Source organism: Natator depressus, chromosome 8, assembly GCF_965152275.1.
Source record: "Natator depressus isolate rNatDep1 chromosome 8, rNatDep2.hap1, whole genome shotgun sequence".
Classification (NCBI taxonomy): domain Eukaryota; kingdom Metazoa; phylum Chordata; order Testudines; family Cheloniidae; genus Natator; species Natator depressus.
The window spans coordinates 87,335,789-87,454,293 of record NC_134241.1 but is presented as its reverse complement, the minus strand read 5'-3'; the positions used below and the strand labels follow the sequence as shown (position 1 = coordinate 87,454,293).

Sequence of the window (118,505 nt, the reverse complement as noted above, 5' to 3'; positions counted from 1 at the left end):
CAGGGACCTGTAACCGCCTTTTCTCATTACAACACCAAAATTCTTGAGAGAGAGAGAGATGTTAAACACTGCCTTCAAATTAACGGGGACGTGGGGCAAGTCTGTGTTCTTCTCTCCCTTTGTAAGGAAAGCAACATTGCATCCATGTGGTTAAACAGTCCAGGAGAGTAACAGAACTTCTTAAAGTATTTAAAATGTGAGTATTGAAAAACTGGTGGCATTGGAGTTTGAGTGTAATAATCATAGGCTATAAATATTGTATAACAAATTTTTTTCTCTAAAAAAGTAAACAAAACCTAAACCACAGACTAAAAAAGTCTCAGCTAGGGACAGGGTGGATGCAGGTTTCCCCCCAAAATTTTGGTGCAATCTCAATGTGCCTTTGACACACACACACACACACACAGTGTGTGTATGTGAGCCATGGCGAGATTGGAAATTTACAAAATTTAAAAGCTTACACTGTTTAGCTATTTTTGGTATTAATTTAGATTGTTACAGGTAGTGGAGAGACTTTTCGATAACGGGATACAATGTATAGTCAAGTTTCAGAGTAACAGCCGTGTTAGTCTGTATTCGCAAAAAGAAAAGGAGTACTTGTGGCACCTTAGAGACTAACCAATTTATTTGAGCATAAGCTTTCGTGAGCTACAGCTCACTTCATCGGATGCATACTGTGGAAAATACAAAAGATGTTCTTATACATACAAACCATGAAAAAATGGGTGTTTACCACTACAAAAGGTTTTCTCTCCCCGCACCGCACTCTCCTGCTGGTAATAGCTTATCTAAAGTGATCACTCTCCTTACAATGTGTATGATAATCAAGTTGGGCCATTTCCAGCACAAATCCAGGTTTTCTCCCCCCCTTTTTTTTTACACACACAAACCCACTCTCCTGTTGGTAATAGCTTATCTACAGTGATCACTCTCCTTACAGTGTGTATGATAATCAAGGTGGGCCATTTCCAGCACAAATCCAGGGTTTAACAAGAATGTCTGAGGAATGGGGGAAAAAACAAGGGGAAACAGGTTACCTCGCATAATGACTTAGCCACTCCCACTCTCTATTCAAGCCTAAGTTAATTGTATCCAATTTGCAAATGAATTCCAATTCAACAGTCTCTCGCTGGAGTCTGGTTTTGAAGTTTTTCTGTTGTAATATCGCAACTTTCATGTCTGTAATTGCGTGACCAGGGAGATTGAAGTGTTCTCCGACTGGTTTATGAATGTTATAATTCTTGACATCTGATTTGTGTCCATTTATTCTTTTACGTAGAGACTGTCCAGTTTGACCAATGTACATGGCAGAGGGGCATTGCTGGCACATGATGGCATCTGTCACATTGGTAGATGTGCAGGTGAACGAGCCTCTGATAGTGTGGCTGATGTTATTAGGCCCTGTGATGGTGTCCCCTGAATAGATATGTGGGCACAGTTGGCAACGGGCTTTGTTGCAAGGATAGGTTCCTGGGTTAGTGGTTCTGTTGTGTGGTATGTGGTTGCTGGTGAGTATTCGCTTCAGGTTGGGGGGCTGTCTGTAGGCAAGGACTGGCCTGTCTCCCAAGATTTGTGAGAGTGTTGTGTCATCCTTCAGGATAGGTTGTAGATCCTTAATAATGCATTGGAGGGGTTTTAGTTGGGGGCTGAAGGTGACGGCTAGTGGCGTTCTGTTATTTTCTTTGTTAGGCCTGTCCTGTAGTAGGTGACTTCTGGGAACTCTTCTGGCTCTATCAATCTGTTTCTTCACTTCCGCAGGTGGGTATTGTAGTTGTAAGAATGCTTGATAGAGATCTTGTAGGTGTTTGTCTCTGTCTGAGGGGTTGGAGCAAATGCGGTTGTATCGCAGAGCTTGGCTGTAGACAATGGATCATGTGGTGTGGTCAGGGTGAAAGCTGGAGGCATGTAGGTAGGAATAGCGGGTCAGTAGGTTTCTGGTATAGGGTGGTGTTTATGTGACCATCGTTTATTAGCACTGTAGTGTCCAGGAAGAGGATCTCTTGTGTGGACTGGACCATTCTTGTATAGTCAAGAATGCTCTTGTGGTTAAAGCACTAGATCTGTGTTTAATTCCTGGCTGTCACAAATTTCCCATGTCACTTAAGCTCTATGCACCATCTGTAAATAGGGCTAATAACATTTCCTTTCTCCAACACTTTGCCAGTCTTTAGGCTGGTAAGCTCCTTGGGACGAGGGACTGTCACTTGCTCTCTCTTACAGTGCCTACCACAATGGGGCCCTGGTCTTGGTCAGAGCCTCTAGGTACTATTGATAATCAAAATGCCTTGGTTTGGCTTTGTGGTTAATACAAATTTATTTGCTTTTGTAGAAAACATGGTGTCCTTTGACCATAGATAAATTCAGGGGAAAACAGGCTGTATGATCTACCTATTACGTGTGTATAAGGGCTGTAGACAGCAACAGCAAATTAGAATGACAGACTTTTCCAAAGTACTGTACATAATACAGTGTCCCCCTTTCTAAGATTATTCCTAATGCCAGCCTTTTGGACACGTGGCACATATGCTCTAACTTGCCTTTCTAGAAAGTTTGTGTGACAGCCAACCATTACTTCTGGTGGTGACATTATACCCACTATTGAACAGTGCTGGAGCCTGCCTAGGTGGACCTGAATGGAAGATATGACTATTACTTAGACCTCAGGTACACTTAACAATTAGATCAACCTAGCTATGTCAGTCAGGGCTGTGACAAATTCCGTACTCTGAGCATTGTAATTAGGTTGACCTAGCCCTTGGTGTAGACTCTGCTAGGTCAATGGAAGAATTTTTCTGTCAACCAAGCTACTGCTTCTCAGGTCTTGTCTATACATAAATCCCTATAGTGCACTGCTGCAGCTGCGCTGTGTTAGAGCTTCAGGGAAGATACTACCCACACTAACGGGAGGGGTTCTTCCATTGGGGTGGGTACTTCACCTCCCCGAAAGGTGGTAGCTAGATTGACAGGAGAATTCTCCCGTCAACCTAGCGCTGTCATGTAAAGTTAACCTGTGAGTAGGGGCATGTTTACATTACAAACTTTTGTAAACAAGTTACGTCAGCCTAAAGCTGTAGCAGTTAGTATATTGCTTACGCTCACGCGTACTTGCCTCTTTGTGGCAGTGGTGCACATACTCACCAGGCGTGCGATGTAAAGTGTAGTGGTATCTCAGTGTGCAACTTGCCACCGCCAGAACACTGCTTTGGCAACACATGGCAGGGCAGAAATGAGTAGTGCAGTGGTGACTGGGAATGCAGGGTCCAGTTCCCATCATGCAATTTTCTCCAGCCCATAATGCCATCTCCATCCCATAATTTTTGCACCTGTTTTGAAAATCCCACAAACCAGCACAGGAAGTTTCACTGTCCACCATCTCTAACCAAAGCATGGAGCCTGCACAGCTCTGCTGCACTGGTGTCATGAGCACTGCAAGCACAGGATGCACGATCCTTGCAGAACCACAACAAGAACTGTGGGGAACATGATGATTTCCTGGAGGGCAGATTGCTGTGGGACATAGAGAGAACCAATTCAAGATTGTTGGTGGTGCTCACAGAGCAGCTGCAAAAGGTGGAGCACCACTTCTGGGCCCAAGAAACAAATGCAGGCTCGGGATGATGAGCAGTGGCTGCAGAACTTTCGGATGTTCCAAGCTCACCCCAGCCTTGCAGCGCAGGGACACCAAAAATAAGAGCTGCACTGATAGTGGAGAAGCAAGTGGCGATCGTACTGTGGAAACTTCCCATGTTGGATTGCTACTAGTCAGTGGGAAATCAGTTTGGAATTGGAAAATCCACTGTGGGGGCTGTTGTCATGCAAGTCTGCAGGGCCATTAATTGTCTCCTGCTACACAGCACTGAGACTCTCGGCAATGTGCAGGACATAATGGAGGGTTCCCAAAATGAGATGGAGCGAAAGACGGTGCACATATCTCTATTTTGGCACCAGATCACCCACAGAGTATATCAACAGAGAGAGCTATTTTTCTATGGTTATGCATGGGGGACGCTTCACCAACAATGCTGGCTGGTCAGGGAACATGTATGACACAAGAACGCAGGACTGTTCAGAAAGCTACAAGCAGATTTCCCAACTGGCAGATTATCACTGGCGAGGTTGAAATGCCAACAGTCATCCTGGGGGACTTGGCCTACGCCTTACTTCCCTGGTTCATGAAGACATACACCGGCCACCTCGACAACACCAAAGAAAGTTCACCTACTGGCTCAGCAGGTGCAGAATGACAGTTGCTTTTGGTAGACTGAAGGGGCGCTGGTGTTGTTTATTCACAAGAATGGATCGCAGTGAAAAAAACTATCTCAGTGGTTATAGCTGCTTGTTGTGTCCTGCATATTATCTGTGAAGCACAGGGGGAAAAGTTGTTGCTGAGTTGGAGAGAGAATGGCTGTCTGCTCAGTCTGAACAGCCAGACACAGGGGCTCTCTGACGAGCTCAACATGCAGCTATACAGCTCAGGGAGGCTTTGAGAGAGCACTTTAGCAGCGAGGCACAGTAATACGTTGTGGTTTGCTGTGCTCTACCTGACCCTGCAGTTTGGGGGCCTGTTTGGAACTGTATGTTCTCACTGTACATCTATGAAAGTAACACTGACAATGCACCTATTAATGTTGTGGTGCTTGCTGTAAATTTAAGATTATTATACTGTGTTTGTCACTGGTCCTATGGGTTGTGTCACAATGTACGATACCACTGCTTTCACTGCCACCAGGCATTATGCAGACCTGTTGGAAAGTAATAAAGATTAATTATTTTCCAAACAAAAGAGTTAGAAGTAAGTACATTAAAACCTTAATACATTTAGGAGAGAGCATAAAAAAGAGGAAGGAACATTCGTGTCCATTTTAGCTACACATACACCAACTGTGGCTCCCACAGGTCAGTTTGTGTGAAGCTGTGATTGTCCTTACTGTCTCACAGGATGGAATGGCAGGGTTAGGGATGCGGTCCCTGATGCCACATGGAATGCTGAGGGGGGGCATATAAGGAGCTTCTATGCTACAATTCTTCATGGACTGCAAAGGGAGGCGAGCCTGGCATTGTTGAACCTATAGGTCTACAAAGGTTGCAGCATCTGTGTTTGCTAACAGAGAAGCCCGATTATGTCCTGGTGCATCTCCCTCTCCTTTTCCTGATAGGCCTCCTGGACCTTTCTGCTGTCAGCTCTTTCCCGCTCTCTACAGTCTGCAGTATTCATCTTCCAAGCCCTCTGTTCATGGTCTGATGCAGCAGTGGCTTGCAGGATTTCGCAGAACATGTCATAGAGTCCTCTTTTTTCTCCTCCTTATCTAGCTCAAGCATTACATGGGTTCAGAGGGGGAACTCCTCAAGGCTAAAATGGCCATACCTACAAATAAAACATAGCATTACCATTGTCAGTATTGTCATAACAGAAATCAAAAATTAAAATTCATAACTGTCTTCCCTTGTTCCTCATAAGTTTTAAACAAGACTTGCTCATGACACTTCTGCTTCGCAGTGACTGTGCATAGTGCCACTCACAGCACCATCCATAGCGAGTAAAGCCTGTCAGGGGTGAGGGAAATGAGGAGGGAATTGTTCGGTTGCATGAAACTATATGGGAATGTGAGGCAATGGCACTGAATACTGGCACTATTTTCCACAGTTGGTGGTGATTTTAGCTGATATCTCCTGACTCGGGGAATAAAGGCACAGAGAGAACAGTTGCTGTTGGTGACCAGAAGCTACCAGGGGCCCCTATGTTGCTAGCCTGTTTGCTGCAATGGTACCTGATGACGTTATCTCTGACTGGCATGGGTAAGTATCCTACCACGGAGAAAGAAATAAGGCTACTATCCCTAGAAACCTTCGGGAGAGGATTGCAGAGTACCTCCATGGAAGTTTCATCAAAATCTCTCAGAAGGATTGAAGGGACATTCTTGTGCACATAAACAAACTGCTCCGCAAGGGCCCCTGACTAACTCCTGAGGGGAATGAAAAGCAGTTAACAACTTTAACTCTCTTTATTGTACCTTTTCTAGTACAAGTAAATTAATGAAAAGTTGATAGCTGTATCCTGCTAAGTTGGGGGTACCAGCACTGTAATGGGAATGAATTTACACACATATCCAAGGTTCCTTCCCCTGCATCAGGCTCACCCATGCTCAAATGATCGGACTGCGATGGAGTCTCAAACATGTCCTGGCTTGCGGCACAGCTGGACACCGCCCCCCCACCCCGCCCCGGTCACATGTCTCCCATCCTCCTTCTCTTCCTCCACCTCCACCTTGTTGTTCACTTGGAAGTATTCATAGTGGTGTGCTGGGGTGTGGGATCTTCCTCAAGTATGGCATGCAGCTCTTTGTGAAAGCAGCAGATGTGCAGCTTGGCACCAGACCAATTATGATTTTCCCTAGCCTTATGATATGCTTAATGTAGTTTCTTTGCTTTCACACAGCACTGGGCTGATCCCTGTCATACCCATTCTCCTCCATTCTCCATACAATCTCTCATAGATGTCCATGTTTCTATGGCTGGTCCATAGCTGTGCTTACATAGTCTCTTCTCTCCTCAGGCAGAGGAGATCTAATATCTCTTGCCTGTTTCAGCCCAGAGTGTGTCTGATGCATGTAGCCGACATGGTCAGCTGGGCAGTTGCGCATAATAGTGGAGAGCTGCGCTCACCAAGATGCACAATCAGGAAAAGGCATTTCAAAAATTCACAGGGTTTTAAGGCAGGGCGGGGCTTGCAGTTTCCATGATCCCTGAGCATGGGAGTTAACAATTGTGACCAGGAGTATTTGTGGCACCTTAGAGACTAACCAATTTATTTGAGCATGAGCTTTCGTGAGCTCACGAAAGCTCATGCTCAAATAAATTGGTTAGTCTCTAAGGTGCCACAAATACTCCTTTTCTTTTTGCGAATACAGACTAACACGGCTGTTACTCTGAAACCTGTAATTGTGACCAGGGAAGTCAGTGTCAGGCATTGTGAGACAGTTGCTGGAGGACTGTTAGAGTCGACATAGGTAACACAGTGTCTACACTTGTGCTGCATTGATCTGACTATATCGACCAGTGCTGCTCTGGGAGGTGGTGTTACTGTGTTGGCATAATGAAACACTCATGTTTGTACATAGAATATCAGGGTTGGAAGGGACCTCAGGAGGTCATCTAGTGCAACCCCCTGCTCAAAGCAGGATCAATCCCCAATTTTTGCCCCAGATCCCTAAATGGCCCCCTCAAAGATTGAGCTTACAACCCTGGGTTTAGCAGGCTAATGCTCAAACCACTGAGCTATCCCTCCCACCAAGTAGGTCAATGCAAGGCAGTTTATGTTGATCTAAATTTGTAGTGCAGCTTAGGTCTAAATGTTTGTGGGATTAAGGCCTAAATTTGCACCACTGCTTAATCTATTTGAAAAAAAAAATGCCAATGACCAGATACAAGTGATATAGGGAATCTAGAATAAACAGAACTAATATTCATAGAAAATGTGAGTGTACTTTTTAGTGTGGTTATATTTAATTTATATTTGTTTCTGTTTTAAGCCAATTAGTTATGTTGTACCTCACATAAGGTCTTATCTTCCATTTGTACTGGTTAATATAATCTTTTGCCAGTCTACAGAAAACATCACTGACTTCTGCTGAGGTATTATCAGGGCAATCAGGCTTGGCAGCCCTAATTGGCGTTTATAGTACATGCATGAACCAGCTCACAAAGCAAACATTCCTTACAGTGCTAATGAGCTCCCCAACAGATTGTCACAGATCCTATACTGAGAATATCGGTAAAATTTGAATTGTGATTTTGAGTCTGACATCTATGTAGACATTTTAAAAAAAATTGATTGTCCTAAATTAAAGCAAGTTATTATGCTTCTATTGTCCTTTGTCTTAATTAATTACAAAAGTAAACAAAGCTTAGTTGTTGCAATTTAAGACAGATGCACATCCTTTTGACTTGTGCCCGGTGAGACCCTATTTACTGGAGCTTTACACCGGGGAGAGGAGACCACTCTCACCCTTCATCTGTTTTAGCTGTTTAGATGGTAAATTCTTTGGATAATGGACTGTCTCTTACTACGTTTGTACAGTGCCTAGCACAGTGACGCCTCAGTCAAGATTGGTGTCTATAGGCACTACGCAGTGCTGCCAGTTGTTATGATTGTATCACAGGTATTATGATACTTTACTTATAGCCCCAGCTCCTGGAGTCATGTTATTACATGAGACTCTCAGCTTTGGTTTTTCCTTTTTGTAAAGCAAGTTTCTGGTTCTCATGGTTGTAGAAAAGACTTAAAAACATGAAATGAGCGCATCTTAAAGACAGAGAAACGGAAGGCAAAAAAAAGTCCCTAAATCCTAAATATATATTTTTTTAATCTAATTTTTAAGCTGATTGCATGATTGTTTGGGACCTGTCTCATGATTTTTGAATACTTGATGTTGGCAGTACTGATACTGTAAATAATAATTTGCTGGTGATTTAGACGAGCGTGAACCCTGTTTGTTGGTTGGTGATTTGCATTGGGGGTGTACCTGTGCTGGTGATTTGCGTGTGAGGTGAATGTGTGCTATTGATTTCACTGGGAAGGGAGAGGGGGAAGAGGACGTATGTGTGCAGGTGATTTACATTGCTTTGGGGAACGTGAGTACTGTATGTCCTGGTGTCTTGATTGGCACGGGGTGGGATGGGATGTATACGGGCTGGTGATTTGTACCAGGGAAGGGAGAGTACATATGCTGGTTATTCAAGTGATCCCTGTTTGTAGGCGACTGGTACCACCATTTGCGAGCGCAGCAGAGGGACCTGCTCTTTTGCTAGACTCGTGAGTGACACTAGAGGGGGAGGAGTGGTGCTATCTAGTGACATGGGGGTCCGGCACCATATGCCAGCCGGGGCTGCCCTCGCACGCTGGAGCCTAGACCTAAGACGAGCGCCAAGCCCTGAAGGCCGAGGGGCTCTGACGGCCAGGGGCCTGCACCGCTGGGGGCGGGAAGAAGGATTTCCCTGTTTGCTGGTGAGTAGAACCTGATAAGGCGGGGCTTTCTGTTCTCTACGTTCCATCCGTCCGCTGTGTACTGTACGTCTTGGGAGCGCGCGTTCCGGTGTCGGGGCGCGCACGGGCCCGGCCTGAAGCGTGCACTGGGTGCTGTCGGGGGCGCGCCCGCCGCCTGTACGCAGTGACGTTAGTGTCTTTGCCCCCCGGCGGCTCCCCCCCCGGCCGCCGCACAGACCGTGACCCGCCGCCGCCGGTGCCGCTTCCTTCGCCGCGGCGGCGATGTGACCCTCCCCGCTCCCTGTCCCGCCCGCTGAGTGAACATGGCGGAGGTAAGAGCCCGGCTCTGGGGCGGGGGTTGGCCGGGAACTTGTTGCGCGGCGCTGCGGCCGGGAGGAGCTTCCCACAAGTTAGTTACCTGGGAGGGGAGGCCGCCCTGTAGCTCTTTCACGGGCCCCTGCCCCGGGACAGGGGCCCCGCCCCTGGCGGCGGGGGGTCCTACGCCGGGACAGGGGGGTTGTGCTGCGTGAGTTTAGGGGCGCGCCCCTTGCTGCCCCGGAGCCATACCCTGAGGCGAGGACGGGGGCGCCTCCCCTATGGGGACGGGCGCCTCCCCTATGGGGGGGAGCGCCACGGGGGGGCCGCGGCCGCCATGGGTGGTCTTGGGAGAAGGGGTGCGTGGCCCGCCTCGCGGGGGGCGCGCTACCATTAGGGGAGGTGGGGAGGCAGCCAGCAAGTCCTGGGGTGGGGAGGCTGGGTGAGGGGTGCCACTCCTATGGCAGGAGTGGAGGCAGCCAGCCTGGGTTTAGGTGGCCTAGTCCTATGGCGTGGGTGGGTAGCTCCTGCAGTGTGTGCCTGCTTTTCCTGGTGGGGAAGGAAGGAAGAGCTCCTCCTTACTCTGGGGTCTCCAAGTGGGGAGAATGGGGAAGAACTATCTATAGTAAGTCCTCACTTAACGTTGTAGTTCTGTTCCTGAAAAATGCTACTTTAAGCAAAACTATGTTAAACTAATCCAATTTCCCCATAAGAATTAATGTAAATGGCGGGGGTGGGGGGGGCGAGGGTTAGATTCAAGGGAATTTTTTTTCACCAGGCAAAAGACATTATATACATATACAATATAAGTTTTAAATAATTTTAAACAAACAGTTTAATACTGTACTCCCCAATGATGATTGTGGAGCTTGGCTGAGACAGGGGCATAGCGGGGTTGGGGCACAGGGGCTTTCCCTGCTCCAGCTGGGGAGTGGGGTTGGGATTTGGGGTCTTGCCCCATTCCACCCGCCTGGCCCTCCAGCCGGGGAGCAGGGTCCAGGGCTTACCCGCTCCCCAGCTGGAATGCCGGGTGGGCGGAGTGGGGCGAGTCAAACAACCTTATAATGGAACATTGCACGACTTTAAACGAGCATGTTCTCGAATAGATCAGCAGCCTAATAATGAAACAGTGTTAACTGGGACAACTTTAAGTGAGGAGTTACTGTATAGTTCTTCTGTTTTGTGGGTCGTGTATGATGTAGTGTAAAAAAGGCTTACTTGAGGTTTGTGTGGCAGGGAATTGTTTCTTCTGATGAGATACAGAAGGACAATGTTTTACCCTTCTTGGGGAATTGCTGATTTCATGTTCTGGATAGAGGGAGTAGAAATGTTGCTGAGGTTTTCTTTGACTTGGAATTGGAAGTTTCAACTAGTATGGTGGTAGAACCATTTCAGTGAATGATATTGGAAATGTTCATTTGCAATTCATACAGTAAAGCCCTTCTGTAGAGGGAGAGTGTCTTTAGAAACAAATAGTCTTTACTCTAAAGATGGAGTGGGCTCCCTGAGTTGAAAAGACAATTATCAGCTCTGTTGTTATTTTTTAAACTGTGGGTTATGAAACCTCCTCTTTTTCATCCCTCCTCTTGTTTTGACTTGGGGAGAGTTTTCTTTTTTCAGTGTGTATTCCTTCCCTCCACCCCTCCTCTGCCCTGTGAAGATTCTGATTTGGCATTCAGGCCCCTTCCTGCAGCAGAAGTCTGTGCTATAAGGTGCTCAATATGTTTATGATATCCTCAGTTGTCACCACAGTTGGGAAATAAACACCTTTATTTTTTCTCTCAATACCTTGAGGGTCGATGAGAGTCACAGATCGTCTCCTTCAGTATTTTCATAACCTGCAAGAAATTCAAGTATGTAACTCCCCTCTCCTCTCATATCTTCAAGGCCACAGAGATGTAGGGACACTTGATGTTTTGGACATGTTTGGGATCTATGTGTGTTAAAGTCTCACTAATTGCTTGCATATTTTGTCAATTAAATACTGGTGTTAGTTCTGAATTCTTTTGCATACTACACTGGTGTGAACTGAAGTATTCACCATGTTGTTGTGGGAGCCAGTAACTGGTACTTTCTGCATTACTTTCCAAAGTTATTTTCTATACCAGAGGTGGGCAACTATGGCACACAAGCTGATTTTCAGTGGTGCGCTCACTGCCCGGGTCCTGGCCACCGGTCCAGGGGGCTCTGTATTTTAGTTTAATTTTAAATGAAGTTTCTTAAACATTTTAAAAACCTTATTTGCTTTTACATACAACAATAGTTTAGTTATATATTACAGACTTATAGTAAGAGACCTTCTAAAAATATTAAAATGTGTTACTGGCACACGAAACCTTAAATTAGTGTGAACAAATGAAGACACGGCACACTACTTCTGAAAGGTTGCCAACCCCTGTTCTGTACTATATTTTCCACATGTATTCGCATTGTAACAGATGATACAATTCTCAGTGCTGCAGAGTGCATATAGATAGAGCTGTAGAAAGCCATCTTGGTGTAGCTGGTGAAACATGAATTTTTTTTTTAAATTTCATATTCATGTGCCTTGTTCTGGAGGTATACTTATATTCTGTTGAACTTGATATTTTGCTAATGGATACAAGAAAAATTGTTCAGAGGCCACAGGAGAACTTCAGAGAGCTTTATTTTAAAACTTTGATGTTTCTAGGAATGTGGACTTAGATGGAGATCCTCATCCCCACTCTGACCCTTTGATGCCATGTGAAAGTTCTAGAGCAGCATAAAGGGGCTCCAGAAGCCCTGAATCAGGCTGTAGAAGGATTTCTGTGGTACAGGAGCTGAGGAAGATGCTGCTATAATGCTGTCTTTGTAGGTGATGGTAACAGGTGTATTGGGTGCAAGACTGGAAGGTTATAGGGTTGGAAAGCACTGGAGCTGAAATGGCAATTTTTACACTTCTGGGAGAATGTCATTTCAGATTCTGAACTGTGTAGGAACGGTATTGAGAGATTTTCTTTGCCTTCAGATTGGAAGTTTAGACTAAATTTGACTAAATGGGGTCATCTCAAGCAGCACTGTGGAGAAAGGTTGCCGATAACTTAGGCCCTGAGGGCTGCCTAAATTACACCAGGGGCCAGGAAAAAGCTGAGGATCAGAAGGGCTCAAAGGTGTCTTAAAACTACATTATCCCTCTCTTCCCCAGGCTGTGAATTCAGCGCTGACCCTCCTAGGGGCAGTACAGTCTCACCCTAAAGATATGTCTGCACTGCAGTGGGGAATGCGCTTTCCAGAGGGGATAGACAGATGTACTAGCTCTGCTTGAGCTAGTATGCCAAAAATAGCTGTGTAGCCAGCACAGCACAGGTAGTAACTCATATGTGTACCTGGGGTGTCCGGGTGGGTTTGTATCAGGGGGCTAGCCCACACTGCTGCCTGGGCTACCCGAGGCTATGCTGCTGTGTTTTGCACCCTAGCTCATGCTGACCTAGTGTATTTCTGTCTATGCGCTCTGAGAAGCAAGCTTCCAGCTGCAGTATAGATATACTTTAAGTGAGGAAGTATCATAAACTGTTGTGCTTGAGACAAACAGCTAGCTTTTTAAGACCAAAATTATAGACTTAAAATGTTGAACAAATATAATATGAATATGAAAAGACTTTGTGGATTATTTTTAATTTATGGAACGTTGGGCTTGAAACAGTTTCTGTTGACGGGAACGCAAACCCCATTATGCTAGTAAATGGGACTAGAAAATGAAACCGATTTTTATCTGCAAAAGTGAAACTATTTTTTTAGAAGTTAATACTGGTTTGAATGTTCCTTTTTTTAGTTTCCATTTTTTTTCTTGTATCCATTTACAGCTAGGCTTTAGTTACTAATGACTACATTTATTTATTTATTTATTTTATTTAATTTATAGGCATTTCTGTGGTATCGAAGCACCTGACAAATTTCAGTGAATTTAGCCTTCCAGCTTTCTTTGAGATAGAGAAGTAATATTAACTCTAAGAGCAGTAGGTTTAAAGAAACATTTGGCTTATACAGTAGAACCTCAGAGTTACAAATACCTCGGGCATGGAGGTTGTTTATAACTCTCTGAAATGTTCGTAACTCTGAACAAAACATTGTTCTTTCAAGAGTTTATAGCTGAACATTCATTTAACTCAGCTTTAAAACTTATTTCTTTAGTATAGTTTTTTTTTTTTTTTTGGTCTCTGCTGCCTGATTGTGTACTTCCGGTTCCAATTGAGGTGTGTGTTTGATTGGTCAGTTCATAACTCAGGTGTTCGTTACTCTGAAGTTGTACTGTACATTCATTCAGTAATGGTATACATGCAATTTAATTCACTCTTTCCCTGATTATAAGCTTTTGAAGAGAAATTAATACCACTTTGTGGTTCTGCATTTTTAATATGGGGAAAGGGGTTGACACTCGCTGGAAGGGGACAGTCTCACTGTTAACATTATATATAGAGTTTTACAAAAGCTTTTATTTTGATTGGGTATCCACATTTTAAGTATTTAAGGTTCAAAAATAGGTATGCAGTCGTTAATCAGAATTGTAGTTTAGTACAAAGGCTGTGGAGAAAGTGATGCAATTGTGTCCAAGTGTAATTACGTATGTGCAGTTTCTTTAGTTAAAAAAGAACATAAGTCAGCCCATATTAAATACCACAGCTTTTAAGACAGTAAGCTTTCTCACTGACACCCCCACTCCCCCCCCCCCAATCTTTGTCATTAATGGTGCTATGAGAACCTTCACCTTTGCAGCACTTGGCATCTGGAACTGCCTTCCTATATGTGTTTCCCATCTGTTTTAAGTCTCAGTTGAATACATGCATTTCCCCCTGATTATGCCACCTAATTCTGTATAATGTAATTCTGTGAAGCACTTTGTCTTCCATGGGGGGGGGGAGAGGGAGAGGGTTCTAATTAACAGTAACGCAATATGCTATATGAAAGATAGTAGTATTGTCACTTGTTTTTTTACAATCATATCACCTCTGGTTATGAGCTCTTTGGATTTCACAAGTTGAGGAGGGATGGGCCTGAACAGTAGGAAGGTGGGAGACTTCCAAGGAATCACAGGTTGCTACAGGAAACTTCAGCCAAGTCAGTCAACTAAAAACAAAATTAATTACTCAGCATGGTTTTCTGGGATATTGTGCTGTTGAAGGCTTGTGCTTCAGATGAAACATAAAGCAGAGGTTCGGACAAACTGTGATCATCAAATTCTTCATCACGCTTTTGCAAAAGTGAGGTGTCTTGACCAAGTGTTGATAATTAGTTTCTGCCTATCTAAATTCCTAAGTAGTTGCAACCCCAGATTGGCTTGTTCAGTATGAATTTGTGCCCATTAACTTATCTTGGGAAAACTTACAATAAATATAACACAGCATTTTAAAATTTGATAACTGATAAACTGAACAAAATCTTACCTAACCCTTTCCTCAGAAAAAGTCTAAGTAAATGGATAGTCTTTGAAAGTCGTAAAAGTTGGGCTGTAACTGATGAAAGGAAATTATGTAATCAAGGGTCCTCTTCTGAGAATGCACTGCATCCAGCCCCTGACATACAAGCTCAAGTATCCCAACTGACCTCAGCTTTCTGGGAGAATCACAGAGGGAGAAGTGGTCTCTTAAATATCTGGTAACCAAATAACAAGCCTTCGTAAACTGAGACAGACACCTTAAATTTCATCTGGAGGTGACAAAGAAGCCAAATCAGTCTCAAGCGTCAGAGTAGTGTGTGTAAAATTCTTCAGTGGGCATCCATTTTTTGACTTAGTTGAAATTTCCAAGTGGAGTTCAGATGTAGACCCAAGTAGTAATCTTACACTAGCCTGGAAGTACAAATCCAGCAAATGTTCCCCCTTCTTGCTAAACACAAGTGGGGATAAATGTTCTTGAACACTGCCATTACCTGAATATACAGAAATGCACAAGGGTTCTAACAAGACTCCAGTTTGTATATCTAAGTAACAAAAGGAAGTCACACCATGTTGAGCAAAGGGTATTGTCTACCCTTTCAGCTGGTTGTTTCCTCCAAGTCACCAATTAAGTTGTAAAAAGAAAAGGAGTACTTGTGGCACCTTAGAGACTAACCAGTTTATTTGAGCATGAGCTTTCGTGAGCTACAGCTCACTTCATCGGATGCATAAAAGTGGAAAATGCAGTGAGGATGTTTTTATACACACATAATGAAAAATTGGGTGTTTATCACTTCAAAAGGTTTTCTCTCCCCCCACCCCACTCTCCTGCTGGTAATAGCTTATCTAAAGTGATCACTCTCCTTACAATGTGTATGATAATCAAGGTGGGCCATTTCCAGCACAAATCCAGGTTTTCTCTCCCCCCCACCCTACTCTCCTGCTGGTAATAGCTTATCTATCCTCACTGCATTTTCCACTTTTATGCATCCGATGAAGTGAGCTGTAGCTCATGAAAGCTTATGCTCAGATAAATTGGTTAGTCTCTAAGGTGCCACAAGTACTCCTTTTCTTTTTGCGAATACAGACTAACACGGCTGCTACTCTGAAACCTGTCAATTAAGTTGTGTTTAACTTCCTGCACTAAGTAGTTATGTAGTACTGCTGTAGTCTGTTAAATGGCTCCTGCATTCCATCTCTGAGGTGTCTGCAATTTAGTCATGGGTGAAGTAACTAAATAAATGGATGAAAAGCTGCATGAGCATAAATGCTGTTTGTTTTACAAATGGAATTTGTCCAAGGTGGTGAGCCATGTGCTTTATATGAGTTAAATTGTAATAGAAACAATTATAGTATATGATCTAGCTATACATTCAAAACTTTGATGTGCAAACTCTTTGATGTTCATATGGTTGGGTATTTACACACCTGGAATAAATCCATAAAACAGTGATTTTTATTCCATGACGAAGAATGAAATGGTAAAGGAAAGTGTACTGTTTTATTTTTTTCTTGCAAAATGTCAGTAACTTCATTATCGTATGCAGTGTTGTTGTAGCTGTGTTGATCCCAGGATATGAGAGAGACAAGGTGGGTGAGGCAATACCTTTTATTGGACCAACGTCTGTTGGTGAGAGAGACAAGTTTTTGAGCTTACCATAGAGCTCTTCTTCAGATCTGGAAAACTTAGGGCTTGTCTACACTTACATTTTATAGCGCTCTAACTTGCTGTCTCGGGGGTGTTAAAAATCACTTCCCTGAGCGCAGCAAGGTTGAGCACTTTAAAGTGCTAATGTGGACAGGCTCCAAGCGCTGGGAGCCACGCTCCGAGCTATTTCTCTCGTGGAGGTGGATTACCAGGAGTGCTGGGAGACTGTCTCCCAGCGCTCACGCGTGACCACACTCACACTTCAAAGCGCTGTCATGGGAGCGCTCCCGCGGCAACACTTTGAAGTTTCTAATGTAGACATAACCTTAGGGCTAGTCTACACTGGCATCACTAAAGCACTGCTACGGCGGCGCTTTAACATACCTCTTGTGTGGTCGTGGCACAGCACAAGAAAAAAAACCCACCTCAACGAGGGGTGCAGCTCCGAGCGCTGGGGGGGCACAGTTTACGCTGACGCACTACAGCTCTGCAGCTTGCTGTGCTCAGGGGTATTTTTTCACACCCCTGAGCGAGAAGGTTGCAGCACTGTTAATTGCCAGTGTAGACAAGTCGTTAGTGATCCAGCTAAATACTATATAGAACAGATTGTTTAGCATAGGTAGTTAAGAGGCCACTTCACCTTGAATGGTCCCTTGAAATGTGTTAACACCCCTCCAGTCATTAGGAGGAAAGGTGTGACTTGTTCTGTGGGGAGCTTGCTTCTGATGAGGTTGGGGGATTGTTTGAAGGCCAGAATAGGGGGTTCAGTAAAGATTTTTCAGTATGAGGTCCTATATCAGCCTGGGGATGGGGTGCAGGGACACATGGGGAGGAGGGGTGGCTGATTGGGGGTGCAAGGACACAAGAGGACAGGCAATGTGCCTGACTGAATGAGAGAAACTAGGGGTCAGCCAGCATCTGTATGGTGAAGACTCCCTAACAATCTCTCCCTGCCCAAAAAACACCTGTTCCATACTTCTCCCACCCAACAGCCCTTTCGATTTGACACTCAGGCTCCTTCCCAGCAATCACTTCCCCCTCCCTCAGCTCTTCTGATGCCCCAAGTTTGGCTTCTCCTGCTCTCTTCAGTGAAGCTGAAACAAATAACTTGTTAGGGAAGTATTTTGTAATTTCAGCAACATTTTTCCTGCATTCCTGGAGTTGTATTTTAGTCTTTGGCTAAAAGATGCCTCAAATGAGCACTGCACCTGTTTGTCAAATTTCAGGTTCCCATCATTAAAGCCTACATTTCTGCTCATCTTTACTATATTTGCAGCATTGACTGTGACAGAGCTGCACACTTGACACTTGAATTTTTGTTCACAGTTTTATAGCTTTTACTGCTGCTACTTTAAGTATTCTGCTGTATGGTCATTTGCCGATGCATTGTTTGTTTCTGTGAGACAGACAACCCCTTCATCTGTTGTCACACAAGCACATGTTACTGCATTATTGTGTATATTGCTCCATCCATCAAGACTAGCATAGTAAGACACGAACAGCAGCCCATAAAAATGGGGCAAATAGAAATTTACTAATCAGTTGGTCCAGATTGTTCAGACATTTGCACGTCATCTTCAGTCATTGCCTTCTGATGAGTATTTTTCATAATGTTGTTTCATTCTGACAACAAGGCCTTCCATCGGTTTGTTGCACTGTTTATGCTTGGTGCATGTTCCTTACTTTACACAGAGGTACAGGAATTTCTTGAAAATATTCCTAGGTAGGGTTGTTTTTACACTCAGGTGTTGAAATCAACACTGTAGAAGCTTCACTCTCAAGAATGTTGTCCCTTCTTCCCACAGGGTCCTATTTTGACATTATGTTGCTCCTTTCTAGTTCCACACTTTGCTGCTTCTCCCTTATTATGTAACTCCCCCGCCCCATTCCCAGCCCCAGAAAAACAAAATAACAATCCAAGACTTCTCCTCATGTAACCTGCATGCCTTTTGCACTGCAGTATCTTTTGCTTAGAGACAGAGAGGGAGGCAGTTGAGAAATTAATTTCTGTTTGTATCTCTGTCCATGTGCACATGCAGGGAGACAGAGCAAGGCCATTTGTGTGAAGTACCCGGAATCATCCAGAAGCAAGGGCTGGTAGTTACTGGGCAGATCGCTGCTCTTTTTCCCATGAGCTGGAGAGTAAGTTTCAATGGTTAGTGGAATCACAAATATTCATAATTGGAGAACTGAGCCAATCAGAGCTCAGGTAAAGTGAAGCTATAAAATAGGAGTATGAGACCACCCAGGTGTGCTCAGTGGATGAATCTGATGAGATGATATATGGTGTTTTCTGGAGTCAGAAACCAGGTTCCAACGCCTGCGATGACTTTGCCAGTCTCTTGTTCCCAGTAGCATGGTCCTAGGTCTCCCACAAGATCAAGCGCTTAATACAACGCACTACCTATTGTGCCATATTTATAAAGCTTGATCTCAAAAGTTAGATGTTTTTCCCCTGATTCGTTCTTTATATAGAAAAGCAGCCTTAAACTCGGTTCTTTATAGAGACTCTCATGGATTCAGCGTATTTTTTTTATTGTTAAAGAGATTATACATTTAGGCCTTAATATATTTTGTATTAAATTCAGATTTCATTTTAAACAGGTTCATTTTTTAAAAGAGAAACTTGTAATTTAAATAAAAAATCCTATTTAAAATCCATTTTTGGAGTGTGGGTTTTTTAACATTGATTTTTATCCACCCTGTGAGTGAGCATTCCACAAACAGGGCACTTTTAAGGGCTTAGTCTACCCATTTGGCACAATGCAAAGTCATGAATCTAGTCAAGGCAAGGGCAAAATAACGTTTTTGGGTTTCTTACAGCAAGATCTTAATTTGGACCTAAAAGTTCAGACTCTAAAAATCCAAGCAACAGCTGTTTTCTGCTTGCTATCTCTACCATGCTGCTGTAGAGTTTCATCTCACTCAGGCATAATATTTCTCAAAGCTGCCTTGCTTCTCAACCCTTTGCCAATAAAGAGAAATCCTTTTTGGGACCTAAACCTTGTATTAAATGCGCAGACTAAGCATCCCTTGTCAGAAATGCCCTTATTTTTTGTCTTTAGCACACACAGATATTTTGCTGAAATGGAAAGGAGCTAAAGATGAGTAGATATTGTGTAACTTCATAGTTTGGAGTGTTTGATCTGTAGTCAGTGCATGTTCTCTCATGGCTTATTGCTTTGGTTCCATGGCTTGTGAGGCATGGCATGGTATAGTGTAGATCTGCAGAGACGATTTTTGAAGTTGATTATTGGTTGCTGGACTTTTCTTTATTTATCCCCTCTTTTACCTTCAAGCAGTGAAACATTCTTCTGTTGCCGTTCACAATGCTTTTAAGCAACACCACAGAATTTAAGAAACTGGCTAGTTTCTTTGCTTCTGAGAACACCCTAGGTAACCTCAATTAAGCTGAGCTGTTTATTATAAATTACACTTTGCTGCTACCTGCATTAGCCAGAGTTCCCACTACATATGCCCATTTCAGATTTATACCACAGGCTCTCTTTGGTAGTTCTTCTATGAAATTTATCCTTGAAAATGAGGCTTTTATTTGGAATTTTCTTAGTAGTTTTTCCCCTCCTCTCATGTTCCTCTCATTTGCATGGACTAAAATGTAATTCTGTTTACTCATTTCTTCAAGCATCGTTGACCAAGCTAAAATTAGCAGTTTGAATTTCTTACTATGTCGGAATACTGCAGCAGGTACACAAGGGACTCATTAATTAACAATAATTGATGGACCAATTGTGTATTGCTCAGTTTTGCAAATTTAAAGTAGGTAAACATAAAAAGCAATATTGTGCATTGAATTTTGTAAAAGTAATGTTGTCAACAGGAAACCTCTTTCAGTACTGTGTTAAATTCTTGCTGAAAAGTGATGGGAGAACACTGTTCCAGCCAGTTAAATTATCTAACTGAAAATTAGTGAGATTCTGCTCTGTTCTATGTGACACAGGCATCTTTTAAAACTGCCTTCCCCAACAGTGCACTATGGATAATCAGTGGCAATCTATTGCTTAATTTGGATATTAGTAGATTACTAATTTAATTGTCATCTATATGTGAAACATTTCAAGTATAAAGATATAATTAGGCAGGCCCAAAAAAAGTGAAGAGTAAACTAACAGCAAAAAATTAAGTACAGCAGAAGCAGGAAGCCTGCCAAACAGTCAGTGGGATTACTGGACAATTGAGGTGCTAAAAAGCACTCAGAGACACGGCTGTTGCAGAGAAGCTAAATGAATTCTGTGCAGTGGTCTTCACTGCATTGGCTCAGATGTGGGAATCACCCTCAGATCCTTTCTCTTTTAGGTGACTGATCTGAGGAACTGTCTCAGATTGAGGTGTTAGTAAAGGAGGTTTTCGCAAAGATTGATAAATTAAACAGTAATAAGTCATCTGGACCAGATGGTGTTCTGAAGGAACTCAGATATGAAATTGCAGAACTACTAACTGTGATAGGTAACCTGTCACTTAAATTAGACTCTGTACCAGGTGACTGTAGAGTACCTAATGTAATACCAACTTTTAAAAAAGGCCCCAGAGGCAATCCTGGCTATTACAAGCGAGTAAGCCTAACTTAAGCACCAGGCAAAATGGTTGAAACTGTAATAAAGAACAACACTGTCACCAACATAGATGAACACAACATGTTGGGGAAGAGTCAAAAGGGCTTTTTAAAAGGGAAATCATGCCTCACCAATCTAGTAGAATTCTTTGAGGGGAGTCAACAAGCATGTGGATAAGGGTGATCCAGTTGTTATAGTGTACTTGAACTTTCAGAAAGTCTTTCACAAGGTCCCTCATCAAATGCTCTTAAGCAAAGTAAGCATACATGAAATAAGAGGATAGGGTCCTCTCATGGATCAATAACTAGTTAAAAGGTAGGAATAAAGGGTAGGAATAAATGGGGGGAGGGATAGCTCAGTGGTTTGAGCATTGGCCTGCTAAACCCAGGGTTGTGAGTTCAATCCTTGAGGGGGCCATTTAGGGACATGGGGCAAAAATTGGGGGTTGGATTAGATGACCTCCTGAGGTCCCTTCCAACCCTGATATTCTGTGATTCTAGGTTCAATTTTCAGAATAGAAAATGACAAATAGTGGGGGTCTCCCAAGTATCCGTAGTGGGACCAGTACTATTCAACATATTTATAAATGATCTAGAAAAGGGGGTAATCATTGCAAAGTTTGCAGCCAATACAGTACAGTAAATCTGCACTTATTGTTGTCCCGGTTAAAGTTGTTTTGTTATGTCGCTGATCTATTAGAAGACATGCTCATTTAAAGTTGTGCAATGCTCTCTTATAACGTTGTTTGGCAGCCACCTGTTTTGTCCACTGCTTGCAGGAAGAGCAGCCCGTTGGAGCTAGTTGGTGGGGGCTTGGAACCAGGGTGGGCTGGCAGCCCCCTATCAGCTACCCTAAATTCCCTGTGTGGCAGCCACCCAGCAGGCTATCAAGTGCCGGGCAGTTCAGGTGTCTTCCCCGCCCCCCCGGATGCTGCTCCTGCCCTCTGCCTTGAAGAGGCTCCTGGGAGCCTCGTGCTTACTGTGCAGCGGGTGGGGGGGGAAAGAGGGGTGCTGTTGTCAGGGTGTTCCCCCTCCCCCTGCTCCTGTACCCCATCTCCACAGAGTGTGGGGGGGGGATGGACACAACACAACAGGGCTCAGGATGGAGGGAGCTTGCTGGCAGCAGCTGCTGTCTCAACTTGCTGATATACTTTAAAAGGCAGCGTACTTAGAGTGGGGTCAGCATACTTGAAGGGGCAATGCGCCTGTCTGTGCCTCTCTCTCACACTCAAGCACCACCCGGCACTTTGGAAAGTGGAGGGAGCGGTGTGTTCCAGTGGGGTAGCGTGGGTTCATCATCATGTTCAGTTTCCGCAGGGAATGTTTGCAGCCACTGCCATGCGTCTATTATGTCTTCTCCCTGCATTCGTGTTGCCTTGTAGGGTGTGAGGCTACATTAACAACAACATGTTAACCCTTGAGGGCTCAGTTGAGTGTTAGTTCACCATTTAGTGGCAAGGCATTCCCTGGGAAATATCCCACCCTCTGACTCCACCACCTCAACCAATCACAATCATCATTTCTGTGTACAATATTAAATTGTTTAAAACTTCTACTCTGTGTATGTGTGTGTGTCTATACATGTCTTTTTTCTGGGGGAAAAAATTTCCCTGGAACCTAGCCCCCCCATTTACATTAATTCTTATAGGGAAATGGGATTTGCTTAACTTCATTTTGCTTAAAGTAGCATTTTTCAGGAACATAACTAAAATGTTAAGCGAGGAGTTACTGTATTACTCAAGCTAAATCCAAAGCAGACTGCAAAAAGTTACAAAGGGGATCTCACAAACTGGTGACTGGGCAACAAAATATCAGATGAAATTGAGTGTTGATGAGTGCAAAGTAATGCACATTGGAAAACAATCCCAATTATACATACAAAATGATGGGGTCTAAATTAGCTGTTACCATTCAAGAAAGACATCTTTGAGTCATCGTGGCTAGTTCTCTGAAAACATCTGCTCGATGTGCAGCAGCAATCAAGAAATCTAGCAGTGTTAGGAATCATTAGGAAAGGGATAGATAATAAGACAGAAACTCTTGTAGTGCCACGATATAAATCCATGGTATGTCCATACCGTGAATACTGTATACAGTTCTGATCATCTCATCTGAAAAAAACATATTAGAACTGGAAAAAATACAAAGAGAGAGCAAAAATAATTAGCACGTGGAACTGCTTCCATATGAGAAGAGATTAAAATGAGTGGGACTGGTCAACATAGAAAAGCGACAACTAAGGGTGGGGATATGGCAGAAGTTTATAAAATCATGAATATTGTGAAGAAAGTGAATAGGGAAGTGTTATTTGCCCCTTCATACACCAGAAGAACGAGGGGGGTTACCCAATGAAATTAATGGGCAGCAGGTTTAAAACAAACAAAGTATTCACACAATGCACAACCTGTGTAACTTGTTGATAGGGGATGTTATGAAGGCCACAAGTATAACTGGGTTCAAAAAAGAACTAGATAAGTTAATGGAGGATAGGTCGATCAATGGCTACTAAACAAAAGGATCAGGGATGCAACCCCATGCTCTGGATGTCCTTAAACCTCTGACTGCGAGAAGCTGGAACTGGACAATGGGGTTGGATCACTCTATAATTGCCATGTTTTATTCATTCTCTCTCAAACATCTGGCACAGGCCTCTGTCAGAAGACCGGATACTGGGCTAGATGGACCATTAGTTTGACCCAGGATGACTGTTCTTAGGTGACTAAAATAGACTGTAATAGCTCCACTGAAATAAATATTTCTACGTTCACTATCTTTTTTGGTATATATGTTAATATAGTGAATCCTGTTTTTCTGACAAACTAGCATTACACTAGTGCTTGCGCAGGACAGATGGCTTTCAAGAAAACTTTCAAAGTTCTCCCAGTTTTGGGTCACAGATTGATATCTAATAGTTTGTTTCCTTCCTAAGCTTTACGGGGACTTCCTATTGCAGTTTCTGATTTTTTTTTTTTTTTCAAAAAAGAAAAAAAGTTTTTAGTATTTTATCTAAATATAAATTGGGCTTTTTTGTGATGTATTACTTATGATTGGGCAGATGAGGGCTATTTACCTTGGTTTCAGAATGGCTGTATTTTATACTCTAAGGAACTCAATGGTTGCTTCACAAAATGGGGAATTCTTCCCATTATCATTTGGTTAAATATAACAAGGCTGAAAGTATAAAGAAGGAAATGAATCTTGTTTGTCATTTTAAACCTACTTAGAATGGCCAAGATATTTCTGATATATTGGTGAGAAAGTGACTGTCAATGCACTGCTTATTTATAATCTTTTGTATCAGATCAGCTATTGAATTCACCTTCTATGTTTGTTTGTACAGACTTAATATGGAAAAACTAATTTTTTTTTTCTTTTTAGCCTTCTCTTCAGTCTTCAAGCCCAGGTAAAAAATTTAATATATTATGTTTGAGAGGGAGGGGAACACTTCAGTAAAATGCCAGTCATTACCTTCTATTTTTTTAATATTATTGCTATTGGAATTAACAGTTCAAAGTTGAAATTAAAGGCATTGCATATTCCCAGTTACTACAGGTTTATCACTGTTGTATGGTTCTAATTAGGTTTGTTAATTGAATAGTTAAATCATTTTTAAATCTTAAAAATAACATACACCTTTGAAAGTGTCTTTCCTATGCATCTTATGTTGTTTTACCTAAACCATTAGACTGTGAAGATGACAGCTTCCAGTTTGATTTTTAATCATTGTTACATTTTGGCATACTTTAATTATTTGTAGTGATTGTAATTAGTTCTAGTTATTTGAATATCTTTTATATTTTTCCTTTAAAAGAGACACACACAGGAATATGTATACTAACTGTATTTTTCATTTGCATACAGCACAAAACCACTACACAATTTGACATAATTGGCAGCCTTTGCTTGGTAGATGACCAGTACTGAAAGTGCAGAAATTTATGTGGGTCAAGATTAAGGTCAATTTACAGAGCATTGTAGTTTGCATAGCAGCTACTTGTACTATGTCTAGTACTTGACTAGTGACAGTTATATTTGTCCCATGTTTTCCCATGCATGAAATTCACTCACATTAACAGGAAAAACAATAGTTTTTTTCACTGATCCTGCACTCTATGGACTGTAATCAATAGGAACATATTTGCTTATATGGGTTACTGAAAAACAGGAATTTCCATTACGTCTCTTTTTAAAAACTGGTTGGTGTCTGATGTTCTGATATGATTAACTCATTTATGCTGAGCTTTTTAGTGTGCAGTACAGTAATAAATACTGAGTTTTTGGTTTTTCACACCTTGCTACTACAGTAACCAGTGTTAATTATATAACGCTTTGTCGAAGATGATTGACCTTGTCAAGATTAACATCCTAGTGATTGAAATGCAAGCCTTCCAACATGAGCAGCTTCACTTTTTGTTGGACTACCTTGTCTTGAACAGTTATACCACTTAACTATGCTTTAGCAATAAAAGCAGTACAAATCCTTAATGTAGATACAATTATATCAGTATAAGGCCTTTTATACTTCTATAACTATATCCATGCTAGGGGCTGTACTGGTATAGCTGTTTCAGCAAAAAATCACACCTGCATATACTGGAGTTCTGTGAGAAACTGGAGTTTCTTTTAGAATTAGTGTCAGTGGATATTTTTGCTACTTCAGGTAATTAATATGTTGCTTTGGGTTATAAAATCATCTGTTCAGCAAATAGATGTTTTCTTCACATTATGGTGAGATCATTTCAGATGAAAGCGAGACTTGACTCTGGTGCAAGTCCTACAAAAGATCAGGTTTTGGCATTGGAAGCTACTGCATCAACAAAAGCAATCAAATCCTTAATTTTTAAGATTTTACAGAGCATCATTTTCAGTAGTGTTCTTTTGTGTAGTGAAAATACCAAACAAAATAATTCAGTAGATTATGTAATTTTACAGCAGCATGCATGACTACCTGGAAGCATCAGGTATTATTTTAATAAACATTTCCAACTTTTTATAAGTGATATTTTCATTCCTTTAACATGTAAATTCATGTTTTGAACAGTTTTTTTTTCTTGGAGAGCTCATCTTTTTGTGATGGAAATTGTCACCTGCAGTAATTTCATAACCTGAAGACATTTACTAAGCTTCCCATGTTGTACCAATAAATTAAAAACCAGCAGGATCTTATTAAAGGGAAAAAGGCAAAATACCACATTTATTGTGAATACAGAAAGAATCATAGTAAGCAGTTAGTTACAGCTGTAACATTCCATTCAGTCTCATCTTTATTCACACATTCATTCACTCGCGCGCGCACACACACACACACACACACACACACACACACACACACACACACACACAGAGGTTCTGCAAGGTTGTTATCATAGTAAGCAGTTAGTTATAGCTATAACATTCCATTCAATCTCATATTTATTCACACACACACACACACACACAGAGGTTCTGCAAGGTTGTTATCATAGTTACCAGCCTTAGAGTTGCTCATGCCAAGCCACTGGCCAGGTGGCCTGGACATGAGGAGGGAGCGGGGCCTTGTCAGATGCTCATCTGATGCTCCTGGAAGTTGCTTTGCAGAATCAGACCCCAAAGTTCTCACTTTTTAGAGTCTATTTTTATAGGAATTTCTTCCTATGCCAGTCTATGGGAATTGCTTCATCATGCTGCTGCTGAATCAATCAGCAGATAGCACATTCCTGACAGCTGCAAGATGTTATCTTGTTCTTTGGTTCTCCCATTCTTGAGGCTGTTGGGTGGATTCCAGTCTGCCCTCCGGGGGTCCTCTGGTTATTTCCACTTGACGCCTTCTTCAGCCGATGGACACTGGATTCTTAGGCTGGCACCTCCCTGATCATTCAGTTATTATCCACACCAAGCATCCATCCACATACATCCTCTATCTCTATTTTAATCACAATTGTTAATACAACAAAAGGGCGGGGAGTCTCTGGGTGCTGTTTCTGTTGTTAGAGTATTGCTTTGGGTCTCTCTCTCTCTGTGAATTGCTTTGAGAACAGACTCTGTCTTAGAATGTACTAACACAATTAGCAGCTTGCAAGTTTCACACATAGAGGGAGAGAAACAGTCCCAAAAACCAAGAGACGTCTTAATTAGTAATACCCTGGAATTTAAACTATGGGGAATCAAACTCATTTGTGATTTTAATACAGAACTTCTTTAATATGATCCAACATCCATTGCAAACTAGATGCTAAATTTCACTGTTAATATCCCTGGACTACAGCATATTTGAAAATTTAAATCTTGTTAAAACTCATTTAATGATGATACTTGATGCACTTTATATTTTAAAATGGATTTATAAACAGTAATCCTGATAACACCATTGTGAGCTACGTATTATCACTTTTTACAGATTTGGAAACTGAAACACAGATGAAGTTACTTGCCCAAGGCAAGTAGTTAAAAGTGCTGGGATTATAAATCAATAGTTTGTTGGTTTCAGCATTGTGCTCAGTCTGTTAGCAGTCAGCCTTTCATTTATTTTTTTACTTGTTACTGCTAGTTGTTACTATATCTAGACTTTTTTTTTTTAACAAAGAATCATGCAAAAGGGGGAAAAAACAAAAAATAGGTAGAAAATTGCCTGAATGTTAAGGTCTTGACCTAATATGCAAAGTCTTAAAACTTCCTTCTAATCTGTAATTATGAATAACAGTATTCCATTCATGTCCTTTCAGTTTTAAGAATGGTACCTTCCAAGAAGCCAAAAAAATTCCCTTCATATACATCCTGGTCAATATTTCTAGTAATTTACCCAATGTAGAACTCTGGTGCAGGCTGTTGAATAAGGCTGTTGCGGGGGGGGAGGGATAGCTCAGTGGTTTGAGCTTTGGCCTGCTAAACCCAGGGTTGTCAGTTCAATCCTTGAGGGGGCCATTTAGGGATCTGGGGTAAAAATTGGGGATTAGTCCTGCTTTGAGCAGGGGGTTGGACTAGATGACCTCTTGAGGTCCCTTCCAACCCAGATGTTCTATGATTCAGCCTTTGAATACTCCAATCCCTAAATGATCAGTTGTATAGAGATTAAGCTGAGGGCTGCATGGAGCAACAGCTGATGTCATGCAACTGTGAAAACTGAATAGTCAAACCCTCACCTCTGATTCTTTCTATAGCTTTTGACCATCTAAACAGAATATGAACCTCTGCTTTGAATAAATAGGATAGTTGAATTCTTCAGAACTTTAGACTTTGCAAACATCTTTCGTGTCTAGATTTTATTTTAGTTTTTGGTTTGGGTATTGGTGACATTTTTATTAATACCAAGTAGGGCTGTTGATTAATCGCAGCTAACTCACTTGATTAACTCAAAAAATTAATTGCGATTAATTGCAGTTTTGATTGCACTGTTAAATAATAGAATACCAATTTAAATTTAATAAATATTTTTGGATTTTTTTCTACATTTCCAAATATATTGAGTTCAGTTACACCACAGAGTTCAAAGTGTACAGTGCTCACTTTATATTATTTTTTATTACAAATATTTGCACTGTAAAAATGATAAAATAAATAGTATTTTTCAGTTCACCTCATACAAGTACTGTAATGTAATCTCTTTATTGTGAAAGTGCAATTTACAAATGTAGATTTTTTTGTTCGTTACATAACTGAACTCAAAAACAAAACATGGTAAAACTTTAGAGCCTACAAGTCCACTTGGTCCTACTTCTTGTTCAGCCAATTGCTAAGACAAACAAGTTTGTTTACATTTACGGGAGATACTGCTGCCTACTTCTCAATTACAGTGTCACCATAAAGTGAGAACAGACGTTCACATGGGATTTTTGTAGCTAGCATTGCAAGGTATTTATGTGCCAGATATGCTAAACATTCATATGTCCCTTCATACTTCAACCACCATTCCAGAGGACATGCTTGTATGCTGATGATGCTTGTTTAAAAAAATAATGTGTTAATTAAATTTGTGCTGAACTCCTTGGAGGGGAGAATTGTATGGCTCAGGCTCTGATTTAACCCACATTCTGCCGTATATTTCATGCTATAGTAGTCTCGGATGATGACTCGGCATATGTTCTTCCTTTTAAGAACACTTTCGCAACAGATTTGATAAAAAGCAAAGAAGGTACCAATGTGAGATTTCTAAACATAGCTACAGCACTCGACCCATGGTTTAAGAATCTGAAGTACCTTCCAAAATCTGAGAGGGACAAGGTGTGTAGCATGCTTTCAGAAGTCTTAAAAGAGCAACACTCCAATGCGGAAACTACAGAACCCGAACCACCAAAAAAGAAAATCAACCTTCTGCTGGTGGCATTTGACTCAGATGATGAAAATGAACATGCATCGGTCCGCACTGCTTTGGACTGTAATTGAGTAGAATCCGTCATCAGTATGGACGCATGTCCTCTGGAATGGTGGTTGAAGCATGAAGGGACATATGAATCTTTAGCACATCTGGCATGTAAATATATTGCAAAGCCGGCTACAACTGCGCCATGCAAATGCCTGTTCTCACTTTCAGGTGACATTCTGAACAAGAAGCAGGCAGCATTATCTCCTGCAAATGTAAACAAACTTGTTTGAGCGCTTGGCTGAACAAGAAATAGGATTGAGTAGACTTGTAGGCTCTAAAATTTTACATGGTTTTATTTTTTTGTACATAATTCTATATTTGTAAGTTCAACTTTCATGATAGAGATTGTACTATAGTACTTGTATTAGCTGAATTGAAAAATACTATTTTATTTTTTGCAGTGCAAATATTTATAATCAAAAATAAATATAAAGTGAGCACTGTACACTTTGTATTCTGTGTTGTAATTGAAATCAATATATTTGAAAATGTAGAAAAATCCAAAAATATTTAAATAAATGGTATTCTATTACTGTTTAACAGTGCGATTAATCGCGATTAATTTTTTTTAATCGCTTGACAGCCCTAATACCAAGCTAACTCCTTTAAACCCATGATGTGATTGATCAACTTCTTTTCAAATTTTTTATACTAGGAGGTTCAGCAACATCTGATGACCATGAATTTGACCCGTCTGCTGATATGCTGGTTCATGATTTTGATGATGAACGGACATTAGAAGAGGAGGAAATGATGGAAGGAGAAACAAACTTCAATTCTGAAATAGAGGATCTTACAAGGGTAAATGGCACTTATGGGTTATAAAACAAAAATACCATTTTATGCAAGATGGTTACATTTTGTTGGATTTTGATCACAAATACATTGGCGAACAAATAAATCCTAGGAATGGTGACCTGTTGTGGTACTTTTTCAGTTCTCAAAATCTGTAGCAAAGAAGCTATGTACATAATAGACTGTAATGCTTGTTGAGGTATAGTTTTTTTGTTTATACCTATTGGTGTAGATGTCAAATTTTAGACTTATCGTAAACAAAGTGTGCTCTAGCTAAATGTTTGTTTTACATAAATTGATTATTCCCTGTTTGTTTGATTAGTACATGTTAGTGTCAAATTTCTATAAATAAACTCCTTCATCCCATAAATTTTTTTAATTTGACATTTTAAATTCTTTGTACAAACATTCATCCTCATACCACTCCTGTGATGAAGTAAGTAGTATTTGCCCCATTCTGTAGGTGGGGAAACTGAGACAGGGATTAAGTAATTTGCCCAAGGCCACGTAATGAGTTCTCAGCAGAGCTGAGATTAGAACACCAATTAATGATGACTATGCATACATCTTAAAATGTGTACTGAAAATAATTGCATTCTAAGAATTATTTTTTTTTATCTTGGGCTCTTGCTGGCATTTAAATACTGCTTTAAGTGATCTCTTAGGGGATATGAGCTTGGGCAGAATTTTTACTTGCATTGCAACTGGTTAGTCAGTCAGGAACAATACTTTGTGGTTTAAGCATGTTCATAATGAATTCTAAACTAGTTTAAATGCAGTCTGTGATTTCATGGGTTGAAAGGCTTTCAGCACATGTAATTATCTTCAAATTTATATCTAAAGTACAATTTTCTTCAACTACAGTAAATCACTACCAGTTCAACTTTAAAAAGCTATTTAGCCTGTTTAATCTTCAGTAACAATAATGAATTGTCACTTACATTTGTAATTGCAGGTTTGATATTAAAGATGAAAATGAAGTTAAGTAAATCAGTTTATTACAAATTTGGAGACACTTTGTCTAGAAAGGGTGAATTCTGGGAAATAGGATTCCTCAAGTGTGTAGAGAGAGCTTTCAATACAATTGCTTTCCTTCCTTATATTTTTATATAACATTTTTAAAGGGTCAGCTTGGTGGTATAGTTGTGTACTGCCTGGTGATGCCATGGCAGCGATCAAAGGTCAGGACCAGAGTTTGTTCCTTGGCAGGAGTTGGAAACTCTGGTGGGTCTCCATGTTTTGACTTTCTGCTGAGCAAGAAAATGAGCAGTGGTGCTGTTTAGATCTAGAGGGAGCCATGTGCTACCCCTCTGTAGAGGAAGGATGTTATAAAGTGGCCCTGTTCTCCATTGTACAGTTATCAGCCTGTTGTGAATGGATCCTTCTTGGATCCAAGCCAACTAGGTCAGGGCAGAATTTAGTCACTGGTTCTAGCTCTGGAACACTCTTTCTAGGCTCAGATCTCATCTGATACTCTTCCTTGAGATGTGGAATGCCACCATCCAGCTCCTGTATATCCTGAAACCAGTGTCAGACCTCCCAAGTCACATGCTCCATGAGTTCCACCTAGGTAGCGGGCACTCCAGGCTTACTAGTTTAATCCCTTCAGAGACAGTGTAGTAGGAAAGAAAGGAACACAAGTTTAGCAAAGGAATTGCTTAACCAAAGTGACTTTACTTTTAAAGCATTCAAGCGTTATAGATCTTTGAAAATAACAAAGTCCAGAGACATGCCATCCCCTAGTCTGAGCTCACCCCTATTTATGAGTCCATGGTTTGTCAGCATCTGAGGCTGGGCAGTCCCTCTTGAAGTTCACATGTGGTGGTGATTGGCCCCCTATGGAGCTGATACCATCCGTGGTCTTAAATAGGGCCTCAGACTCTGTGCCATGTGCTCAAAATAAGAAGATCCAGATCTAACAGTCATGTTTCTGTTCTCCCTCCCACCCTACCTTTGTAGGCCCCATGTAGAAAAAAACATTGTTTCATGGGGGTGGGCCAGTAGCTGAGAAATGAAGTGATGACCCTAGATTGCAGTCTTGATGTATCTCAGTTATAGTCTCTTGGAGGTGTCATACACCTTTCCTGGGCAGGGTAACGCTCTGGGATACAATAACTGCCCTGGGGAAAGTTCAGACTTGTGCAGTTACAGTGCTTATATTTCTACAAATAGGACAACATAGAGATCATAATCTGATACCAGCTGACCCCCACCTTGTCACAAATGGTTGCTAGAACCCAAAGCTTTTTGGAGTGTAATGGGGTAAGGCAGGCTCAGAGAATCCACCAAAATAAAGAGAGACAAGGTGGGTGAGTAATATCTTTCACTGGACTACTGTTGGTGGGAGAGGCAAGCTTTCGAGCTATACAGAGTTCTTCAAAAGAAGAAGAACGAATATGTAAAAATTTTGCCACCTTACTCAACTGATCTGCTGCTTGTGTCCTGTCTACTGGCTTCATGATAAAATATGTTTTTACTTTTTTTTGCTTTTGGGAGTACTGCAGTGCGAAGGGATTGTCAGCTGGGTTTTTTGCTTCTTTGTTTATCAACAGAAGGGTTACTAACTTCAAATAACAGGGCCAACCAGATGCACTTGTGCATCACCATTTGAGGCAGTGAGGTTACATAGGTGTTAGAGGGTATAATTTGGCCAGCAGAACTGCTTACTAATGGTTCAGCAGAATGAAAGATCCAGTGCTGAATTTGCAGGGCTGACAGTTAATGTTTTGTATTAAACTGAACATAACTGATGATTTAAAAAAAAATTGGGAGCCATATGTAGTCATCTTTCAGAGTAGAACCTCTTTTAAATATAAAGACCTAAAAATGGACAAATATTTTAAGGGTTACTTTTAACTGCACATTTGTAGATGATTTTTAGTAGTTTGATTTTTAAAAAGTAGTGCAACAATGTGCTCAATAGTATTTACCTCTTGCACGTGATGAAGAGCTGAGGGGTATCTGTGTGAACAGTGACCTGCTAGTCAGTATTGTGCATAATTTGAGAATCTGTATGCAAAATCAGGTTTAAATTCCTACACTGCTAGAAGTTGCGAGTCCTGCCATATGTTATTCAAGAAGTAATTTTCCACAGATTTGTAAGGTTTCCAATTTTTTCCCAATGACCAAATGTTCATGTTAGCTGAGATAGTCTTAACACATGCATTCCTCACATATTTACCCATGCTAGGTTATGTGTAAAATACATATCTTAAAAATGTGGAGAAGGTCTGTGTAATGTGAAATGTCTTTGTGGAAGTCAAAACTTTGCTTGGTGGATGTTATTCAGGAAGGTGAAATGCCAATTAATGAACTACTTAGCCTTTATGGCTATGATGGTACAGTCCCACTTCCAGAAGAGGAAGATGATGAAGATGACGAGGAAGAGGAGGAAGAGGAAGGAGAAGATGATGAAGATGTTGATAATGACGACAACAGTGGGTGTAGTGGAGAAAACAAAGTAAGTGACTGTATTAATTGGAAATATTTTCCCATTCAGTTGTCTAGTACCCTGTCCTGAAATTCAGAACTAGTTTGCATGCTCCTTCTAGTTTAGTCACTAATAGTACATAAAAGCCCTTCATGGATATGCAAGATGCCAAACCAAAGCAGAACATAAAAACCAGCCATACTGGGTCAGACCAATGGTCCATCTACCCCAGTATCCTGTCTTCTGACAGTGGGCAATGTCACGTGTTTCAGAAGGAATGAACAGAATGGGCAATCATTGAGTGATCCATCCCCTGTCATTCACTCCCTGCTTCTGACAGTCAGAGGCTAGGGACACCCAGAGCATAGAGTTGCCTCCCTGAACCTCTTGGCTAATAGCCATTGTTGGATCTATCCTCCATGAACTTATTTAGTTCTTTTCTGAACTCCATTATAGTTTTGGCCTTCACAACGTCCCTTGGCAATGAGTTTCACAGGTTGACTGTGCATTGTGTGAAGAAGTACTTCCTTTTGTTTGTTTCAAGCCTACTGCCTATTAATTTCATTGGATGATCCCCAGTTCTTGTGTTATGTGAATGAGTAAATAACACTTCCTCTACACTAGTCACAATTTTATAGACCTTTATTATATCCCCTCTAGTCATCTCTTTTCCAAGTTGAAAAGTCCCAGTCTTTATCTTTTCTCCTACTGAAGCTGTTCCATGCCCTTAATCATTTTTGTTGCCCTTCTCTGTACCTGTTTCAATTCTAATGTCATCTTTTTGAGGTGGGATGACCAGAACTGCATATAGTATTCAGAGTATGGGCATAGCATGGATTTATATTTTCTGTCTTATCTGTTCCTTTCCTAATGGTTTCTAATGTTCTGTTAGCTTATTGACAGCCGCTGCACATTGGGCGGATGTTTCAGAGAGCTATCCACAGTGAGTCCAAGATCGTTGAGTGGTGACAGCTAATTTTTAGACCCCATGATTTTGTATGTGTAGTTCAGATTGTTTTCCAGTTTGCATTATTTTGCATTTAGCAACATTTTGAATTTATCTGATATTTTGTTGCCCAGTCACCTAGTTTTGTGAGATCCCTTTGTAACTCTTCACAGTCTGTTTTCAACTTAACTATCTAGAGTAATTTTGTATTGTCTGCAAATTTTGCCACCTCACTGTTTACCCCTTTTTCTGGTTCATATATGAATATCTTGAAAATCATTGGTCCCAGGACAGATCCCTGGGGGATCCCACTATTTACCTCTCTCCATTCCGAAAATTGATCATTTATTCCTACCCTTTGTTTTCTGTCTTCTAACCAGTTACTGATCCATGAGAGGACCTTCCCGCTTATTCCAAGCACTTACTTTGCTTCAGAGCATTCAGTGAGGGACCGTGTCAAAGGCTTTCTGAAAGTCCAAGTACATTATATCACCCGTATCCTCATGTCTGTTTGCCCCCCTCAAAGAATTCTAGTAGATTGGTGAGGCATGATTTCCCTTGACGAAAGCCATGTTGACTCTTCCCCAGCAAATCATGTTCATCTACGTATCTGATCATTCTGTTCTTTACTATAGTTTCAACCAATTTGCCTGGTATTGAAGTTAGGCTTACCAGCCTGAAATTGCCAGGATTGCCTCAAGAGCCTTTTTTTAAAAAAACAGGTGTCGCATTAGCTATCCTCCAGTCGTCTAGTATAGAAGCTGAAACAAATAGTTTGCACTATGTTGGGAGGCAAATCTATTATGAATACTTGCAAGAATACTGTACTCTTAAACACTGCAGAATTGATTTCAAAAGGTCTCCAAATAGAAGTGTGGAAGAAGTAACAAATGGTACAGCCAATGGATCTTTGCATAAGAGGTCCACGTGGCACAAACCTGAGTTGGTTTTATCAGAGGGCTGAATTAGGTGTTACTCCCCTCATCCCTCTTGCTTTATATCCAGTTGTAGTTTAAGGATCAACTACTAATGAGCTTTGGCCCTTTTACACATGTTGAACCATAACTGTTGTCTGCCAAGTTTCTTGCAGCTTCATCTAATACCTAGTCACTGTCAGATCCAGAATAAACTCGTCTAGATGGATCAGCAGTCTGACCCAGTCCAGCAATTTCTATTCTCCTATGAAAAGCACTTTTACTTGAACTTTGCTCACTTGTTCAGGAGTGAGCGCTAAACATCTACTCCATCCCATAAACCCTTGCTGTATTTCATCTTTATAGCATCCAGAATTGATGCTGAGATCAATTATAAATTGCATAGTGCAGCTTTATATACAACAGGATCATAGTCTGCTTTAAAACATAGTGTCTGACTCGTCTGAAAACAATCTATTTTATATATTTGAGCATATCACTATCGATTTGATGATTTTATTGTTCAGGTGTGGTACTGAAACAAAAAGTCATCCCATGATGGTGGCAGATGGCCTGAATTTCTGAAGTTAACCATTTTAAATCACTCTTGACTGACATATTAAAGACTGACAGTGATTGTTTCTCTATAATTAATAGTTGAAAATAAATATGATCAAATATTTTGTGAGACTATATCATTATAATCATGGCCTCTTTAAAATGCAGTCCTATGAACTCTTAAGATAAACGAGCATCTTTTATTTTAGAAGGCATTTTTCTGCTTGCAGTTCTCCAGACCCTGCCTTTAACTATAGTTGTAATTATTCTGTTTCTGATTTCTTCTATACTGTCATGACATAATTATAACTTGGTCATTGTTGGTGGCCTTTTGAAGCATATAATCTTACAGTATTACAGTTGTAATGTAAAATCCTTTGTATGGTTAATACCAACAGGATCGAGGGAGGTTAGGAAGCTTAGTATGGATTAAAAAAGGAAATATTGTCCATAATATAAATAATGTACTGTTTATTATAGCACTCACAACTGAGGATCTATCTTACCCATTTTATAGATATGGAAACTAAAGCATAGACAGGTTAAGTGACTTGCACAAAGTTGCATGATAGGTGTAAGGGTAATGAGATATAAATATATGGCCAGGATCACCTGTGCCTTTGAGGTTATTTAGCCTTGTTGCTGTTTTGAGAAAGAAACCAGTTTGGTATGATTCATGGATTCTATTAAGATAATGTGAAAGCAAATATAATTTTAAATCAACATATTACTGGCTAAATTAATATAATTTTCCTAAACAAACAGGATGGAACAATATGATGATTAAATCTAAGGCTACACAGTCTTACAGAGGTTGAATTGATTGATCAAGATATTAATATCATGAAATGGGATCAACAGTTGACCAAATGATCAGATCAACAGTCAGTCATATCAGGAGATCAATGAAATACATGATGAATCTTTGGTCTACTTTTGATTGCTTTGGTCTAATTTCCGCTCTTGGGTTTAGTATGTGGATGAGGTGTTGGTATCCTGTGATACACAACAGGTCAAACTAGTCGATCTGGTGGTCCCTTCTAGCCATAAACTCTGACCTTACACGTACTAACCCCATACAGTCAAGGAGGTGCAGTTTTTCTCAGCTTTTGAACTCTAATTACACTCCTTCAGAGCACTGTTAATTGAATGATGTACTCTATTTGCTCCCCTTCTGGCTAACTTATGTACTTTAATACAATGGTGATCAGCAACTCACGATTCCCCTAGTGGGTAGAGTAATTTAATGCTGATACCTTTAAGAATGAAGGGTTACACTCTGATCTGTCACCTGCTTAGAATTTGAGTTGGTATCTGATTGTGTTCTTTTTAATATAAATTTACATAGTGCTACTACTTAAACATCTACATGCTCTCATACATTCACACGTTAGAAAGGTTAGCCCTCTTACCACAGCAAGAAGTTAGTTATGACACAAACTGTCAGTTCTCTAAATAAAAGGTTGCCTGTACTTTTGTCCAGACCTAAGGACATAAGCTAAGCATACAGCTGTTTTTGAGGTCCTGTAATGTAAATCCAATTTAAGATAAAGCAAATTAAAGTTTATACATGCTAGGCCACACTACAGTAGGTCCTCTTGCCTTACTTGGGTGTTTGGCTGAAAAGAATAGAGCTAAAGAATAGAGCTCTTTGACATGAACTCTTACATGTTCGGTCTCTGTTCAAAGTATGAATGAAATCCTAGCAGCAGTTTTAATTAAAAGATTAAAATATGTTGTAAAATTCTAACTATACTTCTAAAAATAGGGCTATAGCTAAAATGTCCAAAACCTGGCATTTGCTTACTTCTTAAGGAGCATTAGTGCCTTAAGTCAACCTCAGTTTTTTGTTAAAACCTATCAAAGTTCTGACCATTTGAAAAGTGCATACTGAATAGAGCCCCAACTCCGCAAGCTCATGTGTGTGGCTGGACCTTCTGTACCCTTGTCAATATTCCATTGACACTTGCATGCCTTTTATCAATGAGGCTCTTGCCCACATGTATCCGTTTACAGGTTTGGAGCCTTTGGATGGAATGCACTGAGTACATGAGCAGCTCTTTAAAGCATGAAAGTTTGTTCTTGTGATTTAAAAGCTCCCCTGTAAAAATTGCCAAATCCGTGCAAGTTGAATAACTCTGAGAGAAGAAATTTTTAAGGTTCGGATATTGTACTTAAGGAAACAAACAAAGCCGTAGAAAACCGATTGAGGGTGGGGTGGGCTCTATTTAATGCAACATAGAGGGTGGAAATTTAAAAGGAATGACCAGTACATTAAAAAATGAAAAGTTCCCATTGAACCATTGAGTTGGCTGTGTTGCATTTGGACTATTTTTGATTTCCCGTTTACTTATTAAACTTGCAGTTTATATTCTGCTTTGTCGTTAAAAGCATACAGGATGTGCATAATGTGTCTGAGATGTTTCAACAAATAAGTTTGAGCAAGTTGCATTAGTTATCTTCACCAAATGCATAAATCAATCCACTAACTCATTTTTTTCAACCCTTCTCATGTAACTTTCTTTAATTCTAATATCTCCCACTATGGTGGTTTCATTTCTGTCAAGCATCTGTTCTTTTAATATTTGATCTTTTTACCATTTTTACTTAACTCAGTGATGTTAGAATTGGAGTATGCTGATATGTTCTTCTTGTGGGGTGACATCTGATTATTGAAGGTTTTTATGATAACCTCACACCTTGAAGAGTAACTTTTTTTGGCTACGTCTAGACTACAAGCTAGGGGTGTGATTCCCAGCTCACATACACATACTTAGTGCACGTATAAATAGTAGCATTTCTGCAGTAGCATGGGCAACAGCACATCTTAGCTGTGCCAAGTACATGCCTGCCTGGGGTTCAAGCAGGTTTATACTTGGCACGGCTGAGCCATGCTGCCGCTGTCTGTGCTGCTGTGGCTACGCTACTATTTTTTACTCATGCCCGCTCTCTGTATGTGTATGCGAGCTGGGAATCTCACCCCTAGCTTGCAATGTAGATGTAGCCTTCCACGTGACTAGAAATGGTTATCCAGTGTTTCCTAATCCTGATATTAAAAAAAAATCCAAAATTCTGGGGGAATGGTTTTAAAGATAGAGATATACTTTAAGAGCAAGAGAGCTGTAAAGAACTTTATGCCTTTATAATTTCCGATCTTTTTTAGCTTATTGTGCATAACTTACTCCATCAAACAAAAAAAACTCACTACTTAAAAGTGAAGGGAATTTGTACCATTCAGTGTTTGTCTGTAGATTCACTGACACATTTTGAGTGCCCAGTATGAGAATTTTGTGAAAAGCTAGTGGTTCACATGAATAAGCTTGTGAAATTGACCTATCCCTTGGTTCTAAGATCCACAAGCTGCATATCCTTACAAACAGCTTAACAAAAAATTAGGTGTGTACACCCGGAATTGCTCCTAGCGAAACATAGAATTACTCAGTAATGGAAATCCAACATATCCCCATCCTATACCAAAGCGTGATTAGGTATAGGATCACACAAGTGTGACAATACTTATTGTTGCTCATGGTATTAAACTTTAACCCTAAATTTCCATGTTGGAAAAACTAGATACAGTGCTTAATTCTGGTTAGCTCATCTAAGACTTAATGTTAAACCTGACCTGCTTAAAATATGTTCTCAAAATCTATATCAATACTGTGTAATGCATCTAATCAATCTCTGTGGCTGTCCACAGCCAGTACCTGTCATTCGTAACACTACAACCTGTAGTTTATTATGTGTACAACATCCTCTTTTGTTTGAAATTTCTGGAAATATAAATAAAATGTTATCAAAAAAGAGAGATGATTATCTCTAATGCAGAAGGTTTAAACGGTCTCCTGTTTGCTTTATTATATTTAAGGAGGAGACCATAAAGGATTCATCAGGTCAGGAGGATGAGACACAGTCCTCCAATGATGACCCAGCACCATCTGTTGCTTCTCAAGATCCACAGGAGATAATTCACCCACGTCGATGTAAATATTTTGATACAAGTATGTGCTGTTCAGTACTATGCACCATCATCTAAATTGTCATAACTTTATTAAGATCTAGAATTAATGAAATATTGAGTTACTAAAAAATATCTAAGTCTTACTACTTGTGAGTGTTTGTCAGATCTCTTTTCTTCTCCCACTGCTGTTCTTTATTATCAAGTCACTTCAACATAGCTGCTACTCTGAAACCTGAAATTAAACATAGTTCTTTTTGTTGTCCACGGTCTTTAACGTATGATAAAGCCTGTCTTTTTTTTTACAAGTCATGGACTTTGTATTAGTTTTATTAAAGGAAAAGTGTAGGATTAAATCTGGTGCACACTTAAAAGGAAAAGCAAAACCTAAGGCCAGTGGAAATGCTTTCAATAACTTCTTAACATTTCAGTGGAAACGTAGTCCCCAGTCCTGCAAACAGGTCCATGTGGGCATGCCTCTACATTTCTGCAAAGCTCCCTTGCCATCCACTTGGAGCCCCAGTGACTACAGTGGTCTTCCCATGTGGACCAACTTGAAGGATCAGTGCAAATATTCCCTGCAGTGTTTGTAACCTTGCATTGTGGTATTGCTCAGCTGTAGCATTTCCCCAGCTGTGGTCTGTGGAGCACTGCTGATGGTCCAAGAAGAGTTGGCTGGCTGCAGGGTGCTGGCTCACCTCCATATTTTCAGTTGCTAATTCACCCTAAAGACAATAAAAATGTTGTTTTCTTTATATAAATATTCCAAGTAAGCAGTTGCTGTAGTTGCTACATGGAAACTAAATTATAAATGGGAGAGGTGCAGGTCCACAAGATAATATCCCTTAAGTTGTGGTCTGCTCCATGAAAAACTTTTTGAGAACCTTTGTGCTAGTGAGTGAGAACTAGAAAATGAAATTGACAAGAAACAAAAGTAAAACTTTTTTTATTGTCTAATCTCAGTAATGGAAAAATGAATAAAAATAAACTAAAATAGATTTAAAATATTTCAGGTTTTAATAAACAGAGGTGGGGATAGCAACACAGAGAAGGAAATTTTCTTTTAAAATATTTATCTTGATGTCATTTTCAATGCTACCATTTCCCTGCTCCATACTTCCCCTCTTTGATCATGTCTCTATTTCTTAGATGTGCTTAAAATTCACTCTTGCAGCCACTTGGAACTGCTGATCTAGTGTTATGTAACCCTCACTGCTGTTGCAGTAACACTTAGCTGGGTCTCAAACCTGCATTCTCCTAATGAGTAGCATCTGATATTACCAGCCAAGTCATTTGGACAACCAAATATTTCACTGTGTGGGGTAGCCATTTATACCAGAGGAAGGTAAAATGTATCATTCCTGGTATTTGGAGTCTTAGACCTATATGTTTACAACAAACATTATCACCTTATAGTTAAAGGTTGCTTATAGCTCCCTATACCCAGTGGTTTAAAATAAAGGAAATTACATTTAAAATTCTTCACATCTACATCGCTAGTTAAGTCATTGGAAATGTCACTTTTCAAGTTTATTGTTTGGATTGTGGTAGCACCTAGGAGTCTGTCATGAATCAGGACTTGTGCTAGGCACACAATAAACACGGCAGAAAAAGACAGCCCTTGCTCCAAAGAGCTTACAGTTGAAGTAAAATTCTCCTTTTCATGTTTATCTAACACAGATGTCCTAGGTTAGCTTTTGGTTCCTCTGCCAATGTTTAACAGAATGCTGATTTGCATTTAATAAAAGGGTCTGTCTTTCTACTACCTGATCCTCACCTGCTGACATTAATGTGGCTACTTTCAATACCATGCAAATGATAGTCCCTATTACAGACGGTTATCCGACATTCCTTAGAGACACACATCCTGACTTAAGGACTCCTAAATGTTAAATTCACTATAGCAAATGCAAGTACCAAATGTCACAGGTATTAAGCAATCTGCTTTCTCAGTGCACTACTCGTGGATAGCTGAGCTGAGTGCGCTGTGAAGTCCAGTATTTTTAAATGTCATTGTGCCTGAGCATGTAACAGCTGGATTGGGAGTGACCCACATATTGTGTTCTAGTGTACAAACAGTTCAACAGAGGCTGGCAGTGGTGCCAGTGTTGCTCTAAGAATGAGGAAAGACGGTGATGGATGCAGGATCTGAAATGAAATGAGGGTGACTAGCCCAACAGCCTGCCAGTTCTGTTGAAAGTAAGGAGAACCTGTGTTTCAGTGTAATCATTGAAGACACTGGCATGCTTGCAGAAAACAACTGTACCTGACCAATTGGAATGTTGTTAGCCTATACAAGTAGAGTTGGATGAAGGGGAATAAAGTCTTATGGTGAGGCCCAAAAATGGATAGACTGTTTACTTATTTGCATCTTAAAAACTTACAACCTTCTTCCTGTTTGCTGTCTTTCCAATTAACAGGATATTTAACCACTCTGGGTAAGCACATTAGCTGATTTTTTTTTTTTTCCTTCTAAGGCACAATGGGATGCCTTTCAACTGGAAGACAGACCAAGTTGTGGTGGTCTCCCGTTTTGCTCCTCAGTGAGATCCCAGCCATATGTTCATTTACAGAAAGGTGGTTGTGACGTCACAACTAAAGATCCAAATAGCCAGCCAGCAATGGCTTTGAGCAATCTGTCTCCAAGACATACTTTACTGGAATATAATGTTGGCCTGAACAGGGTTTATGGTAGTACTTCCCATGTAAATAATGTCTGAAAAATTTCTTGTAGATAGTGAAATAGAAGAAGAATCTGAGGAAGATGAAGATTATATTCCTTCAGAAGACTGGAAAAAGGTAGGTTTCAGAGTAACAGCCGTGTTAGTCTGTATTCGCAAAAAGAAAAGGAGTACTTGTGGCACCTTAGAGACTAACCAATTTATTTGAGCATGAGCTTTCGTGAGCTACAGCTCACTGCTCACTTCATCGATCCGATGAAGTGAGCAGTAGCTCACGAAAGCTCATGCTCAAATAAATTGGTTAGTCTCTAAGGTGCCACAAGTACTCCTTTTCTTTTTGGAAAAAGGTAAACATTTAAGGACTTGCTATTAAGGATATATCTTTATTAAGTGTGTTATTAAATGCAGTGTACTGTTGGCTATTCCAGGCATAAGTGGGTATTGTATTCTATCAGTAGAAGGAGACAAGAAATAAGAGTTCAGTGGAATTAGTTCCTATAAACAGGCTCCTTTTTGCTAATTTTCAGTTTATCCAGAAGGTGGAAAAGATTGTCTGACTTCACTAAAACCACCAGGTTGTCATCTTTAGCTTGTTTTCAAAAAATCATTTCATAATTTGCGGGTAAAATACAAATACTGCCAAGTTAAGAGTTTTTTTAATTTTGCTTTCTCTTCACTGTCTGTTTTCTGAAGTTCATGGTGATTTCCACTCCCTTCAGGTACAAGGACTGCTTTGCACAGGAGTAGCCTCCGTTTTTGAGATTTCCCCCATTCTGACTTCCTTGCCTCTGCTTGGGGGTTTCCCTCAAAAACCTCTGTCAGTTACAGGACAAGCTGCATCTCTGTCCCCTCTCAGGTCTCTGAATGCACCCCTTCAGGCCTTTTGCCTTTACTTTTCCAGGGGTGAAATCACACGATTAGCCAACTCCTAGGCCAGGCCCTGGGCTATAGTACCTTGTGTATCAACTGTGCTTAGCCCAGTAGGTCTGATTGGGTTTGACACCTGCAGTTCTTTTGCGGAGTTTGGTCCCTTTTTACCAGTGATCAGTCTTCTCAAACCAAAGTGTTGTTTAATCTTAGCAGTAGGAATAAAGCATAATATGAGAGGAAGGATTTTAAAACAGTCTACATGCTTGTTTCTTATTTAAAGATCTACCATCTGGTGATGGTGACCCAGGGAGGCCTACCTCTTCAGATGTCCTGTGGGGGGTGGAGAGGGGTGTCAGTAACAAACAGCTTCTTGGCAACAACTTCCCTGATCTCTGGACACAGTAGTCTTTTTGATCTGCTGGCCCCCAACTTTGTCCCTGTAACTTTGGCTGTAATCTGGAGGTAGGATATTCACAGTTATAGCTCAGGCCTTGTGTTTTAACCATGCTGAAGTGTTTACTGAGAAATAATATATCTTGAGCTATTGTTTCACTTCCTGCTCGTATTTTTTAGCAGCCTGCTATTAAACTAAACCGACATATTCTTACTGTGAAATCCCGATAACCATGTCACATACAGTATTCATACATTATCGCAGAGCAGCTCCATATCCATCAGTCTCCATCTGACCGATCAGGAGAATGTAACTTCATTTAGTGAAATAAATTCTGTGATTTAAGTGAGAAATCACACTGAAGTAATTGCCATCTTTGTTCTAATTCTCATTACACCTGGGGTGCTTTAATATAACTCAAGCATTATATGAAGTACATGTAATTGTTTTTAATATCAATAAGTAGATGTAAAACAATGTGTATTTACTTTTCTTTTTCCTCTGCCAATTATGGCACGTAAAGTAAAAACCATAATACATTTCTGCACGATGTGAAGGGTTTTTAATTCCCAAAATAGAGGAAAAGGGTTGAAGTTTAAGTTTTAACTCATGACTTTGAGCTTTATCTGCTTCCTCTCCTGCTCTTTCCAACAATTAAAAATGAACAGCTTTAATGTTAATGTATGTTTCTTTTAATACCCTCCCAAAGCCTCATAGACAAAAAGTACATTTCCATATTGGTTTTGTTTTTTTTTTTAATTCCGATTAGTTTTTGTCCCATGTTTTGTAGGTTATTGGTGGCAGGATTTTTAGTGCTTAAAAGGATATTGTCACTCTGTCATTCTATAGAAAACAAATAAGATTGTCAAGTGCATTATCTACATTTTTTTTTTAACAGGAAATCATGGTGGGTTCTATGTTTCAAGCTGAAATTCCAGCTGGCATATGCAAATACAAGGAGAATGAGAAAGGTGAGCTTTGACGCTATCAACATTTCTGAAATGATTTGTTCGAGTTTCTGTACTAAAAGCTTGAGGGCAGATTTCAGGGAAGACATCTTAGGAAAAATTAAGAACTATTAATTGATGTGATTTGCACAATAAGACAATTTATTCAGTCATGCAGATGTGCCTGTATTTGAAACTGTTTACACTGTATTAGGGTTGGGCATTTGACTGGTCCAAAATAATTGGGCGTTTGACCAGTCAAAAATTGTCAGATGTGGTCAAATAATTCAAAGTGCTAATTTATTAGAACAGTAACAATTGTTCGTGGTCTTCAATAGGCTGAGCCTTAGATACCTGTGCCTAATTACAAACCAGTTACTTAAATGAGTTATTATAACTCAGAAAAATGCTAAACCCAATTAAATGAAGATCTAAAAAGTGAAAGAATGGTACCATGATGCAACCAACAAGATGGTAGGTCACTGCCTACATCAGGGCTTTCTTGGTGGAGTATTTGGCAGTATTAGACCATATAGCCTCATAACAGGCCATCAATTGACTGGCTTGCCAAGCCTTCACATTTCACTGGGGGAGTTCTGAGGAGTTGGATAGAAAGGAAGGAAAGAATTTACTTCTGCGGTTCAAAGTTTGCTTGTTGAGCCCTCTTTTATTCTGCTAACAAATACAGTATGCTGACTATTACTAGTCCTTTTTAAGTATTGTTTGGCATACTTTGTTGGAAACAATTGTATATAATATTTGAGAAATTGTATACGTTGGTGTAATTTAGTTATAGTATATATGTTAGAGGCGACAGCATTAAGATGGCACATGTAACTTTGACTTTGGCATTTCCTGACTTGAATGCTTAATTATTCAACCTTAAAATTCTCTTAATCTACTTTTATGGCTTTTTTTTAAAAAAGCCTGAGAAATATCCTAATCTAGGACGCTTTGTCTATACCACCAAATCCTCTGTCCTAGGCAGACCTTGTAAGATGAATGTTCTGTGAAACTTAGGAGCTTTGTATCTCTCCTTGTTGTAAAGCAACTGCTTTTGTAACCCCCATGCTCACCAGAACAGAGCCCTTACTCCAACAGAATGAGTTCTGCAGAGCAGGTATCTGCCCCTGCTATAGACCTACTGAGAAGCACAAGAAGCAAGCTTCCATCCTGTGTTCCTTAATAGGTCCATAGCTAAGGTGATTCCTGCCCAACTTGAGCACCCTGGTGATGTGGTAGTCAGAAGAGTTTGAGGAGAGGGAACTTGAGTCTCCCAGGATATGGAACAGTCATAGAAATTGAAACCAGATCAAACTTAGATGTGCATACAAATGCAGCTCGTTTTTCTTTAACTTCATGAGCTTAGCAAGAAAAGTCCATGGAAAAAGATTTGTGTACCCTTATGTGATTTATATTCAGAGACTTTTTGAGATGGCGGATCTTTCTTTGCTTGAATTTAAAAAAATCAAAAATCAGGCAGAGATCAAGTCCAAAACATTCCAGCTCGATAAGTTGAAAGTTCCAAATGAATGAATCTGGGTTTAAAATGGAAGCCACAATGCATCCCTAGCTATAATGGTGTGGTGGTTGCTTTTGCTATTAAAAAAAGTCACTGGGAGGAATAAATCTATTTTAAATATGAATGCACTAAATGATAAAGTATGTGCCACTAGCTGTGGAGAAACTACTTTTGGTGCTCCTTTCTTTATCTGATAGGTATCTTAACATAGAGTTTGAACTCTGTATTTCTCTGAAATTTAACAAGGTATGCTTGTAATTTGCTGCTGATTCATCCATTCTTATTAGTTTACTGTACTGTAAATGACTTGTGGCCTCCTACAATAAAAATATACAGCTGGTTTTTGCACAGCAGAAGCCTACAAAAACCAGCTTTTCATGGCCTTGCATCCAGTCACTGGTTTGAGAACAGAAAATATGCGTCATGGACACAGACTTGGGGAGGGGGGTGAAGTTTCACTAAATTGTTATTACACTAGTGCTGGTATAATTTTTGTTCTGTACTTTTTCCTTCCCCACCCACTGTATTTTTGGATGAAACCTTTATCCACAGGCCTCAAATTGGACTAGTGTTGACGTTTACAATGGAAAGATAAATTAGGCTGACAATGTGCAGCCATACCCTTTGGCTCTCAATTGATGAGATCTTGTTCTTAAAGTATAACTTATAATGTACTGCTAATATAAACATTTGTATTTTTGGGTAGAATTACATTATTGTGAACATCTAGGAAATTTAGCACTTGGCTGAACATAGTAGCTTAATGACTTACTCTGTTTCCATGAAGATTTTCATAACAAATGCAGTTTTGGTATAATTTATTCTTTGAACTCTGCCTTTATGGATTTCCAGTCTGAGTGATGCATATACCTTGGTACATAAGCACTGCAGCTTACATTTTGGCAATTTTTTATACCTTTAGTTCCCCTTTTTGTTTGGAAATACAGGCCAAGTCTGCTACCTTTAAGACAGGTCCCTTCTGTGACTGCACAATGTCTGTGGAGGATGAACACACTAGTCACCTATTTTCTCTCAGGAAGATGGATATTTATAAATTATCTTTTTGTAGGGCCTTTATTAACTGTACCCACTGAAACTGAGTCTACAAGTTCCACCTCCTTGAAGTGATTAAGCAGGCCTCATCTCCTCTCTTTCCCCCTCCCCCCACACGTCACATTCTCTGTGGATATCCCAATCCAATTTTATTGACTCCTGTGTTGTTAATTGAAAGTTTATACCTAGTTACTCTGCATCTGTCTCTCATAAGGCAAGCACTTGTGCACTGAGCTGAGCAGAGCCCAGGAAAAATAAGTACTGAAGACATGAGGTTGGTGCATTTACCTGACACTATGATCAGTGTAGCTCCAGTCGTATTTTGGTGTCTGATGTTTCTCTCATGTTTCACCCTTGGGTGCCTGGACAATGGAAGAGCAGCGTATGTCAGTGTCAGATCCCTTGGCACCAGGAAAATTGATTCAGTGAAAGATCTGACCCAGGTCTCTGAGGGAACTTGAGTAGATTAAAAAATTTTATTAAAGCTAATGTTAAAAAATTATATAGTATACAGGTTAAGAAAAATGTCTCTACATCTGGGTATAGTGCTTAGATTATCCACAAATACGACGTTTGTTTTTAAAGTCATAAGATACATATAGTGCATAATCAGCAATAATCCAAATTTAGGTGAATAAATTAAAGAATACAGTTTAGATATACAGAGAGTTGGTTGTGGAAAGCAAATATAGCAATGAGTGAAGATTGTCCCTCAGTAATTGAGAATTTAGGGTAGGTTGTCCATTTAGAAAATACAATCCATCAGGAAAGTATTTCCGTTACTTTCCCGACTACGCTTCTCATCTACACACTGAACTTCTTTACTCCTCTTGAAGACTAGTCATCATTGGTCCGCTGCCAAGGACAAAGGTGCAAAAGCTCCTAAACTCTTGAGGAAGAAAATGCTACTCTTCAGATGTGCATAGAAAATTACTGAGCTGGCTAAGATAATATGGCTGCTTGATTTGAGATCGGTAACTTCTTTGTTACACTGGACGCCCTTTTTGCCTTTTCTGTCAGTTAGTCTATCATTGCTGAGGACCTTCAAGTTGTGAAGGATATGCTTAGAGCTGTTTGTTTCTGACATGACAGAAAAGTGTATTTTAACTATGATGGAGATTGTTTTTTTGTTTTTTTTTCCTTGCTAAAATCTTCAGATTGTCACCTTGAAGGGCAAACAGAGGTGGAAGATGATCTCCAGAGCTGTTTGATTTGGAAATGGAGGAGTCACTCCAGGAACTGAAAGATTTCCATATTTTACCCCAAGCCACATCGACTACCAAGAGAGGCTAAATGGCATTGCGTTCCTGTTAAGAGGACACGTTGTTAATATGTGGGCAGAACTAAGTTGTTCTGCAGAACATGTAGGCTATTTTTAGAATACAGGGATAATTCTAGGGCCTGGTGTACACTAGGAAATTAGGTTGGTATAACTACATCGCACAGGGGTGTAAAAAATCCACACCCCTGAATGACACAGTTAAACTGATCTACCCCCACCAGTGTAGACAGTGCTGAGTTGACCAGAGCATTCTTGAGTTGACTTAAATACCACCACTCTTGGGACGTGGATTACCTATGCTGATGGGAGAAGCCCTCCTGTCAGTGTTGGTAGCATCTTCATTGAAACACTACACTGTTTAAATGTAGACAAGCCCTATGAAACAGTCGGTTCTCCTCAGAGATGTCAAGTGGATTAGATCATCTACACCCCATTTATTACAAAGTTCTGTCTGTACCAGTGGTTCTCAGCCCACTGGCCACTTGCAGCCCAGTCAGCACACAGGTGCAACCCATATGACATCCTAAGGGCCATACAGATAGTGTGTAGATATATATATTGTGTGGATGCGGCCCACGTAACACACAGAGAGCTGCATATGTGACCCACCGTGGTAAATAGGTTGAGAACTACTGGTCTGTGCCCTTATACAGCCCTACTTTCTTGAGTTCTTTCCATGTTAACATATGGGTGTACAAGCTGGGAATCTACCAAACGTATAGACAGACACTTAAATGCCTTTGAAAGCAAATGTCTTAGAAAAATAGTAGGTATTAAATGGAACAAATCTGTAACAAATGCCCACATTTGTTTGAGTTCTACAACCCCTTATTGCTTAAGTTACCCAGAAGAGAAGATGGAAATAAAAATTTGAGATTTGTTAAGAATTGAGCAAGAGCATCTTCCATGGCAAGCATGCCATTTGGCAGTTAGAGGAACATGGAAGAAGGGCTGACTAAAACAATCCCTTGAGATGCTACTCACAGGGAAAACTTACGGGATTTAACATAGAGGGGGTTCAGATTTTGGTATTACCCACTGATGTGATAGTCATTCTTTGTGTGTCTAGTAACTTCTAATACACTCATAATGGTGTCTGTTACAAAATTAAGAAATGTACTAAATCCATAACAAATTTTGTTCACCACGATTCCTTGATTTAACCGCTGTTACTTTTTTCTTAATCATACCTATCCATGATGCGTAAAGGCAGTTGTTTTTCAGCCTCTATTATTGAGCAAAGATCTGAGACTTCATTGAGGCCAGTGTCTCAGCTATCTTCTCAAAATATTTCTTTTTCTCAGTATCTTCGTCTTGCTTGAGTTAAGCTTGAGCTAGTCCGTTTTCACTCACGTGTCTCTGTTCCTGTCATCTGGGCAATAGTGTGTTGGCTGTCTGCTGAGCTGGCAAGGTTTCTGACATCAGGTGCTGCTTTCAAGAGGCATTTTGACTTAGAGTGGTAGGCGTTGTCTAGTAAATTGCCCTCTCTGAAGGAGGCAAAGCAAAGGTGTTCTCAGTCAGTAGTGGGCCTGGATGCTCTTTGCTGGCTTTCATGAACCATGGTGGCTAAGACTTCACATGTAGTAGTCCACACATCCCTCAGTGCTTTCAAGACCTCAGTGTGTGTGATTGAACCAAATGTTCCAAGGAAACTGGAGTGATCAGTTTTCTAATCTCATCTCTAGTAGGTAGATCTTTTCAGCAAAGTAAGATGAGAATTACTCACAAGGTCTTGTTTTGGAGGTTAGGTGAACGCAGTCTGGAGGGATAGCTGACACACTGTTTGAAACAGTTCTGCCATCTTCTAATTTTTTTAGTTTCAAGGGCAGAAGATGAGGAGGGATCGTTTTTTCCACAGATGTTGTGTATGCGTGGGAATCTGATTAGATGCACGATGCATTTTGCAGCACTGCACTGTAGTCCGTGTGTGTGTGTGTACATGATCTAACATAGTTAACAGTGAGCCATAGAAACCATTTGGAAGAGCATTGATAGTACCATACATTTCAAATGAATATAATGCTCAGTCCTCTGGCCAATCAGATTGTCCCATTAATCATGTTCGTAATTTTGAATGTCCTTGTGTTCTAAACTTGCAATTGTTTGAGGTTGAGTAGAAGTTGGAGTCTTACAGAATATGCTTCACTTATGTTTCTGTTCTTCTTAATTTAGTGTATGAAAATGATGACCAGCTGCTGTGGAATCCTGATTATTTAACAGAAGATAAAGTGATTGAATTCCTCAATGAAGCCTCCAGGCGAACAGGAGATGAGAAAGGACTAGAGGCAATTCCTGAAGGATCACATATTAAAGACAATGAACAGGTGCATATTGGAATTTGTAGTGACCATAGTGTGTGTTATTTTATTGTAACTATCATGTTTGCTGCTCCCATACCTCAAAATCTGATTTGAGATTGCTTCTTTTTTCTCTTATCCCCATCAGAGGAACTGAATTGCTTCCACCCGCTGTTCCCAACAAAAGCAAAAGTTTAAGATCCCAAATCAATAACACAGTGCATATTCAGTTTTAAAATTAAGTGCATTAAGAAACATTTTTTATCTGCAAAGACCTACGTTCTGGTCTCTGTCTTCCTGTTGTAGATTTTATAGCACTTTACTAACTAAAACCAAGTTCTGCTCCTGCCCTGAACAAAAGAACATGGACTTGACAAATGTGTGCATTGATGAGCCCTTTGATGTGCGCACGTGTCCAATTCTCATGTGAGAACAATGTAAATCTTGTTAATATGCATCTTTGGTGGGGAGAAGGGGCTGGACCTGTGAAGAAATGTGCATAAATTCCTTAAAGCACTAGATCACCAGTCCTGCAGATTTCCTAAGCTTTAGGATGTATGGTAAAACAAAATTGGCAACCCAAGTTGGTTACTCTTTGTGTAACTAACCATATGTGCACATTTATTGGGATATCAGAATTTCATTTCTGAGTCTCTCCACAGAATAGGCATAGGCGATACCTGTTGTCACACTTCTGTATCTTAGGGATCAGTTGTAAAAATTTGTCCTATAAATTAAGGTAGAGCAAGGACGCTATTTACAGTACATAAAGCTGCAATATAATATTTTAGAACAAGAAATGAAGGGAAAAGTGTGTATTATACATACTCTATCTAGGAGGTGTATAACCTAAAAGTTATCTCCATTAGTCTTCTGTATACTTATATTGCTGTTTTAAAAATAGTTTGTTCTACTGGATTTTTAGAGAAATTAGATTTTTCAGAATAAGTAAGTAATTGATCATTGAACCATTGTAGCAATACGCAAATTCAGTAGTATATGGAGTCATGCATATTAAATCTGTAGTTTTTCACCTTTCCAGGCATTGTATGAATTGGTTAAGTGCAATTTTGATACAGAAGAATCATTGAGAAGATTAAGATTTAATGTAAAAGCAGCCAGAGGTAAGAATACATAAAATTTTAAATGTACTTGTGTTTTTTTACCCCATGCCTCCTTTAATTTGGCAAAATCATTAAAATTTGGGCATTGATTGCTGCTGTCAGATAACTCCGATTACCACAGAATTTCACATCAGCGTTGTGTGGCATTATTATCGCTCTTCCTCAAATCCAGGAATTAATGAACTCTGACCCCATGTTCAGAGTTCACTTCTAATGCAGCCATATAGGGATGAGCTTGACACTGTGGTTCTAAAAGTTGAGGGCCAAGATGAGATTTTGGAGGACGAAGTGATGGGCATAGTATGAATATATAAGTACCTAGGCAATAACACACAAGAAGAGGGTTTATGAATAAAAACTTGACATTTTTATTCGTTACTTTGTAACATTTTAAAATTTAGAACTTTAATGCACCCAACTAAAGTAGGAATTGTAGAGGGCTTATTCTTTATATTCATGCCTCCGGACTTTCCTATAATTCACTAAAGTTAGTGTGTGAAATACACAAGAATTCAAAATTCTAAGTAAAAAGAGATTAGGGCTCTAAATCTTGTTGACAGAAAAAGATTCTAAACTTTAATAAACTAACTTAAATCTTTAGAAGGTGCTTTGGGTGCATTGTGCACTTTCTGTCCTTGTACAGATCTCTCCTTTGTATCCTTCTGTCTGTTTCCTCTTCATTCGTTTAACTTTTTACCCTCTCTCTTAGTATTAGTTCTTCCTGTTCTTTTCTTTATGCACTCATCTGTTAGCACTCCCTGCCTGCTCAGCTTTTGAATATTCTTTTTTTGAAGGTGATGACAGAGAAAATTAGAATCCTAGATCTGTCTACACAAGAAAATCACTGTAAAACATAGATTCTCTTCTTTCTTCCCTGCACCACCCCTCCTGTTGATCTGTGACTCTCTGTGTAGATGAGACCAACTGTTCAAAACCTGGGGTGAAATCCTGGCTGAAAGTCATGGAAACTTTGCCACCAGGATTTCTCACCCTGTGATGTGGAAAGCATGATGGCTATTTACTGAGATAGGCCTAGCCGTAAGTCTAATATTTCTTGGCAGTTGCTCATTTCAGTTAAAGGTATTGTCAAGTTGATCTGTTTTGGCCTTCTCTGCCACCCAAATTAGGGTCCTTTTATATTAGTAAAATGACCTTTTGCTCTTCGTGGTTGTGACAGTGTGTCTCCCTGTACCTGTCCTTGAATGGTGTTGACAACAGTTCAGCTGGTAGTCCAGAAGGTATACTGCTGTCTTCCTTACCATTATGGAAGGCATGATAAAGGTGTGGTATGTCTCTTCACAGAGCCGTCCCTAGGGGACGGCGAATCGGGGTGACTGCTCCGGGCCCTGTGCTTTGGGGGGGCCCCACGGGCCAGTGCGATTGGGGGTGGGGAGTGAACCATTGGCTGAGGGAGGCTACCCCCAGCCCTGCCCCTTCCACCTGAGGGAGAGCGCGCACCCTGGAGCGCTTGGAGGGAGAGTGCACAGCACTGCCTTCCCAGCCCCGGGAAGGCGGGCGGTGTGGCCCCACCAGTGGCGCTGCTGAAGTGGGGCCCTGGCGGTGGGAGGGTGTGGAGTGTGAGCAGGTCCACATCTGGGTGTTTGCCTTCCCTACCTGTCCCCAGTGCAGTTGGTCCTGGAAGTGACATCACTTCCGCCCCGGGCCCCGCACTCCCCTAGGGATGGCCCTGTCTCTTCATATGAGGCCCTGTCTGTGCTAGAAATATTTTTCAAAATGTTCTCAATGATTTCTAATACCAGTTCATCATATTAGTAGCTGTAATGTAGGCAGCCCATTGGCTGCACAGCCATTTTAACCTGCATCATGTTGATTAGGCCTGATCTGAGTAAATTTAGATGACAGTGCTTAAAATGGGAGCAGCAGCCAGCTGGCTGTCAACACTAGGGCTTCCAATGTTGCTCACAGCACTGGAGCTGAACCAGTATTTGTGTTGAAATTTTTCATTTTTAAGTTTTGAAAAATTTCCTTAGTATCAGTGGTCCTGACTGTGTTTAAATGGTTTTTGTCCCATCAGTTCCAGTAGTTAAATGATATTCAGCATCAGCTGAGGATCCATTGCTGACAACTGTTAGCAAATGGTAACTTTTCCACTTTCAGACTGGAACAGATGCTTTCTGATTTTCACACTTATAATTAGAATTTCTGGAGGCTGTTCTCCTTTAATCATCTTATGATCAAGAAACTTAAATACAGAATTTTTTTTGTATCAGAATCCTGAGTTTCCATTTGTTATCATTATACTGTCACTTTAAAGTATGTTCTCTGTATTGTGTTTCTAATTTCAGAAGAGTTAGCTGTTTGGACAGAGGAAGAATGTAGGAATTTTGAACAAGGACTGAAGGCCTATGGAAAGGATTTTCATTTGATTCAAGCAAACAAGGTAAGGATGATTGATTTTAAAAATGGTAGTTATTTTCCTACTTTTTTTTGTAGCTGAAAAGATATTAAATATCTTTTGGCTTCCTTCCAAAACAGTTTTGTTTTGTTTTTTTCACCCCTAGTCACTGAACTTACATATCCTTCTTTCACTTGATCTATCACAGGAGGGTGTTCTGATTAGCTTCAAGAGTTAGCTGGCATTGTATGGGATGTGGGAAAACAATTCTGAAATGCCGAGTTTTCATTGTGCAAGGCCTTAAATGGGTCTGTTTACAAAAAGTTTATCGTCAATATCACTTAATGCTTAACTGGTCAGAATGTATTATAATCTTGTTAAATAGACTTAAAGATTCTGTAGAGGGTGGTAGGCATCTTCGGAAATGCTACAACCAAGGTTGTTACAGGAATGTTAATAGGAATTTTCATATTGTAATAATTGAGTTTCTCCACTGATTGAATACCTGGACATTTTGCAGTTGAGTTCAAGATTTGACTGTATGCTTTGTACAGAGCCCTAAGCAAGTATAAGTTAGAGGGTAATGAAAGCTTTTTCCCAGAATCCACTGGGAAATAAAATATAGGTGGAGTCTCCCACTAGTATGCAACAAAAATTCATATTGGCAATCTGCCGGAATACTGGCGCAATGGTGTTTTTGCTTTTTGTCCAGAGGTGTCTCAGTCAGAGCATATGTAAAACCCATAAAAGGGGAACTTCAGAATCTGCTTTCTACAGTTTTCCATTATATGTTTTTGCCCACCCCACCTGCAGTCTCTAGGGCAGATCCTCAGCTGGTGTAAAATGTGAAGTCAAATGAGCATTTGACGTATTACATCATCTGCTCCAGGTTCCGAAAAGTTGTTCCCACTGCCATACCTACGGGCATCAAACCTGCTTCACAAATCATTCCCTTTAATAGAGTCAAGGCTTGAGGCATCCTCTGTGTTAGCATGCTCCTGATGCTTCCCCTGGTCACTTGTGAGTGCTCTTCCTGCAGCACCCACCTCCTGTCACCACTGGACTTGTTCCAGCTCAGTGCTGCAATAAAGTACTCTGCTATTTGAAATAGATGCCAAGGCCAGAAGGGACCATTTTGATCATCTGATCTGACTTCTGGTATATCACAGACGGTAGAACTTCCCAAAAATAATTCCTAGAGGTATATCTTTTAGAAAAACATTCAATCTTGATATAAAAATTGTTAATGATGAGGAATCCACCACAACCATTTGTAAACTGTTCCAATGGTTAATTACCCTCACTGTCAAAAATTTACACCTTATTTCTGGTCTGAATTTGTTTAGCTTCAGCATCCAGCCATTGGATCATGTTATACCTTTCTCTGGTAGATTGAAGAGCCCGTTATTAAATATTCGTTCCCCACGTAGATACTTAGCCTCTATTTGCATGATAGTTGTATGACCGGTAGTATGCCATGATTTTGCTCATGGTGTGTCCATTTCCACCTGAACCCTTGCCGCTTGTGTTTTCTTGAGCTAAACTAGTCATTGAAATGTGTGGATATGGACATGCACAGAAATTTTCTCCCATTATGAATTAATGTTTGAATACAAAGGCATATGCTTGGGAAGCCCGCCTTCCCTGTTTAACTTGCTCCTTTTTAATTGATCAATATCAGGATTTGGCATTTAGCTTTAGTAAAGTAACTTCCAGAATATTTCTGAATTATGGAAAAGTAACTTCCAGAATATTTCTGAATTATGCTAAAAAAGGTATATCACATGTATATAAGAATTGCCATACGGGGCTAGATGGACCTCTGGTTTGATTCGGTATCCTGTCTGACAGTGGCCAGCACTAGATGCTGCCAAGGAAAGTGTAAAATCCCTCCTATAGGCAGATGTGGGATAATCTGCTTTCCACACCCCTATCCTGGTAGCTCTCATCCTAATGTCTAATAGGTAGAGATGGGCTTAAGCCCTGAAACATGAGGTTTAAATATCCCTTCTAAAACTTTTGTCATGAACTATAACAATGCTGGGTATTTTTGATATCATATAAATGTCTAATTCCATTGTGAATCATGTTAATTTCTTGGCCTCAACAAGTTCTTGTGTCAGTAAATTACACGGTTTTTAATTATACACTGTGTGAAAAGGTTTTCATTTGGTTTTGAATTTCTCACCTTTTAATTTCATTGAACCTCTCCTTGTTCTTGTGTTCGGAGACCAGGAGAACAAACGTTCTCCATCAACCTTCTCTGTACCGTTTATTACTTTATATACCTTTATCATGTCACCCTGTTACTCATCATATTAAGATGAAAAATCTTAAGGGAATCATTCGTAGTACGCTTTGAGTCTCTGCTCTGGGCAAGCAGAATCTCTCAAAGTATAATGTGTCTCATGGTCTCTAGCAGAAAATACATTTGGATTCATCAATATTTTGTGTGGCACCTTTTTCACAGGTACGAACCAGATCAGTTGGCGAGTGTGTAGCATTTTATTACATGTGGAAAAAATCGGAGCGGTATGACTTCTTTGCACAGCAGACCCGATTTGGGAAAAAGAAGTACAATCTTCATCCTGGTGTAACGTAAGCGGTGCTATTTTTTCTTACATGTCAGATTTCTAGTCTTTTCTTAATATTGCTCTCTTCTAAAATAGAGTAAGAACTTGATTACCCCATAATTTCAGTTTCCAGTAGGACAGTGGCCAAGGGAGAAGAGATGCAATCAGTTCCATGCAGTGTAATTGCTAAAATAGAACACCTGTTAGTATTAAGGCTAACTATTTACATTGAACAATTAATTTAATTTAGCCTGTTTTCTGATTGTGCATTGTCTGAACAGATCACAATTTCTATAGCTACATTCATTGGTGGATGTTTTATGCAAATACATCACAATCACAAATTTTAATTTGGCTTTCTGCAAGTATTCTGCAGTAGTTTTTTCAAATTTGTTGTTTTGGCAAACATTCATGCCAATAAACTTGTTCACCTGAATATTCAGAGAAAAAATAGTATGCACACACAGGCAAAGCCTGTTTGTTCACATATTAAATGTTTACAGGTAACTATTTTCAGCATTTGACTAGATGGTTGCACTTTTTGTTGCTTCTGTATGTTGAGCGCATTTTGCACACTGCCAGGAGCTCCTTGCATTCCTCGGTATTCCCTCCCCTGTATGCCAGCCTCCCATCAGGGACTCCCTGTACACAAGGTTATACATGGCCCCTTATTTCCCATGGACAAATAACAGGAGGATAAAAATTAGTATAAAGTGATTATAATGTTACCTGACTGTATAAAGTACCATCTAAATACTTGAAGTAGATATAAAAAAGCTGTGTGTGTACACACTATTTTACACACACAACCAACTTCTAAAAAGCCAAGCTGATGCTGAATGTGGTGTTTGTTTTTAGGGATTACATGGACCGTCTTTTAGATGAAAGCGAAAGTGCTGCTTCCAGTCGAGCTCCGTCCCCACCCCCTACAACCTCCAACAGCAGCACCAGCCAGTCTGAGAGGGAGGACAGCACAACTAGCAACAGTAATCAAAATGGTACGTGTAAACTGATGTTTTTTCACCCCCATCTTCCTCACTTCTAAAAGAAGTTGCCACATCATAGCAATCTTGGAAATGGGCTGAAAAGTTGTAAAAGGAATTTTTTTAATGAGCATAGCGAGAACCCTTGAAATATCTTCTTTCCAAGGGTTTCTGGCAAGGTATCAGCGGTAAATTACAAAATTAAAAGACCATTATTTGCACATAAATTTCAATACAAAATGTTTGGCAAGTTTAACCTTCTTCCTCTTCAGTGTTTTAGCCTTTTCAGATTCAGTCCTACCTGCATTTGTGCAGGTGCTTAACTAAGTAGTTCCATTGACTTTAAAGTCAATGGATGTTACAAGTTAATGCTTCTCCAGTGCTTGCTTCAGGTGACGCATCAGAAGCAGAGTTAACTAATCTGCTGTACTTACCAGGATTTGGGTGTTGGAGAGCTGGCAGCAGCAAGAGGAAGAGGGTTATAGACAGATGTCCAAAGGGAAGACAGCTGAGGGTGGAGGAGGATATGGAACAGTCCTCTCCAAATGTTTGGAAGTGACGGCACCAGCAGGAGGAAGGAGGATGTGTGTGCAGGAGGCCAAATCATATTGACCATTGAATCTGGAGGGAAGCCTTAAGTTGACCAACATGCTGCACAGGAGGTTGGATGGGGAGGTAGAGACACGCACAGTTGCTGTTTATATTGGTAGCATTCCAGAGGTTAGCTGTACTTGTGAGCTAGCACTGAAAGGATTTAAATTCTCCTGATGCATATGCTATTATTTGATTCCTAAACATGACGACATCTCCTGTTACAAAGTTGAATCAGTCAAATTCTTGTCATCAAACTGTAAAGCCTGAAGTCCTGTAAGATTAAAATTTGCAGAACTCCTATTCACAGTGAGCTTTATGCATAATGAATATAATGGCTGAGCTCAGTGGATGAACTTTTAACGAGTGACAGTTAAACAGAGAAGATGTGTTTTAGACATTTATATACAGAATACTGTAGAACTGTTCAATTTCACATTTGTCAGGTTTCACACAATTATTGAGGTAAATGTTTTTCTGTATGACTACAGAGTTTATGAACTCTGCTGGCGCCCTAGATCCTGTCATATATCGAGATATGAGTATTTTACTTTTGATAATTTTGTTGGAAAAAGCTTCTCGCTTTTCCCAGACAAATCTCATTTGCATAAGGAAAGAACCTTTTTTTAAGGCAGAATAAAAGTAGAAACTAAGCAGCTCTGGTTCTTGTAGGTTTGATTTTTAAGTCACCTGCGAATTGAAGTAAGCAGCATTTCTTCAGAGGAAGAAGAGTTTAATGTGCAGCTCTAAATCTTTAAAATATGTGAGAATGGCACCTTGTTATTCCACAGATCCTCTCCCCCCATGTGGCAGTCATATCTGCTGAGGTTACAAACAGAAATCAGCTTGTGCTCTTGTTAACCCTGCTGAGCCAGTACAACTGTCTGAGGGAGCTGGCTTCTGTTCATCATGGTGCACCAACAGAAATAGTTACTAACTTCCAAATCCGGGGCCAGTCAAACTCAGTGAAGATAGAGGTTTTAATTGATGTTACTGAAGATATAATTTGGAGAAAATGTTGTACCCAGCATCTGAGGGCATAGTTTGGCCTGCAGAACCTCTGTTACTAGGGTGCTGTGCAAGAAGAGAAGAATCCGGTTCGATTCCTAGAGTTCAAGCTGAACTTTCAAGGCTGGCAATTAGGGGGGAAAAATTGTTTGTAAACTGCGTCTGTTTGATTTGGAACTCCATGGGACACAATAAACATGAAACCCCATGCTCTCATTGTTAGGCACTCTTCAGTGTAGAAGAGCATTTTACTTAGATCATTTTTAATCAAGGAGTATCAATGACAAATGTTTAAAATTTTCTAATACCTTAAAAAGAATGCATTAAGCAACTTTGAAAGTTAAAGAACACAAGCTATCAATCATCTCTTGCTAAGTAATGTTGAGGTGTAGAGAGGAAAATTACAGTAGGATTGTGGAAAAGAAACAGCTCCTTTATTGCACGTGAGATGGACCTGAAAGTCTGTGAAACCTCCAGGCTGGGTTAGGAGTATATTTTTCTCAATTGCCAGTCACTGTAGCTTAGGCACAGAAACTTGATGCTATCTTCATGGTAGATCAGTTTCCATTTATTGCTTTCATCTTATACTATTTAGAAAAAGTAACAATTTGGGTTTTTGAGGAAGGAGTTTCCTTGTGCTTTAGAATGGGTGCTGTAGCCTTGAGGAAAACTATTCAGTTAACTCTTCTCAGGTTGATATAGGCATGAACCTTATAACAGGACTGAGAAATCTGTGGTACCTTAGGCATATGTATCCGAACTAGATTGACTGTAAAAGCTGTAGTTTGATTATCCAGCAAGACTGTGGTACTGCTGTATTCTATAGGATGTTGTTGTGTCTAGATCTGAGCTACAGCTTTCCATAGCTTCAGGGATGGATCTCTTGGAATGGCAGTAAATTTGAGATGTCACGTGATGAAGATTGGCTTTTTGGTTTTATGGACCTAAGGGTCTACTGTATTGATAGAAATTGCTTAAATATCTAGTTCATATTTCTTCTGTAATGCAGGTGTATCCACTAATGGTCCAGGTGAGATATCGAGTAAAGATGAAGTAAAAATTGAAGGATTGCATGTGAATGGACCTACAGGTGGTAAGAAAACACCTCACACAGATCTGGACACAAATGGATATGAAACTGAAAACCTTTCCATTGACCCTAAACTTGCTCATTCAGCTGCAAGAAATGAAAATGATTTTGAAGAAAAAAATGAAAGACCTGCAAAGAGGAGAAGAATCAACAGCAATGGAAAAGAAAGTCCAGGTTCCTCAGAGTATTTTCAAGAAGCAATATCACATGTGAAATTTGAAGAACTAGAGACTTTGGATGATTGAATATGAGAACTGATTTTATTCCTTGGAGTAAATTCTGGGGTGCCTAAAATTTTCAGGGTTGATGGGTTACCTTACAAAATCAAACTCCTTGAAGCAATCTGAGATTTTTCTTTCACCTTTGAGTTGGCTCTGAAGTTCTGCTGTTTTTTTTCAGACCTGAAATGCAGAACTGGAATATTTTGTTTCACAGAACTATGGGCTATTACTGTCCTGGCAGTATTTAGGTATTTTAAGGTGTTTGAGAAATGAATCCATAAACTTGTTTGATATGGTAAACACATTTCCTGCTTAATTTATAAAGGAAATTTCTCTTATACACATTCTTCAAATTGTTTGTAGATATAGTTCTACTGTACAAATTACATTTTTTTTAAAGAGGAGAGCTGATTCAAATCTCAAAATGTCACTAGTAGTTAGTATGAAATTATAATTCCAAGACACAGTGGAGGAGCAGGTGTAAAGATTTTCAGTCTAGATGAAGAGAAGTGGTATACAATTAAGGAACTCCTATGAATCCTGAAAGTTATGAGCACGATTATTTTTATATATAGAAGCTTTTAAAAAATAAACCAAGTCAGGTTTGTATATGTAAAATTGTTGACATCAATGATGTCTTCCATATTCTTATCTGGGCTAAAGAAATACGTTCTGTATTTTTCCAGATTTCTTTGTAGCCTTTGAAAGATTTTTACAGTACTTATGTCTTGATTGAGCTGTCCTTTCTTAAAACAAAAGCTTGTATAATTTTCTTAACTTGTACAATTGGTAAACTTTTATGAGAAAATAGATATTCTGAGTCTAATGTCAGCTTCATTTTTATTTTGCTAAAGTCATTTTCATAAAAAACAAAAAACATATTAAAAACAAATTTTTAAGTGTTTATGTAGTTATTACCAAGTCATATTTTCTTCTCAGAAAACTGTAAACATTAAAATTGTTAAAGGTTAAAATAGGATGGTTAAAGCAGTCACATAATTATGAGAATCTGACTTCTCAAATTTCTGTCTAAGGACAAATAGTGATTTTGAGAATTTTGGAGTTAAGCATGATGCTTTTATTGCGCAAACTTTCTTGCTTTTATTATACATTTTCAAATTTTATTTTTGAGGTCAGACAAAAGCTTAATTTCAGCCAAATCCTTAAATATGTTAAAAATTCGTTAGCCAAGTTCAGGCATTAGATTATTCATGATTTTTAATAATCTTGTGCATTTCAGTGACCACAGAAGGGGTAGGAAATGGGTCAAGTGACTCTGGTTGCATAAGTTAGGAATTTAATGCACAGCTGGTAACTGTGGGCCTGATCTTGCATCTCTGTGAAATGTTGGGATTCATATTATTGACTACTTCAGCAGGTGCAGAAGCAGCATCTATGTACATAGTTGGCACAGCATGTATGTAAACATATATACATGTATATATGTAAGAGGCGATAGTAAGCGCTGGTATCTATTTTTAAGAGATTGTGCTAGAAAGGAAAACCCTTATCAAGGGAGGGAGATGCTAAATCTGTTCGTTGTAGCTTTCCCAGTAAATGTTTGAAATTTTGCTGAGGTGGGGGGTTATGTCTGTGAAGTAGAAAGTTTACAAAGTTTACAGTACCAGTGCTTTTTAGCCACAGCTACACAAAGTAGTGTAAAGAAACTCACAGGAAACATTGCCCTGATTGTCTAATTTATAAACTCTTGTCTTCTACTTCTGTGGTTTTACAAATATACTGTTACCTTTTTTTTTTTAAACTTGGTTATTTCTGCAGGTCTTCAAAAATTTATACGTGTCTTCAGAGCTTTACTTTGAAAATTATGGTCATGTGGTTTCAAACTAATTTGATTATCACATTGACTTACAAAAACACAACTTTTTTTCCCCCTTCCCACCAGTTTTTGCTTTTCACAAATGATCATGAGGCAGAGTTAGAAACGCTGAGCCAAATTCAGACCCGTGTAACTCCATTGACTTAATTAGTTATGCTGGGTGTGAAATTAGCCCATTTTTCTCAGATGTGTTAGGTGATCTGTTTTAACTAGTTCAGCTGACATTAGGGCATTGACATTAATCTAACTGAAACTAGATAGCAGTTTATACAGAGACATAATCAAGAGAGTGTTTAATTTATGGCCTGCATTAATCTTGTGGAGTGATTGTTTTAGGAGGAGGTCATTGTCAATTTTAAAATTTGGTTTAACAGAAATCCAGAGTATCAAGTCTTATATCAGAGATGGTATTTAGAAAGTTTCCGAACGAAGGTAGTGCAGTGCTTCTAAAAATCTTTACCTCTTTAATCAGAATCCTATTTTCAATTTATTATTTGTATGCATTTTTGTTTGCAAGTGGAAATACTTGCAAAAACATTTTATAGGAGAGTTTATAAGTAAATTGTCTCAGGCTTGTGTATAAAATATGGCACTGTGTACATTTTCAGAAATGTTGATTTGTTTTTAATCTTTTTATGGTATGCCTAAAGAGATCTGACATTCCATAATCATATAATATGTAATGCTCAGCTATTCTTAAAGAAGTATTTAATTATAATTTGCATTTTGTTTTATGCAGGTGTTTTATACAATAGTTGGTTCATGTTCTTCAAAATGCAGCCACTATAATTTGATAACTCATTGCACTACTAGTACTATTTAAAATTCTAATAATATAGTAACTTTGATTCATTTCAGAAACATTCAGCACAGTTTGGAACCAAGGAACATTTGAACCAGCTTCCAAACTGCATTGAAAAGACAGCAGCTTATGTGTAACATTTAGTATATTTTTCAAGCACTGTCATGATGTATCCAGCTGGATCAGGTGTCCTGGTTCATGAAGTGCTTTAAGAGTGCAGCCTGAATCAAAAATTCAGTTCAACGGAACTAACCTTTGTTGGGCTTTATAAAAGATTTAAAGTGATATTTTCAAAAAAAAAAATTAAAAATTTACAAATTAGTTTTTATACTTTTTTTTCACGCATAGTAATTTTGCACTGTTAGTAATTCCCTTGTCCTTTCCCCATTCCCTGTCTGCAATTCTGGAAAAGCTTATTAAAATATTTTTTTAATGGATTGTCTTTGTATACAATTATTGAGGTTTCTAAATTCAGAGCAGAACTTTTAATTGAGTGAATAATTCTGAAGGATGTGCAAATATATAGTCATGTCTTACAGGGGAGTTGGTAGCAACTCCAGAGTGAAGATTGTGATTTACACTTATACCAAAAGTGAAATTCCCTTTGTTTTCCAGTTTAATTATTGAGTTTAGTCTCCAAATCTTAGACTAACTTCTGTGAACAACTGAATTTTCTCCAAACTTCTCTCATACTCAGTTATTTCCCTAATTTGTGATTATCTAATTGGGCTACACTGTGAACTAACTGACCTGTCCAGTTACTTCAGCTACTTCTCTTTCCCAGTGCCTCCTGCCTTCCTGACTCACTAGTTCCTTCAGCGACCATGGAGAGCCAAGCAGGGCTGTGAGGGGTGGGCTCTGAGAGAAATGTGGGAGGGCAGACAAGTTGGTGGGGCTTTGAGGGGTGAGAGATTTAGTGAGGGATGTGCAGAGGGATGGAGGAGGAACCGGTTTATGTGCAGGGGAACCTGGGGTTGGGGGTGAGGGGCCTTGGCTCTACAGAGAGCTGCTTCAGCTCTGGTTACCATACAGCACCACAGGGTAAGCGGGGTCTCTGCACCAAAGCATTGGCATACTAAGGGCTCCCCACCAATATTCCCCTTCCTCCATGATGGAGATATCAAGTATAGATGCCTTAGCCCAGAGGAACTGCTTTTCCCACCTTCATCTTAGCCTATCAGCTCAACTGAGGCGCAGGGAGCTCAGTGTCTAATGTCTCCTGCCTTGAAACACCAGGCAGAAGTGTGTCTGCACTTGGTTATCTGAACATTAAGGGTTCTCATAGCGGTGCTGATCATGGCTTTGGAGGACCAATATGGCCATGCTAGGGAAGCCCTGCCAACCACTGTTGTCTCTGTGCCTGATTATGGCCCCATTTTCCCTGGGGAAAATCAGCAGGGAAGATGGTGAGTGACTGTATGGGAAGGTGGAAGAAGTGGGGATTGAGATGGAGAGCGAAGTGCTCCACTCTGACATGGGGTCTTGGATATAAAATGGAATCGTTTGATCGCTCCACATACTCTGCCTGTTTCACTGCAAGCTTGTTGCCTGGTCTCAGCCCATGGCTCCAGATTTCCATCCCATTTCACTCAGGAATTTGGAAATTGATGAATGTTCTTTCAACTTTGACCTGTACCGAGGGGTTAGAAAATAAATTAATACGAGTGTAATTTGAATGGCATAAACCTGATGGCTTGGATTAATGATAGGGCCATTGGTGCCTATTTCCCCACATAAAATTGCTGTAATGCTAACAAGCTGTGCTCCTGACCCATCAGCTATACCAGCAAAATTATTTCAATCTCTACTGATGTTTTTCCTTTAAGAGCTGAGCTGAAAAAAGAGCATTTTAAAACATAGCATCAGTTTTGTTCTTTAGAGAATCACGGTTTTAAGCCTCAGGTCAATCACCAGTTTTAAATGCAGTTTGTGTATTGACTAGCAGAGTTCCTTAATTACTGTATTTACAGGTGGCCCTCTATAGAAGTATACCAAACATTGAGAAAATCTTAGGCCATGTCTACACTACAGCGTTAAGTCAACTTAAGTTACATTGGTGATTATAAACCACTGTACTTACATTGCTTGTGCATATTCACACGACACACCTTGTGTCAGCGGAGCATGTCCACGGTTGGTGCTCTAGCACTGACAGAGCAATGCACCATGGGTAGCTATCCCACTGTGCAAATCGCCACCTTCTGCTGCTAAGAGTTCTGGGAATGGATTGCAGTACATTGGGGGGTAGGCTCACCACCCCATGATGCAGTTTTCTCCGTCTCATCATTCCATGAGCTTCTGATTACATTTCGTGGCATTTTTTGAACTGCCCTTGTAAACTTTGTACCTGCCATCTGTGCCTGAAAGCATGGATCCTGCACCGCTCTCTAGTCTTGTGATGAGTGTTACGAACACAATCTGCTGTTCTAACTGCAGTACAATCCGGGACCTGAGCATCTCTATTTGGTCCTCCATAAGCTTTATCATTTGCTCCTGCCCCTCTATTATCTGCTTCTACCTGTCTCCTTTCCTGGCTATGCATTCTGAGTTTTTAATTTCTCTCTCCATGCTCTGTGTTCTCTATCTGCATGATCAGACGATTGCAGCACTTCTCGAAACACGTCCTCCTTACTCCTCGTTCACTTCCTTATCTGACAGAGACGCTCCGCCAGTGCGCAGGAGCTGGCCCTCATCTGCAGAAGCAAAAGAAACAATACACAGTGTCAGTATTGTGAGTGCACTCAGTCTTGAATCATACAAGTTACATACACCTCACTTTGGCAAGCACACAGCATGGCCAGAGCACTAACCATGGTGAGTGTGGCCCAGGGAGAAGGTGCAAGATGCGACAGAGGGTCTGGGTGGTTTCAGAACGGGCTCACTAGAAGTGCCTGTGTTCCTGACTGTAGGGCAACGGAGTTGAAACTGCTGGCCAGAGTAGTCATGGTCAGCATTGTGGGACACCTCCTGAAGGCCACTTAGGGTAACGTAAGCAAGCGCAGTGTCTACATTGACACTGTCTCATTCTAACTTCGTTGCAAAAGCTCTGTGTGGCTTGTCAAGGTGGTTTTATTATGTCGGCAGAGCAAGAGAGTTAAATTGGTGGGAGGAATGTTGCAGCGTGCACTGTTTTGTTAGCTGACTTTCGTTGACCAACTGTTTAGTATAGACAAGGCCTTCGATTCAAATCGTAAAAACCTGTTGCTTTTTCCCAATATTTGCCCCAAATGTTGCACTGCGGCAGACTTGTTTAAGCTTTCTTTAGCTTCCAACAGGTGTTTCCTCACTGCTATATCTGCCACATTTTCTGTTGTCTCCTGTGCATCTGCACTTCTGCAATGGTGTGCTAACGCTCCCTAATGTCTTTCTTATTCAGTGTGCTGTACTCTCCAGGCTCTTAGTGTGTGTCTCAAAATTTTTTCAAGTGTTTGCATTATTTTAACCCACTTTCTTCCTCTTTACTGTTAACAGTATGTTCAGCTGGAGGTAACTATTGCACCAGCCAGGCCTGCAGGTTAGGGTGACCAGATGTCCTGATTTTACAGGGATGGTCCTGATTTTTGGGTCTTTTTCTTATATAGGCTCTTAATACCTCCCTCCCCTACTCCCTGTCCCATTTTTTCACAGGTGCTGTCTGGTCACCCTACTGCAGGTACTTATTCTTCCATGGGCCAGACTGATTGTGGAGCTGGGTACAGCCCTGCAGCAGCAGCTCACATTTAAACATCCTATTCAGTAAATGACCCGGGCCATGAAAGGGGCATGCTGTACGAATAGGGTCTTCATCCTTAGCCTTGTACGCTGGGTTGCTAGGAGTTTAACTTTGCAGAGGGTGACATGTGAGCCACATTTAATGTGCTAGGTTAGAGTGTGAGTGAAGGGGAAGCGGCTACGCTGTCCAGTGGAACAAGAACCTATGCTCCTACCCTCACTCCATGGTGCTTCAAAGCCCTGGCCTTCTCAGCCCAAGTTCCTTCCCTCTCTTTTCCCTCATACCTGAACAGTCCCATACCCATCCTTTCTTTCTCCCTCCTGCACTTCCCTCACCCACCTAGTGCCACCCTCTCCACCAGGTGCACACTTGGTAACAAAATATGGCCAAAGAGATTGTCTGTAAGTGAACAGCAGCTGACTGGGGTGGAGGGGGATGGTAGTGGGGAGAGAAGTCAGGGCTAGGTTTATAGCTATGCAGTACATGTTATTTTCTTCTAAGTTGGGAGGGAGGGAAGGCAGCAAACAATCACTCCAAATATACATAAAACTGTCAAGTGCCCCCTAAGACCTGACTTATGTGAAAAACCATCCAGTGAAAAGGACTGTGCTCTCTTTTGCCTCCCTAGCACCATTTGAAACTGACAAAAGTTTACCAAACTACTGCTGCTGAGAGACAGACAGATGAAGAAAAGCTCTGTGTAAGCTCATCTCTCACTGCCAGCGGTTGGTCCAATAAAAGATATTAATTCACCCCCTACCTCCCTTATCCTGGCACTGACAAGGCTACAGCAACCTAGCCTCTGTTTGCCAGAAGCTGGGAAGGGGTGACATGGGATGGATCACTTGATGATTACCTGTTCTGTTCATTCCCTCTGGGGCACCTGGCATTGGCCACGCGGAAGACAGGATACTGGGCTGGCTGAATCTTTGGTCTCACCCAGCATAGCCATTCTAATGCTGCATCTTAAGTTTAACAAATTTAACCAAGCATTGTGCCGGTTTTATCCTATTGGCTCCATGCATCTGCGTTGCTTCACATCCAATCCTACATCCTACCCCACCCTATGGTCTCCCACCTATCCCTGTTAATTCTACATTTACATAGCCACTGAGTCTGTGTGTAGCTCCTCATTCTGCATAGGCATCCCTGTGCTCTAGGTCTGTCTATGCCTCAGGTGCCTGGCTGCTGCCGGACTTCCCAGCTTCAGGGGTTTTCAGAACCTTTCACTGCATCTGCAGAGAAATTCCCAAGGCAGTGGCAGCTTTTCCCCATTCTTCTGGTTCCTGGAGAAAGTCAACCAACCAATGCTGTTATCTCAGCTTGCATGCCCTGCTCCACCATATGATTTCTCCCCCACCCCAGCCAGCTCCAGCTGTCCTGCTCACCCCAACCCCAGAACATACCTGCTCCCCTTGGCTTCACTGGTGTCTGTCTATGCCCCTTATGAACACCTTCCAGACTTCAGAGGGGCCACTGGGTGCACGTGTACCCTGGCTTCCAAACATGGCACCATAGTATCTTCAAGAGGAGGGAGACACCTGCTCCAGCCCTGCTGGCTCAAGTAGTTCCATGGCTGGGGGTGCAGGTGGGCTGTGATAGGGGATTTCCCCCTCCCAGGGGTAGGCACAGGGCAGTGGAGTTCTGCTAGGCGGGCCATGTGTCCCAGGTTGGCCCACAGGAGCTGTGGTGGGGGCTTGGTACATATGGCCAGCATTATGGGCACAGGAATATCATGGGGTTTTGTACCTAAGTGCTTCCCAACCTATGGGGCAACCTCACCAAATGAGCCAGGAGGCCCATGCCCTGTGGGGGGGTGGGATTCCCAGAGCCCAAGGTTCCTGAGCCTGCCCTGCAGATGAACGAGCCCAAGGCTGCTTGGAGCAGTACAGTTAGGGCTAAGGCTGCTCTACTGCCCATGGGCCACTGCTGCACTGCCCCGTCCCCAGTGCTATTAGCACCTGGGCTATGGGGCTGCAGGAATGGCTGCCAACCACCAAGTGGTGCCTGCCCTGCCACAAGGCCTCAATACCATGCCAACTGCTCTGCTGCTGGGCCAGGGCAGATGGCTGCTGCAGGGAACCATTGACAAGGGAGGGGCCCAGGCGTGGCCAGAACCCCCCCTCACTCCGGATCTCACCACACGCACAGCTTAGCCCCAGCCACCACGTGTGCCCACAGCTATGCACCCGTCAGCAATTCTGCCCACCGAGTGGCCCTGTGCTCAGGCTGGGTGCGGGGAGCTGTCCGGCCCTTTGACAAGCTCCGTGTAGGCTCTGGGTTCCCCTGAAATCTGGCCAGTTGGGTGCAGCCAGGCACCTCTAAAGTCAGCAAAGACATGTAATGGGGCCCAGCACTTCGATGCGTGACTCTACTGGGGCAGGGGCACAGGCAGGCTGGGGATATTGGGCCTCTCATCCGCACAGAGCTGGAGCTGCCTGGTCAGGAGGGAGCGCAGCTAGTGTAAGCCCTGTGCTAAAGTTACAGCTGTGCCCATCCCGGCTTGGCCCTCCGCTGACCTCCCTGCTCTGGGCCAGACCCGCGGGTTGGCTTGGCAGCACGTCGAACGATACAGCTCAGTGGTTTGAGCGTTGGCCTGCTAAACCCAAGGTTGTGAGTTCAAGCCTTGAGGGGGCCGTTTAGGGATCTGGGGCAAAAATTGGGGCTCGGTCCTGCTTTGAGCAGGGGGTTGGACTAGATGACCGCCTGAGGTCCCTTCCAACCCTGATAGTCTAAGATTCTAGAAAGTGTGTGACACAAACGCTCGTGCATGCCCTTGTTGGGAACACTGGGCATGGCCACTAGGTAACTTGAGGGGATGGACGACCACGAGTGTCAATGAAACTCCCAAGTATCCTTGCCCCCCCTGGGCCTGGAGGCACTTGCAGCAGCTATGCGCACTAGGTCCAAGTGTCCTTCGCCCACCGCCCCCCCCCGGAGGCACTCACAGCAGTTATGCTGAGGATCTGCAACATGTTGCAGAGTCAGACTGCCTGAAACTAAGCAAGGCCAAACAGGGCAGATATGGAAGAACAATGCTGAATAAAGCAGCTTTATGTATAGTTTAACAAATGCTACAGAGAACCAGGGAACTAGCTGGTAACTGGATTGGCTGGCTATATGGATACTTAGGGCAGCTTGCTATTGGATAAGTATGCTGGGAAAAAGGATGTATAAAAGCCTGTGTAACTCCCTGCTCTGTGTACAGGATTTGAGAGTCTACCTTTTTGAAGCTTCAAAAAAACTTTTCTGCTTCGCCACCCCGTTGTGATTATTGAGTGAAGCACCCCCAGTTAACGAACCCCTGCTGTTGGTTTGCCTCTCGGCACTGGGTGCCAGCAACACCCTTGTCAGGTGCAAACCGCCCCCCCCCCTTAAATTTTTTGCATGGCAGTGCGCCCCCCCCCCCCCCCCCCCCCCACACACACACACACACACTTTGGACATCATAGCCTTAGTCCACCCTAAAGGCAAAGGTGTTTGTGGGGCTTGGCGGATCCTTGGGGGGGGGGGGGGGCGAGTGGTGTTTCAGGGGCTTGGGGAATGCTGGGTGTCGGGGGTGGGTGATATTACGGGGGGGCGGGGTTGGGGGGAGCTCGGCTGTGGTTGGGGTGGGCGGCATTACGGGGCGTGGGCGGTGTGTGCGTGGGGAGCTGGGCCGCGTTTCAGGAGTTCGGCGGGGCTGGGAGCGGGGATTTGGACGCCCCGCTGGGCCGTTCCCTTGTTCAGGCGCCTGCCCTGGCCTAGCAGCCGGCGCCGCGCTGGGGCCTTCCACGGAGGCTGCAGCGCAGGCGCCCCCTGGTGGCCGGCAGCGCTTCCTGCAGCCCCGCGCACTTCATCGGGGTGGCCGGGCAGCGTGCGACGCCGCTGTGCAGCGCCGAGGGGCCTTGGGCTGGTTCAGCTGCAGGGCAGGCTCAGGAGCCTTGGCGTGCACCTGGCTCTGAGACACCCCCTTCCCCCCTTTACCCCCCTCAGCAGCAGGCGCTTTTGGGGGTCCGAGCTGCCCGCTGGCATGGACAGCACCGGGGTGGCACGTTTGTAGAAACTTTGGTGGCACCCAGAACCCGCCTCTGCCCCCCCTCCCACCTGCCCAAGGCTCTGGGCGGGAGTTTGGGTGGGGGAGAAGGTCTGGGAAGCAGCCCGTAGGCTGGGGCAGGGGATTGGGGTGCAGGCTCTGGGAGGGAGTTTGGGGATGGGATGGGGGGTGCAGGGGTGAGGGCTGTGGGGTATGGGAGGGGCTCAGGGCAAGAGTAGGGATCTAAGGGGTGAGGGCTCTGTCTGGGGCTGGGAGGGTTGAGGGGTTAGAGAGGCTCTGGGCTGGGGCAGAGGGTTGGAGTGCAGGGGGATGAGGGCTCTGTGGTGTTGGAAGGGGCTCAGGGTTGGGGGATGAGGGCTCTGGCTGGGGCTGGAGATGAGGGGTTGGTTAGGGGGCTCAGGGCAGAGGGTTGGGGTGTGGGGGGATGAGGTCTGGAGCTGGAGAGGGTCAGGGCTGGGCAGAGTGTTGGGGTGCAGGAGGATGAGGGCTCTGGCTGGGACTGGGGTGTTGGAGGGGGCTCAGGGCTAGGGTAGAGGGTGCAGTGGGGGGGGTGAAAGCTCTGGCTGGGGGTGTGGGCTTGGGGTGGGGCAGGGCTGGGGATGAGTTTGGGGTGCAGGCAGGCTGCTCCAAGACAGGGCCAGAGAGGAGGGCTCCCCCCCGCCCTTTCCCTGCTGGCAGCAGTGAGCTCTGGGGGAGAAGCCCCCCTTTCCCACCCCCCCAGCAGCACACTCACCCCCACCACTGCATGTGCTCCTAGGGCCCCTCTCAGGTCCAGGAATCTCCCTTGCCTCCCCCGTGGTGGGTGCTGTGGGGTGCTGCAAGCGCCTCCTCCCCTGCTGTTGCCCCTGACTGTAGCCTCACTGGGGATGAGGCTGCCTCCTTGCCCAGCAAAGGGCAGGAGCGGTGACTGCAGGTGTGGGGGGGGGGGGGCGGGGGGGCACCTGTGCTGGTGGAGGGTCCCACCAGAAAAGGGAAGGGCCTGAGGTGGAAGGGCAGGCTCAGTCAGTGTGCCCTGGCAGTCGAGATGGAGTGGGGGGAGGGAGGGAGAGAGAATAGGATCCTGCGGCAGCAGTTGCTGGAGGGAGGCAGCATGGAGCTGCATGGAAGAGGCAGAGGCAGGGACGCTCTGCTCCGGGGCCCAGGGAGGTGCGTGGGGGGCTGGGGGCAGGAAGAGGTGGCCAGGGGACAGGCAGGGGGGCAGTAGCTGGAGCCAGGGTTGACACCCAGCCCCAAATATTGATGGAGCTGGGTTCCCTGGGCTCTGAATATTGCTGGTGCTAAGGCACCCCATGGAGATTTGCCCCCCCTGCTCACTGTGTCCTACTAGCCCAGGCCGATAGGTAAGTGCCCCTCCCACCTGACATGTTTGTGAAAAATGCAATATCTGGTTAACATATTTTGGAGACCAATACCCCCAAGCAGTAAAAACAAACAAACCAAAGGAGTTAAACTGCCTGGAGCACTAAGGCCTCCATATACAATTTGATAGTAACTGGGGAGTTGGGCCTTGTGGTGGTGGCAGATGTCCTAGCATAGTCAGCACTGTTCTTAACATTTGCTGATGGCTAGTGTCAACACCCTTGTCCTGCCCATCTTGCCCCTCCTCTGAGGCCCTGCCCACCCTAACTCCATCCCCCTCTCATGCTGTTGCTCGCTCTACCCACCCTCACTCATTTTCACCAGGGCTGGGGCAGGATGTTAGGGTGCAGGGTCTGTGTGAGGGCTCCAGCTGGGGGTGCAGGTTCTGGTGTGGGGCTGGCGAGGAGGGATTTGGGGTGCAGGAGGGTGCTCCAGGCTGGGACTGAGGGTTTCAGAGGGTGGGAGGAGGATCAGGACTGATGCAGGGGGTTGGGGTGTAGGACAGGGTAAGGGTGCAAGCTCCAGGGGCCTTACCTCAAGCAGCTCCCAGAAGCAGTGACATGTCCCCCCTCCCCCCAGCTCCTATGCAGAGGTGGGGCGAGGCACCTATGGGCCCTGCCCCATCTGCGGGAACTGCAGAGCCAGCTCTTGCGGTGGGTACAGGATGCGGAGGCCCCTGGCTGCTCCTGCGCGTGGGACATGCCACTGCTTCTGGGGAGCCCCACAGAAGGCAGGGAGCTTATGCTGCTGCACCACTGACCTGACTTTTAACACCCCAGTCAGTGGTGCTGACCAGCACCATGAGGGTCCCTTTTTGGCCAGGTGTTCCAGTCAAAAACCAAACACCTGGCACCCCTACTAAAGTAGAGTGACCAGATGAAACGGACAAAAATATCGGGACACATGGGGGAAGCCCCCCCCTCCCAAAAAAAGCAGCCAGAGGGGAGTTGTGGAAAGGAGGGGGTGGGGGAAAGCACCGGAGCAGCCGAAGCTGCAATATCAGGACAAATGTCCCAACCATGCATCTAAAAATAGTGACAGTCCAATTTTATTGGGACATCTGGTTACCCTATACTAAAGTAATAAGTTAAGGCAAAAATATTAGGTACAAATAGGCTCTAGCAGCCATTTGAGTGTTTAGCTGCCTATAGAAAATGGCACAGTGGTCAGACTACGCTTAAGGTTTAATTGAAGTGGGGAGATCACGTCCTATCACAAATGCCCCTTCAGTTAACAGAGCCTATGTACTGAAAGGACAGGAAAACTCATCTACACTTTTAAACAGACCAGGCCTTAGGCACATTTGCTAGGCATTTTGGGAAGCTTACAGTTATTGCTGTCCATAAGAAAGTAAAACAGAGCCTTTTACAAGCACTACATTCACTATTTATAGAACACATTTCATCTGGAAATTGATGAAGTGAAATTTGTAAAAAGCAGATGTGTACTAGACACAGATCACCTAACTGCAGTTATTCATTTACCAGTAGCCACTGGTCCTGAGTCTGTACCCAAAAACTCCCAACACCTGGTTTCCACATTAGCAGCATGTCCCAGATACTGGTGCTCAATCCCCATTCTGTATCTGGCTTCTGAGTGACTCAAGGTTTTTTTTTTTTTTTTTTTTAAGATTTAAAAATCAACATGCATATTTATTATTCTTACCAGCATAGCACTAGGGACCCCCACCAAGAACAGGGCTCCACGGTGCTAAGCCCTGTTACAAACACATTTTAAGAGAGACCCTACTGCAAATATTTCACACTCTAAATTGATAAGTTGGACAAAGAGCAAGAGGGGAAATAGGGGCACAACAGTGTGAAGGGACTTGTCCTGGCTCCTGGAGCAGGTCATTGATAGAGGTGGGATAGAACCAAAGTCTGAGTCCCAGTAGTGCACTGATCACGCCAGATCTCACAAGCGAAGCAAGATCAGGCATATAGCGAGGGGCTCCAAGAAAACTAGAGATTGCTGCAGGAATGCTGGTAATTCCTTTAGTGAAGCTTTTCTTTGAAGCAATGAACCAGTGGGCCAATGAGGCAGCACCGTGCTGTGGTCTTTCAACTGTGATGAAAAAAGAGCGATTGTAACCACTTTATCATAGTTTTCCCACAACACTATTTTGCAAGAGTAGAGGTGTTCACTTCAGTGTCCTGGCCCCCTTCCATAACAAAATTCTCCTCATAATTCCCACCTGCAGTTTCAGCTTTGCTTCTTGTCATTGTAGGTCTGTTGTGTGCACATTGCACTACAGAGGTTTGAAGTAATCCATGGTTTTAAGTTGTCTTTGTGACTGAAAGTGTTCTATAAAAGCTATTGTATGAACTTCAGAAGACAAGCAGAGAACTTAACTAATCATTCAGTATAGTTGAGGCAAGTGACTGCTTCTGATAAGCTGCTGTCTGGATTCAGGGATTCGTCTTCTCCTCAAAGATTATTGGGTTGTGGTAGTAAATGAATAGCTGACAGAGCCTTTTTAAATCCATCAGTAACTTTTGCTGTCCTCTTCTGGTAGTGAGACAGCATGAACTGGGATGTGAGCAGCAGTGGGAAGAATATAGCATTATACTCTGAACTACATGACACTATATAATCCTACAGAAACCTCATAAATGCTGCTGATTGGATTATTAGTGGAGATTTAAACCCATGGCCTCCCTACCAAAAAGTATTAGCATCTACTGCTTGAGCTAAAATAGGGGTGGCCAACCTGAGCCTGAGAAGGAGCCAGAATTTACCAGTGTACATTGCCAAACAGCCACAGTAATACATCAGCAGGCCCCATATCAGCTCCCCCACCCACTGGCAGCCCCGCTGATCAGCACCTCCTTCTCCCTCCCCATCAGCTGTTTCATGGTCTGCAGGAGGCTCGAGGGGGGGGGGGGGGAAGAGGGAGGGAGAGGAGCAAGGGCATGGCAGGCTCAGGGGAGGGGGCAGGAAGGGGTGGAGTGGAGGCAGGGACTGTGGCAGAGCCAGGGGTTGAGCAGTGATCAACCCCCAGCACATTGGAAAGTTGGCACCTGTAGCTCCAGCCCCGGAGTCGGTACCTATACAAGGAGCCCCATATTAAATTCTTAAGAGCCGCAGGTGGCTCCGGAGCCACAGGTGGGCCACCCCGACCTAGAGCATCAAGTCCATTAGCGTGTAAGGCTTAGCTAACGCAATCTCTTCTGTGGTTCAGCCACTAGAGGGCACAGAGACCCACACTGTATTAACATGCATGACACCCTCTCCATGCTGAAGTTCAGCAACTCAGCTGGCAGCCTTACAAATACTAGATGAATTTGAGAAAAGCAAATTGTCACAATCTTTCAGGAAAAAAGAATTTATTTAAAGCCAGTACAAAAAATACATAGGCACATAAAACTCCTTTTGCTGTCACCTGACTTACAGATATAAAGCCTGCAGTACATTCAAATGAAAAAGGTTACCCTTTTAACACTAAAATGCTCACTTTGTAAATAGAATCTATATAGAAATAGAAAAAATATTTATAGTAAGAACAGCAGCATAGAAAATATACTATTGTATTACTTTTGTTCACCTTCCCAGTGTATACAATACTGTCTGGACATTGGCACTAAAAGGTGCACGTTTACAAACAAAATAAACTTTAAGAATATTGTACAGGACAATAAATCTAACCAGTAGATTTAAAAATAAAAGAATGGTAAAAATTCTCAGTAACAAACATCCTGACCCAAATGCCTCTGTACAGCAAGATGACAAAACAAGTGACTTGAAAATATTCCAATTTTTAAGCTACTGTTGAGAAGTAGTTGTCTTCGCTAAAAAAACTCCTCTAAGAGCAGCAGCACAGAATTCTCTGCCCCGGGGGGAAGGGGCACTATGGTGGATTTAAACCACCTTTGCTCCCTCCCTATACTAGAGAAGCCCCTGGTGTAGTTTAGACACCCCTGGAAGCTTGTCTAAATTACAGTAATCTCTCAGGGCTGCCCTGCAATCTCCATGATGCTGGCGTTTCTGCCTGACACATCCCTCCATACCCCACGCCTACCACTGGCATATTGCCTATACCAGCACTTGCGAGAGGGTCCCCAAAAGGCAGCCTTATGGCTATCTTCCTCAGTGCCTACCCTGGAGGAATCCTTTAACAACTGGAACTGGGGATTTTAAGGCCCCTTTACACTGCTATGGCCCTATAACTCAGCATAAAAGGGCCATAGAGGCGTTTGGATCTCTCCCATGGTCTTGTTAGATATAAAGGGTTTTAGAACAAGTAATTTCCAAGCTGGTCTATCAGCTGAAGAAAGTATGAAACTGATCACTCCCATGTTATATAATTTAGGTTTACAACTATCTAATTTCCCCCCTCACAAGCAGACCATCCTGCATGCTAATTTAGGAATGGAGAAGATCTGTCAAGCAGGTACAATTTCCTTCTACCAAATTTAAAATCTACATGTTTAAAAGGAAAACAATTTATAGTTAGAAGTACATGATCCAGTAACAACCATAAACAAGACTACCGAGGAAGTGGAAGAAAGGGAAGGGTCTTACAACCTTTTGCATACTGTGTATAGCTGACAATATTACTCTGCAGAAGCAGCTTCTCCAGATTTTATCATAATTAAGGCTCTTATATTGCAGATTCCCAGACTTACAAAGATCCAGGATGAATCTCTTCAATTTTACAGTATAATCCACTAGTTCAACTAGCCTGTGCCAGCTAACAACTCATTGTGAAGAATGATGAGCAACATTTATGATGGGGGAAGAGAGTACAGAACATCAGTGAATTAGCAGACCCCACATTTATGCTCATTCTGCATATACAATGTACTAACTAAATCCATTCATAACCCCAGATCCCACCAATTAAAATGGGGACGCTTCACCTAAATATGCAAAGGTGCAAACAGAAAACCATTTATCCATTCAGCTCCAAACCCCAAAAAATTATTCGAGTATCTTGTGTGGAATGACAGAAATAATGTCATAATAGCAGAATTCCCAGTTTCTATATTGACAGTTTTCACAACAGAAGGGAAAACTACATACCTTGTAATTGTTTACCACAGTCTCTTCTCCCATCCTATGACACAGGAATTATGCACAAATAGCATTATAGTGTCACCTTCTGGAAGCAAACAAACAAAAAACGCAAGGCACCCCCATCACCGCTGGGCATATAAGCCTCAGCCACACCCAATCCCTTCAGTTAGAGATACTTCCAGAGCAAAGGGGGGAGAGGGGGTTATCAGAGAATAAAAGATTGTGTAAGAGTTAAAAGAAGAGGACAATATACAGACAGCAGCAGCACATCCCCCAAGAGGGGAGAAGAGCCGGACGTAGGATAGAAGACGACCATGACCAACAATTGGTAGTTTTTTTCTCATAGTACGTCTTACTCTGTTCTCATCTCAAAATACATAAATCAGGGACAGATAGTGGATGGCTGAGGTATGCACATGTAAAAACACCGACTCCAAGACCTTTCTTGAGAAAATCCAAAACATGTTTTGAAGCAACCGAAACAGTACACTGATGTTCCTGAACTGGCACCAGGCTGAAAAGATTCATCAGAACCAAGAACCGTGGGTGCCTCAGAGCTACCAAAAATCACAGCTGCCTTGTCCTACCTGATTTTTTTTCCAGCAGCTTTTCAAGCAGCAGCAGTTACCCAGCTCTTGACACTCCAGCGCCATGCAAATGCATCATATAGGAGAGCCCAGGGGCTGGAAACAGAAACAGGTAAACTTGGCTATGGTGCCAACTTTCGACAAATGGCCTTCAAAACTTGGGGGAGGCTCCATTCTCCTGGAGCCAAATGGCTGTGGCTGAGCAAGGGTACTGTTGCCCTCCAGATAAAGGGCCCGAAAGGAGAGCAGACTTGTCTTTATCCAGGTTCCCAGATGGGATGCCTCCACCAGGAGCGAGGTCCTGCAGGTCCCCCCCAGCAACTGACATACTCCACTGTCATGCAGTTGTTCCAGTGAACAAAGATATGGGAATTGAGAATTAAGGATTCCAAAGCTATGAGATCCAGACGTACAGCCTGCAGTTCAAGGAGATTTATACTGAATGTGTGTTCCTCCACCTAACAGAGGCTCTAAGTTAACAAAATGCCCAGGTGTGAGCCCCCTCTAAACCCAAGAGATTTGCATCAGTGGTAATACAAATGGGGCCAGGGTGAATAGAAAGGAGAGCCACGCAAACAGCTGCAGGTTTTGCACATGATTCCAGGGAGGAAGAAAGAGGGTTATTCTCCAAGGAAGGAACAGGAATGCCATCTGGATAGGAAGAAGGACTGCAGGGGGTAAAAGTGGAGCCCCACCCAGGAGATCCACACAGGCTGCAACATGGCTCAACAATCAAAGGAGGCTCCAAGACAGAACCAGGAAGGAGCACTCTGACTGATGACAGAGTTCTCAAAAGAACGGAATCTGGCCAGGGGAATGAAAGACTTTCCTAGTGAAGAATTCAGGACTGTATCCAGATGGGGAAGTTCCCAGGTGGGAAAAATTTGTCCCTGGTGATCTGGGCCACATGAGGCAAGAGGTCCTGAGACTCTAGAAGACATGAGGCTGAAGGAGCTTGAGTAGGGTTATCAGGCATCTGAGGTGGAGGCGGCTCACATTTTCACAAATATCAGCAAACGACTTCCAGCAATGGCAGGGCTGATGTGCTATGGGGGTGACCCTGGCTTGAGCGCAGCTGGGCTGCTTTGGGAAAGCAGGGGAAAGAAGTGTTTAAACAGCAGCCTCCTGGGCCCAAGAAAGACCTGAATCCCACAGAACGAAGGGCTGACCTGTCAAAGGATACTGAAGAGGACTCCTGCCCACACCTGAGCACAGGCTTTCAACAAAGGGTAAAAGGGAGCACACTCACTGAGGATGCGGGGTGGTTCTTGGAAGAATCCACATGCTTCTTGGAAGAATCCACATGCTTCTTGGTAGCAGCATCTAGACAAAGATATCAAGCCCTTTAAAAGGGGAGACTGGCCAGCTTTGACTTTGCTCCCTCATCTGCATTCCACTCCCAAAGCCAAATGTGTCTCTGACCCACAGTGGAAACTCCCCATGCAGGCAGCTTCACACAAAAAGGAAGCGGCTTCTATAGAACAGGGGACAGTGGAGAAAGCCTCGTAGTTCTGGTGTCACAGGAAAAATCAGAGGAGAAATCCTTCTGGAGGTCCACCTACAGAGCTTAGGCCCCACAGGAAAATGGGCTGCAATATGCAAAGTCACTGCTATGAGCTTTTAAGCTGTATTAAGGGCCAAGTCCACCCCAAGTCTTGTCCATAGGGTGGACATATACTCCACGAGAGAACAATTTAGAAGTGAGACATAAGGCCAATGCACCCACCCTAGCAATAGCAAATACTTTGTCTGGTTCCTCAGGAGAAACAGGATAACATCTAGCCTTAGGACAAGTCTCTTGGGTGCACTGGTCCACGCAGTTCCAATCCTCAGACACAAGGTCCAGGATGGCTGAGTGGAAGGGAAAGATAACCCCCTCCTCTGCGAAGAGCCATGTAAGCTTGAAAACAGTATCTTTGGGGGTCTCCAAACCGAGAACACAGAGGATGAGTCTCCTGTCAGGGGACACTGCTATCTGCATCAGAACCAGGATCCACCAGGGGGCTCAGAGGCTTGATCTAAGTCCAGGAGCAGATCACGGCCAAAATCTTGGTTCCTCTTGCCTAAGACTGGGTTTTCAGGACTAGAAATACATTTGGGAAGGAGGTCCCCAAAGGCCCTTCAGAGGAGGGATGCCTGCCAAGGGCTGGGGAGGGGAAGCTGCCACTCCCACTTTAGAGGTGGAATGAAGACTGGGCATACCATCCCTGAGTGGTGGCATTTATGTTTATCCATTTGAGCAGTTGGCCCCAGATGAAGCCCCCTTGCACGGTGGTGCGTAACTGAACAGCAACTTGCTCTGCCTTCAACTCTCCATCCTCCAGCAGAGACTCTCTTTCTCCCCATCCCTCAGTTCTGTCCTATTTTTTCTTTAAATTTCCCACAAAAGAGAAAGTGAAAAGAGATGGCAGGAGAGCTGAGGCAAGGGGTCCACGCTTCCAAAGGAGGAAAGGCAAACTGAGGGACGGTGCTGAGGTTTATATCTCCAGGGGCAGGATCTAGCAGTTCTTTGCATCCTTGCTTCCAGATGGTAGCATTATGATGCTATCTGTTCCAGATTCCTGCAACAGAGGGTGCGAGGACAAGGAGACATAAGAAAAAAGAATTTGGCAAAATATTTTGAAGTTTACAGCAGAATGAGCTGAGCTGCAAACCATCTTTTGACAGAGTTACTGACCTTGATGTTTAAAAACAGGCACATTTATCACATGTAAAGTTGAGACTATAGTATTTAAATAAAGATCCGAATCTTATAAAAAGAATGGGGATCACAACAGGCTAAAATTAAAAAGACTATTTGGTTCCCTAGCTTATTACTTTTTTCCTTTTTTTTTTTTTTGGGGGGGGGGGGGTATGTTAAGATTTCCTGCAAGGCCTTTGTTTTGTATATGAGCTAAAATATTCCATAAGACCCAGTAAGAGACATTCAGCACAAAAAATAATGTAAAAAACTAATTTCTGCTGTGCTGCCATTGCTAAACTGGAGCTGGCCTACAAGAGTAAAGGATTGTTTTCAAACTACTGGCGTAAGGGGTAGTGTTTTTGCAAAGTCTATTGCCCTTTAGGGTAAGGTAAGTGACTTTACAAAACTGCACCACACCACACTTAAACGGCACTTATTGGGATAGCCCCCTTGGGTGACACTAGTAGGTGTGCCATCACATTATGGAACACAGTGAGGAATCACAGTAGAGCAGGAGCTGACTGCGTGATTTTAGGAAGCTAGCAAAAGCAGGAACACATCAGGTAAGTTTTTGAGTCATTTGTGTTGAACGCTCCCCCATCCTTTTCCTTCAGTATATGGGTATCATACACAATTTTTCCATTTAGCTCAGTTAAAACAAGAACTAGATGAGCAGGCTACCTTTAAGCATTCTAAAATGGAGGACTAGCTAACAATGCAAACTGCCAAAGAAACACAGTCGATACATACTGTAATACACAGTATGCTGATTAAATGTTTCTATAACACCATGTCACTCAGTTTTCCACCAAATATCCTTCCAAATGTAATTAGATTAATTGCCTGTGAAAGTCTCTTCTTGTAAGTGAAGGGTAGGAGTAGGAATAAATTGTGGAGAAATGATAAATGTACAATTTTAACCAAAGAAAGATTCAAAGGGAGGAAGATAGACAGTAATATTGCATCAATTATAAATTAAAAAAAAAATCAATACTGCTTGACATTTTAAAAATATTTCTCCATTAAAAACAGCTCACAATGTAAAAGAAATTTTACTATATCCAAAAATAAACGGAACAGAGCATAAAATTTGGACAGAGTTAAAACATCAGAACTGTATCAATCATATAATAGTACAAATTAAATGTACCAATTAATGAATTAACTTGACATCATCTAGAAGAGTAAGGGTATTTCTCTACTATGAGATAACAAATATTCATTCTTGGTGACCTGTCAACCTGTAGCTGCACAAAATGTTATATATAGATTAACTGTTAATTTACTAAACTAAAAAGATAACGTATTTCAAATTTACTCTTGTATTATTGTTTCAGAATAATGGGGCACACTTGGTACTAGGACTGGAAAGGAATCAAAAACATTAATTCATTTTAAAAAGTCTTTTAGACACAGATTTTCACTTGATTTTGAATGAGTGCTAGGCCTTACCCTGCAAAAACTCATGCATGTGAGTAGCTTTATTTATTAAGTTGTCCAGTGGGACTACTTATGTAAGTAAAGTCACTCATGTGTGACTGCAGGATAGCTCTTTTATTTTAATTCAATACTTCTTTCCCGTTGAGTTCTCCAATATATTATGTAAAATTGGAAGGTGGTGTACCATCATCCCTCCACCTATTCTCGAGTTTCACCACCCTACATCAGCTTTACAAAAAGAGGTACTAAACTGTTGTGAGGCACGCAGAATCTGAGCAGAATGAGAACAGGCTTAAAAGTTCATGAAAAAAATTAGACATCTACTAAAATCATTGACTATTCAAGCATGTTTTGGCCAAAAACTTAAAACCGGATGACTGACTGACTGAAATAAGGGTGTACTGCAGAACTGATACTTCTGCTGAAGGATCTGCATTTGCATATGCAAGGTTGCAGAGCCATTTCTTTCCTTAGTAAAATAAAAAGAGTTACATTTCAGCCTCCCTCCATTTCTGTATATATTCCCGCTCTAGAGAAAATGGTCTCTTTTCTTTCCCTTTTTCTTGTTCCTCTGAAAGCTTAATATTGACATGAAATCAAAATTGCCAAATATATGTATCTTCTTTTCATGATCTATGCTGGGCTTATAGTTCGTGAAAGTCTATAAATGTTACCCTGCTTAAGTAGCTTCCCTCTCAAAAATAAAGTAAACTAATCTGTTAGCTTGCATTTTCTGAGATAAGGGGTGAGATTCCATGAGGCACAGCACAGAACTTGCAGCCCAGCACAGAGCTATGCTGGCTTTAAATCATCTTTGTGTGCAACTGGAGAGTCTTCCCCTGTTCCACCCCCCGGGGGCTTATCTAAGCTGCAGTCGTTTTGCACAGGGGTCTTCTGGGCTGCAGCACTGCCCAGAATCTCCACATAGCTCTACGCTACAGCAACACTTCCCCTACCCCCAATCACTGTTCCCTCTAAGCTGTGTACGTGCACACAGATCCTAAACCCCACGCACACGGCGAAACGCCGCACGCACAAAAATTTGCACAGAAGCACAATTTGCACAGAAGAAATTTTTTGTGCACACGGCCTATCAAAAATTAGAGGGAACATTGCCCCCAATACAACCTGCCCATCCCCACAACTGGCATGTCCCCACACCAGGACTTGTGAGAGGTTCCTCCGAAGGCAGCCTGATGTGCCTGAACTGAGGAACTCTCCCCTGAAAGGGACACAGGGCTTTTTGAGACCCTTGACATCACCCTGGCCCTTTTAGACAGCATGAAGGGGGTGGAGCTGAGTCAATCATTCACCCTAAAAGCTAATTAAAAATATTTATTACTGCCCATTGATATGCTTAGCTGCAAGACAACCCAGATGCAAGCTAAACTGTACCTGATAGGTTAGGACAAGTTTTCTTACAAGAAAACAAAACTATATCTAAGAACATTAACAGTATGTTTGATGGACTCCTATAAAATCGAAGTGTTTACATCATCTGTGCACGGTTCTACCACCAGAGTTGGTCATAATAAATTACAAAAGATGTATTCCTCATAGCCTAGATTAAATTAACCAGATGTATATTTCATGTGCAGTCAATTATAAATCTCTTTTTAATAAAAATTTTTAAAAAAGGCAGCATATTTAGATTGTGCAAATGTGAAGTACCGGCATTATTCCATAACAGACACCCACATTGTTATATTTTTACTGTATACTGCCAGTGATCGTTGAACAAAAACAAGGAGTTACTTCTTATAAGTAATCCCCTGGTCATACTGAGCTTTTTCCTTTAATATCCATTTTGATAGTAGCTTCAGATTGCTTGTTCAATTGCTCTTCTGTAAAAGTGATGTAAGAATACACCAGGCTTCCAGCAATACTACAAAACACATTTTTTGGTAAAAGAAAGAAATGATGCATATTAATGTTAGAACTCCATGTAAATTATCACATAAGTACCATTCTACATGCTCTAAACATATTTTAAACTTGCATTCCTTCTCCAATTTACTAATATACTTTCACCTAGAATCCAGTACAGAGATTGTTCTGAATTTTGATTCATTCCTACCATTATACCAAAATATCCATGGATCTCATTATGCAGATGTACCAAATGCTAGGCCTGGTGGTACAGGAGTTGGGGTGGGCCTATAAATAGTTGGCCAGCCACAGAAATACAAAATGTTTGATGATACTCTGTCCCATTTTAGATAGACTGCAGAAGGAACAAAGGAAGTTAAATTGGTAAAATAGGAGCCTGAGCAAGGTGATGAAGTGTCACCCATAAATTTGATTTAGCTAGCTGATTCTCCCCCTGCCCTCCTTGAAATCAGTCCTCTCCTCTCCATATGGTTCACATTGTGTTCAATCTGATTTATAACCCATTTTCTCCAACCACTAAATATCTAGAGACCTTAATTTTATTTTCACACGCTTCAGTGTTGTGAAGTTACCATTCAGAAGAACATAAGTGAAAAAGGAGTATGTGTGTTCTTTGCAGAACTAAAAACAGTTTCTTTTGAGGTCATTTTATTCATTTAGGGTACCCCTCGACCTGTGTCAGACCATAAAATACTGTATGCCCAAGTGCATTAAAAAGCTTAAGTAACTTCACTGTCTCTTACTACCTTTAGTTAAAAATTTAAAATTTTTTAAAAAGGTAGAAAGAGAGAATGGTCCAAATTTACAGGCATATTTTAGCAGCACAACCTCTCCACCTTAAAATAGTAATGAAACCAGTGGTACTATTTGGAGACTTTATATAATTTGAGCTGTAAATATTCAGCCAGAGCATTAAAAAAAACATTAAAAACCCCACAAACAAACCATGGATGCCTTTTAGGTCAGTCAAATGTAGGTCAGGATTGTATCAACTTTCAGTTTATGTGCACTGAATACCAAACAACCCCTGATGCTGCCTAGAATGAGCAGTGCATTCTTACTGGGTGCAGACGCATTTCTGAATGTTTTAAAAAGAGAACCAGGGGGGTATATGTTGCTTTTTTTCAATGGCTTTTGAAGATAAGCATTGAAGTTAGAAGAATTGGGGATCGGGGGGAAGGGGTTGTTTTAGGTATTTATCAGTTGAAAAGGTAAGTCTCTGGGTTTTGTTTTTTTAAATTAAGTTTGTTAAGTTATTTTCCCTTATGTTGTCTCAACACATGAACGCTACACAGTGACATAGGGTTTGCTGTAGCAGATGATGATGAATGAACCAAGTAGTCCAATTACCTATGCTTATTTTATAAAAGATACACCCATAGTAGTCATACTGAATACACACACCCGCTTCTATGAAAGGTTTTATCCACTTAGAATCCCACATTTTCCTCTTCCTTTACCTCCAAACAAATCTGTTACCAAAAATGATGGAACATTATGCTGGCGATACAAAAAAAAAATCTTAAACTAAAAGCTATGACAAGAGCACGATCCTGCAAGCAGTTAGGCACATACTTAATTTTATGCACATAAATCCCTTGATATCAATGGGACTACTCACATTCATAACTGTTTTCAGGATCAACACTTAACACTTCCTACCTAATAGCTCTGTAGTGGATTCCTCCCACTAGACTTCAACAAAGTGCAGTTGTACTTTGGAAAGTGATCCTATTTGGATGGTCCAATACTTCTCTTAGTAATTCAATAGCAAGTAGCTCAATTTACAAAGTTATTTTGAAGAGTGTTACATAGTTTTCAGGTTTCTTACCTGATATTTAACCCAATGAAGTTTGTCCACGTGAAAATATAGTCTCCTCCAAAAAACATTCCGATATAGGTTATTAATATATTCTGGAAAGAAAAAAAAAAAGATTTACACATTTTGCTTAGAATTTTTAAAGAGCTGTTTATGTATATTCCACTTGTATAAACAGGATGCTCAAACAAACAGAAGAGTGTCAGAAGAGATAACTGTGTGAAAGATACTGACATTTGTATTTATAATACTGACTTGAAAGTTACCATATCAGGGCTACCGAAAATATTAAAATATTCAGGCCTTAATTTTTCTTGTCTTGCTGTTTTTCCTTCATATTGCCCTACTAGCCCCAGAAATGTTTCCCCCACCCTGCAAAACAAAGGCTGCAATATAGGGGAAAAAACACTTCTGCTAGACAACCTTACAACAAAGTACCCAGAGCACTAATTCTTCAGAAAGCCAGTTGTTCTCTTGCTCTACCTCTCTTCCTTATCTGAAAGTAGGCAGATGCTGACATGTACAAAAATCCTTACCCTTAAAAAGTTATGCATTTCCAAAACTACACATACTGCTAGCAGCCCCAAGTCTAGGCCTAACAGCTTCAACAGCAGCTTTTTAGTTCAGATATGTTTTTATTGGTTTCCCATTTCCCCTCAGGCATCACTGGTTTTGTTAAAGACTTCATTTAGATCTCCAGTCATGCCAAAGTTCAATATCCTCAGCTTCCAACCACACAGCCATCCACAGGGTTTCTACAGTAGGGCTCTACAAGCGCTTAGTACCAATGCATGAGGCAAAAGATATTCAAGCATTTACCCAGAGCAGAGATCCATATACAATGCTGGCAGCTACAGATCACTATTGAGAACTCGTATCAATGAATGGAAAGGAGCCCATACAGACATGGGAGGGCTCTTGGAGTTCGTCAGCCCTAAAGCGAAGTTGTGCTCTGGAAGGGGATACCACATAAAAGCCTCTGTATCTTTTCTCTCTATATATTCCTTGTCTATCCTCTAACCTCTTAACCATGCCAAGCCAAGACACCAGAAGGGTGAGTTGGATTCTATTGTGGCTCACAAAGCAATGGAAGAGTTAACTAATTTCAGGACCACCCTGAGACCCTCTGCCCCTTATCCAACCCTTCGGCACTGGCCCGGCCCCCTTAATGCGCTGCTCAGAGCAGCGTGTCAGAGCTTTACCGCGTTCTATGCAAACCCGCGTTATATCGGGTCGCATTATATCGGGATAGAGGTGTATGTAAAAGGTTGTTATAAAGAGGAGGGTGATAAATTGTTTTTCTTAACCACTGAAGACAGGACAAGAAGTAATGGGCTTAAATTGCAGTAAGGTAGACTCTAGTTAGATATTAGGAAAAACTTACTAACTGTCAGGGTAGAATATAAATTCTACTGGAATAAATTGCCTGGAAAGGTTGTGGAATCTCCATCATTGGAGGTTTTTAAGAACATTAGACAAACACCTGTCAGCAATGCAGATAACACCTTAGTCCTGCCTCAGTGCAGGGGACTGGGCTAGATGACCCATCAAGGTCCCTTCCAGTCCTAGATTTCTATAATTCCTATGCTTAATTTTCATTAAATTGCCAGACTCAAAACCTCTCCTTAAAGTGATCTGGAGCATTAAGAAACATTACTATTTTAAATTAGTAATTTTAATAATTTAGTAATTAGTAATTTTTGAATGGCTTCTTTTAAGTAAACAAGTTAAATATTTTCTCCAGGTTCATAGGACTTAGCTGAGATTGCTTTCCTCTGCCCATCTGTAAATTGTTTAGGTTAGGAATGATAACTAAACAGGATTCACCAACCCTTAAATGATATTCCTTTACCCAGGTACAAACTATGATAGTAATCTGTGCTCCACTAAGATAGAACTCACTACTGAATTGCAGAATAATACACTTTGGTCTTCATTTATCTAGGGAACAACATCCCCAGGAGCCCAGACTCATTCTCGATGGTGTAATCTCTCCATAATAGAGACATACAGAAGAGATTGCGACTGAAATAGTCACTGGTTATAGCTCACCGGTTTATTTCTTTCCTTTCTTTTATTAATATGTTATTCATAATTCATAAGTGTGAATATTTTGCTAGGGTTTAGTTATGATACCCCACAACACATAGTAAGAACCACAGGTGAGTAAATGGGAGGTCACACCCTTGAATTGGCATTAAGAGAGACAATCATGAAGATTTGGTTTACTGTTCTTGGTTTGACTAATTTTATCCTCCAAATTACTAAAAATCCCTACTTAGCTCTCAGTACCCCTTCCACTCATACAAAAGCCTCGGAATATAAACATTTATGCTGCTTTTGTAAGGATTATACAGGTACTGTTGTATCACAGGAAATGGAAACTTAATAAACCTGACAAATATTTAAGAGATTTACACAATTTACCTTAATACAGCCAACTATTGTAGTTGTAAGAGCAGAATTATACTGAGTGCAAAGAACTGTGGAGTACATCAAAATAAACCTGCAGCAGGAAAAAAACAAGAACACACACACAACATTCAGCTTTTCATCATTTGAGGGTGCATTTTTTATACTAACATGCCATCTCACTCCCTGCTCTTAATTATATGCCATACTACAGAGTTTCCAGAACTCCTTGTTTGGAGAGACCTGTATAATTCACTATGGAGTAATGTTATCTGTCAAAATACACAGCAATAGCATCCCCACACCATCATGTACACTATACTGTATTGTACAGGAGGACCTTACTCACTCGCATTAACAGGGCAACCCTTTTGTGATCACTAAATTTAGGAAATTAGTGAGTGAGCAAATAGACCAGAAAACCTAAGTAAACTACAGCACAAATTCTACAGGTAGTTTAGTTTGACACGCGTAATTTAGTTTTATTTATAAGAAGTTATGTTTGTAAGTGTCACAAACTACAATTTTTAAGTAGTAATGAAATCTTAGTAATGACTTCAATACCACACTCTATTGTTTAATTCTTACTAAGAAGTGGGCAAAGACCACTGGCGTTCGTGGAATCAAGTTTGTAGATTAGCAAAGTGAGAGTTGGTAAGACTCTACTAGTTTAAGTAAAAGGAAATAGTAAAATATGCCATTGCTAATAAAAACAGCTAGATTTAAGAAAATAAACATTAGTATGCAGTCTCTCCAAAAAAATCAGAATATACAGTAGCATCTGAATTTCTAACTCATGAGACAGCCTTTTAAGCAATAATCTCTCTCCAAACTGTTTTGTGCTACCACTGAAATTGGACTTTCTACTAATTAGAACTTTATCAACAGTAGTAATTCTCTGCAAAGGTTATTCTCCCCACAATTAACATTAATGGGAGTTTTATGTGCATACTGACTACACAGCAGGCCCACAGAGTAAGGCACTTCCTTAGTATCTATTGGTGGGGATATAGTAGAGAGACTACTACTTGGAGGAAACACCACTAAAGTTGAAGTAAATCCTTACCCCATTACACATGAAAGTGTAAACTGTATAACGAAGAGTGTATCTCCCCAGCCTTTATATTCCATTGCCTGAAACAAACAAATCCAATCTTAAAAATGAAAAATAATGTTCTAAAGTAGACTTTAATCCTTTAACGTTTTGCCGCAGTTAATGTGAAAGCCAGAAATGAGCACTAAAGGATCATGGCCATAAGGAGGTCATTCATCAATGCTATTACAGCCTTCTGAGTACAGCGGCTTAGTCTGAATCCAGATTCTAGAATCACAGGAGGAACGTAAGGCTAAAAAGGGACCTTGAGAGGTCACCGAGTCCATCCCTCTGCACTGTGGCAGGACCAAGTAAATTTATACCATTCCTGTATGCAGTGTAGTTGTAGCTGTGTTGGTCACAGGATATTAGACACACAAGATGGGTGAGGTAATATCTTTTTTACTGGACCAAGTTCTAATGTTGAAAGAAAAGCTGTCGAGCTTACACAGAGTTCTTCTTCAGGTCAGTCAGCCCAGACCTGAAGAGGAGCTCTGTGTAAATTCACCAGCTTGTCTCTCTCACCAACAGAAGTTGGTCCAGTAAAAGAGATTACCTCAACCACCTTGTCTCTTTTAGACCATCCCTGAAAGGTGTTTTTAAAAACCTCCAATGATGCTGATTGAACAAACTTCCGTGAAAGCCTATTCAAGAGATAACCTACCTATATAGTTAGAAAGTATTTCTTATCTAACCGAAATCTCCCTTGCTGCAGATTAAGCCAAATACCTTTTGTCCTATTTTCAGTGGACATGAGGACAATTGATTGGTCTTCTTTATAGCAGATCGTAACATATTTGAAGACTTATCAGATCCCCGATCCCTGGGATGCCTTTTATCAAGACTAAACATGTCTATTTTTTTTCATCTTTCCTCACAGGTCAGGTTTTCTAAACCTTTTATTTTCTTATTGCTCTCCTCTGGACTCTCCAATTTGTGCACATCTTTCCTAAAGTGTGGTGCCCAGAATTGGACATTGTAGTCCAGCTGAGGCCTCACCACTGCCACCACTGTTACGTCCCATGTCTTAAATATGACATACCTGTTAATATGCTCCAGAATAGCAGTCTTTTTTTGCAGCTCCTTCACAACATTGACTCTCAATTTGTGATCCACTATAACCCCCAAATCCTTTTCAGCAGCACTATCACCTAGTCAGTTATTCCCCGTTTTGCAGATGTTTCATTTTTCCTTCCTCAGTGAAGTGCTTTGCACTTATCTTCACTTAATTTCATCTTGTTGAATTCAGACCAATTCTCCAATTTGTCAAGATTATGAATTCTAATCCTGTCCTCCAAAGTGCCGACAAGCCCTCCCAGCTTGGTGCCATCTGCAAATTTCATTAAGCACACTCTCTACTCCATTATCCAAGTCATTAATGAAAACGGACAGCACCAGACCTTGGACTGTCCCCTATGAGACTCCACTAGATAAACTCTAGGGTGTCACACTGAACCATTTATAACTACTCTATAAGCATGGTTTTTCAACCTATTGTGCATGCACCCTACAGTAAATTAATCTAGGCCTTATTTCCCTACTTTGTCTTGAGAATGTCATGTGGGACTGTGTCAAAAGCCTTACTAAAATCAAGATATCACATCTATAGCTTCCTCCCTATCCACTAGGCCAGTAATCCTGCCAAAGGAGGAAATTAGGTTGGTTTGGCATAATTTGTACTTGATATCTCTATGCCAGATTTGTGAAGCGTTCAAGATACTAGCAGAGGATAGATGCTGTTGGACTCACACTTCTCTTTTCCCTCCCCAATGAGTCTACACAGGAAAAGGAGGCAGGCAGGAGTATTCAGCCTTAGTTTCTCGAGAAGCAATTGCTGACATGTAGTTTGCTTCTGTCATCCATTTACAGCAATATTCAGCATAAACAGTGAAAGTGGGGGATGTTTGTGAAATAGCGAAAGTGGGGTTAGTGTGCAGTTTAGAAACGACTGCTACGAGAGATGCAGCTCCACCAACGTGAGCAATAGAGATTAAAAAAAAAAATAAGTCTAGCATTGACGGCGTTAAGCGCCTGTTGGCTTGTTTATATTACAAGTGGCACCAGTTTAATTCAAGGTGTTTAACAAAACCTGTTTAAATAAAAATAATTAAAAAAAAAAGGCAAAATCTGTGGTAAAACAAGGTCGCAGTTTAGAGAATTACGAGTTAATTTTTTTTATGATACAAAGCTTCATACACAATTAATTGTTCCACAGTATTTTGTTTTAGGATAGCCTTTTAGTTCTCCAGCTGTGTCAAAGTTCTTTGCAAAGTAGATCAGGGATTCTGAAGCCAAAAGAGCAGCTCAACTACAGATCCCATCACCTTGGATATTAAAATCTAACACATATGAAGGTAATTTTAAAATGTGTGATTTTATAAACTAACAGAGACAGCATTTTGAATGCTGTTTTAGAACAGGGGTTCTCAAACGTCATTGCACCATGACCCCCTTCTGACAACAAAAATTACTACACGACCATAGGAGGGGGGACCGAAGCCTGAGCCCCATCCCCCACCCTCGGGGGGAGAGGGGGGGAGGCAAAGCCCGAGCTCCACCACCCCCACATAGGGTGGACCAAAGCCAAAGCCCAAGCCCAAGGGCTTCAATCCCAGGCAGGGGGCCTGTAACCTGATCCCCGATGCCCAGGGCTGAAGACCTTGGGCGGCGGGGTCCGGGCTTCGGCTTTGGCCCCAGCAAGTCTAAGCCAGCCCTGGCGACCGCATTAAAATGGGGTCATGACCAACTTCGGGGTCCCGACCCACAGTTTGAGAATCGCTGTTTTAGAAAGTTCTTGTAAAAATTAACGAAGTTACACTTCTTTACTGGTGTCAAGGGTACCTCTACCCTGTAATAAAAGATCCATAGCAGGGCTGTGGTTGGCCCAGGTCAACTGACTCAGGCTCATGGGCTAAAAATAGCTGTGTAGACATTTATGCTCCCCCTCATGGGGACTCCAGCCCAAGCATCTACACAGCAATTTTACAGCTACAAAGCCACACAGTGAGCCCAAGTCAGCTGATACGGGTCAGCCACGGGTGTTTAACTGCAGCGTAGACATACCCCAAGAGAGTAACAACTTATTATTCAAATGCAGTTGCTAATACTGCTATTGGGAGTTGAGGTCCATCAATTTCTAAATGATTTACATTTAGAACAGGCAAACAGTTACTAATGCCAACCCACAGCAGATGTTGCCAAGTGGCTGATCAAACCCCAGTTGTAGTATTATGAATGGCTTTGAGAATGAGTTATTTGTCTCTCAGTGGTATAATGTCTATTCCATTTTATACCTGAAGATTAGAGTAACACGTATACTACATCTATGAACACACACAAACACTCCAAATGTATGTGTGACAGATTATAAATACATACATGCTTTTAAAAATACCTATGCTACACAATTAGGCTTGGCAGAATTAGATTTTTTTAAACTAATTTCTATGGATAATAATGTTTCTTTTAAGCTTTTTTATCATTTAAATTTTCTGAGTTGCTGAAAATTATGTGTTAAGCTTTTTTTTTCCTATTTTCATCTATTTAAATTTTCACAGCTGTGGGAAATTATGGGTGCGACAATTATTTGATGACAGTAGACGCAGACTCAAAAAGTTAAAGCTTTATAAACATTAAAACACAAAGTGTCGTCATTTCAAAATATAAAGTAAATATCCTTAATTCAAACTCTAAAAATTCTCAAGCAATATTTTTCTTACTTTGCCTATGGAAGTATTTTTCATCAGTTTGTATGTGTACACTGAAATTGACATTTACCAATAAAAATCTAATCCTTTCAAACCAAACAATACACTAATGCCGCATAAATCTATTTGTTTCATATGGCCACCTATTGCAAGGTAGAAAATACTGAAGACAAAAAATATAGTTTCATTGTGTTCTACAATAAAAGTGGAGAGGTTAATAAACTATTAACATAGTAAACTATGATGCTGTCATATTAGAACTAGTGGTGTGCAATTTGGTGCCTGTTCCATACTTTGTAATGAAAGATGCTGTGAACATTAGTTTACAGAAAAATCCAAGCAGCACAGAGTTTAACTTAATATGAGACCCTTTGTTTGTTGTTTTTAGTTGCATTAATACTTGTGCCACCTTCAAACATTTGGCCAATGCTGATCCATGAAAAAAAGCAGAAGATACCTTAGTGAAACAGACAGAGACTACTAAACAACCAACAGTGGGATCAACAGGAAGTTGAAGGAGCGAGAAAGACAGGCGTGCCTGGGGGGGGTGACAGCAGAGGAACATGGGAGGGAAGCAAAAAGGAAATAATTCCTCGTACTTCACTTCCTGAGCAAGTAGGCGAATATTGCACTGTAGAGCAGCGATACTCAGAACGAGGCTCACAAGCCACAAGAGTCTCCTAAGGCTCTTTGCAGCACGTGGTATTAAAACACTGGTTTTATTATTAATCAAAGTTATTAACCAACCAGGATGCTTTTACTATGTTATTAACTAATGAAGTTTTCAACTTCCACTAAGTTATTAACTTATTTTGCTGTGAGAAAATTATATAACTAAATATAATATAGTACTATAGTGAATGAAACAATGAATTCACACTACTATGGCTCTTTTGGCAATGCTGATTGCTAATTTGGCTCCTGAACCACTGAGGGTGAGTATCCCTGCTGTAGAGAGTGCATCAAGAGTAGGCTGTCGAGAGTATACCTCATGTCATTCCAACAACAATCAGTCCAGCTGATTAAGGAACCCTATTCATTCGAAGGGAAGATTACTATAATACAGGAAGGAGATTTAAATGTTGCTAACAGTCACAGAGCTGTAACAGTTCAGAGATGTTTTCCTTGGAGTGAACAGGAACTGCATCTTATTGTTTATACTCTATGTATGACTGAAGGTCACACGATATTAGGAGATAATATGTTGCTAGAGTTAACGTGACAATGAACTAAGCTTCACAGAACATTTAGCAGTGCATTATTAATGGGTTTGGCTTTATGTCCTTTGAGTTTATCTACAAGGCTGCTTAATGTTGCTTAGTTATAACTAGGGGCTTGTCTTCACTACAGGGGTAAGTCAACCTAAATTATGCTACTCCAGCTATGTGAATAACGTAACTGGAGTCAACGTACCGTGGGTCAACTTATCCTGGTGTCTTCACTACACTGCATCTACAGGAGACGCTCTCCAGTCAACTTACCTTACTCTTCTTGGGGAGCTGGAGTACTGGAGTTGACCGGAGAGCGCTCTGTGATAGTTTTTTAGCGGGTCTAGACCCGCTAAATCGACACCCGCTGCATCAATTGCAGCGACGTTCATCTCCCCGGTAGTAAGGACAAGCCCTAGGATGGGGAAAAGTCTCTTGCTTTCTTTGCCTGAGTTGGTTTTGTTCAAGCAGAACTCTTACATTAGTACATGTCCTGATTTCTATTACGTAGCCATCTGATGACAGACTTCTCCATTAATACTTTGCCATGGAAGCATAGCTTTGACAATCACCAAAGCTCAATTTAGTCTAGTCTGGTTTCTGCCTAGTTGAGGGAAATAGTACTGAGTGTACAACCTCTGATACAAGTTATTCTGAGAAGAGCAGAATCTCTCTCTTGGGGTTTGTCTTACATGTCCCTGCTGACACAACCTCTCTAGAATCTCATTTTCTTTGTAAATAGATCTAAGGCCAACTATAGATATTCCATTTCAAAGCTATCCTAACCATACACACACCCTTTGTATTTTGTAACTTAACAGTAGGTTTGAGGTGGAAAGCATCTATAATTAAAAAAGTGTCTACAGACATATAGCTGTACACACACAGTAACAAATATTAACATCCAGTAGAGGTTAGCATTAAACACTACACTAATGCTTAAAACCCTTCCCACAATCGAAGATCCTAGATATTGATCAGTATTTCTCTGGATGACAGACAACAGCACAACTGGCCAGATGACTTCAGGCATTTAGCAATAGTCATGTTAGATGCCTGAAAACTAACATTCCCAATTTAAAGTAACAGGCCTCCATGCCACGCACACCAGCAGCATTATTTATTTATTTTTTAAATATAAATATGCACCCACACCCCAGTGAGTACTGGAAAAAATACAGGTTCTCTTCCCCCCCCCCCCCCCCACTCGTGTGGTATTAGAAGGGTCTCTGGCTGGGTATATTTCCCAATTACCACATAATGTCCCCTTTTAAGTATTTTAGAGAGGAAGGATGGGCCAGTGGTTAGTATCCTAGTCAAGAACTTGGGATACCTGGGTTCAATCCCTGATCCACCACATACTTCCTGTGTGACCTCGCACAAATCACTTGGAAACTGAACCTCAGTTCCCATCTGTAAAATGGGGATAATAGTATTATATACTATAGCAGTATTTCACAGAGGTGTGAGAACACACACATGAAAGATTGTCAGGCGCTCGAGACTGATGATGATGAGGGCCATGTCTGTACTTGAAATAGACAGAAAAAAAAGCCAGCTGACTGACCAGTTAAAGAAACTTACACCTACTGGCTTCATTGAGGTTTATTCATTTCATTGCCATGAATTATTTAGATGTAAATTTTGCTTGCTCTCAGCACATAGCCATTTCTGCCTGCTGTGTAATTGGGAACTCAACAAGATGTCGATACCTTTGACATGAATTTATGAAACACTATGTATAACCATGACAAATCATTGACATGCTTTAATAATGGGAAAATGTTATCAACTTTTATTACAAACATTTTCCTATGGATCTGAAATCTTTTTGTCTGACAGTTAACGCTCCACAAAAATCCAGGTTTTGAGCCTCTTTCCATAACTCTCCCCCCTGTGGCTATACTTTTTATTATTGCTTTATTAATGCATTTTTTGGATTAGCAGAGAATGCAAAAATAAATTTAGTACAAAGATATGCTTTAGAAAAAAACAATGAAATAAAATACACACATTTATTAAATAAAGTTTCATAACCCTCTGGACGCTGAATTTTCTGGGACTAAGTTAAGCGAAATGAGTCTCTGATCACCTTCATTGCCAAGACCTTTTCCAGAGAGCAAAAGAAAGTTTACTCAAAAAATTGGGGAAGAGTATTCTACACATACTGTGAATACACAGACTCTACAGAGTAGCACAAAGCCGACATTCAACTCCATATTGGTTTGCTCTGATTTATAAAGGAGTATATTTCCCTCAAATATATTCCAGCTGAGCTGCCTTTGGCATTTCGCAAAGAGGAGTGGGGTGAGGAGGAAGGACAAACTGACACTCTGAAATACTTTCTGTTCACATCCAGTTCTCACAGCTAATCATATACTCATGATCAAAGCCATTGCCAGCTTTAATTAATTAATTAATTAAACAGGAAAAAAGATATTCCAAGGAGTAGATATCGCTTTAGATCACAAGACTTCCCTACTGAAATGTCTATGCAGCATCACAAACATCACAAAATAGTTTATGGTAAGTGTACACAGATTGTGATTTTATTAAAGGAACAATGCTAGTAACTGCTTTATATGATTATCTGTTTTCTCTACTGATATGTAAGAGATTTACTCATTTAACTGCCATTAATATTAATTGGCATTATCATTCACACAGAAGGAATTTATATGGGTAAAGGATATCCCCCACCCCTGATATTTACCTGCTCTACCATTTCACTTTTTAGTATAAGCTATCTATGGTTGAAAGCCTCAAGTAGTATCTCTTGGAGGGGGGAAGATATATCAATTTATTTTACTAAGTGGTGTTCAAGATCAATGCTTTTGTCAGTGCTAGAAGAACAAATTAAGCACACTTACTTACATTCAAGTTCTAAATTTGCGTACAGTTGTTAAACACATTGATCTGCGGGAAGTCAGGTAATATACTGGTGAGTTGATATTGGTAAATATTAATATTTACCGTGTTCAAAATCCACCATAAATAAGCCAACTACCTCTACAAGTCAAAAGAAAAAAATCCAAGAAGTCTGCAGTGTTTCATCTTTCTAGTACAAGCCAATCAGGAATAAACCTACTCTGAAGTCTTCACATCTTCCTAGTACTTGGTTTTAATTATTTCATTCCTCTTTAGGAAAAGAGAATTGCTTAGTTCTTATGAAGATCAGTATAAAGCCATTCCATGGATTTCATCAGAAAGGTGTCTCATATCAACAGTCACTAATTCTCTTAACTATTTATACTTAATTTTATAGGGAACTTCTGTGGTTTCTTCAGTCCTCCCTCCAAAAACGATCCCTTACATATAGAATAGTTTCACATATACATATAAATGACAAATACTGTATTAAAAAAACAAGTTGATAAGTTACAGAAAAACAAAGTCATTCTGCATTCACATTTGAGTTATGATGAATAGAAAAAAAACCATTTTCTCTAGCAATACAGAAGCATATATGACAGAAAATGTTTACTGTACAACTAAAGGCTTGCAATTTGGAAGAAGAGTCCTACCTTTTGCGCATCTCCTGTGAAATAGGCAATGGACAAGGTGGGAAGAATCATAAACAGTGCATTGTAATAAAGCAGACCATACTTTCCCAGCTCCTAGGAACAGGAAATAGTTGGGTATTTAGGTTGGCTCCACCAAACAGAGGCATAAAACCTTATACATAAAGCTACACAAAACCAGGTCTCATCAGTGAAATGAATGTGGTATTCCTGCATAGTTAGAAGGGAAACATGGATATTTTAAATATTATGAAATAAATCTGTCTTGCATATGACACTTTTAGAACTGGGCGAATTCTGTGCTTGGATGTTCTTTCAGAGACCCATAAAGGCATTGCTGAAATATTAACAACCATCAATATTTGGGTCTGAAAAACTCAGGGACACAGCCATGTTTCATTTCAGGTAGAGAAAGCAAATTGGTTTGGAATTCACAGGGAAGACAAAAAGACAAGACAGAGAGGCCAGGTGTTCATCAGAATAGGCGCAGTGCCTGGACACTCTCTAAGTAAATGACCTCCATGGGCCCACCAACCAACCACTGATGTAGACAGAGCCAAACTGTGTTGGACCTGAAGAAGAACTCTGTGTAGCTCAAAACTCTGTCTCTCTCCCCAACAGAAGTTGGTCCAATAAAAGATATTACCTCGCCCATTTGTCTCTTTTGGACACCTGAAGCAGGAATCATGACTGAGCCCTCATTCTGTTTGAGTTTTCTGCATCATTATGGTTTGGCCCTGTTTACACCAGCAGCCAAAGCATTCAGTAATAATTTTCTGAGAGGAGGCAAGGTGCATTGTTGGGGGAGTTGTGTTTTGACATGCGGTATCTCAAATACAGACCAATTCCCAATACAGACAGAAAGAGGAGTGTACCTCCAGCAGGCTTGATGGAGAACTATTTATCAGACTTGTAAAATTCTCCCTTACAGTTTATTAGGCCATACTTTTACTTAGTTTGACTTCCATACAGCAGGCTTGGAAACCTGGTTAATAGTTATCATTAATCAAATGGAAGTGTCTTCACTGTCAAACAGATTGCAGCTATGCCCTGGAGCACTTTAAGATTGCAGGATACGTTTTAATGCTAAAATGGTCTATGACAGCCCACAGAAGAACAGATACACCTATAGCATACCTAGCTCAAAATTTTGCCATTTTCCATAGCAGCAGACTGGTGACATAAGCCACCTTATACATACACAAGCTGCCTTATCCTATGCTCAAAATAGGATTCTATACTACACAAAAACATGTAACTTCACCACAGGAAACTAAAGGAGAAGAAGATTAAGTAAAGCATTTTAAGCACCAGACTCAACATTCACAATAAATATAATCAAGAAAATGCTTCATATCACAGGCAACAGATGCTCCAAAAATTATTTACAGTGGCTTGTACTTGTATCTTCCTGGCTAGATTAATAGAAATGGAGTTCACTAGCAATGTAAAGGTTTATCCTCCACCTTGTAGTTAAAAGTTACACTTAGCCCTCACACAGTATGTTATGAACATCTGATAAGCTCATCCTTGTACTTTCAGGGTAGCCTAAACAATCAGTTTCTCTCTCTCAGATGTTGAGCTACTAGGAACTTAGCAATACTGCTGAGACCCTAACTGAATACAGCACATTTACGTTCAAAGGAGATGAACAGGGACTCCCAATTGCCCCAAAGTACACTACAGAGCATCCCTCAGACCCAGTGTTAAAAAACTACATAGTTGCAACAATAAGGACAGAAGTTCACGTCCAGGTCCGGCTGCAGAAAAAAGGGTAGAATAGGGTGACATATCAGCTCTCCCTGTCTTTGAAAGCAGTGGGAGGGAAGATGTGGTCAGTTCACTGTCTAGTGAAGAACCAGGTTTTTAATTCTTTTAAACAATCCTGACTTTGCAGTTAAATAGCCAAACCTATTATTTCACCCAGATACAAATAAATATAGCTCCAACAACAGTGAACTGGTTATGCTTACAGTTTGATAAAACTGAATTTACAGCTTATTTCAAAATACATGCAACTGTTTTATTTGCAAATACAGAAGCGTCAAGTTAAGATCCAGAAGAATATTGTTCAGGACAAACAAGAATAAGGAGCAACAAAAGTTCTACTTTAAATAATAGTGACAAGATGTGATGAGTTCAGTGACAGAGCTCAATACTCGGGGAAATGAACAGCTCATCAAAACACCATATTACCAGCTGCAGAATACACTCACATTTTCAGTCTCCAACAATTAGTTTTCTATTCATTTACCCATAATGTTCAAATTTTTAAAAGTCGCAGTGTTGTAGGTTAGCTGTTACTTTGCAACACAATAATGTCATTCTTAAAGTGAAAATTGAAGTCAGCCTACCTTCGAATCCAGTTTTTGTTTTACATATGCACCATTTGCAGCTGTCAAGACATCGTTAATCAGGATAAAAATATATCCTTCTAGATCAAATGCCAAGTCAGAACTGGAGGGGGAAATTAAGATTTTAAATCGCTCAGAGTGTAACATTTATAAAACTCCTCCATGTTATATTTTGTCTGATAAGTTCCATGTAGAAAAGGCGTTTCCCCGTGAGCTTACCTGGCAGGATAGCCTCTGTATTTGAGGCACTGAGCGAAGACTCAATATAGTAAATGCTGCATTCAGTACTACTAATTGTACAAACTAAGGCCCTGATCCCATAAATGCCACAAATGCTTAACTTTACTAGCATGAGCAGTACTCCTGAAATCAGTGGAACTATTCCTGATAGTAAAAAGTCCAGCACATGCATAAGTGTTTGAGGATGGGAGCTTTAGTCTGGGACTGCAAGCCATTTTCTCTAGTTCTGGACTTTTTTTTTTTTTAATATATATATATATAAATGAAAACATACAAATATTAGGCCATTAACTAGCCGTCTGCTCTTCTCAAAGGTGAACGAGTGAGTTTTTCCACTCACCTTTCCCTGACAACGAAATTCAATGTTTTGCATAACTTTAGCAACTTCCATTTAAAAGGATTATAAAATATTTTAAAATCAAGCTTTGACATGATGCTTTAAGCTTTGTTTACACCAGAAAATTGTATCGCTTTCACTTTTTCAGTTATACTGATACAAAGGTGCTTGTACCAGTATACTTTATTTACCTAGTAGAAGGGGAATAAGTTATACGGGTAAAAGGCACCTTAACACCAATGACAGGTTTCAGAGTAGCAGCCGTGTTAGTCTGTATTCGCAAAAAGAAAAGGAGTACTTGTGGCACCTTGGAGACTAACCAATTTATTTGAGCATAAGCTTTCGTGAGATACAGCTCACTTCATCGGATGCATTCTGATGAAGTGAGCTGTAGGAATGCATCCGATGAAGTGAGCTGTATCTCACGAAAGCTTATGCTCAAATAAATTGGTTAGTCTCTAAGGTGCCACAAGTACTCCTTTTCTTTTTGCTTAATACCAATATAACTGCATCCACACCAGGGCTTTTACTGGTATAATTATAAGTAAAAATAATAAAACTTATTTTATAACTCATACCCCTAACCAAAACAGCAGAACTCAGAGTGCAGACCAGGCCTCACCCCCATTCTACCATTATCTACATGAAGGCCAGACAGTTGAAAAAAATGAAGGCTGAACAAGGACAAGTTATGCTTTTAAGTTTAGAATTTTCTAACTGGTCCATCTATCGCAGAGCATGCAGGCCGGATTTTGTCATTTAAGTGCTACCTTTAAATTATTATTGTTTATGAATTCTAATTAACTTTGTAAACTAACCAACATACTCTGTACAAGCCATTTAAAAGACAAATAATATACACTGTAAAAAGCTGTGTAATATAAAGTGGAAGGGATAAAAGCTTGAAGTCTTACCTAGCAGCTACAAATGCACCAATTATCATTGCAAACACTGTCATTTGAATGCCCCAAGAAAATTTCTTCCTGAAAAAAAGATACAAGAACCTTACTATCACGCATAAGCAGAGTTCAATTTTGACATTGCAGTGCTGTTTCTAGTATTAAGGGGAAAACGTTTGCTCTGGTCACACTTCAGACTTCCTGGTGTGGAATCAACATATAAAGAGCAAAGATGAGAAATTCTGGAAGAGCAGAATACTTACGATTTTTTAATTAGGACTGATGGAGTGTAACACTTCAGTAAGTGCTATCTGAGCCAACTATAGTTAAAGACATCCATTTGTGAGCTATTATCACCGTGGACCAGAAAAATGCCAAAATGCTGTGGTGACTGGCCACTAACACTGACTAGCCTGTGAATAGGTGACATTCAAGGGAGGATGAGGGGGAAAACATGAATAATACACAGAGTGACTGACCCTCGTAAGATGTGGTGTAAGTCACTTTGGGATAGCCTCGTACCCAAAGAATTACAGGGTAGGAAGACTGACAAACCTACCTATACTCTCAGAGTTAATGATCTTGCCTACACTGCAAATGAACAGTGCTAGAATCCAACTACATCAAGACAATTAAGCTAGAGACGTGACCTCATCCAAGACTACCAAAACACAGTACACCCCCACTGTAGGGAATGAACTGTGTGTTAACCATCTGGCATATGGACATAATCTGCATGTAGAGTCAGCCTAGTGACAAATATGATAGAGATACAGTGTAGAAAGTACCTTATTAATGTAAGAATCTTAACATTTTCCTCCCTTACCTTTGTAGTTAAATATATAAACTTAATGCATTAGATTTTTTTTCTTTGATAAAAATATGAGAGCGAAGGACCCATTTAAGATAAGATGATTCTCTTTCTAATAAAATAATGTATTATCTGTGCTCTCCCTCTTTCTTGCCCCCATGTTTCTAAAGCCCAATTTATGTCTAAATCTGACTGCACAAATCCTCTACACGCAAAGGCTTACTAAAATGTTGCAAGCACTTTAACAATCTTAAAAATGATATGAATATAAGATTGATAGCTTTGGAAATAACTCACTTGAGTAAAATTCCTTCAGCAAACATTGTAAACAGAATAGAAAACCTTCTCAGAACTGTGAACATGGGCAAGCTGCAAAAGAAAAAAATAAAATTAAACACGAAAAAAATTATAAAACTCCACAGACATGTTACACCCCAAGCTCATCCCCACAATGATACTTTGAATCAACGCCAAGTTACTTTATAGGAACTAAGATAAAGATTAAAATCAGAGCTATACAAAACTACCACATCAGAAAGGATTCCATGGCATCCCTCCTGGAAATCACTAATTTGATAGCCAAAAGATACTACTTAGACCTGTCAAGGAATATGCACAGGAGAAAGTCTCCATCTCCTACCAGCTGGATATAGTGCATGTTACTTCCAGAGGTTAAAAATAATTTGATTTTGTAGGGCTATTTTCAATCTCAAATCTATGAAATCCAGAGTAACAAATGAAGGTTGATTAGATATATTTGGTAATAAATATATTTATCTTAAGGCTTCACACAGTTCGATGTAAAAAAAAATCAAGCTGTATTATAATGAAAAAAATGTTCCATGAACAGATGTATAGCTGATTGTGGGGTTCTTTCCCATTTTCCCCCAAAATAACGTCTCTTCAAAACAGCTAAGTCATACTATTTTCTCCATCCCCCCACCCCTCCTTGCCCCTCGCTTCAGCAGATCCAAAGCCCGGCATCTTTTAGTACAGTTTCTCCCCACTCCTTTCCTTCCGCCTCCCCAGATGCTGTTTAAGCGTAAAAACAGAGACTCCTCTAAGATCACAGGAATAAGCTTCATTGGAGACGCTGATAGATCACTAAATACCAGTCAGGAGAATGTCATCTAGTGATTTATGGCCCTTTAAAAAAACTTGCACATTCCAAGGCCAGGAAAGAGACCTTGATTACTAGTTGCCAAATAATAGTTATAACCCTCATTCCCCTACATTGCCACAAATCAAGCCCATGGGCATATTAAAGATCAGTTTCACCTTTATGTATAATCATAACACATTATAACCTCAAAAAATAATAAAAGTTATCCATACTTCAGTTTCTTTGTGCTGAACAGTCCTGTGATTTGGTTCCCAAAATAGAGAAGAGGTAGTGGAAACGTCTAGAAAATTATAAGAGAGACAACACTCAATAAAAAATTAGACAGCTAGAGAACTCCCCATTCAAATAGTAACATGGTTACATGATCAGAGTTCTTCCATCCTGAAATGGTTAGTTCTCACACGCACATTCAGACCTCAGATAATATAATAAATAAGGCTATCAAGCGATTAAAAAAATTAATCGCAATTAATTGCACTGTTAAATAATAGAATACCATTTATTTAAATATTTTTGGATGTTTTCTACATTTGCAAATATTTATTTCAGTTACAACACAGAATACAAAGTGTACAGTGCTCATTTTTTATTACAAATATTTGCACTGTAAAAAACAAAAGAAATAGTATTTCAATTCACCTAATACACGTATTGTAGTGCAATCGCTATCATGAAAGTTGATCTTACAAATGTAGAATTATGTACAAAAAAAACTGCATTCAAAAACAAAACAATGTAAAACTTTAGAACCTACAGGTCCACTCACTCCTACTTCAGCCAATCGCTCAGACAAACAAGTTTGGTTACAATTTGCAGGAGATAATGCTGGCAACGTCTTGTTTACAATGTCACCTGAAAGTGAGAACAGGCGTTCGCATGGCACTGTTACAGCTGGCATTGTAAGATATTTTTGTGCCAGATGTGCTAAAGATTCATATGTCCCTTCACGCTTCAACCACCATTCCAGAAGACATGCGTTCATGCTGATAACGGGTTCTGTTTGATAACGATCCAAAGCGGAGCGGACCGACACATGTTCATTTTCATCGTCTGAGTGAGATGCCACCAGCAGAAGGTTGATTTTCTTTTTTGGTGGTTCGGGTTCTGTAGTTTCCGCATCGGAGTGTTGCTTTTTAAGACATCTGAAAGCATTCTCCACACCTCATCCCGCTCAGATTTTGGAAGGCACTTCAGATTCTTAAACCTTGGGTCGAGTGCTGTATCTATCCTTAGAAATCTCACATTGGTACCTTCTTTGCATTTTGTCAAATCTGCTGTGAAAGCATTCTTAAAACGAACATGTGCTGGATCAACATCCGAGACTACTATAACGTGAAATATATGGCACAATGCGGTAAAAAAGAACAGGAGACATACAATTCTCCTCCAAGGAGTTCAGCCACAAATTTTATTAACATGTATCATCAGCATGGAAGCATGTCCTCTGGAATGGTGGCTGAAGCATGAAAGGGCATATGAATGTTTAGCATATCTGGCACATAAATACCTTGCAATGCCTGTTCTCACCTTCAGGTGACATTGTAAATAGGAAGCAGTCAGCAGTAGCTCCCATAAATGTAAACAAACTTGTTTGTCTAAGCAATTGGCTGACCAAGAAGTAGGACTGAGTGACTTGTAGGCTCTAAAGTTTTACACTGTTTTGTTTTTGAGTGGTTATGTAACAAACCAAAAATCTACATTTGTAAGTTACACTTTCACAATAAAGAGATTGCACTACAGTACTTGTACGAGGTGAACTGAAAAATACTATTTATTTTGTTTATCATTTCTACAGTGCAAATATTTGTAATCAGAAATAATAATATAAAGTGAGCACTGTATACTTTGTATTCCATGTTTTAATAGAAATCAATGTATTTGAAAACGTAGAAAAACATCCCAAAATATTTAATAAATTTCAATTGGTATTCTATTGTTTAACAGTGCGATTAATTGTGATTAAGTTTTTTAATCACAGTTAATTTTTTTGAGTTAACTGCAATTAATCGACAGCCCTAATAATAAAGCATTGATTCTATAACAGCTTTCAGTTACAGAGTGGTAGCCTGGTTAGCCTATATCAGCAAATAAACCTGAGTACTTGTGGCACCTTAGAGACTAACAAATTTATTTGGGCATAAGCTTTTGTGGGCTAGAACCCACTTCATCGAAAGCTTATGCCCAAATAAATTTGTTAGTCTCTAAGGTGCCACAAGTACTCCTCGGTTTTTTAGCTTTCAGTTAGGGAACCATCTCAGTATGGTGACAAGCAAAAACATTTGTTCAGCCTACTTTAAAATATGAGTTACAACACACACTTCTGAAAAATGCATTTATCTTAAGCAATAGTTTGCGAAACATTAACAGAACATCTTTGGTTGCATATAGATACTGTCTTTAAAATTAAAGGCAACAAAAACTTGGAAAAAATACATACATGAGAATACAAAAATAAATACAACTGCCTTACATAGCAGAATTCTGTGCTGGATTGCATAATGTAATAAGGCAGAAACCGTGTTATATTTGATGAATAACGTATTTTAAAATGGTATATTTTTAAATAAAAAGCATTATTTCTTTTAAGTCTAGCTGACAGCACTAGCTGTTACTGAACTTCTTAAAGAATATGCACATTTTAAAGTGTTTATACCTTAAAAGGAAAGAAAGAACTGTATTTTACATTAGACACTATGCAGGGAAATCGTTTTACCTTTCGAGGTATACTTCTATCAAAGTCTGGAAACTTCACCACCCTGAGTGCCTTTCCCACCCAAAGCACAGTCACCGTGGCCAGCATCTATAAGAGGAGCACAAAACACTCACTGTTCCATCCCGACAACCCCTCCCATGCACTACTAGAAACATGCAATATTCAGGAAACCAACTAACCTGGCCTAGTCCAACACATAGTGAGGAGGGAAATCTATAGTAAAAAAAAAAAAATTAAATAAAAATACAAAAGTCAGCAAAGTCAACCTTGTACTTTCAGTCAATCACATTCTAGAGAGAGAAACACCACATGGAAATACAATCTGCCCCCCCTTCAAAATTTGCTCTTTAATTAAGTCTTAATGTTAGCCCTTTAATATTTGCCTTAAAGCATTCCCTGGCCAAAGCTTAAAAAAGCTGGCTGTACCGCTTGAGCTAACGGCACACATCACCCATGACCCCACAGCTTTGGGATGCTAATGGCTTGTTCTCCCGGGGCTCACAGTCTTAGGACTCTGAACACTTCCTTTCAGGCAGTGAACCTGCGCCCCAGCCTGCTCCACGCCAGGGAAACCCCCCCGCGATTAGCTAGCCAGCTCATCCAAACCATACAACACCCTGATGCAGCAAGTGCCAAGCAAGAGTCACAGCGCATACCTCAGCTGGGGGCCAGGGTCAAAACAGTGGCCCAAACACCCTCACCCCAGCGCCGGCAGCCCGGGAAGGCGGCGGCGGCGGCGGCGGGGGGGGGGGGGCGGCGGCAAACACCCCCACCCCAGCGCCGGCAGCCCGGGAAGGCTGGGGGGGGGCGCCCCACGGGGCTATCCATGGGGTTCCAGCTAAGGCCCCCTGCCCCGCTCAGTGCTGGGACCCAGCAGTTCCCCCCCGTGCGGAGCATCCCCCTCCCCGGGCCCGGCGGCCAGGGGGCCAAGCGCTGCTCCGGGCCCCGCCGCACGAGTTAAGGTGCAACCAGCCCCCGCCCCCTCCGACCCCGCAGCGCCGAACTCTGCCCGGAGCGCGGCGCGGGGCGGCCCGGCTCACCCGTAGCTGGTGAGGACGCTCTTGTTCACCACCACGATGAGGAAGGAGCTGAACCCGTAGAGAGCCGCCGCCAGCAGCTTGAAGCAGACGCTGAGGCTCGGGGCCGCCATGCCCGGCTCCTCATCTCCGCCAGCGGGGGCTTCTCGCGGCGCCCCGGCTGCCTGGCGTCTGCGCGCGGCGGCCGACATGGCTGCAGGGGCGCGGCAGACGGGCGGGGGGCGGTGCCGGGCGCGGAGCCCGAGGGGGCGGGGAGCCCCGCTAGGGCTGCGGGGGGGAGGAGTTAGCGCAGGGGCGGGGGCTGCGCGAGGCTCGGCCGGGGGGGCGGCAGAGCGGGCACGCGCGCGGTGCCGCCCCAGGCCAGGCGCTGCGGGTCACGGGCTGCCTGCGGGTCGCTGGGGTGGGGGCCGGTCATAGCGGATCCGTGACCGGCTCCGGCGCTGCCGGCGGAGGCGGGAGTTGGCGTCCTCGGGCCGCTGTATTTTGGGACTCACCCAGTCCAGCCGTTGCGCTGAGGCAGGACCAAGTTCAGCCTAGAATCATCTCCCCCGTGTCCAACCTGTTGGTACCAACCTTCAGTGATCCTGCGTCCACAAATTCCCTTGCAAGCCTCTTCCAGAGGCCCCTCCCCCAGTTTTATCTACCTCTCCCTGGCTGCAGATTAAGCTCAGTAATTTTTGGGCTTCAGTGGTTTGGGAGGACCATTGATCAAATGGCTTGGGTAAAGAGGACTGTGAAGACTGGTAGTGGGTTCTGACTCACTCTTCTTTTTCCAAGATGAAACAGGCCCAGTTTTTGTTAACTTTTCCTCATAGGTCAGGTTTTTTAAACCTTGTATCATTTTTGTTGCTCAGCTCTGGACTCTTTCTCATTTGTCCACATCTTTCCTAAAGTGGGGTGTGAAGAACTGGACCCAGTATTCCAGCTGAGGCCTCATCTGAGCCGTGTAGAGCAAGATGGTTACCTTCTCTGTCTTACACAGGACATACTTCTGTTAACACATCCCACAATGATATTAGCCTTTTTTGCAACTGCCTTACATTGTTGACTCATTCAATTTGTGCTCCTCATAACCCCCAGATTCTTTTCAGCAGTACTAACGCCTACCCTGTGATTCCCCATTTTGTAGTTGTGCATTTCATTTTTCCTTCTTAAGTGAAGTACTTATGGTGATGGTTTGCCTCCCCCTTAAAATGCCACCTGATGTGCTGAGATGCCACTGAGCCTGTCTGTTATGCCAGCCTGAGTACCCTTTTTACCTGTCTTGCTGAGCCAAGCAATTCTATTAAGCCTCCTCAAGCACACACACGGAGGCAGGGCCATGCCAAACTGCAGAACGAAACAGACACAGATCAGTTCTGTGAAGGCTCAGCTTAAGGGACTTGCCCCCAGCACTCAGGTGTCTGCCTCCTTTGGGATGCAGACCCAAAGATATATTATGAAATCTGCCTCCTCCCTCAATGTGGAGGAAGATATGCACAACCTCTTATTTCCCTCCATCCCCCAGTTATGAATTGCACAAACTGGGTTATATTATAAACAAGAAATTAGTTTATTAATTACAAAAGGTGAATTTTAAGTGAATATAAGAGGTAACAGACAGAACAAAGCAGAATACTGAGCAAATAAAATGAAATACGCAAGATAAGCTCAATATACTTAAGACACAGGTTACAAAACGTAATTTCTCACCCTAGGTATTGTCACAGGTAGATTACAGAAAGTCTTGAAAGGAAGCTGCACTGGCCTGCACCTGGAGATTTCAGGTATTTCCACTCACAGACTGGACACGCTCCCAGCCTGGGTTCAACCTTTCTCCGCTCAGTTCAGTTCTTGCTTCCATGTGTTTTTCAGTGTCTCTTTGGGTGAGGAGGCAGAGGAGAACCTCGATGATGTCACTCCCCTGCCTTATATAGCTCTTGTGTATGGCGGGAACCCTTTGTCTCCCAGTGGAAGAACACTGGCAATCCAAGGGGTGGGTCCAGTATCAGGTGACTCAGACCCATGTCTCTGCAGGGCTGTGGCAGCCATTACTTGTAGGCTGTCTGGAGCATCCACAGGAAGACTCAGCTCTTTCACAGTCCACTGTCTCTCCTAATAGCCCATTAGCCCTGTGTGCCTTTTCCATTGTTGTACCTGAAGGGCTGGTTGGCGGTGACACCCAAAGTAACACATTTGAAATACAGATACATAATTAATATTCCTATCTTAAGATACAGAAATGATACAGGCATACAAATTGGATAATCACATTCAGTAAATCATAGCCTTTCCAATGATATCTTACATGAGCCATCTTGCATAAAGCATATCTCAGAATATCTCATATTCATATCATAAGCATATTTTCATAAAGAATATGGAGTGAAATGTCACACTTATGTTCACTGAATTTCATCTTGTTGAATGCAGACCAATTCTCCAATTTGTCAATATCATTTTAAATTCTAATCACGTCTAACACAGTGCTGGCAACCCCTCCCAGCTTGGTGTCATCTGCAAATTTTATAAGCATTTTCTCTCCTCCACTACTATCCAAATCATTAATGAAAATATTTTGAATAGTACCAGACCCAGGACTGATGTCTGTAGGACCTCACTAGATAAGCCCTCCCATTTTGACAGCAAACCATTGATAAGTACTCTTTGAGTAGTGTGTTTCAGCAGTTGTGCACTAACCTTATAGTAAATTCATCTAGACCATATTTCCCTAGTTATAAGAATGTCATGGTGGACTGTCAAAAGCCTTATTAAAACTGAGATATATCACATTACTGCTTTTCCCTATCCACTAGGCCAACTAACCCTGACAAGGAAATTAGATTGGTTTGTCATGATTTGTTCTTGAGAAATCTTTACTGGCTATTTTCTATAATGCTATGTCCTGTGGGTATTTACAAATTGATTGTTTAATAATTTGTTCCAGTATCTTTCTATGTATCAAAGTTAGTCTGACTAGTCTATAATTCCAATGGTCCTCTTTAGTCCTCTTTTTAATAAGTACTATATTTGCCTTCTGCAGTCCTCTGGGACCTCACCCGTCCTCTGTGAGTTCTCAGATATAATCACTAATGGTTCTGAGATTACTTCAACTAGTTCTTAAGCATCCTAGTTTAAAGTTAATCAGGCCCTGTTGCCTTGAATACATCTGAGTTATCTAAATATTCTTTAACCTCTTCTTTCTCTATTTTGCCTTGCATTCCTTCCCCCAATTGTTAATATCAATTATGTTAAGCATCTGGTCATCATTAACCTTTTTAATGAAGACTGAAGCAAAACAGAAGACAATCTCGGGGGGTGGAGGAGGAAGGCGTGCAGGACAGCTGGCAGTTTCTCAAGGAGACAATATTAAAGGCACAACTGAAAACTATTCCGAAGCGAAGGAAAAATAGGGAGGAAAGTAAGAGGCCAATATGGCTCCATCAGGAGCTCTTTAATGACCTGGAAATCAAAAAGGAATCCTATAAAAAGTAGAAACATGGACAAATTACTAATGAGGAGTACAGAAGAACACAAGAACGTAGGCACTAATTAAGTTACACCTAGCAAGGGACATAAAAAGGAATAGGAAGAGGTTCTTTAAATACATTAGGAGCACCAGAAAGACAATGGAAAGTGTAGTTCCACTACTTAGCAGGGAAAGAGAGTGAATAACTAATGACATCAAGAAGGCTGATCGGCTCATACTTCCTGTTCTTCCTGTTTATTCCCCATATTCCTTGCATTTGTGTATAAACATCTAAGATGTTGAACAGATTCCCCCACTGATTTCCCTCTTGTTGCTCCTATGACCCCATTGTAATTTTCCACATCCCCCTCAATATCTAGTTCTCTGTTAAGGTCACTTCTTTTTACACTAACCTGCCCCCTTTGAACTTAATTTAAAGCCCTGCTCACTAGGTTGGCAAGTCATTGTGCAAAGATGCTCTTTTCCTCCATGGTCAGGTGGATCCCATCTCTCCCAGCAGACCTTCTTCCTGGAACAGCAGCCTGTGGTCAAGGAAGCCAAAGCCCACCCATTGACATCATCTGTGCAGCCATGCATTCATCTTGAGGGTAAAGGCCCAGGCAGGGCCATGCACATCCTAAACTGGGAAGATGGCTAAAATCAGAACCTATGCTCCTGACCCTGGAGTCACTGCTGATCTGCTCAGGGTCATACCTGGATGAGCAGCAGGGGGGAGTGGTCAGAGGGATGGATGAATCTTGGTAAACTTTGTGTAACATTTCAGACACAGGCTCCAGACAGGCAGCATACCTCCCAGGACATTATGTCAGGTCAGCCGATGGATCCCTCCATCCCCTTCAGAACGGAGTCCCTGACCATCAGTATCCAATGCCTCCTCCTATTGGGTGCAGTAGCCATGAGCCTCCCAGCCTTCGGGGCAGATGACGACTCCTCTTCAGCCACTGGGCTCTGTTCCTCATCTCCTGTTGCCAATACAGCATAATAATTCTTCATCTCAATGCATGGGGGGATCTGGGTGGAGAGTGGAGCACTGTCTACTGTCCAAGGTGGCCAGTAGCTAGTCTCCTCCCCAGCAAGCAGCCGTTCTCCTTCCTACTCTGGTGCCACTGTAGTCATCTGTATTCGACTAGCATCCTCCATCCCAGATGTTTCCATGTGCAACCTGTCAATGAAGTCCTTGTGCTCCTGGATTAAATGCCCGTGAGCCATCTCCTCCTGCAGCTCTTACCTGCTCCCTGAGGTATTCCACCAACAGACACCTCTCACATCGAGTGGTTCCCCCTGCCTGGCTTTCATTGTCAGGGACATGCAGACCACATTCCTAGCAAGTGAAGACCAGGGCCTGGGTGGAAGCCTCCAGGGTCAGGATGCCTCTCTGGCAGAGGGCCCCACAGGTACAGGCAGAGGAAGAGCTGGAAATGATGTTGGCAACATACCATTTTCCTCTCATTGTAAAGTACCTGCAAGTTAAGGAAAACAACACACAACTTACCTCCCTGCCTTCCTCAGCTGGCTAATTCCCTTAGTATCCCAGCTGCCTTTGCCTTAGCAGCCACTTGCCAGCCTTGGCCCTACAAACACTAGGAATCCACCTCTAATCACTGGCCTATCCAATCAAAACTGCTCTTCTCTCACTTCAAAGAGCCCTACTAGAAGCAGGTGATAACTCCTCTAACTGCAGGGTAACCAAGCCTAAATTTCAAAACACAACAACAAGCCCAGTCCTATCAAATTCAATGGCAAGTTCCCAGCACAGGAAATGCTCTTCTTTCACTCCCCAAAGTTAATCAATAGCAATAAGGCTGAAGTTCCCCAGAGATACCCACCAAATGGTTAACTCCCTTAGTCTTCCAGCTGCCTTCCTCTCACCAGCCACCAGAAGCCTCCAGAGGTGCTGGGGTTGTAGTGGGAGCTGGGGGTAAAATATAACGGGCTGATGGATGGAAGGATTGTATAGGGCAAGAAGAAAGATTTGCATAGTGTTGGCTTTAGAATATATTGAACAATCTTAAATCTAAAAGAGCCTTCAGCTACCAGCGTGAGTGGAGGGGTGTCTCCATTTGGGCATTCACTGGTGATCCAGCCACATTTACAAAAATAAATCCATATTTTTCAAAAATACATACAAAGGCAACAGGGATGTTGGGCAGACAAAGATACGTTTTGGAGCCTAAATAGTTGGCTGTCTCTTTGATGCAGCAAGGTCAAAGGGAATATGAACTTTACTACTTTGCCAATTTACAAGAAAGGTTGCACAGCTCGGCAACATGCATGTGGGGAGAGCTGTGTGAACTTAATTAAGGAAATTAAAAAAAAAAGACAAAATAACCCCAACATCAAATCTGTTCCTCAGTAATTTCATTTATAGGCAAAGCATTACAAATACAGTGTTTACATGTACAAACACATCAGCTCAGTTCAGAAACCAAATTAGGTGCTCAGCTATGTTGCATGTACTCTAGCAATGTAAGGAGATAAAGCCAAGGGCCCATGGACTTGCATCACCATTTAGGCGCCTAATGATTGGAAGTGTGGGGTTCTTACATGTTGCTTATTGAAAGAGTTATAGGAGTGAAATTGCATGTCTGTTCAGAAGTTCAAACTATCAGGTCTGAGTACAGTGTGTAAATTTAGTTTCGTCTGGTAAGATATCTTCTAAGTAGCATGATGAAAATCTCCTGCATTCATTTCAGTTCCAAACACTTCCCGTATGGAGACAATCTATTGAGCTGAAAGCCTTTTCTTCTTTTTTTTTTTAAGTGCCTGTGATTTAATATTAGCTGAGAATAAGTGAATCAAAGTAGTCATTAGTCTACGCATATTGTCTACAATGTATTTTATGGAGGACTCCAGCCTAATCCAATATTGCTAAATATTAAAAGCCTAATTCCACTAAATACAATTTTATTAACATTTCAAGGGAGGACTTTGACTAGAATCTTGAAATATACAACGTAGATGATAAGCAATGTGAAATTCATAGTACTGGATGTTGTAAGATTTTTTTAAATCTATGCAGTAAATTAAGGAAGAAAGGTGGATAATACTCTAAATACCTTTTCTCTCTGTATTTAAAAGTAAAAAGAGAAATATCTTATTGTATTAAAATGTTCACACACAAAGTCATTCAGGATTTAAAAGAAATAACTTCTATGCTTGAAATAGGTGTTTTATGTGTGCCTAGTAAAACCATTGAATAAAGGCCTATCAATTAATTTTTAAGAGAGACACATCCCCTTATAATTGCTATATCATAATTCATTGTAATGGCAAACATCTCATGGTTTACAAAAGTTCATGTACAGAATAATAGCTGTTCTGATAAAAAATTACCATAACATCTAGATTGGCAGATGCATTCATTTCAGAAATGGATCGATCCTATATATCTTTGGAAGCCCATTGTTAGACATACCATCAGTTAATTGTAGCGACTGGTGTCCTTTGGAGTATCAGTGTTGTCTGTAAATTCAGCCTCAACATTTTTTATCTTGAATTCTGAGGCATCACATTGTGCAGTTGGTATACTAATAATTGGATGATTGAAGTTAACAGGTAATGATGCTGGGCGTTCAGGTAGCATTGCTTTTTTCTGGGACTCAGGGCTGTTGTCTGGCACTGCATGTGAATTTTTCAGTGATGCTGAAGATCTTCTAGTGCTCCAGAATTCCACGGTATTATCCCATTCTTGGCCTTTCCTACTATCTATGGAATGTTCCTTATTATTTAGCTTTATCTCAGCTGATGTTTCGTCCTTGCAAGAAGCTGGTTGAGAACACCTGGCAGGTTTGGCTACTTCAGTGATTTCTTCATTGTTCTGACTAGGTGGAGGTTTTTCTTTACCCCAAACACAAGATAGAATAATCCTTTTGTTTTCCAAATGATCACGTTTCCCTGAGATTTTGAGAAATGACTGTGAATTGACATTTGGACAGTCAGGTATTTTAATAGATTTTGTTATGGATATATAATCCAGCTGTGACGAATGAGCGGACCTGCCTTTTTTATGAAGCTGGGAGACTGTGATTAGTGGCTTGCTGTAAGAGCCGTGAGATTTAGCGATGGTTGCTGCATTTGCTTTAGCAGATTGGTGTGCTGTAGCTTTTGGGTTCACTCCAAATATAACAAGGCCATCAGGGTTACATTCAGCCCTAGTTGGCGAAACATTCCTGTCTTTTGATGGGAGCTTACTGATTGGTACTTCAGCATCATGAAAGCTACCAACTATTTTCTGCACAAAAGTTTTTTCCTTCTGTGAATCTTTTAAGCTCTTACTTTTTCCATCTGAAGATAAAATATGAATATTGATTTTCCGTTTCCCAGATAATGTTCTTTTTAGCTTTTTATTCCCCTTCACAGTTATATTAAAAGTATCCTTTTCTTCCTTTCCAATTAAGGCAAGGGCATAATCACAGTTGCTTTGTAAAACTGAATTTGGATTTGTTTGTACCTCACCATTTTCATTTTCTGAGTTGTAAGACATTTTATCTCCATGTAAATGCAGCCACCTCTTCAAAATAGAGTTTTGCACATATCCTTCTTCAGCATAAATGATGGGATATGTTTCACTCACTTTCTATAGAAAAAAGAAATGGAACTTTAGTTTTCTCCTTTCTTACTGATATAGTTTCTGAGATCTTTGCATAAAGAAGTCCAAGAATGTATTGAAGATGCAGAAATATATAGGATCAGATCAGATAATATAGCTAGATATCCCACTAACAGTCACATGGTACTGATAGCCACATGATGCATTGCAGTGTCATATTAATAAACTGTATTTATCATACATTTTTGACACTTGTTTCTAGTCAAGGTAGAGAGTGAGTATTCACGTACAATACAGAAAACTGTAGAAAAAAACAAAGAAGAGATACATAGAGGTCCCAGTGGAAGGAAAGACCTGCTGAGTTTTTTGAAATCTTTACATAGGTCTGAAAAAAATAGCCAATAACTCCAGAAACAGAAAATACCACAGCAAGTGAATTCAGGTTCTAGGGCTAGAGTTCATTCAGGACATGCTTGATACAAGTTAGCTCAAATGCCAACCCTAAAGAAGTCTGGTCAGACCACAGGGTTTAATTGCCAGTATAAAGCATAAATTGCATTTTACTAGGTCTTAAAATTAATCATGAAATCTTAAGCCTTAAAGCATTATGAATGTGTGTATTTGTCCTTACTCCTCTTTACTGAGGAACTAGTACCACATCCGTATCCATCACCAATTCCTCATCTCCTTTCCCATCTGCATCCTAAGCAGGTGCCCTCTATCAAAAAAACCTCTCACCCATTGTTGAGTGCCAGAACGTGCTGCCCACACCCCCCAACCATCTGCAGCCTGCACCACTTTCTCGCTCTGTTGCTAGCTCTAAACCAGTTCCTCCCAGATCCCAATAGATGCCTCTTCCCTCACCCTGCTGGTTTGCAAACTGAGCAGGAACTGGCAGCAGATCATGTCAAGTGTGCTGGAAATGGGAGCAGAGGAAATGGGAACAGGTTAGCTCCTTCCAAGAGACCTAATTTACCCTATTCTTCAGGGGCTAACAATTGCACTCACTCCCTTCTCTCCTGACAGCCTTCAACTGAGAGCGTAGGACACTGGCCAGAAGCTGAGGTGTTAGACATATGATGTAGGGCAGTGGCTCTCAACTTTTCCAGACTATTGTACCCCTTTCAGGAGTCTGATTTGTCTTCTGTATCCCAAGTTTCACCTCACTTAAAAACTACTTGCTTACAGAGTCAGACATAGAAATACATTTGTCTCAGCATGCTATTACTGAAAAATGGCTTACTTTTCCATTTTTACCACATAATTATAAAATAAATAAACTGGAATGTAAATATTGTACTTACATTTCAGTGTATAGTCTATAGAACAATATAAACAAGTTGTTGTATGACATTTTCGTTTGTTCTGACTTCGCTAGTGCTTTTTACATACCCTGCTGTAAAACTAGGCAAATATCTAGATGAGCTGATGATGTACCCTCTGGAAGACCTCTGCATATCCCCACGGGCACATCTATCCCTGGTTGAGAACCACTGACCTAAGGAGGAATCCTGGCAAAAACCCCATTGACTTCACTGGGGCCAGGATTCCACCCCTGCTAAACGTTACACTGTATGCATACTCTTCCAAATACGGATAATGAAATAGCAAGCTATTATTGCAGGAATCTCAAGTGTTCAGAAGTCTGGTCTTATTTCAAAATAGAATATTCTTTTAATAGCAGCATGCAGTAGCATACAAGACCTCTTGTAAACTTTACCAAACACAACAGGGACAGTAAACAGGACATTACCACCACTGGCCTGGGAGATTTTGCTTTTGGAGAGCCCACATTGATTATTTTAGCATTTGGTTTTTCCATTTCATCCTCAATAGTCAAGGAGATGAAGTTTTTCTTTTCTTCTGAAGCAGATTTAGTCAGGTGAAAATTATTCTTACTTTCTGTTTCTTCAAGATTAAAAACACCTTCTTTCAGAGGAGCTTCATTTCTTAAAATAAAGAAGGCCATAGTTAAACAAGTGATGATGCAGATAGCTGCTTGTTCCCTGAAACATGTTCAGACAACAATATTTTAAAAGCAGGTATGGATATTCAGCTTAGGGTATGACAACACTTCGTGCTGGAAGTAATTCCCACTTCAGGTGGATGTGCGCATACCAGTTTTGATTGAACTAGCATGCCAAAAATAGCAGTGTAGATGGATGGGCTAGCCGCCCTGAGTATAATCCCATCCCAGACCCTTGGTACTTAGCCTGTCCCCCCATCTGCACCTCTGTGGCTACACTGCTGTTTCTAGTGCACTGCGTTGATCAAAGCTGGTGCACCTACATCCACCTGAGCTGGAAATTGGACCTCCAGCTCCAGTACAGACAGCTTTTCCTGAAGGTTTTGCTCATCATGAGAATTGCCAAATATCAGGCTGCAAAAAGGAGAAAGAAATAGGCTTTGTGGAAGCGTACTGGCAGAGTTTCAAAAGAGCTCAGTGCCCCGCAGCTCCCATTGTGATACTGAATATAGGTGCTGAGCTCTTCTGAAAATCTAGCCCTTTGTGAGTACAGGTTTGTCAACACAGAACTCTCTGATAAACATATGTCCTTTCCTGAGTCGACGTGCTTGTATTGGCGACCCATGTTACACAATTGTCCTATCATGGGATGCCACTGTGTTCTCCTGGGGGCACAGCTTAATGGGATCCATCAACCCCTTCCATGGCTTAGGGACATTGTATGTCATGCAACAGGGTCAGACATTACCTATAAGGTCCAGCAGGGTCTGGCATGACCATTTGTTCCTATGCTGATTCAAGCCATGAGATGCAGAGCCCTCATGCTAACAGCCCCATCTCGGATACATTGAGAATGGTATGGCAGACAACTCACTTTAAACATGGGCAGCTGAGGTGACTCACCTGATCTAATTCCTTCTCTGCCTTCCCCTTTAATCAGCAAAGGCTCTCTGGTACACAGAGCAAAGGCAGCTCATCACTTACATGCAGTCTGGTATGAACGGGGTATAACAGTGGCTCAACTGTATGCAACTGTTTAGGAGAGG

The 118,505-nt window shown here is 41.4% G+C and overlaps 3 protein-coding genes across 8 annotated transcripts; 1 reads left to right on the top strand and 2 right to left on the bottom strand.

The window, feature by feature from the left end:
• Positions 1 to 9,187: 9,187 nt before the first annotated feature.
• On the top strand, positions 9,188 to 61,529 carry MIER1 (MIER1 transcriptional regulator). Of its 4 annotated transcripts, XM_074961570.1 has the most exons (14): positions 9,219 to 9,315; positions 24,287 to 24,311; positions 27,285 to 27,323; positions 29,902 to 30,047; positions 33,331 to 33,501; positions 39,758 to 39,890; positions 42,582 to 42,646; positions 44,691 to 44,763; positions 50,769 to 50,920; positions 51,936 to 52,017; positions 54,324 to 54,418; positions 56,844 to 56,971; positions 57,805 to 57,944; positions 60,538 to 61,528. In XM_074961570.1, exons 1-14 carry the CDS (start codon positions 9,307 to 9,309, stop codon positions 60,861 to 60,863), a joined length of 1,584 nt encoding a protein of 527 aa, XP_074817671.1. In that variant the 5' UTR covers positions 9,219 to 9,306; the 3' UTR covers positions 60,864 to 61,528. The 4 variants fall into 4 exon arrangements, with proteins under 4 accessions (XP_074817674.1, XP_074817675.1, XP_074817671.1 ...); XM_074961573.1 differs by lacking the exon at positions 27,285 to 27,323 and having other exon boundaries at positions 9,188 to 9,315; positions 60,538 to 61,526; XM_074961571.1 differs by lacking the exons at positions 9,219 to 9,315; positions 27,285 to 27,323 and adding an exon at positions 18,430 to 18,480.
• A 14,430-nt stretch (positions 61,530 to 75,959) lies between these two features.
• Positions 75,960 to 107,666, bottom strand: SLC35D1 (solute carrier family 35 member D1). Its single transcript, XM_074961569.1, has 12 exons — positions 107,479 to 107,666; positions 106,618 to 106,651; positions 106,439 to 106,525; positions 103,938 to 104,005; positions 102,900 to 102,971; positions 101,807 to 101,875; positions 100,316 to 100,418; positions 97,965 to 98,057; positions 89,499 to 89,566; positions 88,448 to 88,526; positions 86,033 to 86,115; positions 75,960 to 84,196 (listed from the first exon to the last, which is right to left on the bottom strand). The coding sequence occupies exons 1-12, from the start codon at positions 107,664 to 107,666 to the stop codon at positions 84,088 to 84,090; spliced, it is 1,053 nt and encodes a 350-aa protein (XP_074817670.1). The 3' UTR covers positions 75,960 to 84,087.
• Positions 107,667 to 111,819: 4,153 nt separating this feature from the next.
• On the bottom strand, positions 111,820 to 116,993 carry LOC141992931 (uncharacterized). 3 transcript variants are annotated; one of them, XM_074962275.1, is made up of 3 exons: positions 116,798 to 116,935; positions 114,360 to 115,520; positions 111,820 to 112,404 (listed from the first exon to the last, which is right to left on the bottom strand). In XM_074962275.1, the coding sequence occupies exon 2, from the start codon at positions 115,425 to 115,427 to the stop codon at positions 114,366 to 114,368; it is 1,062 nt and encodes a 353-aa protein (XP_074818376.1). In that variant the 5' UTR covers positions 115,428 to 115,520; positions 116,798 to 116,935; the 3' UTR covers positions 111,820 to 112,404; positions 114,360 to 114,365. The 3 variants fall into 3 exon arrangements, with proteins under 3 accessions (XP_074818376.1, XP_074818377.1, XP_074818375.1); XM_074962276.1 differs by lacking the exon at positions 111,820 to 112,404 and having other exon boundaries at positions 113,213 to 115,520; positions 116,886 to 116,993; XM_074962274.1 differs by lacking the exon at positions 111,820 to 112,404 and having other exon boundaries at positions 113,214 to 115,520.
• Positions 116,994 to 118,505: the final 1,512 nt, after the last annotated feature.

What these genes read in the sequence shown, in the direction of transcription:
- MIER1 (XM_074961570.1), top strand. An exon ending in TCTTCAGTCTTCAAGCCCAG is followed by an intron (nt 24,312 to 27,284) that starts GTAAAAAATTTA and finishes CACTTTTTACAG; the next exon opens with ATTTGGAAACTGAAACACAG. An exon ending in AAATAGAGGATCTTACAAGG is followed by an intron (nt 30,048 to 33,330) that starts GTAAATGGCACT and finishes GATGTTATTCAG; the next exon opens with GAAGGTGAAATGCCAATTAA.
- SLC35D1 (XM_074961569.1), bottom strand. Translation starts at nt 107,666, where the DNA reads ATGTCGGCCGCCGCGCGCAGACGCCAGGCAGCCGGGGCGCCGCGAGAA. An exon ending in TCACAGGAGATGCGCAAAAG is followed by an intron (nt 89,567 to 97,964) that starts GTAGGACTCTTC and finishes TGTTTGTTTCAG; the next exon opens with GCAATGGAATATAAAGGCTG. An exon ending in TTCATTGGGTTAAATATCAG is followed by an intron (nt 84,197 to 86,032) that starts GTAAGAAACCTG and finishes TGTGTTTTGTAG; the next exon opens with TATTGCTGGAAGCCTGGTGT.
- LOC141992931 (XM_074962276.1), bottom strand. Translation starts at nt 115,427, where the DNA reads ATGTCTTACAACTCAGAAAATGAAAATGGTGAGGTACAAACAAATCCA.